The 143,948-nt window shown below is 43.5% G+C and overlaps 2 protein-coding genes across 2 annotated transcripts; both read left to right on the top strand.

Moving 5' to 3' along the window:
* The first annotated feature begins 50,086 nt into the window (after positions 1-50,086).
* Positions 50,087-91,617, top strand: LOC135558255 (uncharacterized). The gene is made up of 24 exons (XM_064991977.1): positions 50,087-50,336; positions 64,165-64,304; positions 65,860-65,958; positions 71,944-72,075; positions 72,373-72,492; positions 73,285-73,323; positions 74,355-74,420; positions 75,446-75,514; positions 78,047-78,094; positions 78,816-79,632; positions 80,045-80,172; positions 80,972-81,061; positions 85,106-85,254; positions 85,985-86,132; positions 86,481-86,634; positions 86,941-87,082; positions 87,187-87,319; positions 88,567-88,764; positions 89,024-89,264; positions 89,426-89,554; positions 89,691-89,854; positions 90,915-91,068; positions 91,203-91,271; positions 91,410-91,617. Exons 1-24 carry the CDS (start codon positions 50,246-50,248, stop codon positions 91,562-91,564), a joined length of 3,675 nt encoding a protein of 1,224 aa, XP_064848049.1. The 5' UTR covers positions 50,087-50,245; the 3' UTR covers positions 91,565-91,617.
* A 14,311-nt stretch (positions 91,618-105,928) lies between these two features.
* Positions 105,929-128,819, top strand: LOC135558881 (phospholipid phosphatase 3-like). Its single transcript, XM_064993080.1, has 6 exons — positions 105,929-106,445; positions 118,889-119,046; positions 122,104-122,384; positions 122,608-122,665; positions 122,773-122,949; positions 127,034-128,819. Exons 1-6 carry the CDS (start codon positions 106,304-106,306, stop codon positions 127,160-127,162), a joined length of 945 nt encoding a protein of 314 aa, XP_064849152.1. The 5' UTR covers positions 105,929-106,303; the 3' UTR covers positions 127,163-128,819.
* The last annotated feature ends 15,129 nt before the right edge of the window (positions 128,820-143,948 follow it).

The raw sequence follows: 143,948 nt of genomic DNA, 5'->3' as shown, positions 1-143,948 counted from the left end.
ATTCCCCCCACTGTCAATGGAGTCCCATCTACATGGAAATCAAAGCCGATGGATGTGCAGATGTGGGAAAAAAGATAAGAAGAAAGAGACTCCTTCATTTATCCTCTAAACGTTTTGCTCGTAATAAAGGCACAGGCACGACCCATTACTGAGAACAAACATAACACAGTATCCTGTGAAGGTAGACATAGCCTACATGGATGGGATCGCGTAAACATGTTAGGGTGGAACGATGACAATGTGGGCCACGTGTAAGTCATGTGGCCTCCCGCCTCTCTAAACATTTGACTTACCAGTGGTGGTTCCTTTGTCTGTGTGTTGGACACTAAGGATTAGTTGTCGCCTCACAGGACCCAGCTGCCTGATCCCAGTGATGACACTGACCTGTTTTGTTGTTAATGGCAGAATGGAACAGTAGTATCTCAGGGACATACAGTAGGATGGGCGATGCTGGAGTTTACAGCCGAGGGAGGAGCGAGGGAGGAGAGAGGGAGGAGAGAGGGGGGGGAGAGGGAGGAGAAAGGGGGAGAGAGGGAGGAGGGGAGAGAGGGAGGAGAAGGCGGGGTGAGTGGGGGGAGAGAAGGAAGAGAGAGGGAGGGGTTAGAGGGGATTAGGAAGCCACACAGCGGGTTCTGAATGATAAACAAAGTGGTGTGTGCAAGAGGGGGTTTGTGTGTGTGTGTGTGTGTGTGTGTGTGTGTGTGTGTGTGTGTGTGTGTGTGTGTGTGTGTGTGTGTGTGTGTGTGTGTGTGTGTGTGTGTGTGTGTGTGTGTGTGTGTGTGTGTGTGTGTGTGTGTGTGTGTGTGTGTGTGTGTATGTTTAGCTCTTGATAAACAACGTGCATGTGTGTATGAAACATGGAGATTGCTGCTGGCAACACTAGACAAAAAGGGAAAGACAGAGTCCATCTGTGAAAAGCCCTGGGATTACTGTGTGGGTAAGCAAAGAGCGACATGCCAATCAATATATGTGTGTGTTTGAGTGAGAGACACATCAGACAGGTCAACTGTGATACAAGCCAGTTTTCCACGTCCATCCATGTCGAAGGACGTCGGGAGATGAAGTGGAAACGGGAAACTTGGGGCAACAGTGAGCATTGCTTTTGCTAGGGCGTTGTGGACGGGGATGGCGGATGGGCGTAAGCGTCTGCCTCTCGTTTTTGTAAGCATCTTGCTCTGATTTCAAAAGTTGAGCTTTCGAATCCATCAATATAAAGTAATTTATATTTTTGTTTTAAGCCTATCCCAATGTAACGGTTCTCTTGAGTTGAAGGAGAGGCGGACCAAAATGCAGCGTGGTTTCTATTCATGGTTCTTTAATAAAGAAAAAACTATACATGAATAGACTAACAAAAACAATAAACGTGCGAAAACCTAAACAGCCCTATCTGGTGCAAACACAGAGACAGGAACAATCACCCACAAACACACAGTGAAACCCAGGCTACCTAAGTATGATTCTCAATCAGAGACAACTAATGACACCTGCCTCTGATTGAGAACCATACTAGGCCGAAACCTAGAAATACCCAAATCATAGAAAAACGAACATAGACTGCCCACCCCAACTCACGCCCTGACCATACTAAATAATGACAAAACAAAGGAAATAAAGGTCAGAACGTGACACCCAAACCTTAACCCTCACGTTAACCATTCAAAATGAATGCCTAACCTTAAAAATTCGGAGTTCATGCCTAAACTTAACGTTTGGAACAACTTTGAAATTTGACGTTTGAGAAACATGGATGAATACCCCCCCCCCCCACACACACATAGTAGAGATCTCAGAGGGGGGTTTAGGGGCAACTTGTAATGTGAAGGATGTAGTGCATTCAGTAACACATCATTTACAGTGCCTTTGGAAATTATTCAGACCCTTTGCTTTTACAGACTTATTCTATTACAGCCTTATTCTAAAATTATTCAATTGTTTTTTCCCCTCATCAATCTACACACAATGCCCCATAATAACAAAGATAAAACAGGTTTTAAGAATTTTTGCAAATTTATTTTAAAACCCCCTGAAATATCACATTTACATAAGTGTTCAGACCCCTTGATTTTTTCCGCATTATGTTACATTACAGTCTTATTCTAAAATTGATTACATTTATTTTTTCCTCATCTATCTACACACAATACCCTTAATGACAAAGCAAAAACAGGTTTTTACATTTTATTAAGAATGTATTAAAATTAACTACATATAAGTCCTGTGTGGCTCAGTCGGTAGAGCATGGCGCTTGCAACGCCAAGCGTCGTGGGTTCGATTCCCGCTGGGGCCACCCATATGTAAAAGTAGTGGCCCCAGCCGACTTGTAAGTCGCTTTGGACAAAAGCGTCTGCTAAATGGGATATATTTTATTTATATTAAAAAAATATATATATTTAGACCCTTTACTCAGTACTTTGTTGAAGCACCTTTGGCAGCGATTACAACCTCGAGTCTTCTTGGGTATGACACTACAAGCTTGGCACACCTCTATTTTGCTGAGTTTCTCCCATTCTTCTCTGCAGATCCTCTAATGCTCTGTTAGGTCAGATGGAGAGTGTCACTGCACAGCCATTTTCAGGTCTCTACAGAGATGTTCGATCGGGTTCAAGTCCGTGCTCTGGCTGGGCCACTCAAGGACATTCAGAGACTTGTCTCAAAGCCACCCCTGCGTTGTCTTGGATGTTTGCTTTGGGTCGTTGTCCTGTTGGAAGGTGAACCTTCGCCCCAGTTTGATGTCCTGAGCACTCTGGAGCAGGTTTTTATCAAGGATCTCCCTTTACTTTACCTTTGGTTTCATCAGACCAGAGAATCTTGTTTCTCATGGTCTGAGAGTATTTAGGTGCCTTTTGGCAAACTCCAAGCGGGCTATTGTGCCTTTTATTGAGGAGTGGCTTCCGTCTGGCCACTCTAATATAAAGGCCTGATTTGTGGAGTGCTGTATAGATGGTTGTCCTTCTGGAATGTTCTCCTATCACTGTCAGAGTGACCAACGGGTTCACGGTCATCTCCCTGACCGAGGCCCTTCTCCCCCGATCGCTCAGTTCGGCCAGCCCTAGGATGAGTCTTGGTGGTTCCAAACTTCTTCCATTTAAGAATGATGGAGGCCACTGTGTTCTTGGGTATCTTCAATATTGCAGACATTTTTTGGTACCCTTCCCCAGATCTGTGCCTCTACACAATCCTGTCTCTGAGCTCTATGGACATTTCCTTCCTTCGACCATGGCTTGGTTTTTGCTCTGACATGCATTGTCAACTGTTGGACCTTATATAGACAGGTGTGTGCCCTTTCAAATCATGTCTATTCAATTGAATTTACCACAGGTGGACTCCAATCAAGTTGTAGAAACACCTCAAGGATGATCAATTGATGCAGGATGCACCTGAGCTGAATTTCGAGTCTCAAAGCGAAGAGTCTGATTACTGTATGCTTTAATACTGTATGTTTTTTTATTTGACCTTTATTTAACTAGGCAAGTCAGTTAAGAACAATATTCTTATTTACAATTCTGGCCTATCCCGGCCAAACCCGGACGACGCTGAGTCAGTTGTGCGCCGCCATATGTAAATAAGGTAATCATTTATTTTGTTATACATTTACAAAAATCTCTAAAAACCTGTTTTTGCTTTGTCATTATGGGGTATTGTGTGTAGAATGCTGAGGATTTAAAAAAAATCAATTTTAGAATAAAGTCAAAAGGTCTGAATACTTTACGAAGGCATTGTATACACAAATTCAATTCTGCTGATGGTTTAAATTAATGTAATTTAGACATAGATTAGACATTGATATCTAATTAATATTGTACACACACACACACACACACACACACACACACACACACACACACACACACACACACACACACACACACACACACACACACACACACACACACACACACACACACACACACACACACACACACACACACACACACACACACACACACACACACAGCAGCTAACTTCCAGCAATAATTGTACACTTTGTGCCATTGGGCTGAGAGGACAATGTGCAGTTTAATAGCTCATCTCATGCTATTCTACACATTTTTCCATGAGGCTGAGAGAAAATGTTGCATTTTTTAAGATAATTAAAGTTAAATATATGTGTGTTGACGGTGATGAAGGCACTGGATTATGAGCTGTCTTGTTGGCTAAATGAACAAAAGAAGTGGGCAGTGGCATGGTGCATATACATTAGCAATAGAAGCACAGTGACATATACCTCAATACAGTCGTATTTGTGGCTTAATGGTGGTGTGGCTTTCAGTTAGTTCTTTCTGGCAACCCATCCCGTGAGACTGAATGTCATTCCAGTTCATCTCTTCTGTTATAGTTAATCAAATCTGACGAACCCAGTGCACTGCATGCTATGAATTATATATAATCGTGTTTGCATGTAAAAAGACAAAAAATGTCCTGTTTGGAACACTGACAGGTAAAGAACATTATCTGATTGGGTGGGCCTGGCTCCCGAGTGGGTCACCCAGAACAATCTGTGCCTACGCCCCTGACACACACAGACACACACAGAGATGGCAAGATGGTACCGACAGACATGGCAGCTCTGCTTCTAGCTCCTAAGCAACTTTGTAGGATTTAGTTTTTTGTGTGTACTATTTCTCACATTATTAGCCTAGAATGTTTTTTGTGTTATTACATACACCCGGAAAAAACTTGTGGATATCAGAGCGGCGGTAACTCACCGGCGGTAACAACTTTCTCAAATTGGATAATTCGTTCCTACCCCCCAGGGTAATTGAACTTATTCTAGATGCTGCCCCAAGATGCCGCCGGTGGAGACGAGGTATTTGGAGTGGACTTCTAGTCTGACTCAGGAGGCGTGTACACCATCCACCGCTTCCGAGTATATTACTCGCTAATGTTCAGTCTCTGGACAATAAAGTAGACAAGCTCAAGGTGAGGATCTCCTTCCATAGAAACATCAGGGACTATAACATACTCTGTTTCACGGAATCATGGCTCGCTCACGATAATCTGTCCCCGTTCATACAGTCAGCTGGGTTCTCAGTACATCGCGCAGACAGGAATAAAGAACTCTCCGGGAAGAAGAAGGGCGGTGGTGTATGTTTCATGATAACTATTCATGGTGTGATTGTGTTAACAAACAGAAACTGAAGTGCTTTTGTTCACCCAACCTAGAATACCTCACAATCAAATGCAGACTGTATTACCTCGCAAGAGAATTCTCCTCGGTTCTCCTCAGCCGTGTATATTCCCCCTCAAGCCGATACCACGACAGCCCTGAAAGAATTACACTGAATTACACTGGACTTTCTGCAAATTGGAAACCACATATTCTGAGTCCGCATCTATTGTAGCTGGGGATTTTAACAAAGCAAATTTGAGGAAAACACTACCGAATTTCTATGATCACATTGATGGTAGTACTTGCTCTGGTAAATCACTCGATCACTGCTAATCCCCCTTTCGAAATGCATACAAGGCCCTCCCCCGCCCTCCCTTCTGCAATTCAGATCACGATTCCATTTTGCTCCTCCCTTCCTATCACGCGGACTGGGATATGTTCCGGGTAACCTCTGAGAATGACATTAACGTATACACAGGCACTGAGTTCATCAGGAAGTGTATAGGGGATGTTGTTCCCACTGTGTCTAATAAAACCTACCCAAACCAGAAACTGTGGAACGATGCCCGCATACGTGCGGGAATATGTTAGAATACAAACAGTGTAGACAATCACGGACTACAAAGGGAAAACCAGCCACGTCGCAGCCACCGACATCTTGCTCCCAGACAAGCTAAACACCTACTTCGCCCGCTTTGAGGACACAGTGCCACCGACTCGGCCCACTCCCAAGAACTGTGGGCTCTCATTCTCCGTGGAGTGGGTACCTTTGCAAGGCTGCCGGCCCAGACGGCATCCCTGGCCGCGTACTCAGAGCATGCGCAGACCAGCTGGATGGTGTGTTTACGGACATATTCAATCTCTCCCTATCACAATCTACTGTCCCCACTTACTTCAAGATGTCCACCATTGTTCCTGTACCAAAGAAAGCAAAGGTAACTGAACTAAATGACTATCGCCCCGTAGCTCTCACTTTTGACATCATGAAGTGCTTTGAGAGGCTAGTTAAGAATCATATCCCCTATACCTTACCTTACCTGACACCCTAAACCCACTTCAATTTGCTTACCACCCCAATAGATCCACAGACGACGCAATCGCCATTGCACTGCACACTGCCCTATCCCATCTTGACAAGAGGAATACATGTACCTATGTAAAAATGCTGTTCATTGACTATAGCTCAGCCTTCAACACCACAATAGCCTCCTAGCTCATCATGAAGCTCGGGGCTCTGGGTCTGAACCCCGCCCTGAGCCACTGGGTCCTGGACTTCCTGACGGGCCGCCCCAGGTTGTGAAGGTAGGAAACAAAACCTCAACTTTGCTAATCCTTAACACAGGGGCCCCACAAGGGTGCGTGCTCAGCCCCATCCTCTACTACCTGTTCACCCATGACTGCATAGCAACGCATGCCTCCAACTCAATCATTAAGTTTGTAGACAACACCACAGTAGTAGGCCTGATTACCAACAATGACGAGACATTCTACAGGGAGGATGTGAGGGCCCAGGCGGAGTGGTGCCAGGAAAATAACCTCTCCCTCAACGTCAACAAAACAAAGGGAGCTGATCGTGGACTTCAGGAAACAGCAGACGGAGCACGGCCCTTTCCACATCGACGGTACCACAGTGGAGAAGGTGGAAAGCTTCAAGTTCCTCTGCGTACACATCACTGACAGTCTGAAATGGTCCACCGACACAAACAGTCTGGTGAAGAGGCTGAAGGAGGCTGAAGACATTTGGCTTGGCCCCTAAGATCCTCACAAACTTTTACAGATGCACATTTGATCGCATCCTGTTGGGCTGTATCACCGCCTGGTACTGCAACTGCACCGCAGGGCTCTCCAGAGGGTGGTACGGTCTGCCCAACGCATCACCGGGGGTACACTGCCTGCCCTCCAGGACAACTACAGCACCGGGATGTCATAGGAAGGCCAAAAAGATCATCAAGGACATCAACCACCCGAGCCACGGCCTGTTCACCCCACTATCATCCAGAAGGCGAGGTCAGTTCAGGTGCATCAAAGCCGGTGACCGAGGGACTGAAAAGCAGCTTCTATCTCAAGGCCATCAGACTGTTAAATAGCCATCACTAGCCGGCTTCCACACGGTTACTTATCCAGGCCGGCACCTTAGAGGCTGCTGCCCTTTATACATAGACATGGAATCACTGGACACTTTAATAATAGAACAACAGTCATAGTATGACAACAGTCATACTGCTTTACTCATCTCATATGTAAAGTATATACTGTATTCTATTTAGTCAATGCCACTCTGACATTGCTCGTCCTAATATTATATATTTCTTAATTCCTTTATTTTACTTTTAGATTTGGGTATATTGTTGTGAATTGTTAGATACTACTGCACTGTTGAAGCTAGGAACACAAGCATTTCGCTACACCCGCATTAACATCTGCTAAAAATGTGTATGTGACCAATAAAATGTTATTTGATTTTGATTCCCAACTGCTCATCTATAATGCAACTGACCTGTTCCCCTTTGGTGCTTGCCAACTCAAGTCAGTGATGAGGGAGTACGGTGTGTATGTGTGTATAAGTGTATGTGTGTGTGTGTGTGTTGACCTGTATAAGTGTGTGTGTGTGGGGCTTGGCCTGTCATGACCTGGACGCAGCCTTTCCTCTGATACCCCCCACCCCCCACTCCACACACCAACAGGCGGTAGCGGTGGGAGGTCATTGTAGCCCCACCTGCCGTGTAACAGTGATTGAAGCCGACTGGCTACCCTACACCTTTCACCCCACCACTGAAGGGAGAAATTGAAATCAATATGGCCTATGATGAGGAGACTCGATGGGGCTGGAGGAGTGATTGAGGAGGGGGGTGGTCTTCATGGATGTCTGGTTAAAGAGTCTGATCAATTCTGCTGATGGATTGGTCTTTGGGATTTCCAGAGATGAGCCAGATCTTTGACTCTCAAAAGAGCACAAGAGCATTTACTTCCTCCTCGTATTTAGAAGGTAAGGTGAGAAAGTTATCTCCCCTGGCTGGCTGCAGTCTACATAATAACATCAGGCTGGAATAGTTTACTTTAGATGTTCTAGCTGATCTGCCTGCTTGGTCCCCTATTGTGAGAAGTTGAAGTCCATGGGCAACTGGTTTCCCTCTACCTCCCCCTTGTTATTTTGGTGAAATGTTTAATCCTCTTCCCCTCCCCCCTCCACTCCACACATTCTACTCGAACGGATCCCCCTTTCTACATTATTCTCTTTGCATTTACATTTTTTTCTGTCACGGGGGCCCATTTTCCACGCCCACTCCCCTCAATTTCGCTTAAAACCAGAATAGTGTAGCCAAGAAATAGTTAATCCGGAGCTGCTTCTATATGATTGGCTGCTACACACAGCGTTTGAGCCACCTTGAATGAGAAACAGGGGTAACTAGGCAACTTCAACGGCAGTAAAAAAAAATATAAAGAAAAGAAGATATGGTCCATGAAGAGCCGGAATTGTAACATTGTCGAAAATTGAGAGGTGACCCAATGTGATTTTATACCGTGCTTGGCTGGCAAATGGAATTAACGAGTGGATTTTTTTCTTAGAAGGTAAAACAGAGCGCGAAAATGAACGGGAACCTGATTTGGATTAAAACGGTTGAATTGGGCATTCCAGAATAGCCGACATATGAAAGGGTAAGTGTCAGATCTGTAGTGAAGATGTTTTGAATTGTATTTTACAATCAAGTAAGGGATATGTTATTTGATGCAAAAAAGCTCACCAACACGTTTTTTTTATCCTTGATTTTTCATTGTGGTTTGTAGAACTGCCTATTTTGGTGATCGAATGACAGCCTAATTCAATTTCAGAGATTAAACTTTATCGTAATGTTTTTTGTGGAATCGAATGTTTTATTACTGTAGCATAGGCCTAGATTCTCTCTGAACTGGTGCCAGTTGGCAGGAGTAAAATTGCGCACAGACACATTTCCTAATTAGTCTATCATCATATTTCGTTTAAAAGTTGTCTGACTCATATTATGTTGCAGTGTGACGGGAGTCATTTTAAGGGTAGGCTTCAGTTTCAGGGGGACCACACACACCAGCCCCGTCCAAGGTCCCCTGTCGGAATTAAAAGCCCCCCTTCATGGACAGGTCATCAAGCTCTCCAAACGCCTCACCGGGAACGTTTTTCCCGTTGGATATGTGAATAGGGTATAGAAAATCGAAATGAAAAGGCATTTGACAGAAGGCTTGTGTTGAACGTAATGATAGATACGTTACCCTTGCTGCAGTTCAAGCTTTGGGTCTCGGACAATATGCACACCAGCCCATACCGGTCTTTGAATGCATCAGCTTGAATTGAGAGGCTGCGTGCGGTAGGCTACTTGTGGATGGTACCAAGGCGCTCAGTGGCGGTAGGCTATGTGAGATGTCGAAATCAGAGAACATAAACGTGGTTCAAATTCATGGTTTATGGGTCATTAGGGTGAGAAATATTGGTGGCTGGAGCTGGAGCAGCTTTGATGCGCGCGTGGGGGTGTCGACTGCGTCACTGTGTCAAATCGCACCCCTCGATTTCTGGTCTAGCACAGCTTATGTCTTGTCCTAGAGATGGGGTGGGGGTGGGCTGTGTGTAGTTGTATAGTCTACTGTGTGTACTGTGTGGAGTTGTATAGGCTACTGTGTGTACTGTGTGGAATTGTATAGGCTACTCTGTGTACTGTGTGGAGTTGTATAGGCAACTGTGTGTACTGTGTATACTGTGTGGAGTTGTATAGTCTACTGTGTGGAGTTGTATAGGCTACTGTGTGTACTGTGTGGAGTCGAGATGTTCTATTTAGATTCTGTTCAAATATAAATAACCAGAATTTCCTCATGCCTTTGACCAGACATTTTAATGATTTCATATTTATTAATATCCCATTTATATGCAATGGAGGAGACATTGAGAGGTACCAGACTCAACCAGACATTTTCTTGAGGAAAAAATAACAATGATGGAACAACAACCCACCCACCCATTCTTCTGGTTGGCACTGGGCAGTAAATGGACAGTGAGCTAGGTGCCTTTAGAAAGTATTCACACCCCTTGACTTTTTTCACATTTTGTTGTGTTACAGCCTGAATTTAAAATGGATTACATTTAGTTGTTTTTATCATTGGCATACACACAATACCCGATAATGTCAAAGTGTAATTATGTGTGTAGACATTTTTGCAAATTTAGAAAAAAAAATGAAGTCAATAACTTTTCAACCCCTTTGTTATGACACACCTAAATAAGTTCAGGAGTAAAAATGTGCTTAACAATTCGCATAATAAGTTGCATGAACTCACTCTGTGTGCAATAATAGTGTTTAACATGTTTTTTGATTGACTATCTCATCTCTGTACTCCACGCATACAATTATATGTAAGGTCCCTCAGTCGAGCAGTGAATTTCAAACACAGATTCAACCACAAAGACCAGGGAGGTTTCACAATGCATCGCAAAGAAAGGCACCTATTGGTAGATGGGTAACAACAACAAAAAGCAGACATTGAATATCCCTTTGAGCATGGTGAAGTTGTTGATTTACACTTTGGATGGTTTATGGTTCCCCAGTCACTACAAAGATACAGGCATGCTTCCTAACTCAGTTGCGGGAGAGGAAGGAAACCGCTCAGGGATTTCACAATGAGGCCAATGGTGACTTTAAAACAGTTACAGAGTTTAATGGCTGCGATAGGAGAAAACTGAGGATCGATCAACAACATTGTAGTTACTCCACAATACTAACCCAAATTACAGTGTGAAAAGAAGGAAGCCTGTACAGAATAAAAAATATTACCAAACATGCATCTTGTTTGCAACAAGGCACTAAAGTAATAATGCAAAAAATGTCGCAAAGCAAGTAACTTTTTGTTGTGTTTGGGGCAAATCACTGAGTGCCACTCTCCATATTTTCAAGCATAGTGGTGGCTGCCTCATGTTATGGGTATGCTTGTTATTGTTATGAACTGGGGAGTTTTTCAGGATATAAAATAAATGGAATGGAGCTAAGTACAGACAAAATCTTTCAAATTTCAACTTCAGCAGGACAATAACCTAAAATATACACTGGAGTTTCTTACCAAGAAGTCAGTGAATGTTCCTGAGAGGCCGAGTTACAGTTTTGACTTAAATCTACTTGATAATCTATGGCAAGACCTGAACATTTTGTCTAGCAATGATCAACAACCAATTTGACACAGCTTGAAGAATTTTGAAAAGAATAATGGGGCAAATGTTGCACAATCCAGGTATGGGAAAGCTCTTAGAGACCTATCCAGAAAGACTCACTGCTGCAATTGCTGCCAAAGGTGATTTGACAAACTATTGATTTAGGGGTGTGAATACTTATGTAAATCAGATATTTCTGTATTTCATTTTCAATAAATTAGAGCCTAAATTCAGGCTGTAACACAGCAAAATGTGGAATAAGTCAAGGGGTATCAATACTTTCTGAAGGCACTGTAATTGTCTATAATCAGTTCCTACATGGATGAGACCGTAGAATTGAACCATATGTACAGTATGATGCTCTGTGGTGTCTGGAGGAACCGGGTCAAATGAAGGAGTAGCTTAACCAACGGTTCAACCAGCAATGACTTCAAGATAAGAACAAGGGGTGACTTTTAATTTAAAAAAACAACAACATTGTTTAACCTTTATTTAACTTTTATTTACCAAGTCATAAGAACAAATTCTTATTTACAATGATGGCCTACACCGACCAACGACGCTGGGCCAATTGTGCGCCGCCCTATGGGACTCCCAATCACGGCAGGTTGTGATTCAGTCAGGATTCGAAGCAGGGTGTATGTAGTGACGCCTCTAGTACTGAGATGCAGTGCCTTAGACCGCTGCGCCACTCGGGAACAGAATGGGCGACTGGCTGGTATCAGACTGCTCCAGACTATTTGTAGTAGTGGCACAGACTGAACCCAGAAGATAATAGCAGCTAATGATGTGAACAACATAGTGATTGATTGGTTTTGAGGCCTAAAGGTCCTGTTTGTGGTGTGGCTCCACAAAGACCAGTGTCAGTGGTGTAACACTGCATGGGGCCGAGTGGCAGAGTTGAGGGGTGCCTTCCTTTTCCTCTCTAATCTGCCAAACTACGTAATCTCCTTAAAAAAGTATTGTGTGAACACACACACACACACACACACACATTCTGTTCTCTTCCGTTGAATGCAGTAGTCCCATGACAGTTTCTTGCAGTCTTCTGGTGGGTTGTGAGTCTTAGTTGGTATACGGCACAAAAACATTGAAGAGCATTAACTTCTGCAGAAAGCATCTCTTTATTCTTCTCCCAGTGGAATATAAACTCTTAATTCAACTCCTGACAGCCAGGCAGCAGAACCATGGCGGGAGTATTGGAGTCCTATTAACGGATTAAGATTATAATGCATTTTCCCCATTCTGCAAATACTGTAAAATGAAGGCTGAAATAGGATGTTCTCTTTTCACGTTTCATGTTGTTTCCCTGAAATGTGATGATACAAGAAAGAACGGCTATGCATTCTCCCAATGCTTGCTTGTTTTTTATAACACTCCACTTTCCCCAAGTGATGTTATTCTACCTTTGTCCCACTGAAAGCTTTCTTAAATCTGTTGTTTTCTCTACCAAGCATTACCTCAAATTGAACTCCCACAGGACTCCTCCCGTAAGGCCCTGCGGTGCTGCATCTTCAAGAGCAATGCAAACATAGATTCGAAAAATGTAGGGCTGTATAGAAGAACGTTGTCGCTGCAGCGGCCTAAATCTTTTATAAGCGAGCTAGCCCAATTACGACTGAACCTCTCATCGTGCTTGTATCCCTCTCCCGATTTTGCTTGTCACCATGAAAGAACATGTTGGTCAAGGGGACAGGTGCAGGTTATGGGGGAATTGGAGGCGGCCATCTTAGATTAGGGACAATGGCAGGAGTTTGTTCAGATGAAGTGTATTGTGGGAGTTTGTTGCAGGCAGGTGGTTGTTTGGCATTATATCATCACTGGTGCATCCGTCCTCTAATAAAAGTTTGATGGGACTCACTGGACAGAAGAAGTAACGTAGTGACATAATGGGATTTATAACAAATTGTGTGGTGAAAACGACTTGAGATTTGCGATTATTTTAAGGATATTTTTTCAAGTAATTATCCAAATGAGTAATATATTCGATGCTTTCTCTGGTGACAGTTTGAATAATGAGGTCAGCTGATCAAGTCTTTGACTTCTGGCAAAATAATCACTGTGTTTGAAACAGATGGTGTAGAAAAGTAATAGGCATCCATTATTTCATTGTGTAGACATAATAATAGACGTCATCACACGATCCTGGTGACTGACTTGGCCTGAAACCTATGGTGATTAATAAGCATCATCACACGATCCTGGAGACTGACTTAACCTGAACCCTCTGGTGATAAGCATCATCACAAGATCTTGGTGACTGACCCGACCTGAAACATCTGGTGATGAGTGAGTGAGAGAGTGGAGTTTTGTCGGTGGGTGTGTCAACCACAGCGTCTGGCCTGTACACTGAGCCAGAACAGCCATCGGTCGCCCTGCTCCACTTCCAAGGGACTGCATGGCATCTTCAGTGCATCACTGACACCCACCATCACTGGGGAGATGTAGCATGCCAAACCAATGAATCATTAAGACTCAATTGCCTGGGAGGTGTGGGGCGACCTGCCATATGCCTCCAGGTTCCAACACAATCTGTACCAGAGATTCTATACTGTACTGTACAATCAACTATAGATGGTGTGGTATCACTGTCCGTCTGTGCTATAGCCTACGTCTGTGAATTTAAGGCTGATACAAACCATAATCCACCTCCACTGGTGTGTTTTGATGTTTTTCAATCCATTTTCTGTATTACGTCGATTAAAAGAGGTCAATAGAAGTCAAAAATCTGCCCAGTCTCGGTACTATTGTAATGAGCCGCCCAGTCTGTACTGAAATGAGTCACTGTAACCTTCAGCTCAACTCATGTAGGGCCAGTTGGCACCATATGCAATAGTCATCCATCTATTGAAGTATCTGGCCGTGGAGCCGCATATAAATCTGAAGAGGAGGCCCTGCTGAAAAAAAACAGCATAGACCAGCATACATTTCAAGCTGGTCTATGCTAGTCAATGCTGGTCAGATTCTGATCAAACTGATCTGACCAACATGGTCTCGCTGGTTATGCTGGCAGACCAGGCTTCGTTGTGTTTTTGCTGGTGACCAGCCTTTGCTGTATTTTGGACACCGGCATAAACTAAAGCAAAAACCAGCATCAAGTCAAATCCGGATTAAAATGTAATGGCAGTGTACCGTAATTGCATTGCTGTCACTTTTAGAAAGCAGAGGGTAGGAACAGTGCCATTTGCTTTGTCTGTCAGCTGTTAAAGCGGTGCGCCGATTGCTTTGCATTTGATATCGGCGTTTGTACTTGGATTTGTAAGCCTTGATGTAATCTGATAGCCAGGTGTTAATTTAACTAGGAATATGATGGTGGGTAGCCCTCCTTTTCGGTGACCATTCGAAACCAAAAGCTGTTTTATTGACATTAAAATATAGGTTGTGATAACTAAGCCTAATTGTTATTTTCATTTATTCGCCGAGTAGGCTACTGGCAATTTAGGCCTATTGGAATGAAAATTAACTACAGAACAACATGCTATTTAGAGCATTTCCCTTAAATACCATGTCTTGTTTTTGGCTTCAAAGACAATAAGAATTGTAGGTTATATCAGATGTGCATTGTCATGAAGTGACAGAATGATATTTGAGATAATGCAAATGATTTATGATTACCTAGTTGGGCTAACGTTTTTAACTTCTCGCTGTAGACCTACTTCATCATCATCCTCTGCCTGCATCCCTATCTGTAGCCTACCTGACTCTGGTATAATGCATTTTTCCACCTCTCACTCTATCAATCTTGCTTGTCCATCTTTCTGAATATAATTTGATATTCCAACAGATCAATCTTATCGGCAAAACGTCATTAAATATTGCTATGTTATTTTCCTATAGTGTGAATGTAGGGCTGTTTTTTGGGGGGGATATAATGAGCACCCAGATGCTGCATAGGCAACACAATAATATCAGAGAGAAAAATGTTCTCTGGCCACCTCGGTGTTGGCTACAATGTTGCAATATGAATATTCTCGGAGCAGTCTTGTTGATACACAATGTTGAAATATGCTCAGAAACACCTTGTTGATGCAAACGCTTTAGTATTTGTTGAATGCTTCCCTTCCCTGGTGAATAATGCAGACAGGCCAGGTACAAAAATGAGCTGAGCACACAATGTAAGGAACATATCTGAATGCGGAGCAACAGTTTTGGTGGGAAGAGCACGAGACAAGGACACTGTCATAGTACGCCGTTCCACAAGGGTGACTTCAGATAGTCTATAGCGGGGGTCGGCAAACTTTTCATATGAGTGACAATTTACAATTGATCCTGCAATTTCTAAAGATCTTCGTGCCAGTTCTGATTTTCATATAAGCATTGTAAGCTGTTCAACTGTGCCCAGAAAATGTCTAACTGCCCATAAACTGAATAGCCAAATTCTAGCTGGCTACTAGACAGACACTGTCCATTCATCCACACCCCACAGATCTCCACTATGCCTACCTGTACCAAGGCGCTGTCCATTCAGTGGTGCTGAATCACGGTCGCAGCCGTAAGGAGTAGGAGTAGATGTCTTTATGTGTCCTTGTCGATTGTAGGCCTAAGTAATTCCTTTGATGTATGCTTTTTATTTCAATGCCTATTTAGGATGTATCTGGCATAGTTTACATTCACAATCAGCTGTTGTATGCCTTCACATTGATGTCGGGTATTTCAAGTCGGCCTTGATAGCGTGTATTATACATCTATTTCATGTTGCACTGTATTCACTGTTCCACAAGTAGGCTAAATTAGTCAATGTAACCTATGTATGATGAGGTTGAGTAGTGCATTGCATTCGGAAAGTATTCAGTCCCTAGACTGCAACATTTTATTTAGTTACAGCCAATTTCTAAAATGGATTCAATTGTGTTCCCCCCATCAATCTACACACAATACCCCATAATGACAAAGCAAAAACAGGGTTTGGGAAATTTTAGCAAATGTATTAACATTTAAAAAAATACCATATCACATTTACATAAGTATTCAGACTCTTTACTTAGTACTTTGTGGAAGCACCTTTGGAAACGTTTACAGCCTCGAGTCTTCTTGGGTACGACACTACAAGCTTGGCACACCTGTATTTGGGGAGTTTCTCCCATTCTTCTCTGCAGATCCTTTCAAGCTCTGTCAGGTTGGATGGGGAGTGACGCTGCACAGCTATTTTCAGGTCTCTCCAGAGATGCTTGATTGGGTTCAAGTCCGGGTTCTGGCTGGGCCACGCAAAGACATTCAGAGACTTGTCCCGAAGCCACTCCTGTGTTGTCTTGGCTGTGTGCTGAGGTCCTGAGCTCTCTGGAGCAGGTTTTCATCAAGGATCTCTCTGTACTTTCCTCCGTTCATCTTTCCCTCTAACCTGACTAGTCTCCCAGTCCCTGCCACCATCATGCTTCACCGTAGAGATGGTGCCAGGCTTCCTCCAGACGTGACGCTTGGCATTTAGGCCAAAGAGTTCAATCCTGGTTTCATCCGACCAGAGAATCCAAGCGGGCCAGCCAGCTCTAGGAAGAGTCTTGGTGGTTCCAAACTTTTCCCATTTAAGAATGATCAAGGCCTCTGTGTTCTTGGGGACCTTCAATTCTGCAGACATTTTTTGGTACCCTTTCCCAGATCTGTGCCTCGACACAATCCTGTCTCGGAGCGCTATGGACAATTCCTTTGACCTCATGTCTTGGTTTTTGCTCTGACATGCACTGTCAACTGTGGGACCTTATATAGACATGTGTGTGCCTTTCCAAATCATGTCTAATCAATTGAATTTACCACAGGTGGACTCCAATCAAGTTGTAGAAACTAGAGGTCAACCGATTAATCGGAATGGCCGATTAATTAGGGCCGTTTTCATAACAATCGGAAATCAGTATTTTTGGGCGCCGATTTAAAAAAAAGATATAATAATTTAATTTAAAAAAATATATATTTAATACCTTTATTTAACTAGGCAAGTCAGTTAAGAACACATTCTTATTTTCAATGATGGCCTAGGAACGGTGGGTTAACTGCCTTGTTCAGGGGCAGAACGACAGATTTTCACCTTGTTAGCTCGGGGGATCTTGCATCCTTAAAGTTAACTAGTCCAACGCAATAACGACCTGCCTCTCTCTCATTGCACTCCACAAGGAGACTGCCTGTTACGCGAATGCAATAAGCCAAGGTAAGTTGCTAGCTAGCATTATAAACTTATCTTATAAAAAACAATCCATAATCATAATCACTAGTTAACTACACATGGTTGATGATATTACTAGATATTATCTAGCGTGTCCTGCGTTGCATATAATCTGACTGTGCATACAAGTATATAAGTATCTGACTGAGCGGTGGTAGGCAGAAGCAGGCGCGTAAACATTCATTCAAACAGCACTTTCGTGCTTTTTGCCAGCAGCTCTTCGTTGTGCGTCAAGCATTGCGCTGTTTATGACTTCAAGCCTATGAACTCCCGAGATGAGGCTGGTGTAACCGAAGTGAAATGGCTAGCTAGTTAACGCGTGCTAATAGCGTTTCAAACGTCACTCGCTCTGAGCCTTCTAGTAGTTGTTCCCCTTGTTCTGCATGGGTAACGCTGCTTCGATGGTGGCTGTTGTCGTTGTGTTCCTGGTTCGAGCCCAGGTAGGGGCGAGGAGGGGACGGAAGCTATACTGTTACACTGGCAATACTAAAGTGCCTATAAGAACATCCAATAGTCAAAGGTTAATGAAATACAAATAGTATAGAGGGAAATAGTCCTATAATTTTTACTTTCTTCTCCAACACTTTGTTTTTGCATTATTTAAACCATATTGAACATGTTTCATTATTTACTTGAGGCTAAATTGAATTTATTGATGTATTATATTTAGTTAAAATAAGTGTTCATTCAGTATTGTTGTAATTGTCATTATTACAAATAGATTTTTAAAAATCGGCCGATTAATAGGTATCGGCTTTTTTGGTCCTCCAATAATCGGTATCGGTATCGGCGTTGAAAAATCATTATCGGTCGACCTCTAGGAGAAACATCTGAAGGATGATCAACCCTTTGCTCAATTTCGAGTCTAATAGCAAAGGGTCTGAAAAAGTTAAGGGGTCTGAATACTGTACATTGTACACGCCATTCCACAGATCTTTAAACCTAATATAAACCAAATATTGCGGCGATAATGTCTGGGGGAAATTTTGCTTTGTTTTTGCTGTTTCTCCAAATAGCATTTTAGACTTTGTGTAGAAGTACAGTAAATGAGCTTCAACTGGTGGGTGTATTTTTACACACCCCACTTTGCCATACCCTAGGTTTAGCTAGCTGTTCACGAAGGCTGGTCATCAGAAAAAACACAATGAAGGCTGGTCACCAGCCTATGCTGGTCTATGTTTTTTTTTCCACCAGGGCGGAGGGAGAGAGAGAGAGAGCATTTTTTCCCATCTGTATCCGCTTCAAAAGGGACTTCACTCCTCACTGCCAAGGAGAGGCACCATGTGGTTGCAGAGATCTATTCATCCACAAATCTAGTTTGCCTTATCAGTGCCAAGGTAACAGACTCACTCACCGAGAAAAATGAAGGAGACAGAGATACAGAAGCGCCATTGAAGCACAAATGAAATACTGTACTCTATACATCAAGTAAGAATAATACAACACAGTCCATGGGTTGCAATAGCTATATATCTGTGTGTGTGTGTCTGTGTATGTTTGCATGTGTGTGTGTAAAAGTATGTGTGTTTGTGTGTGTGTATGTGAGAGAGAACTGTGGTGAAACTTAGGGTTACTGTTCTCTGATAATATGAGTGTGACGTATCACATTGGGATTCGCTCTGGGAATCACTACTAGGAAGAACCAATCACACAGCGTCTGTCGGCGACAGACAGGCCGAGTGACGAATGAAGTGAGGTGCCACTTGCCTGCCCTCGGTCATTCTCAAGCATGCCTCTCTTCCTTGCGCTCTTGCGATCAGGGGCATGCTGTGATACATCTCACTCATATTATGAGAAGTTCTCTTTGAAATATTTGTTTCCATTCATCACATTGGGATATGGCCAACTCCCATATCGCAGACATGCTCCGAAGCCAGGGTAGTTCCAACAGCAGGATTTCGCCCCTCAGAGGCGCCGACACTGTGGACAGTATGCCCCAAAGATAAAACCTCATAAATGTATGAGGGGGAGGCACAACATGCCGCGTCGCAAATCTCTTGTAAAGAGATGCCTTTGAACATTGCCCATGAGGTAGCCATACCTCTGGTGGAATAATCCCTCAGGCCCCCTGGGGGCTGCAAGCCCTTGCTATTATAAGCCAATGTAATAGCCTCTACTATCCAATGGGATAGCTTTTGACGAGCGAAGGCCTACCCTTGCAGGGAGGCGCCCAAGATATGAAGAGTTGGTTGCTCTTCCGTAAAGCTCTCATTTAATCCAAGTAAATGCGCAAATGTTGTACTGGACATAAACGGTGGAGAAGCCGTGTCTCGCACTGCTTGCTATTTGTGTCGGGGAGCAAAGCAGGTAATCGTCTATGTAGGCGTGATTCTCAGGGGTGCTAGAGCCGCCTCCACACACTTGCTGAATGTCCGGGGAGTTAGTGCTAGCTCGGAGGGGACAGCGAGGTATACGGAGGCTTCACCCTAAAAAAGGCAAACCTGAGAAACATCCTGTGTATATGCAGGATAAGGATCCTGTAGGTCGACTGAAGTGAACAATTCCCCTCAACGAATAGAGCGAGACAGCACAATGAGCGTAACCGTACGGAATGTGAAACTTCTCAGATGGCTGTTGAGGACCCGTAGGCCCAGAATGGGGCACACCCCCCATTTGCTTAATGAAGGAGATTTCCTGCTCTAGAATGCAAGCTGAGTCGCCACTTGCTACTGGTGGCAGAATCCCATTGAAAACGGGTGGCTTCATAGGAAACTGCAGTCTGTACCGCTTTGTAATTGTCGACAAGACCCAGGGCTGGACTGCACAGGCGCGCCAGTTCCCTGCCCTTGCGGTGAGTCGCACACAAGATAGAAGACTTTCGTTCACCGGTGGCACCGAAGTGCCCTCTTGCAGTATTTATGGAGAGTAGCCCGTTTTATTACAAAGAGTAGTGCTGGGATTTGGAGACAGTGCTTGGTGGTGATCGTGGCAATTTGTAACTTGGGGGTCGAGTGAGCCCCCTCCGTCTTCCCTGTAAGCGGACGCATAGGAATAAGCCGCTGCATTGTGTGCAGGGTTTTAGGAGCACAGATGTGCCTCTGCCCCATTGTGATGGTGGCGGAAAGTCTGTGCTCCACCCTAGAGGGGACTGGCCATGTCACGGTGTGAATGGCTGCCCCTCTCTGCTGCTGGGGATGGACCGCCCCTTCTTCCCTCCAGGGGAATCACTGGGCGGGACCTCGATGCGACCACAGTGGAGGACCACTTCCCTGACTGTCTGCCTCTGTCCTGGGATTTGGACTGTGGGTTCGCAAGCCTGCTGCGTTGCAGGTCGCTCAGTTAGCACTGCCGCTAAAGAACTGCCCTCTCCTTGCTGCGGAGCCTTGGCTTGTAAAGGTGGGAGACCGGGTTGCCACGGTACCTGAGTTTGTGGGGCAGGTGGTGGCAAGGCTAGCCTTGATGCTGTAGCTAACCTGTTTTTTTTAGTCTCTTGGACAGGAGAACATAGTAGGTGGGGCCGGTTAAGTAAGTGAACTATGCAAGAGAGCTAAGCTAGAGGTGCTAGCTGAGGTAGGCCGCATGAGCGTTTCGCCTAGCCTAGGTTAGCAGTGGTACAGCCAGCCTTGCCGCATTAGCTAGCCTGTTTAAGGCTATCTAGTGGACTGGGTCACCAAATTATTATTTATTTGAACAGGAAAGACATATTGAGACCTTGGTCTCTTTTAAAAATGTCTACTATCCCCACCCTTTCACAAGAGCTGATTTCCATAATTTTAGAATATGTCCTGATAACAATGTTAAATCAAATGTGGGTTAAAGAGCAAACAATGCTGGGCACTGCACACTTAAGGAGACCGGGGTCCATTTGGTTGACCCCTGTTGACTTCTTGTTGTCTATTGCTAGCAAAGCATACAGGACTTATTTTTCAGAAAATGGCTTAAAAGAAAAGCTTTGACTATAATTTCTCTGATCATTCACCAAGTTTTCCCTATCAGCATCCAGCCCAATATCATTGTGAATAGACTTGGAAGTTATTTCAAAGAGATAGCCCGCTGAAATAAAATGGTGATGAAATGCATCAATGATGGCATTTCTTCCGTAATAAGGCCAGTGTCTGAATGAATTTGTTGTGGAAGAGAGAGTGGTTATATAATAATCAGATTTAGCCTCTGATGTGTCTTACACAATGATTCCTTAAAAGCTTGCCAATCTGGGGCCTGTGTTCCTGGCCTTGATCCAGGCATCATCTCTTTTATGAATGACTTACAATAATTCCAGAGTGTACCAGGCATTCGATCTATACTGAACAAAAATATAATCGCAACATGTAAAGTGTTGGTCCCATGTTTCATGAGCTGAAATAAAAGATCCCAGAAATGTTCCATATGCACAAAGAAAACATATTTCTCTTAACATCCCTGTTAATGAGCATTTATCCTTTGCCAAGATAATCCATCCACGTGACAGGTATGGCATATCAAGAAGCTTATTAAATGACATAATCATTACACAGGTGCACCTTGTGCTGGGGGCTATAAAAGTCCACTCTAAAATGTGCAGTTTTGTCACACAACAAAATGCCACAGATGTCTCAAGTTTTGACGGAGTGTGCAATTGGCATGCTGACTGCAAGAATGTCCACCAGAGCTGTTGCCAGAAAATTGAATGCTAATTGTTCTACTATAAGCTGCCTCCAATGTCGTTTTAGAGAATTTGGCAGTACGTCCAACCTGCTTCACAACCGCAGACCACGTGTAACCACGCCAGCCCAGGACGTCCCCATCCGGCTTCTTCACCTGCAGGATCGTCTGAGACCAGCCACCTGGACCGCTGATGAAACTGGGTTTGCACAATCAAATAATTTCTGTACAAACTGACAGAAACCGTCTCAGGGAAGCTTATCTGTTTGGTTGTCATCCTCACCAGGGTCTTGACCTGACTGCAGTTTGACGTCGTAACTGACTTCGGTGGGTAAATGCTCACCTTCGATGGCCACTGGCATGCTGGACAAGTGTTCATGGATGAATCCCGGGTTTCAACTGTACCAGGCAGAAGATGTGTATTGCAAAGTGTGGGCGAGCGATTTGCTGCTGCCAAAGTTGGTGGCGGTGGGGTTCCACATGGTGGCGGTGGGGTTTTGGTATGGGAAGGCATAAGCTACGGACAACGAACACAATTGCACTTATTTAAAAAAAAGGTTGTTACAGTGTAGTCCCATTGCTTCAACTCCCATACAGGCTTAGGAGAGGCGAAGGTCAAGAGCCATGCGTCCTCCAAAAGACAGCTCTGCCAAGTCGCGCTGCTGCTTGACACACTGTTTACTTAACCCGGAAGCCACCCACCCCAACGTGTTGGAGGAAACACCGTACAACCGATGTCAGCGTGCATGCACCTGGCCCGCCACAGGAGTTGCTAGAGCGTGATGGGACAAGGACATCCCAGCCAAACAAATCCTCCCCTAACCTGAACGACGCTGGGCCAATTGTGCACCAATTTGTGGGTCTCCAGGTGGCGGCTGGCTGCGACACAGCCTGGGATCAAACCCAGGTCTGTAGTAAAGGTCGACCGATTATGATTTTTCAACACCGATACCGATTATTGGAGGACAAAAAAGCAGATGCCGATTTTTAAAATGTATTTGTAATAATGACAACAATACTGAATGAACACTTATTTTAACATAATATAATACATCAATAAAATCAATTTAGCCTCAAATAAATAATGAAACATGTTCAATTTGGTTTAAATAATGCAAAAACAAAGTGTTGGAGAAGAAAGTAAAAGTGCAATATGTGCCATGTAAGAAAGCTAACGTTTAAGTTCCGTGCTCAGAACATGAGAACATATGAAAGCTGGTGGTTCCTTTTAACTTGAGTCTTCAATATTCCCAGGTAAGAAGTTTTAGGTTGTAGTTATTATAGGAATTATAGGACTATTTCTCTCTATACCATTTGACTATTGGATGTTCTTATAGGCACTTTAGTATTGCCAGTGTAACAGTATAGCTTCCATCCCTCTCCTCTCCGTTACCTGGGCTCGAACCAGGAACACATCGACAACAGCCACCCTCGAAGCAGCGTTACCCATGCAGAGCAAGGGGAACAACTACTCCAAGTCTCAGAGCGAGTGATGTTTGAAACGCTTTTAGAGCGCACCCCGCTAACTAGCTAGCCATTTCACATTGGTTACACCAGCCTAATCTCGGGAGTTGATAGGCTTGAATTCATAAACAGCGGAGCTACTGCCAAAACGCAAGAAAGTGCTGTTTGAATGAATGCTTACGAGCCTGCTGGTGCCCACTATCGCTCAGTCAGAATGCTCTATCAAATCTATCAAATAGACTTAATTCTAACATAAAAACACACAGAAATACGAGCCTTAGGTCATTAATAAGGTCGAATCCGGAAACTATCATCTCAAAAACAAAACATTTATTCTTTCAGTGAAATACGGAACCGTTCTGTATTTCATCTAACGGGTGGCATCCATCAGTCTAAATATTCCTGTTACATTGCACAACCTTCAATGTTATGTCATAATTACGTAGAATTCTGGCAAATTAGTTCTCAATGAGCAAGGCGGCCCAAACTGTTGCATATACCCTGACTCTGCGTGCATGAACACAAGAGAAGTGACACAATTTCACCTGGTAAATATTGCCTGCTAACCTGGATTTATTTTAGCTAAATATGCATGTTTAAAAATATATACTTCTGTGTATTGATTTTAAGAAAGGCATTGATGTTTATAGTTAGGTACACGTTGGAGCAACGACAGTCCTTTTTCGCGAATGCGCACTGCATCGATTATATGCAACGCAGGACACGCTAGATAAACTAGTAATATCATCAACCGTGTGTAGTTATAACTAGTGATTATGATTGATTGATTGATTGTTTTTTTATAAGATAAGTTTAATGCTAGCTAGCAACTTACCTTGGCTTCTTACTGCATTCGCGTAACAGGCGGGTTCCTCGTGAGGCAGGTGGTTAGAGCATTGGACTAGTTAACCTTAAAATTGCAGGATTGAATCCCTGAGCTGACAAGGTAAAAATCTGTCGTTCTGCCCCTGAACAAGGCAGTTAACCCACCGTTCATAGGCTGTCATTGAAAATAAGAATGTGTTCTTAACTGACTTGCCTAGTTAAATAAAGGTGTAAAAAAAAAGGTAAAATCGGTGTCCAAAATTACAGATTTCAGATTGTTATGAAAACTTGAAATCGTCCCTAATTAATCGGACATTCCGATTAATCAGTCGACTTCTAGTCTGTAGTGACACCTCTTGCACTGCAACGCAGTGCCTTAGACCGCTGTGCCACTCCGAAGGCTCACACAATTGCATTTTATCAATGGCAATTTGAATGCAGACATACTGTGACAAGATCCTGAGGCCCATTGTCATGCCATTCATCCGCCGCCATCACCTCATGTTTCAGCATGATAATGCACGGCCCCATGTCGCAAGGATCAGTACACAATTCCTGGAAGCTGAAAATGTCCCAGTTCTTCCATGTTCTGCATACTCACCAGACATGTCACCCATTGAGCCTGTTTGAGATGCATGTTCCAGTTCCTGCCAATATCCAGCAACTTCGCGCAGCCATTAAAGGGGAGTGGGACAACATGCAACAGTCCACAATCAACAGCCTGATCAACTCTATGCAAAGGAGATGTGTCGCACTGCATTAAGCAAATGATGGTCACACCAGATACTGACTAGTTTTTTGATCCACACCCCTACCTTTTTTTTTAAAGCTGTGACAAACAGATGCATATCTGTGTTCCTAGTCATGTGAAATCCATAGATTAGGTCTTGATGAATTTATTAAATTGTCTGATTTCCTTATATGAACAATAACTCATTCAAATCTTTGAAATTGTTGTGTGTTGCATTCATATTTTTGTTCAGTGTACCCCTTAATCCATTTTTTTTGGGAGGGAGCATGATTACACACAATAGTATTGAAGACATCTGCAAAAATCCTGAAAGCTAAATCAGGTTCAGGGATAGCTGAAATACAACCAAGATCACTAAAACAAAGATCATGGAAAAAAAAGCCTGTTCGCTGAAGTTTTTATAGTCCTCTTTTGTGATGACACGAGGCTTATATTTTTGTATTCTCAAATCTCTAACACAAACAATTGGGCAATGGTCACCAATTTCTTGGGTGAAGACACAAGTATTGTGTATTTGTTAAGATCAATCAGAGTTGCCTTTGAAGGATCTTTAGGTTTGGGCCATGTTGGCTTAATCACCAGCTGGGTTAGGTTTAGATCATGACACATCTTTTAGATTGTCTGAAGCCTGCATTTCCCAATCATAATTGAGGTCACCCAGGATAATAACTTCTGATTTAATTTTTAAAAAGACAACAAACTAGTGCACAAAGGTTAGCAGAGGGAGGACCATAGACCCCTATAACAGTTGTGAATAAAATTTTCCCCAGACAAAGGCTTAAAGATTGTAGCTCACATTATTTGGCAAGGGAAATGGATTTCAGTAAAGAGAGAGATAAATAATGTTTTATAAGAATGGCCACTCCACCCATCCTATTTGCATGGTAGGACTGGTTCAGTTAGTTGGCACAAAGCAACTTAATGCTAGGTGAACTAATTACTAAAGCTAAGCTATCAATCGCTAAATGGTGGTTCGCTAGCTAGCATTCGCAGTGAAGGCTAGTAGTATAGGGTGACCAGACGTCCCCGTTATCTGGGGACAGTCCCCGTTTCTGGTGGCCTGTCCCCGGCTGGAGCTGTTCCCGGAAATGTCCCCGTTTTTAACTGTGCTTTAAAAACAGACTTCAAAGTGAAATAATATTTTACATGGCAAGAAAGACCAGGCAGCAGAGCCTACCAGTTGACGTCTCAATCGCGTTGTGCGTGTTTTGTCCAGCAGAGGGGGCTGCTCGCTATATCAGCTTCATTCACTCTTCTTCTACTACTAACTACTTGCTTGCGCTAGTTTTAGAGAAAACTGCTGTGGAAAACTTGACCAGAAGCTAGCAAGTGTCAAGTGAATCCACAACATCACCACAAACGTCTTTTCAAGCCAGGTAAGTTACAATCATTTGAGATACTAGCTAATGATGTTATAAAGTCACAATTTATTGATAGATTATCTGCTTTATAAGGTTTCAAATAGGTTATGTTAACTTAGACAACATAGCTAATGTTAGCTATCTATCTAGGTTAGCTAGCTACTGTCATGGTAGCTAGGTAAAAAAGCATTCACATGTAAACGTACAGTGGACGGCTATTTTGAAAATATGGTTATATTAAATTATTGCACAATTAATTATGATAATATTTATTTGTAGATTACTATTTTAATGGTTTGGCATTATAATAAGTAGTGAAAATATATTTAGAAATGTTTCTGGATAACATTAGCATAATGTTTTCTGTTAGAGAGTGGAGAGGAAGGAGAGGAGGAAGACTGGATAGGAAGAAGAGTGAAAGAGATAGAGGAGAAAAGGTAAAGATTTGATTACAGAGCCTGCCAATGTATTATTCCAAACAATGTTTTTGAGATAAAATACAAAAATGAGGCAAGCAATGGGAATCTGTTAACCAAAGTATTTTATCTAATAGTGTACTATTTATTTTTAATGATTGGAGAAGAAGAAGGAAACATTAAGGGAGTAAAAAGAGTGAAGCAAGGAGAGAGTGGAAGTGTGAGGTGGAAAGGTAAAGAGAAGGAAAGGAAGAAAATGCAGGCAGACAAGTGAAGAAAAGAGGAGGAGAAAGATTGGAGGAGAAGAAAAAGTTAAGAGAGTAAGAGTGACACAACGAGAGTGAAGAAGAAGAGACAGAGGAGGTACAATGGCTCTATCCAAGAAACGGAAATGCCATTTTAATGACAACATGACGAGAGAATTTCCATTTATATGCTCAGGTCAAGACGATAGAATGGTTAACTGCACCCTTTGTAATTCCTCTTTTTCAATTGGCAGCAGGGGAAGAATGGCAGTGGTAGAACATCAACAGACGAAAAAGCATAAAGCCTGTCTGATTGGCTGTGTTGGTATGCCCTCTGTCACCACATTCTTCCCAAGAAGAATATCATTTAGCTGTGCAGGAGGGTGTCTTTGCATACCACACATATGCAACACAATCATAATTACAGATCTATATGGACTGCACAGCGCAATTGACATGGAAGCTTTATGAGCCGAAGTTTACATGTGCTAGGACAAAATGTGAAGCCATAGTGAGTAACGTGTTAGCACCATGAGCAACTTTGTAACACAGGACCTAGACCAGGTTGAATTTGTGTCCCTGTCCATTGATGCGTCCAATCATGGACATGTCAAGCTGCTGCCAATAGTAGTCAGATATTGTAAGATATATGATGGCAACACATCTGTGGAAACAAAACTGCTTGATTTTGTTGAATTGAAAGGAGAAACAGCAGAGGAAATTGCAGCTGAGGTCCTGGTGGTCATCCAAAAATGTAACCTGGAAAACAAAGTCGTGGCATTCTCTGCCAACAACACAAATACCAACTTTGGAGGACTGAATAGGCTGGGGAGGGTCAATGTCCATACCACAGTTAAAAATTCTCTGCAGCGGGAAGTGATTGGGTTAGGTTGTCCTGCCCACATCATTCATAACACGGACAGAACAGCTTTGGATATGATTCCCCTTGATGTTGAGTACCTGCTCACAAAAATATTTGGATATTTTCACCGTCAGAGTGAGAATGGGGGCGTGCTCTGTCCTCTTTTTCCTGTAGTCCACAATCATCTCCTTTGTCTTGATCACGTTGAGGGAGAGGTTGTTGTCCTGGCACCACACGGCCAGGTCTCTGACCTTCTCCCTTTAGGCTGTCTCGCTGTTGTCAGTGATCAGACCTACCACTGTTGTGTTATCGGCAAATTTAATGATGGTGTTAGAGTCGTGCCTGGCCGTGCAGTCATGAGTGAACAGGGAGTACGGGAGGGAGCTGAGCACGCAATCAACCAAACCAGTGTTCACATGTGTTAAAACAGCACGTTTCTATGATCTGTGGTTAAAAAGATAAGGTCCTAGGGCCTCCCGGGTGGCGCAGTGGTCTAGGGCACTGCATCACAGTGCTAGCTGTGTCACCAGAGACTCTGGGTTTGAGCCCAGGCTCTGTCGCAGCCGGCCACGACCGGGAGGTCCATGGGGCAATGCACAATTGGCCTAGCGTCGTCCGAGTTAGGGAGAGTTTGGCCGGTAGGGAAATCCTTGTCTCATCGCACACTAGCGACTCCTGTGGCGGGCCGGGCGCAGTGCACACTAACTAGGTTGCCAGGTGCACAGTGTTTCCTCCGGCACATTGGTGCGGCTGGCCCAAAATCGCTGGACCAGACAGGACTGGCAAAAAGTGCTCTTCCCTGACGAGTCACGGTTTTGTCTCACCAGGGGTTTATTGTCAAAATAATGAGCGTTACACCGAGGCCTGTACTCTGGAGCGGGATCGATTTGGAGGTGGAAGGTTTGGTCTGGGGGGGTGTGTCACAGCAGGCAATCTCAACACTGTGTGTTACAGCGAAGACATCCTCCTCCCTCATGTGGTACCCTTCCTGCAGGCTCATCCTGACATGACCCTCCAGCATGACAATGCCACCAGCCAGACGTTCTGTGTGTGATTTCCTGCAAGATAGGAATGTTCTGAGTGTTCTGCCATGGCCAGCGAAGAGCCCGGATCTCAATCCCATTGAGCACGTCTGGGACCTGTTGAATCGGAGGGTAGGGCTAGGGCCATTCCTCCCAGAAATGTCCGGGAACTTGCAGGTGCCTTGGTGGAAGAGTGGGGTAACATCTCACAGCAAGAACTGGCAAATCTGTTGATGTCCATGAGGAGGAGATGCACTGCAGTACTTAATGCAGCTGGTGGCCACACCGTTTGTTCAGGGACACACCGTTTGTTCAGGGACACATTATTCAATTTCTGTTAGTCACATGTCTGTGGAACTTGTTCAGTTTATGTTAAATTTGCTGAAAATAAACGCAGTTGACAGTGAGAGGACGTTTCTTTTTTTGCTGAGTTTATGTACAGTACCAGTCAAAGGTTTGGACACACCTACTCATTCCACGGTTTTTCTTTATTTTTTAAAACTATTTTCTACATTGTAATATAATATTGAAGACATCACAACTTTGAAGTAACCCATATAGAATCATGTAGTAACCAGAAAAGTGTTTAACATATCAAAATATATTTTACATTTGATAGGATAGCCCTATTTAGTAAAATACCAAGTCCATATTATGGAAAGAACAGCTCAAATAAGTAAAGAGAAATTACAGTCCATCCTTACTTAAGACGTGAAGGTTGGTCAATACGGAACATTTCAATAACTTTGAACGTTTATTTTTGTGCAGTCGCAAAAACCATCAAGTGCTATGATGAAACTGGCTCTCATGAGGATCTCCGTAGGAATGGGAGACCCAGAGTTACATCTGCTGCAGAGGATAAGTTCATTAGAGCTACCAGATTCAGAAATTGCATCCTAAATAAATGCTTCCGAGTTCAAGTAACCGACACATATCAACATCAATTGTTCAGAGGCGACTGCGTGAATCAGGCCTTCATGGTCGAATTGCTGCAAAGAAACCACTACTAAAGGACTCAAATAACAAGAAGAGACTTGCTTGGGCCAAGAAACACGGATGGACAATGGACATTAGACCGGTGGAAATCTGTCCTTTGGTCTGATGAGTCCAAATTTGAGATTTTTGGTTACATTCACCGTGTCTTTGTGAGATGTAGAGTAGGTGAACGGATGATCTCCACATGTGTGGTTCCCCACCTGGAAGCATGGAGAAAGAGGTGTGATGGTGTGGGGGTGCTTTGCTGGGGACACTGTCATTGATTTATTTGGAATTCAAGGCACACTTAACCAGCATGGCTACCACAGTATTCTGCAGCGATACGCCATCCCGTCTGGTTTGCACTTAGTCCCACTATCTTTGGTTTTTCAACAGGACAATGACCCAAAAAAAACTCCAGGCTGTGTAAGGTCTATTTGACCAAGAAGAAGTGTGATGGCGTGCTGCGTCAGATGACCTGGCTTGCACAATCAACTGACCTAAACCCAATTGAGATGGTTTTGGATGAGTTGGACCGCAGAGTGAAGGAAAAGCAGCCAACAAGTGCTCAGCATACAGTATGTGGGAACTCCTTCAAGACTGTTGGAAAAGCGTTCCCAGTGAAGCTGGTTAAGAGAATGCCAAGAGTATGCAAAGCTATCATCAAGACAACGTCTACTTTGAGGAATCTCAAATATATTTTGATTTGTTTAACATTTTTTTGGTTACCTCATGATTCCATATGTGTTATTTCATAGTTTGGATGTCTTCACCATTATTCTACAATGTAGAAATAGTAAAAATTTATAAAAACTCTTGAATGAGTAGGTATGTCCAAACTTTTGACCAGTACTGTATATGTATGTGTATATGTTTGTATGTATATTTATATATACAGTTGAAGTCGGAAGTTTACATACACCTAAGCCAAATAAATTTAAACTCAGTTTTTCACAATTCCTAATATTTCATCCTAGTAAAAATTCCCTGTTTTAGGTCAGTTAGGATCACCACTTATTTTAGGAATGTGAAATGTCAGAATAATAGTAGAGAGTGATTTATTTCAGCTTTTATTTATTTAATCAATTCACAGTGGGTCAGAAGTTAAAAACAGTACCATCCCACCTGCCCAACATCCGGTGAAATTGCAGAACGTGAAATTCAAACTGCAGTATTATAAATATTTAACTTTCATAAAATCACAAGTGTAATACATCTCAATAAAGCTTCACTTCTTGTTAATCCAGCCGCTGTGTCAGATTTCAAAAAGGCTTTACGGCGAAAGCAAACCATGCGAATTTCTGAGGACAGCGCCCCGTATACAAACACATGTAAAACATATTTCAACCAGACAGGTGCGACATGAAAGTCAGAAATAGCGATATAAAAAATGCCTTACCTTTGATAATCTTCTTCTGTTGGCACTCCAAAAGGTCCCAGTTACATCACAAATAGTAATTTTGTTCAATAATGTCCTTCTTTATATCCATAAAAACTCAGTTTAGCTGGCGTGCTTCAGTCAATAATCCACCCAGTTTCCTTCCATTAAAATGCATACAAAATGAATCCCAAACGTTACTAATAAACTTTTCCAAACAAGTCAAACAACGTTTATATTCAAACCTTAGCTACCCTAATACGTAAATAAACAATCAAACTTAAGATGGAGAATCGTTATTGTCTTTACCGAAGAAAAATACCAAGGAACGCGCTCTCTTCTACGCGCTTGGAAACACTACAGCCAAAATGGGAGCAACTCTTTCTAAAGACTGTTGACTTCTAGTGGAAGCCATAGGAACTGCAATCTGGGAGGACTTGGCCTTATAATAAAAGTGATAGCCATTGAAAATAGTGGTAGGGGGGATGGTCCTCAGGGTTTCTCCTGCCATATCAGTTCTGTTATACTCACAAATTATATGCATATCCTAGCTTCTGCGCCTGAGTAACAGACAGTTTACTTTGGGCACACTTTTTGGGTACACTTTTCGTCAAAATTCTGCCTCCTACCCAAGAGAGGTTAACATACTCTCAATTAGTATTTGGTAGCATTGCCTTTAAATTGTTAAACATGGGTCAAACGTTTCGGGTAGCCTTCCACAAGATTCCCACAATAAGTTAGGTGAATTTTGACCGATTCCTCCTGACAGAGCTGGTGTAACTGAGTCAGGTTTGTAGGCCTCCTTGCTCGCACAGGCTTTTCCGTTCTGCCCACAAATTTTCAATCGGATTGAGGTCAGAGCTTTGTGATGGCCACTCCAATGCCTTGACTTTGTTGTCCTTAAGCCATTTTGCCACAACTTTGGAAGTATACTTGGGGTCATTGTCCATTTGGAAGACCCATTTGCAACCAAGCTTTAACTTCCTGACTGATGTCTTGAGATGTTGCTTCAATATATCCACATAGTTTTCCTGCCCTCATGATGCCATCTATTTTGTGAAGTGCACCAGTCTCTCCTGTAGCAAAGCACCGCCACAGCATGATACTGCCACCCACTGTGCTTCACGGTTGGGATGGTATTCTTCAGCTCTCAAGCCTCCCTTTTTATCCTCTAAACATAATGATGGTCATTATGGCCAAACAGTTCTATTTTTGTTTCATCAGACAAGAGGACATTTCTCCAAAAAGTACGTTCTTTGTCCCCATGTGCAGTTGCAAACCGTAGTATGGCTTTTTTATGGCGGTTTTGAAGCCGTCGCTTCTTCCTTGCTTAGAGGACTTTCAGGTTATGTCGATATAAGACTCGTTTTACTGTGGATATAGCTACTTTTGTACCTGTTTCCTCCAGCATCTTCACATGGTCCTTCGCTGTTGTTCTGGGATTGATTTGCTTTTTTCGCACCAAAGTACGTTCATCTCTTGCAGACAGAACACGTCTCCTTCCTGAGCGGTATGACGGCTGCGGGGTCCCATGGTGTTTATACTTGCGTACTATTGTTTGTAAAAATGAACATGGTACCTTCAGGCGTTTCTGAAATTGCTCCCAAGGATGAACCAGCTTGTCTACAATTTTATTCTGAGGTCTTGGCTGATTTCTTTTGATTTTCCCATGATATCAAGCAAAGAGGCACTGAGTTTGAAGGTAGGCCTTGAAATACATCCACAGGTACACCTCCTATTGACTCAAATGATGTCAATTAGCAGAAGCTTCTACAGCCATGACATACTTTTCTGGAATTTTCCAAGCTGTTTATAGGCACAGTCAATTTAGTGTATGTAAACTTCTGACTCACTGGTATTGTGATACAGTGAATTATAAGTGAAATAATCTGTCTGTAAACAATTTTTGGAAATTACTTGTGTCATGCACAAAGTACATGTCCTAACTGACTTGCCAAAACTATAGTTTGTTGACAAGAAATTTGTGGAGTGGTTGAAAAACAAGTTTTAATTACTCCAACCTAAGTGTATGTAAACTTCTGACTTCAGCTGTATATATATTTAAATATACATATTTACCCCAAAATATATGGGGTAAATGGAAGCTACAATATTTCTGCAGTATTAAAGCTGATTTACCTCTTAATTATTATTTTTTAAATAAAGGAAGACAGGGTTTGTACCTTTCCAACTGCAACTCCTCAAGCGCTTTCACCACATTACACAGAAGCCCCATGTTCGTGTGACCCAATTTATCAAACACTCCTCCCCATTCATCTGCTCTCACAGATGCACTAGAGCTAGACGTCTAGAGGAGGCTCAGTCAGTGGCAGAGCATTCATCACATTTTAGTAGTAAGGTCTCTTTAGTTTCATCACTTCGCCCCTTGATACTAACCCCCCTCAGGCTAGAGTAGTACCACATGGTTGATGGTTTGAATCATGTGGCAGGAGTAGTAGCTAGATAATGTGATGTGTGTGTGTGTGTTTTGTGTTTTTAAAATGTATGCAGGAGTCAAATATAGGCAAAAAGCTATCAAATGTTGCCAAACAAACAGCTTAACTCATCCTTTACCAGCAACAACTATTGCTCCTGCATTCTATTGAATAATGCTTTAATCAGATTTTTTTGTTGTTGAACATGCACAAAAGTCAATTTTGTAGCTATATGATGTGGAGTGGATTGGAGGGGGGAAAAAGGCTGAACATGACATATTGACTTAGTGTAGGGTTGTAAATAAAGCTCAATGGAATGCCTCGTTCACACAACTCTGTTTTCTCAACTGTGTTGATTTCATTTGGTCAGATGTCATTGTTGGGTGCCGTTATCGTTGGAGCAGAAGTCACCCAGACAGCTGCTGAGGTCTGAGCCAGTCAAATCTCTGTCACACGTCTGACTCCAGCTGTTACAGAGCTCTTAAAACCGCTCCTTCGGAAGTCCTTGTCAAGTTTTTTGCTTTAGCCAATTGCTAGGCTATTCTATTTTAAAGAAGCACTCTCGCTACTTTCCTGGGTGTGCAGGCATTTGTTCCCAGCCCAGCACTAAAACAATATTCTCCAGGGCTCTTATTCATGAAGCGTCTCGGAGTAGGAGGGTTGATCTATGATCGAGACCCCCTGTCCATGTCGTCCATATAATCATATTCATTATGATTTTAAAGGTCAAAGTGATCCTAGATCAGCACTTCTTCCCTGAGTTGCTTTATTCTTAGAATAGGACTTGGAGACCCTTCTACTTAAAACCTTGAACTGCACATTGCATATTGTGTTGATAGCTAACAAAATGACATATTTAAAAAGGCAGTAGTCGACTAGGCGCTGTATGAGTTCATGACCTTGGCGGTTGCCATTGTAACGACGGCAAAAATATTTCACTTATCATTAGCCGCGTGATTAGCTGCCAATGGGCTGTGCTGTGGTTAAATCCCTAACTAATCTCCTGAGTGTGATAACATATGAGATGGCAACAGTTTCACACGCAGTTTCACACCTCCCTCCCAGGCTCCCACTGTGGCAGCTCCATACGTCGTGGCGTGGCGTGGCCTAATCACTCATGTGAGATTAATAAGCGACATCGAGTAGACGTTGAGGTGTGGTGGCAGCACGACTAATTACTATAGGAGAGAGTGAGTGAGTGAGTGAGTGCGTGAGTGAGTGAGTGAGTGAGTGAGTGAGTGAGTGAGTGAGTGAGTGAGTGAGTGAGTGAGTGCGTGAGTGAGTGAGTGAGTGAGTGAGTGAGTGCGTGAGTGAGTGAGTGAGTTACCGATACCGATTATTGGAAGACCAAAAAAAAGCAGATGCCGATTAATCGGATGATTTATATATATATATATTTGTAATAATGAAAATTACAACAATACTGAACGAACACATTTATTTTAACTTAATATAATACATAAATAAAATTTTCAATTTGGTTTAAATAATGCAAAAACACAGTGTTGGAGAAGAAAGTAAAAGTGCATTATGTGACTTAAAAAATCTAATGTTTAAGTTCCTTGCTCAGAACATGAGAACATATGGTGGTTCCTTTTAACATGAGTCTTCAATATTTCAGTTAAGATGTTTTAGGAAGTAGTTATTATAGGAATTTATAGGACTATATCTCTCTATATCATTTGTATTTCATATACCTTTGACTATTGGATGTTCTTATAGGCACTATTGTAAGGGGGTGCATGCTGGTGGCTGTAACGGCCGTTGTTGGTGTGAAGAAGGTGAGGACCAAGGTATAGCGTAGTATGTGTCCATATTTATTAGAATGAACACAAAAATAACAGCCACGGGTCCCGAATGGACGGGAGACTCGGCAGCACCGGACGGACGGGAGACTCGGCAGCACCGGACGGACGGGAGACTCCGGCAGCACCGGACGGACGGGAGACTCTGGCAGCACCGGACGGACGGGAGACTCCGGCAGCACCGGACGGACGGGAGACTCCGGCAGCACCGGACAGGCGGGAGACTCCGGCAGCTCCGGAGTGAAGGGCGATTCAGGCAGCTCCTGGCTGACGGACGGCTCTGGCAGCTCCTGGCTGACGGACGGCTCTGGCAGCTCCTGGCTGACAGATGGCTCTGGCAGCTCCTGGTTGACGGACGGCTCTGGCAGCTCCTGGCTGACGGACGGCTCTGGCAGCTCCTGGCTGACGAACCGGGGACACCATGCGTAGGGATGGTGCCATGTACCCCGGCCCGAGGAGACGCACTGGAGACCAGATGTGCTGAGCCGGCTTCATGGCACCTGGCTCGATGCACAATCTAGCCCGGACGATACGAGGTGCTGCTATGTACCGCACCGGGCTATGCATGAGCACCGCATCAATATCTGGCAAGTGATCATGTGAAAGAGATACCAGCCTACCCTATGGGCAGTTACGTCAGCTTATCGTCCAAACTGGATTAATATTTGATTGAGTTTGTGAGTGTAAATTCAATGTGGAGCCAACCAAACCTTGAAAAGTTTTTGAATTGGAACCTGGGTTCATTTAAGACAAGAACAATTGTATGTTTCTTGACTGCATGATTTTCTGTGTTTGCTGGAGCTGCTTTCTTAGAGAAAAGAAGACAAGAAAAGAAGCGATGGAAAAAGGTAACATGTTTTTGGCTAATTCAAACAAACAATCACCCACCCAACACAATAGAAAACAGGCTCCCTAAATATGGTTCTCAATCAGGGACAACGATTGACAGATGCCTCTGATTGAGAACCATACCAGGGCAAACACAGAAATACTAAATCATAGAAAAACTAACATAGACAACCCACCCAACTCACGCCCTGACCATACTAAAACAAAGACATAATAACAAAAGAACTAAGGTCAGAACGTGACAGTGGCAGGAAAGTCAGGCGCAGGAGATCGAACTTGGTATAAACGGAGCAGTATAATAAGTGCTCAAAACCCCGAAAACCAAAATATACTAAATAATACAAGTGGGTACAAAACCCGTCGCACACCGGAACTTAACTTGCACATAGCTTACAAACAAACACTCACCGACAAGACATGATGGGGAACAGAGGGTTAAATACACAGCATGTAATTGATGGGATTGGAACCAGGTGTGATACAAGACAAGACAAAACCAAAGGAAAATGAAAAGAGGATCAGCGATGGCAAGAAAGTTGGTGACTTCGACCGCCAAATGCCGCCCGAACAAGGAGAGGGACCAACTTCGGTGGAAGTCGTGACAACTATAAGTATTGCCAATCTCGGGAGTTGATAGGCTTGAAGTCATAAACAAACGCTGTGCTTCAAGCTTTGGGAAGAGCTGCTGGCAAATGCAGGAAAGTGATGTTTGAATGAATGCTTACGAGCCTGCTGCTGCCTACCACCGCTCAGTCAGACTGCTCTATAAAATCTCAAATCATAGACTTAATTATAATATAATAAACACACAGAAATATGAGCCTTATGGCATTAATATGGTCAAATCCGGAAACTATAATTTCGAAACAAAACTTTTATTCTTTCAGTGAAATACAGAAGTAGGCTTGACGTATAAATTTTTATTGATCGTGACTAAAGCCTCAGGCTCATTAGGCAACCCTGAAAGTCTAAATATTGCGTTTGTTATATTGCACAACCTTCAATGTTATGTCATAATTATGTACAATTCAGGCAAATATTATTTATGTTTTTTTTTGTGCAGTGTTTCCTGAAATGCGATTTTGTTAAATAATCACCCATTTGGCGAAGTAGGCTGTGATTCGATGATAAATTAACAGGCACCGGGCGGACACGTTGATTATGTGCAACGATCTGCCTACAGGACAAGCTAGTTAAACTAGAAATATCATCAACCATGTGTAGTTAACTAGTGATTATGTTAAGATTGATTGTTTTTTATAAGATACGTTTAATGCTAGCTAGCAACTTACCTTGGTTAACAGGCACCGCGTTGATTATTCTTGCTGCCCATTGCGTAACAGGCAACTTACCTTGGCTTCTTGCTGCCCATTGCGTAACAGGTAGTTAGCGTGCCACGCAGACTCCTCGTGGTGTGCAATGTAATCGGCCATGATCGGAGTCCAAAAATGCTGATTACCCATTGTTATGAAAACTTGAAATCGGCCCTAATTAATCGGTCGACCTCTAGTCAACAAAGCAGGCTACCTGGCAAGTCCAATGGTTTTCTCCAGCCACTTTGTGCATCAAGAATAGTTGTTGTTTTTCATCTCACAGAATAGGTTTGTTAGGGTGTTTGACGGTCAAACCCCACGACTACATTACATTACAAATAAGACATTTGTGTATTAAAGCCTATTAAAGCTATAATAAACAACGCTGTAATGAACAAATATTCAGGTCACAGTTGAGATGAGATAGTGTTGGCTCAGCTCACACATTTTTAATTGTATCCATGACCCTTTTGCAATTATGGGAGTCACCTCTCAGCTATTTATTTAGTTCAAAGTGAAACACAGAGACAGAAAAATAACCCTTAATGGTCTCATTAATTACTGGCTGCATGAAATAATGACCACACCGGGCTACTCTGTAGTCTTTTGTAATGTTCAAAGGAAAGTCTTCACAAAAAAACTTGCCTCAACTCTCTTTTCACAACTAGGAAGATGGAGGGAGGCAGTATGAAGGAGGAGAGAGAGAGAGATTTGTGGATTTAGATGAAGAGAGCTTGGGACAAAGATACAGAGGAACAAGAAAGAGACTGAGAAAGAGAGAGTGTGAGACAAAGATAGAGAGAGAGGAAATGAGCCAGAGAGATGTGTTGCCTTGGCTGCATACGAAGTCGTCGAGTGTTCCTCCAGGCCTCCTCTCCTGGAGCCGTCCCAGTTCTCTCCCACTGAATGTGCTAAATAGGCTGTTTGAACACAATGTTTAGACACTGAGACAGAGCACAACAACAGAGCAAATCAACAGTAAATTAAAGACTCCTCAGGGGAGTCATAGAGAGACATCGGAGGCGGTTGGAGATTCCTACTGCCCAATTACTCATCCCCTAACCGTGTCCAGCCTCTCCTCACACAGCCTCACGCACAGCCGCATGCATGCTGCCTGTATTTATAGATATTAGAATCCACGCTGGGAGACCAGACCTATAGAATGAGACAAGACGTATAGAACATAACATGTGGATTTACAGGATTTGCTTGATTTATTACTGTCACATTGCAAGGTAGTTGCTACACTCAATCCTAAGCATAAATATGTAATTGATGCAACGCCATTGTATCATCAATCCCAGCAATATACAACTGCTGTAATATAGTTCATGGGAACGTTAGTAAGAGTGCGTGGATGCTGCATGTGTATTCTTATTTATGTCACGTCCCAGACTTGAAGTTCCCGTTCCTCCTCTCCCAATTAAATTGTAATCCTTTGTGCTGGAAGCTAATGTAGGAGCGTTTTAGAGGACAGACCCTCTCTAACCCTGTGCCCACCCATGCCTGGCCCTGTTGGAGCTGTGGCTAAATGAGTGCACTGCTCCAAGGTTTATTTTGACATCAACTCCATGCGGCAAAGAGGCCAATTGCGCTGCAAATACTAATTTTGTTTACCAGCTATATCCAGTGAACCTGAAGCCTCCAGTATCTATCGGGAGGCGAATGAGTATGCTGCTGCTGCTGCTGCTCAAAAATCAACGCATGAACAGAACAGTGTTATTATGCTCTTTCTTTCCCTACTCCCCTCGCTTTGACCGTTGTGTCATTTCAGTGGCCAGGCTGAGAGCTCTTCCATCTTGCTAGAAATGAGGTTAACTAATGGAGCGTGAAGGACCAGTCTGATATCAGAGGCCGTCAGTCCTTTTGGAAGGCCAGACAGACGCTCGCTGTGGATCTCAGAGAATAAGAGATTAAAAGTGTGTGTGTGGGGGGGGGGGGGACTCTTTCCTTTTGGGTTCCATCCAGCAATGCGACTCTTTCCAATCAGTGGCACTGTTAAGTAGAACAGGGGGAAATCAATATTTTTTTGACTGTCTTTCTTTGGCTCTGTCCAGCACTGTTAATGTGGCTGTCTCTTAGCAGTTTCACTGTTAACGCCAGGGTAACGCCGGGGTTTAAATAGTAATTGCTTTCCTTATATTAGGAAGTGGGGTGCGCTTGATATAGCTTATCGGTCGAATGTGTGAAGTGGATTTGCAATTTTGGGACTATTCCAATGGTTTTATAATGCCAGGCAAGCCAATTAAAGCAGTGAGCACACCTAGTTTTTGAGAGAAAACAAAAGTAACAATTTAACTTATGGGCCCATAATGATCTGGTAATTCATATGGAAACGACATGGTAACATAATAAGTAATTATCAGCCAATTTTATTACCAATTTTATTCATTAATTATTTCAAGTAAGCCTAATTAGGCCACCACAAAATACCAAATAGTATTTCCACCCAGACCTGGCACGGTAAAACCTTGTTGTTTGGGCACACAGATGATATAACGCAATTAATTGGTAGCCTGGAAACAGTAATAAATTGCAGTATAGAGCTGTTAACCAATTACAAGTAGCTAATTAGATATCCACTAGCAGCAAATTATATGTCATCTCATATTGGAGGGCTATCAGGTGCTTGTTAGGCCACCAGAGATGAGAGATGATCATTTCTTGTGAGGGCTTGATAACAATTGCTGAATCCATGGAGACAGCTCCCTAAATGAGTAAAATTATCTTTCATGCCCAAAGAACAAACCCTTTAAAATCACTGATGTTATTTAGTACATAAAAAAACTATGTTAGGCCTTGAAGTACTGTAGAGAGGACATGTTGCCTGGGACTATCCTAGGTGACACAAGGTAAAAACAGCAGGGTGAGTCTCGCAGGCATCGGGCTGGAACTGCAGCTAGCTCAGGCAGGTTGTGACAGTCCTGTCCCCATCCATAAGCTGGCGGGCATTTTGTAACAAAGATGACCAGCACTAGGTGCCAAAGCCAGTCTGTCAAACAAATGGCCCCACCACCCCCAGGCCACGCCAGCATTGGCACCACAGCAACCCACACAGATAATCTAGGGACAGGCCTGGCCTGCTAGTCGACAGACATGTCAGCCACACACGCACACACGCTCACACGGACACACACACATGCTGGAGTGTCTGCTGAGGCTGGTATGAATACAGACGTAATAGGCCGTAGCTGCTTATGGATGACCTTTCAACCTTTGTTACCCATCTGTAAGGTAGCTAGGGACTAATCTTACCATCTGAGCCTAATGGTACATTAAGATTGTGTTTTAAATGCTGCCTCTATTAGGAGATACAAATACAGATAAACAGGAAATAGAATGATGTGATGTTTAATTTGGAAAATATTTATTTCTAATTTAGTTTTTTTGATGGGATTTGAATGCTTCCTTTGGTGAAATTCAGAACATCAGTTGTGTTTGACATGTCTCAGTATTCAGTATCAGGGGATACAGTCAGTTACAAATTAACAGCAACGTCTGAAGTGGAATCAATCCTCAGTATGTCCAGGGAGCTGGTTGAAGATACATTCATATTTCACCATATTGACAACATATTGGCAACATCATCTAAAAACACAATCGAAAGAACGTTAAATCAGCTCCAATGTTAACTGGAAAAATGTTAATACTGTGTGTCATACTGAATGTCTGCGAAACAAAAGAGCAAATTGATTTCCTCTCCTTGACAAAAAATATTCTGAGCACATTTCTGCTGCGTGACAGGTTATATATACCTGATACCCAAAGGGTCTGGCTTTGCCATGCGAAGGTGTGTGCTCTGACTCCCTCCCCAAAAATCAATGGCTTACTCGGTGATTGATGTTCTCAGTGTTAAGAGGAGAGAGTTGTCATATTTCATCAGGCTTCCTTCCCCACACGGCAAGAGGCTGTATCTGTTAGCTAATCCCGTTTTTGACGGCAGAGGCAGATTTTTTGGACGGGAGCAACGGAGGGGTCGGTGGGGGCTGAAAATATATTTTGCTTAAATTAGCCCCCCCCCTCTCTCACTCTCTCTCTCACACTCTCCCTCTCTCACACTCTCCCTCTCTCTCTCTCTCTCTCTCTCTCTCTCTCTCTCTCTCTCTCTCTCTCTCTCAATTGCTCGGTGTCTCTCTTTCTTTCTCTCTTCCCCTTGTCTCCTAAACTGAGTGAAGACAGGAGCAGGAGGTGTGGAATAGACATGGAAATTAAATAGACTTACTTCCATAAGGAAGTGTTCCCTCAGCCCCTCCCTCACATGAGAAACACAAGAAATATAAATGAGACAGATAACTAAAATAAAGTTAGGACTTTTGTCTCCAGGCTTTGACAGACTGACTCTTAACAGCTCAGTGTGAGAGGAGAAGCTGTGATGAACACACACCAACGCATGACGCTCCATCGCTCGTTAACTCTGACCCAAATCACAAGACTGGAAGCTGTTAAAACACAGAGCAGATTGTGTGTGTGTGTGTGTGTGTGTGTGTGGGAGGTGGAAGGGGGGGTGCGCTTGTGTATGTGCGCGTACATGTGAGTGTGGGTGGGTGCGTGCGTGTGTGCCTTTGTGTGTGTGTGTGTGTGTGTGTGTGTGTGACCTACATACCACTGGTTTCATCACATTAAATTGCTCTTCCATCCTCTAACTAACTAATACATTGAAAATGACATCACAATAAGGGTCTTTGTGACGGGGAAAGGGGATTGCCTTCCCTTGTCTTCTCTGACACTCGGAGGGTTTGGTCAGAGAAGTACCTATATGTATATTGGCCTCCCACTCGGATCAGACAACGTGACATTATCTGCCGTGACATTATAAAGCGCACTTGAATCATTCCCCTGGTGAAATGCTTGCAGGCAGGGCGACACGCAGGGCCAGACATTTAGGTACTCACACGCAGAGAAACAGTAATGACTAGACGGGTTGCAATACCCTGTTGTTCTGGGAAATGTAATGTGATGTGTCTCCTGTGTTTGAGTAATAGCAGGGCTGAAGACTCACCTGTAGAGATGGAGAGGAGCTAATCGAATCAAATGTAATTTGTCACCTGCTTTGTAAGCAACAGGTGTAGACTAACAGTGGAATGCATACTTACGGGTCCTTTTCCGACAATGCAGAGCTAAACAGTGATTAAAAAAATACAAATAAAACGAGAGATAGAAATACTGACACAAGGAATAAATACACAGTGAATTACGAATAACAAAACGAGTAAAAAATAACCCGTACCGAGTCGATGTGCAGGGGTATAATTGAGGTAGCTATGTAATGTACATATAGTAGGGGTAAAGTGACTAGGGAACAGGATAGATACAGTTGAAGTCGGAAGTTTACATTAAAACTCGTTTTTTAACCAAACAAATTTCTTGTTAACAAACTATAGTTTTGGCAAATCGGTTAGTAATTTTTCCCAAAATTGTTTACAGACAGATTATTTCACTTATAATTCACTGTATCACAATTCCAGTGGGTCAGAAGTTTACATACACTAAGTTAACTGTGCCTTTAAACAGCTTGGAAATGTCCAGAAAATGACTTTTTTTCATGGCTTTAGATGCTTCTGATAGGCTAATTGACATCATTTGAGTGAATTGGAGGTGTACCTGTGGATGTATTTCAAGGTCTACCTTCAAACGCATACCGCCCAGGAAGGAGACACGTTCTGTTTGTTTGAGCTGAACGTACTTTGGTGCGAAAAGTGCAAATCAATCCCAGAAAAACAGCAAAGGACCCTGTGAAGATGCTGGAGGAAACAGGTACAAAAGTATATATATCCACAGTAAAACAATTCCTAAATCGACATAACCTGAAAGGCCGCTCAGCAAGGAAGAAGCCATTGCTCCAAAACCGCAATAAAAAGGCCAGACTACGGTTTGCAACTGCACATGGGGACAAAGATTGTACTTTTTGGAGAAATGTCCTCTGGTCTGATGAAAAAAAATAGAACTGCTTGGCGATAATGACCATCGTTATGTTTGGAGGAAAAAATGGGGAGGCTTGCAAGCCGAAGAGCACCATCCCAACCGTGAATCACGGGGGTGGCAACATCATGCTGTGGGGGTGCTTTGCTGCAGGAGGGACTGGTGCACTTCACAAAATAGATGGTGTCATGAGGCAGGAAAATTGTGGATATATTGAAGAACATCTCAAGACATCAGTCAGGAAGTTAAAGCTTGGTTGCAAATGGGTCTTCCAAATGGACAATGACCCCAAGCATACTTCCAAAGTTGTGGCAAAATGGCTTAAGGACAACAAAGTCAAGGTATTGGAGTCATCACAAAGCCCTGACCTCAATCCTATAGAACATTTGTGGGCGGAATGGAAAAAGCATGTGCGTGCAAGGAGGCCTACAAACCTGACTCAGTTACACCAGCTCTGTCAGGAGGAATGGGCCAAAATTCACCCAACTTATTGTGGGAAGCTTCTGGAAGGCTCCCTTAAATGTTTGACCCAAGTTAAGAAATTTAAAGGCAATGTTACCAAATACTAATTGAGTGTATGTAAACTTCTGACCCACTGGGAATGTGATGAAAGTAATAAAAGCTGAAATAAATCATTCTCTCTACTATTATTCTGACATTTCACATTCTTAAAATAAAGTGGTGATCCTAACTGACCTAAAACAGGGCATTTTTACTAGGATTAAATGTCAGGAATTGTGAAAAACTGAGTTTAAATTATTTGGCTAAGGTGTATGTAAACTTCTGACTTCAACTGTAATAGACAGTAGCAGCAGTGCGTGTGTGTGTGTGTGTGTGTGTGTGTGTGTGTGTGTGTGTGTGTGTGTGTGTGTGTGTGTGTGTGTGTGTGTGTGTGTGTGTGTGTGTGTGTGTGTGTGTGTGTGTGTGTGTGTGTGTGTGTGTGTGTGTGTTGGGTTGTCAGTGTAAGTGTGTGGGTAGAGTCCAGATTGTGTGCGTAGAGTTCAAAAAAGGAGCTATTGCTCTATCCTGGATAGGAAGTTTCTGTCTGTCTGTCTCTCTCCCTCTCTCTCTCTCTCTCTCTGTGTGTCTCTCTCGGTATATCTCTCTCTGTCTCTCTTGGTTTATCTCTCTCTCGGTCTATCTCTCTCTGTCCCTCTCTCTGTCTCTCCTGGTTTATCTCTCTCTGTCTCTCTCGATTTATCTCTCTCTGTCTCTCTCTCTCTGTCTCGGTTTATCTCTCTCTGTCTCTCTCGCTCAATTCAATTTCACTTCAATTCAAGGTGCTTTATTGGCATGGGAAACACATGATAATATACAAAAGTGAAATTAACAATTAACAATTGAAGTTTCCCAAGAATAAAGACATTACAAATGTCATATTATGTATATATACAGTGTTGTAACGATGTGCAAATGGTTAAAGTACAAAAGGGAAAATAAATAAACATAAATATAGGTTGTATTTACACTGGTGTTTGTTCTTCACTGGTTGCCATTTTCTTGTGGAAACAGGTCACACCCAGTAGATATGGGAGTTTATCAAAATCGGGTTTGTTTTTTCAAATTCTTTGTGGATTTATATAATCTGAGGGAAATGTGTGTAACTAATATAGTCATACATTTGGCAGGTTAGGAAGTGCAGCTCAGTTTCCACCTTATTTTGTGGGCAGTGTGCAGTAAGCCTGTCTTCTCTTGAGAGCCAGGTCTACCTACGGCGACCTTTCTCAATAGCAAGGCTATGCTCACTGAGTCTGTACATAGTCAAAGCTTTCCTTAAGTTTGGGTCAGTCACAGTGGTCAGGTATTCAACCACTGTATACTCTCTGTTTTAGGGCCAAATAGCATTCTAGTTTGCTCTGTTTTTTTGTTAATTCTTTCCCATGTGTAATTATCTTTTTGTTTTCTCATGATTTGGTTGGGTCTAATTGTGTTGCTGTCCTGGGGCTCTGTGGGGTCTGTTTGTATTTGTGTACAGAGCCCTGGGACCAGCTTGCTTAGGGGACTCTTTCCCAGGTTCATCTCTCTGTAGGTGATGGCTTTGTTATGGAAGGTTTGGGAATCGCTTCATTTTAGGTGGTTGTAGAATTTAACGTCTCTTTTCTGGTTTTTGGTAATTAGCGGGTGTCTGCCTAATTCTGCTCTGCCTGCATTATTTGGTGTTTTACGTTGTACACTGAGGATATCTTTTCAGAATTCTGCATGCAGTCTCAATTTGGTGTTTGTCCCATTTTGTGAATTATTGGTTGGTGAGCGGACCCCAGACCTCACAATGGGTTCTATAACTGCAAAAACACACACACATTCTATGCCATCAAAAGGAACAGAAAATTCGACATACCAATACTAATTGGTATGTCGAATTTTCTGTTCCTTTTGATGGCATAGAATGCCCTTCTTGTCTTGTCTCTCAGATCGTTCACAGCTTTGTGGATGTTACCTGTGGCACTGATGTTTAGGCCAAGGCTTCTTTTGTGTGTTCTAGGCCAAGATGGAATTTGTATTTGTGGTTCTGGCAACTGGACCTTTTTTGGAACACCATTATTTTGGTCTTATTGGGATTCACTGTCAGGGCCCAGGTCTGTCAGAATCTGTGCAGAAGATCTAGGTGCTGCTGTAGGCCCTCCTTGTTTGGTGACAGAAGCACCAGATCATCAGCAAACAGAAGACATTTAACTTCAGATTATAGTAGGGTGAGGCCAGCTGCAGACTGTTCTTGTGCCCTCGCCAATTCGTTGATATATATGGTGAAGAGGGTGGGGTTTAAGCTGCATCCCTGTCTCACCACACGGCCCTGTGGGAAGAAATGTGTGTTTTTTGCCTATTTCAAATCAAAGTTTATTTGTCACGTGCGCCGAATACAACACGTGTTACAGTGAAATGCTTACTTACAGGCTCTAACCAATCATTCAAAAAAGGTATTAGGTGAACAATAGGTAAGTAAAGAAATAAAACAACAGTAAAAAGACAGGCTATGTACAGAAGTGAGGCTACATACAGACACGAGTTAGTCAGACTGATTGAGGTAGTATGTACATGTACCGTAGATATGGTTAAAGTGACTATGCATATATGATGAACAGAGAGTAGCAGTAGCGCAAAAGAGGGGTTGGTGGTTGGCGGGACACAATTTACCTTTATTTAACTAGGCAAGTCAGTTAAGAACAAATTCTTATTTTAAATGACGGCCTAGGAACAGTGGGTTAACTGCCTGTTCAGGGGCAGAACGACAGATTTGTACCTTGTCAGCTACCCTCGTGGTTAGACTATGCATACATGATAAACAGAGAGTAGCAGCAGCGTAAAAGAGGGGTTGGGGGGGCACACAATGCAAATAGTCCAGGTAGCCATTTGTTTACCTGTTCAGGAGTCTTATGGCTTGGGGGTAAAAACTGTTGAGAATCCATTTTATCCTAGACGTGGCACTCCGGTACCTCTTGCCATGCGGTTGTAGAGAGAAAGGTCTACGACTGGGGGTGGCTGGGATCTTTGACAATTTTTAGGACCTGGATGGCAGGCAGCTTAGCCCCAGTGATGTACTGGGCTGTACGCACTACCCTCAGTAGTGCCTTGCGGTCAGAGGCCGAGCAATTGCCGTACCAGGCAGTGATGCAACCAGTGATGCTCTCGATGTTGCAGCTGTAGAACCTTTTGAGGATCTCAGTACCCATGCCAAATCTTTTTAGTTTCCTGAGGGGGAATAGGCTTTGTCGTGCCCTCTTCACGACTGTCTTGGTGTGTTAGGACCATTCCAGTTTGTTGTTGATGTGGACACCAAGGAACTTGAAGCCCTCAACCTGCTCCACTACAGCCCCGTCGATGAGAATGGGGGCGTGCTCGGTCCTCCATTTCCTGTAGTCCACAATAATTCCCTTAGTCTTGGTTACGTTGAGGGATAGGTTGTTGTTCTGGCACCACCCGGCCAGGTCTCTGACCTCCTCCCTATAGGCTGTCTCGTTGTTGTCGGTGATCAGGCCTACCACTGTTGTATCGTCTGCAAACTTTATGATAGTGTTGGACTCGTGCCTATTTTAACCGCACACTTGTTTGTGTACATGGATTTTATAATGATGTATGTTTTTGCCCCAACACCACTTTCCATCAATTTGTATAGCAGACCCTCATGCCAAATTGTTTTCACTGAGGAAATGTATGAGTCTGCTGTTAATGATAATGCATAGGATTGTCCCAAGGTTGCTGTCTCTCTCTCTCTCTCTCTGTCTCTCTCGGTTGGTCTCTCTCTCAGTTTATTTCTCTCTCTCTCTCTGTCTCTCTCTCGGTTTGTCTCTCACTGTCTCTCTTTGTCTGTCTCGGGTTTGTCTCTCTCTCTTTCTCTGTCCCTCTCTCTGTCTCTCTCTCTCTCTCTCTGTCTCTCTCTCCTGTCTCGATTTATCTCTCCCTGTCTATCGCTCTCTCTCTCAGTTTATCTCTCGCTGTCTCTCTCTCTGTCTCTCTTGGTTTGTCTCTCTCTGTCTCTCTCCCTCTCAGATTATTTCTCGCTGTCTCTCTTGGTTTGTCTCTCTCTGTCTCTCTCAATTTATCTCGGTTTATCTGTCTGTCTCTCTTTCGCTCTATATCTATATCACACCCACTCTCTCGTTCGCACACACACACACATACAAAAGTACAATGTCACACAATGTCACAGCACACACATGTGCACAATGCCATATGAACAACTGAGCAGAGCTGCTCTTTTTGAGGACAGACACAGTGGAGTAGAGGTCTACTCTTCCAACAATGAACCATCACCATGCCAACCACATTGCTGTTCTCTGTGCCAGCTTTTGCCTTGGCACGGCCCCTATGTTAGAAGTGGATAATTCAAGGGCATTAAAAGCGCTGGGGCTTCCAATTCAAAGTGTGTGTGTGTATGTGTTTGTGCGTGTGTTTTGTGTGTGTTTTTGTGTTCCAATTCAGCGCTCCTAATGCCAAGATCCTCTCTCTCCACAGTTCTGCCCTAGAAATGAATCTGCTCTGTTTGCAGCCTCCTGCCCTTTCCTCTATAGTAAATAGCACATTATAAAAAGCACTGACCAGTTGAGGCTGGTGGGAGGAAGACGGACTCATTGTAATGGCTGGAATGGAATGAATGGAAGGGAGTCAAACATGTGTTTTCCGGTATCTTTGATGTGTATGATACCATTCCGTTTAGTCCATTCCAGCCACTACAATGAGTTCGTCTTCCTGTACCTCCTCCCACCAGCCTCCACTGGCACTGACCCTATGTGGGGTGTAAACGTTTGTAATGCAGTATTGTTTGCTTTCAGCTTCAATCTGGGATTCGTTTTTCAGGAAAATCACAGAATGTCCCTTGAGGAATGGAAATAACCTTGGCGATCTAAACATAACCCAAACTGTGATAGCAAGACAAGATAATGACTACCTAGTTTAGTGATGAATTGGTATCAGCCATGTTCACGTTTTAACTCATTATAATGAAGACTAATGCGGGAATGTGTTTTGTCGTGTTACTTACCAGTGGCTAATACACACACGTTAGCTAATGCTAAATGTCTTCCCTGTCTCTTAGACTTCCAGTGCTACTCGAAGGAGGGACAGTGATGTACAACATGAGGACAATCTCTGAAGTATCCTACCCAAGAGGCATAGCCCTACTCAACCTGACCTAAAGAATATAACAGTACCACCACAACCCATGCGTTCCCTTTGGGAGGAAGTATTCACCAATCACTAGGTGGGAACTGCACTAAAGAGCAATAGAGGGACCATGTAATACTTGACCTTCTTTGAGGGACATTTTAGCCGCCATGTTAGAACTAGTCTAAAGCATTCCGGAGGGCCACTCCAAGATCTGCCCCTTCATCAGCTCTGAGAGATCACTCAGACACTCCCAGGATGTGCCTACACTGAGAGAGATCGGAACTCCATGACTTTCTTCACTAAATACCATCACACTTCCCACAAAGGACATGGAGGAGAGCTCCATCTTAGACTTGGAGTATAGGGAATAGTGGGCTCCATCTTAGACCTGGAGCATAGGGAATAGTGGGCTCCATCTTAGACCTGGAGTATAGGGAATAGTGGGCTTCATCTTAGGCCTGGTGTATAGGGAATAGTGGGCTCCATCTTAGACCTGGAGTATAGGGAATAGTGGGCTCCATCTTAGACCTGGAGTATAGGGAATAGTGGGCTCCATCTTAGACTTGGAGTATAGGGAATAGTGGGCTCCATCTTAGACCTGGAGTATAGGGAATAGTGGGCTCCGTCTTAGACTTGGAGTATAGGGAATAGTGGGCTCCATCTTAGATCTGGAGTGTAGGGAATAGTGGGCTCCATCTTAGACCTGGAGTATAGGGAATAGTGGGCTCCATCTTAGACCTGGAGTATAGGGAATAGTGGGTTCCGTCTTAGACTTGGAGTAGGGGACAGTGGGTAGGGTGCAGTGAGGTAGTGGGCCAGTCCATAGGAGGTTGGGGGTGTATGATAACCATCCTGGATTAGGGGACAGGGGAGTAGTCCATAGGCGGTATAGGGATAGTGTGCTCCATCCTAGACCTGGAGTAGGGGGATAGGAGACCATAGGAGGTAGGAGAGGAGTGATAACCCCATGGTGGATCTGCTGTGAGGAGGACTGAGGACAGGAAGGACCCGGGAGGATGTCATCAGCCGGAGGAGAGTCAGCCAGCTCGGAGCTCCAAGCAGGTGTCAAAACCAGCACTCTGAGACGGGAGTCCAGGAGGACTAAAGGTAAACATTCTAGATACAAACACAGAACTACATGGATGTAATATATGCTATGCAAACACCCCCCACTCATGTGAACACACAAATACAGTTATTCTGTTTGATACAATTCTAACCCATCATCACAACAAACTGGAACATACACAGGGTACTGTACGTGCGTTACAAATTTCACCAACCCACACAAAGTACACCATATTCTCACAGAATACACACCACATCCCAATCACCCACACACACATTTCTAGACGAAATGAAAAGATAGACGCTTGTATGTTTGCCAGCAACCAGAAACAAGCTTCTGTCTGTATTGCATTTTTTTCTCCATTGCTTGAGCACATTTGTCCAAACGGAATTCACCTTTTCAAAACAATGTACACCTTGCCCCAAACTGAAACACGTCGGTCAAAATGCATTAAGACTCTGAAAACATTAAATACATGACACACATCAACTACCTCCATCAAAACATACAACTTGTTATCTAATGAAGTGATTTAAATGAATTGTTACACAATGGCCCAATAAATACTAACTACAGCTATTAATATACCCTAACATGGTTAACCCTCTTTTATATGTTTGGGCCATTTGTTGATAATATAATTATAGCACCATAAAAGGCAAGTAGACATATTATCACAGCATGGGCTGTTTTTTTTTTCCTAAAATTGTTTTGTTTTTTACCAAAGATGGCCAATGCAGAAAGGATGTCACTCAAGAGCATGAATATCCAGAGAAACCTTCAGTCAGCCTTCAGTCACAGAGAAGACGAGAGACAAAGAGAGACAGAGGGAGAGAGACAGCCAGAGAGAGATTGGGAGACAGCGAGAAGAGAGAGAGAGAGACAGAAATAGACAGAGAGAGAATGTGAGAGAGAGAAAGAGAGACATAGAGATACATAGAGGAAGGAAGAGAGATCGAGACAGAGTGACAGACAGAGAGAGGGAGAGAGAGAAAGAGATTCATAGAAGAAGGGAGAGAGACAGAAAAAGAGAGATAGAGACAGAGCGACAGACACAGGGAAAGGAGGAGAGAGAGAGAGAAATAAACAGAGAATGTGACAGAGAAACAGAGAGATACATAGAGGAAGGGAGAGAGACAGAGAAAGAGAGACAGAGACAAAGCGACAGACACAGAGAAAAAGAGAGACAGCCAGAGAGAGCGAGAGAGAGACAGAAGAGAGAGAGAGAGAAATAGACAGAGGGAGAATGTGAGAGAGAAAGTGAGACAGTGAAACATAAAGGAAGGGAGAGAGACAGAGAAAGAGAGATAGAGACAGACACAGAGAGGGGGAGAGAGAGACAGCCAGAGAGAGCGAGACAGTGACAGACAGAGAGAGAGAGAGAGAGAGAGACAGACAGACAGACAGAGGGACAGAGAGACAGACAGAGACAGACAGACAGACAGACAGACAGACAGACAGACAGACAGACAGACAGACAGAGAGAGAGAGAGAGAGAGAGAGAGAGGGAGAGAGAGAGAGAGAGAGAAAGAAATCGGTAATACAGACATTGTCATCCTGCAAAAGACCTGGTATAGAGGAGATGGACCCACTTGTTGCCCTCTAGGTTACAGAGAGCTGGTAGTCCCATCCACCAAACTACCAGGTGTGAAACAGGAAAGGGACACAGGGGGTATGCTAATTTGGTATACAGCAGACCTAACTCACGCCATTAAATTAATCAAAACAGGAACATTTTACATTTGGCTAGAAATTCAAAAGGAAATTATCTTAACAGAGAAAAATGTCCTCCTTGTGTGCTACCTATATCCCCCCACTAGAATCCCCATACTGAAATGAAGACACCTTCTCCATCCTGGAGGGGGAAATAAATTATTTCCAGGCCCAGGGACATGTACTAGTCTGTGGCGACCTAAATGCCAGAACCGGACAGGAACCTGACACCCTCAGCACACAGGGGGACAAACACCTGCCTGCAGGTGACAGCATTCCCTCCCACATATGCCCCCCTAGGCATAACTATGACAACATAACCAACAAAAACGGGTTACAACTCCTGCAGCTCTGTCGCACGCTGGGTATGTACATAGTCAATGGTAGGCTTCGAGGGGACTCCTACGGTAGGTACACCTATAGCTCATTTCTTGGCAGTAGTACTGTAGACTACTTTATCACTGACCTCAACCCAGAGTCTCTCAGAGCGTTCACAGTCAGCCCACTGACACCCCTATCAGACCACAGCAAAATCACAGTCTACTTGAACAGAGCAATACTCAATTATGAGGCATCAAAGCCAAAGGAACTGAGTAACATTAAGACATGCTATAGATGGAAGGAATGCCGTTTGGAAACCTACCAAAAAACAATTAGGTAACAACAAATTCAATCCCTTCTAGACAATTTCCTGGACAAAAGGTTTCATTGTAATAGTGAAGGTGTAAACTTGGCAGTAGAAAATCTTAACAGTATATTTGACCTCTCAGCTTCCCTATCAAATCTAAAAATCTTAAATAGAAAACCGAAGAAAATGAACAACAATGACAAATGGTTTGATGAAGAATGCAAAAATCTAAGAAAGAAATTGAGAATCCTGTCCAACCAAAAACATAGAGACTCGGAAAACCTGAGTCTACGCCTTCACTATGGTGAATCACTAAAACAATACAGAAATACACTATGGAAAAAGAAGGAACAGCACGTCAGAAATCAGCTCAATGTAATTGAATAATCCATAGACTCCAACCACTTCTGGGAAAATTGGAAAACACTAAACAAACAACAACACGAAGAATTATCTATCCAAAATGGAGATGTATGGGTAAACCACTCCTCCAATCTTTTTGGCTCTATAACAAAGAATAAAGAGCAAAAACATATACATGATCAAATACAAATCTTAGAATCAACTATTAAAGACTACCAGAACCCACTGGATTCTCCAATTACCTTGTATGAGTTACAGGACAAAATAAAAACTCTCCAACCCAAAAAGGCCTGTGGTGTTGATGGTATCCTTAATGAAATTATCAAATATACAGACAACAAATTCCAATTGGCTGTCCTAAAACTCTTTAACATCATCCTTAGCTCCGGCATCTTCCCAATATTTGGAACCAAGGACTGATCACCCCAATCCACAAAAGTGGAGACAAATTTGACCTAAATAACTACCGTGGAATATGCATCAACAGTAACCTTGGGGAAATCCTCTGCATTATCATTAACAGCAGACTCGTACATTTCCTCAATGATAACAATGTACTGAGCAAATGTCAAATTGCTTTTTACCAAATTACCGTAGAACAGACCATGTATTCACCCTGCACACCCTAATTGACCACCAAACAAACCAAAACAAAGGCAAAGTCTTCTCATGCTTTGTTGATTTCAAAAAAGCCTTCGACTCAATTTGGCATGTGGGTCTACTATACAAATTGATGGAAAGTGATGTTGTGGGTAAAACATACGACATTATAAAATCCATGTACACAAACAACAAGTGTGCTGTTAAAAATAGGCAAAAAACACACATTTCTTCACACAGGGTCGTGGGGTGAAACAGGGTTGCAGCTTAAGCCCCACCCTGTTCAACATATATATCAACAAATTGGCGCAAAAAAGGTCCAGTCGCCAGGACCACAAATACAAATTCCATCTAGACACTGTTGCCCTAGAGCACACAAAAAACTATACATACCTTGGCCTAAACATCAGCGCCACAGGTAACTTCCACAAAGCTGTGAACGATCTGAGAGACAAGGCAAGAAGGGCATTCTATGCCATCAAAAGGAACATAAATCTCAACATACCAATTAGGATCTGGCTAAAAATACTTGAATCAGTCATAGAGCCCATTGCCCTTTATGCTTGTGATGTCTGGGGTCCGCTCACCAACCAATACTTCACACAATGGGACAAACACCAAATTGAGACTCTGCATGCAGAATTCTGCAAAAATATCCTCTGTGTACAACGTAGAACACCAAATAATGCATGCAGAGCAGAATTAGGCCGATACGCACTAATTATCAAAATCCAGAAAAGAGCCGTTAAATTCTACAACCACCTAAAAGGAAGCGATTCCCAAACCTTCCATAACAAAGCCATCACCTACAGAGAGATTAACCTGGAGAAGAGTCCCCTAAGCAAGCTGGTCATGGGGCTCTGTACACAAACACACCCCACAGAGCCCCAGGACAGCAGCACAATTAGAACAAAATCAACCAAATCAACCAAATCATGAGAAAACAAAAAGATAACTACTTGACACATTGGAAAGAATTAACAAAAAAATATTTGGCCCTAAACAGAATACCTGACCACCGTGACTGACCCAAACTTAAGGAAAGCTTTGACTATGTACAGACTTAGTGAGCATAGCCTTGCTATTGAGAAAGGCCACCGTAGACAGACATGGCTCTCAAGTGCTCACTGCCCACAAAATGAGGTGGAAACTGAGCTGCACTTCCTAACCTCCTGCCCAATGTATGACCATATTAGAGAGAAATATTTCCCTCAGATTACACAGATCCACAAAGAATTCAAAAACAAATCCAATTTTGATAAACTCTCATATCTGTATGTGTAATGTTTACTGTTAATTTTTATTGTTTATTTCACTTATGTATATTATCTACCTCACTTGCTTTGGCAATGTTAACACGTTTCCCATGCCAATAACGCCCGAGAGACAGACAGACAGACAGACAGACAGACAGACGGACGGACGGACGGACGGACGGACAGACGGACGGACGGAGAGGGGGAGAGAAAGAGAAACAGACGGAGAGGGGGAGAGAAAGAGAAACAGACGGAGAGGGGAAGAGGGGGAGAGAAAGAGAAACAGACGGAGAGGGGAAGAGGGGGAGAGAAAGAGAAACAGCCAGAGGGGGAGAGAAAGAGAAACAGCCAGACACAGCGAGACAGAGCCAGACACAGCGAGAGGGCCAGAAAGAGAGAGAGAGAGAGACAGAGAGAGAGACAGACAGACAGACGGACGGACGGACGGACGGGAGAGGGGGAGAGGGGGAGAGAAAGAGAAACAGACGGAGAGGGACAGACAGAGAGAGAAACAGCCAGAGGGAGCAAGAAGCGACAGGGAGAGAAAGGGAGAAACAGCCAGAGAGACAGAGGAGAGACAGACAGCGGACAGACACGGACGGACGGAGAGGGGGAGAGGGGGAGAGAAAGAGCCGGAGAGGGGAAGAGGGGGAGAGAAAGGGCCAGAGGGAGCGAGACAGCGACAGACACAGAGAGAGCCAGAAAGAGAGAGAGGGCCAGACGGACAGACGGACGGAGAGGGGGAGAGGGGGAGAGAAAGAGAAACAGCCAGAGGGAGCGAGACAGCGACAGACACAGCGAGAGAGCCAGAAAGAGAGAGAGGGCCAGAAAGAGAGAGAGAGAGAGACAGAGAGAGAGAGACAGACAGACAGACGGACGGACGGACGGACGGACGGAGAGGGGGAGAGAAAGAGAGAGGGAGCGAGACAGCGCCAGACACAGCGAGAGAGCCAGAAAGAGAGAGAGGGCCAGAAAGAGAGAGAGAGAGAGACAGAGAGAGACAGAGAGAGAGAGACAGACAGACGGACAGACGGACGGAGAGGGGGAGAGAAAGAGAGACAGCCAGAGGGAGCGAGACAGCGACAGACACAGCGAGAGAGCCAGAAAGAGAGAGAGGGCCAGAAAGAGAGAGAGAGAGAGAGAGAGAGAGACAGACAGACGGACGGACGGACGGAGAGGGGGAGAGAAAGAGAGACAGCCAGAGGGAGCGAGGCAGCGACAGACACAGCGAGAGAGCCAGAAAGAGAGAGAGAGCACGACTCCAGAGCTGTGCTGCTCCACCCAGGGATTCATCCAGATGCAGCAGATCTAGAGCAGCTATTGGCTGGAGCCTGGGGGCTGGTAGTGTCATGAATTAGGTGTCATGGACGGGGGAACGCACACCCTGTCGCTTTGATCAACAGCATAAGTGATGTAATAGGACAAGGCAGCCTCGGAAAAATCACAGTGAGATTGAAATGGGATTGAATTGGCTGAGAGGGAGAGTAAAGAGAGAGTAGAGGGAGAGAAGGAGTGAGAGAGAGCAAATGAGGCACAGAAGGAGAGAAGGAAAGTAAGAGAAATGGCTCATGCTTGTCTCTCTCTGTCCCTACCCTTACTCTCTTTTCATCCCTCCCTCCCATCTCTGCGGCCATAAATAAAGCCACTCTGGCGTTACAGTAAATCTGGCTTCTCCTAGAACAGAGGCGTCAGCAGCAGGGTTCTGGGGCCAGGTCCTCTGTGGCCGTCTCACTGGCTCCGTCCGTCGGATCACACCAGATAAATGGCCGGGCTGGAGGATTTGAGTTAAGTGGATGAGGGGAGCGAGAAGGTCTATTACGCACGTGGCCATGCGATGCACAGGGCCATTGGCGGAGAGAGACTGGAGAGGCTATCAGCGTAGGCTTTAGCATGTTAATCAGCTGTGCTGCTGCAGGGCAGTTGTAGCTATCCCTGGATAGGCCATTTAGATTCATAGAAATGCAAATAGGGTTAGCATGGAGATTGATACACACTGTCAGACAGCGCTGGGCTCAGAGAGGTGACTCACTGGGGTTGGGTGAGGGACCCTCTCAAAGTGTATTTGCAGGGCCTAGATGGATGGATGGATGGCAGAGTTTAAGACAAAGCCTGCATTCGATTGTCTAGGTGGTTATAGAGTAGGTTAATGTAAGTGTTTTCAGTGGCATTTTGGTTACTTCTTAGCTGCAATTTAGTTATTGCCTTCCTGTAATTTCTCCCAATGATTTTCGTTGTTAAAAAAATAAATAAGTCATAATATTTAAGAATGAAAATATGTACAAACTACGCACAATAGAGGGCAAATCCTTTTAGCCTTTTAGATGTGAGCCTTTTTGTTTGAGGAATTTCGATCCCTGGTGTTCTCTATAGCCAGACCAGACATTAAACAAATCTAACCCTTACTGCAGTGTGCGTATGTGTTTGCCTGAGATGGTAAAAGCAAGCCTCCCCTCTGCCCATCCATGGCATCACTTCACTCAATCTCCATAGCAACAGTTTCTCACCAACTGTAATCTGTGCAACAACAACAACAAAAATGACTCACTTAAAAAAGAAAAAGCATAAATCTACAGTCAGCAACCTCTCTCATGCGTATTGACCTGGCAGGGTTGAGATGTCCTAGAAATTCAATACCATTATGGTCGTGTGCATTTCAGCTCTGGTGTATCTTCTATTTCCAATCACATTTGGGCAATGGTGCCACCTCAAACTCCCTCTAATTAACCAATGTATCATCAGAAGTCTGACTATGCTATTGTCAGCTGCTCAGAGGTGTCATGCACTGACATTTTGTCAAATTCAATATTCACCACATGTCCAAAAGTATGTGGACACCTGCTTGTCAAACACCTCATTCCAAAATCATGGGCATTAATATGGAGTTGGGCCCCCGTTAGCTGCTTAAACAGCCTCCATTCTTCTGGGAAGATGTTGGAACATTGCTGCAAGGACTTGCTTCCATTCAGCCACTAGAGCATTAGTGAGGTCGGGCACTGATGTTGGGTGATTAGGCCTGGCTCGCAGTCGGTGTTCCAATTCATCCCAAAGGTGTTCGATGGGGTTGAGGTCAGGGCTCTGTGCAGGCCAGTCAAGTTCTTCCACACTGATCTCGACAAACCATTTCTGTATGGACCTCTCTTTGTGCACGGGTGCATTGTAATGCTGAAACAGGAAAGGGCCTTCCCCAAACTGTTGCCGCAAAGTTGGAAGCACAGAATCTTCTAGAATGCCACTGTATGCTGTAGCGTTAAGATTTCCCTTCACTGGAACTTAGGGGCCTAGTCCAAACCATGAAAAACAGCCCCAGGCCATTATTCCTCCACCAAACGTTACAGTTGGCACTATCATTGGGGCATGTAAGCCTTCTCCTGGTATCCGCCAAACCCAGATTCGTCCTGTCAAGAATATCATCTATATTCTACATATTTATCTTGAAAGAGTATCAAATTTGGGGGCACATGATCATACTGTTGTAATCGTCACCGTAATGATTCTGTCATTTGCCCCCTGCTGAAGAGTCATTTGACGATGACTACCCAGCTAATGCACATCGATACGTTTGTGTAACTAATGTGATCAGTGTACTATCCACTGCATTGATGATGTGCAAAATGCCCCTTCGCTAACTCACTAATTGGTTTAGCGATTCATTCGAGAGGCACCCCGCCGTCTTGTCTGCAGTGTGTTCACTGCTACACGGTGTAGACCCAGGCCACGTCTCCATTCTCCACCCTTCTCCAGAGGTGTGCACCTGCGCACTCCACCCTCATGGATTTAAAAGCATCCGTGGAAGCATTGGCTGGGGGGAGTTTCCACCGTTGTTAAATCTATGCGAGAAAGTGTGCAAGTGGGAGAAGTGTGGAGAATCGGGACTCTGCCCTAATGTTGTATTCTAATTCCAAGTCTGTGTGCATTGGGTCAGGGAATGTGTGTATATAGTTTAGTAAATGTGTGTGTGTGTGTGTGTGTGTGTGTGTGTGTGTGTGTGTGTGTGTGTGTGTGTGTGTGTGTGTGTGTGTGTGTGTGTGTGTGTGTGTGTGTGTGTGTGTGTGTGTGTGTGTGTGTGTGTGTGTGACGTGTGTGTGATGAGGCTTGTGAATGTTACTTCATCCACACACGCAGGGGATGGAAAGGAAGGGAAGGTAAAGGCGAAGGGGTGGCAGATGGTGCAGCCAGACTTGCCCTAGTCTACTCTAGACAGGCCTTCACACCCAGCCTCAGAAGACTAGAAGCAGAGACATGACAGGAGAACATTCTGTAAGACTGTCTAAAGCTGAGTGAACAGACAGACGAAAAGACAGATGGATGAATGGCTGCATGTATGGATGCATACATATATAAAAACATATTGTAGAAATGCACACATTCATATTGCACACGTATGCATTCATATTATAAATAGACACTGATGCATAGATACTGTAGATGGGTAACAGCCTCTGTAAAGTTCAAAGGTTAAGCTTCCTTAGGTGCTGGGCTCCCGAACCAAAGTTCCTGTTGCCAACGTCTCGTATCTGGAGGGCCACTTATGACTCTCCATCTGGTGCCATCATGCCATCTGTCCTTTCCTCGTCCCCATTTTACTGGGGCGGGGGGGGGGCAGCCGCTATCTTCTCACGGCTAGCGAGTCCACTGCCTCTACTTCCAAACTGGTATGGAGCAGGGCTAGCGGTAATCGTCCTCTCAGTAGGTTGAGGTATTTTCGTCTCAGGTGGGTAACTTGAGTGCTTTAGTCTGAATTGCTCCAGAAACCTATGTTTACAGTTGAACTATTACAAAAACAGGGTTCTGGCAGTGCCTGCTATACTTTCATGTGGCTAGCCTAGTAAGCTACTCTGCAAATTTTGACTCTGAGACTTAAAAAAAAACACAGAATAGGGTGTAGGGACTTGCTCAACCTTTTTGTAAACTCTTCCAGGAGCCATGAGGGTGTGAGTCACATCGTGCTTCTTCCCAAAGCTGGGAACATCATGCAATCAACATCCTCATTCCCTGCAGCGGTTGGTTCTCAAGTCTATTGTAGTGCGCTCACCGCGATGTGAACCCTGAGCATATACTGCAGGGGTTACCATGCCATACCTAGAGACTCTGGCAATGCTAGCGTTTCCTATGCAGGGAGGGCTGCTTGGGGTTTTTGTGGATCTTTACATAAATCTACTAAATTTCTCGTCAAGTGTGATTACACAGTTGGCATAGAGTACAGTGTAAAGCAGCAATCTGCTTAGGGGACACAGATGGGGGGGGCTCAAATGATACAGTACTGTAGTAGTACAATATATTTTGGTAAGACTTGATGATGGATGACATATGATATGATGCACTTTACGATGCTGTTTTACGATGCAGCATTCAGTATGTTAAAAGTGTATGATGGAATACATCAAGATATAATACCAATTCAACATGACCCGTAGTGTGAGTAATGTGAATAGATTTGAGGTGACGATATGGTACAATCAAAACACATTTTGTGAAGAACGAATATAGGGAAGGGAGGAGCTTTCAAGTGAACCGCACACACACAAAAAAAAAACCTGTGTTGTGTGGTTTCTCTCTTGTAGTTATAGATCGTGCATGCCAGCTGATAACGCACTAGACCGGTCTCCAACGCTCAGTGACTATATGAGCCTCATTTTCTAGGCCTATCCTCTAGCAGAGGAAACAAGAATTAGATGTGACGTTCACCTACTTGGAGACTTTAATGACATAAGCATCTTCAAGCCCGCTCCCCCCTTTAGAGAGTTGAGCCCTCATGAATTAGTGAGCGACTGTGCATCACGGGAGGCTGCTGAGGGGGCGGCTCAGATTAATGGCTGGAATGGAGTGGATGGGATTCTATCAATCACATGGGAACCCTGTGTTTGATGTGGTCGATACCATTCCATGAATCCGTTCCAGGTGTTACTATGAGCCGGGCCGTCTCCAAGATGACGAAAGGCTCTCCACCTTCATTCGCAGAGGCCATTTCATTTGACCTTTTTTCTCATCCTATTTTTATTTCTACTTCCCCAGGCAATATAAACACTGACATACTATTTCACTGAAATATTCAGCGAGAGGAGGAGAAACTCAAATGACATTTCTGTAAGAAATGGCATGTGGACGGCATCTGTTTTCAGCGGTGGAATGAGCTCATTTTTGTGTAATATGGTCTTAGTGTGCAGCTAGGCGTTTTTTGTTTGTTCGGGATAGTAAAGGCTGTCCTGCTTCTGTTGCACAGGCCGTAGCCACGCAACCCATTTAAATGCCCTGCTGACTGATGTGATGTACTGTATAGTCCCGTGACCTATAATAGTGAGGCAAAGCGGGGCCTGAAATAGTCTAAACTCCCCAAGGTGCCGCCGACCTTGATTTGAAATATCACTATCCCTGTGTGTCAGCGGTGTGTGTGTGTGTGTGTGTGTGTGTGTGTGTGTGTGTGTGTGTGTGTGTGTGTGTGTGTGTGTGTGTGTGTGTGTGTGTGTGTGTGTGTGTGTGTGTGTGTGTGTGTGTGTGTGTGTGTGTGTGTGTGTCAGCAGCGACAGATGGTTAACATTGACAAAACCACCTACAGGTTATGTAGAGACAGGTCACTCACAGACACAGACAAGTGGATGGTTTGGTTCCGACATAATCAAAACACGGAGGGGAAGACAAAATGAGAAACATTTCGGTGTCGAGGCGATGGTTAGGTGGGGGAGGATGATGACAGGAGAGACCGACAGAGAGACCGGACGTACACTACATGACCAAAAGTAAGTGGACACCTGCTCGTCGAACATCTCATTCCAGGCCTCCCGGGTGGCGCAGTGGTTAAGGGCGCTGTACTGCAGCGCTAGCTGTGCCACCAGAGGCTCTGTCGTAACCGGCCGCGACCGGCAGGTCCGTGGGGCGATGCACAATTGGCCTAGTGTCGTCCGGGTTAGGGAGGGTTTGGCCGGTATGGATATCCTTGTCTCATCGGGCACCAGCGACCCCTGTGGCGGACCGGGCGCAGTGCGCGCTAACCAAGGTTGCCAGGTGTACGGTGTTTCCTCCGACACATTGGTGCGTCTGGCTTCCGGGTTGGATGCGCGCTGTGTTAAGAAGCAGTGCGGCTTTGTTGGGTTGTGTATCGGAGGACGCATGACTTTCAACCCTCTTCTCTCCCGAACCCGTACGGGAGTTGTAGCGATGAGACAATATAGTAGCTACTAACAATTGGATACCACGAAATTCGGGAGAAAAGGGGTAAAAATAAAAAATAAAAAAAATGATAAAAAAAGAACATCTCATTCCAAAGTCATGGGCATTAATATGGTGTTGGTCCCCCCTTTGCTGCTACAACAGCATCCACTCTTCTGCGAAGGCTTTACACCAGATGTTGGAACATTGCTGAGGGGACTTGCTTCCATTCAGCCACAGGAGCATTAGTGAGGTTGGGCACTGATGTTGGGTGATTAGGCCTGGCTCGCAGTCTGCGTTCCAATTCATCCCAAAGGTGTTCTATGGGGTTGAGGTCAGGCCTCTGTGCATGCCAGTCAAGTTCTTCCACACCGATCTCAACAAACCATTTCTGTATGGACCTTGCTATGTGCATGGGGAAATTGTCATGCTGGAAAGGGCCTTCCTCAAACTGTTGACACAAAGTTGGAAGCACAGAATTGTCTAGATTTGCCTTCACTGGAACTAAGAGGCCTAGCCCGAATCATGGAAAACAGCCCCAGACCATTATTCCTCCTCCACCAAACTTTGCAGCTGTGCATTGGGCCAGGTAGCGGTCTCCTGGCATCCGCCAAACTCAGATTCGTCCGTCGGACTGCCAGATGGTGAAACGTGTTTCATCACTCCGGAGAATGCATTTCCACTGCTCCAGAGTCCAATGGCGGCGAGCTTTACATCACTCCAGCCAACACTTGGCATTGCGCATGGTGATCTTAGGCTTGTGTGTGGCTGCTCAGCCATGAAAACCCATTACATGAAGCTCCCAACGAACAGTTATTGTGCTGACTTTTCTTACAGAAACAGTTTGGAACTCGGTAGTGAGTGTTGCAACCAAGGACAGATGATTTTTATGCACTACACGGTTCAGCACTACGCGGTCCCATTCTGTGAGCTTGTGTGGCCTACCACTTTATGGATGAGCCGTTGTTGCTCCAAGAGGTTTCCACTTCACAATAACAGCACTTAAAGTTGACTGGGACAGCTCTAGCGGGGCCGAAATTTGAGGAAATTACTTGTTGGAAAGGTGGCATCCTATGACGGTTCCGCATTGAAAGTCACTGAGCTCTTCAGTAAGGCCATTCTACTGCCAATGTTTGTCTATGGAGATCGCATGGCTGTGTGCTCGATTGTATACACCTGTCAGCAACGGGTGTGGCTGAAATATCCGAATCTACTCATTTCAAGGGGTGTCCACATATACATTTGTGTGTGTACCAAAAGAGCCTGTCGCAAGTCAGACAAAGATATTTCCTCCATCTCCCACACCTCACTCTCTCTCTCCCCCTCTGCCTCTCCCTTCCCTCTCTCCCTCCTCTTTTCCCATCCATCCATCACCCATAGGGGGCTTATGGGATTGTGGGCGTGCGCTGGACCGAGATGATTCCTCTCAATAGCAACCTTTCATGCTGTTTATCACCAGCCAAAAGCTCCCATGGGAACAGAGGGGGGGGGGTGCAGTGACAACCCTCTGACCCCCTGCCCCCCGGTATGTCCTGCCGGGATAGGTGGTGCTGGATTGTTCAGTTGTTATTTGATGTGGTTTAGCCCTACAGTACAGTGGGCTATTTAGAATTTGGCATATTAGTCCTTAGATTTTATTTTTTCTATTTCAAATGTATTTTTTTTCACTCAGTCAGAAAACAAGGAGGATCAAGACCCTCTTCATGATATAAAAAGTCCTTTGTTGCTGTGGCATGTTGTTAAGGAGACCAGATTCTATGAAGCCCCTGATGTGTTTCGGCGTCATAGCCTTCGTTAGGGAGACAGCATGATGAAGAATGGTGCTCTAGTTTTCTCCTGAGACATTTGATATTAATATTCCATAAATATGTATTTTCCCCACCTACAGTACCCCTCTACCTTGGCATGCCCAGACATAGACACAGACACACACACCTCTGAGCTACTAAAATCAGTTGAACTGACATGTCCCTGCTATAGTACCTGTAATTTATCATTTCTCTCTCTTCTCCTCTCTCACTCGCTCTCCCTCTCTCTGTACCCCCCCTCCCTATCTCTGCACCCCCTCCCTCTCTCCCTGTCCTTCTCTCTCTCTCCCTCTCTCTCTGTACCGCCCCTCCCCCCTCTCTCTCGCCCTGTCCGTATCTCTCTCTCCCTCTGCAGGTCAGGACCGCAGTGAGGCGGGGCTGATTAAGCGTTTCCGTGGTGATGGCGTGCGCTACAAGGCCAAGCTGATTGGGATTGATGAGGTGACAGCGGCGCGTGGGGACAAGCTGTGCCAGGACTCCATGATGAAGCTCAAGGTGTGCATGCGCACGCGTGAGCGTCTGATAACGAGGGCAGTGCCTTGAACTTAGGAGAGGGTGGAGGTATTCACGTCACAATACGTTGACAAAATACATTGAAACAGCGTTGATTCAACCAGTTTGTGCCCAGTTATATTACATCTCTTCTGGACGATTTAAACCATGCTGGAGACATAGTGGCATTCCCGCACAGCCAACAGGCAAATCCATCTCCTGCTCTGATCCTCTCAAATCAGATGTAGTGTGAGTTGCTCCACATGTCCAATAACACAACAAGCAGGAGTCTTGTAGATCCACACTGTGACATTTGAACAGTGACCTGCCTATGACTCCCATATCCAGCAGTCACTGCTAGTTACAGTCAATGCTCTTATGTCAATACAGGCATGCTGTTATCTAGACAGGCAGAGGAGGGGATGGAATAGAGGAGGGGAAGGGGTCTCTATCGAACTGCCTCTCTAAGCTTGAGGACTTAATCCACCAAATGGAGAAGCCGATTGTCGATTGACGACAGCCATAGACTCCCCTCTCTCCACTATTCATTGGATCGCTCTTTGTTTCCCACTCTGGAGAATGGGGAGGGAGAGAGTTTGATGGTTGAAGTTTTCAAAGCTTCTCTGTATTAAGGGCTGAGGCGCCGAGCTTATGCTGAGGTTGAAGAGGGGAGGGGGGGGGGGATATAGTGTACTGGGTCGCTCGCTCAACCCTCCTCAACGTGACTGGGGTTCCAGGGTTGTCAGACGTGTTCAGCGTTCACAATGAGGTTCTGTCTTCTTTCTCTTCTCACACAGCTTCGTTACATGAAAGACATGTCAGGCGTGCGTTAGCCAGGGAGGGTCGTGCCTCGGTATAAGTCTGAGGAACATGCAGGAAATGTTAATTGTTTCTGTAAGGGGGAAAAGCAGCTAAGATGCATGGGAACATCTACTTCAAAGGCTATGTGGTTGTTCAGTCAGCAAGACGTGACGGAAGTGCCTCAGTGAGGTGTCAGCAGAATATGTTCAGTCAGCACAACTCAAACTCGCTACATTGTTTTTTGTTTTTTATTTTACTAGGCAAGTCAGTTAAGAACAAATTCTTATTTTCAATGACAGCCTAGGAACAGTGGGTTAACTGCCTGTTCAGGGGCAGAACGACAGATTTGTACCTTGTCAGCTCGGGGATTCGAACTTGCAAACTTTCGGTTACTAGTCCAACACTCTAACCACTAGGCTACCCTGCCGCCCCAAAGTAGTTTGGCGGCTTGTGTCACGAGGTGCAGGTAGCAGCAGCCTACTTAAGAAACCAGCCTCTCAAATACTAAACAATAAAAGACTGTGGTGAAAAAGAAAAACACTGAAGTGTTGAGAGAAGGAAGGTTCAAAAGGAGCAACATGAAAGAACGTTCTGTCCTATTGCACCTTATGTAACAGCTGCCACCCTCTTCCCTTCCCTCTTCCCCCTCTCCCCCCCCCCTGTCATATTTACCTGAGTTGTGAGTCGGTAGTACGCTGCTGCCTTTCGTGCTGAGCGTATTTCCCTTCATCGCCCTGTGTATCTTCCTCTCCTCCAGGGAATGGCTACGTCGGCGCGTTCCAAAGGAGAGCACAAGCAGAGAGTCTTCCTGACCATCTCCTTCGGGGGGATCAAGATTTACCACGAGAGATCAGGGGTGAGTGAGTGATGGGGCTCCACTGCGTAGCCGCGCCGCCAGGCCTGCCCATCGGCTGAGCTGAGTTACGCAGCCAGGCCTCAGCCCCAGCGGCACTGAACCTTTATAGGACATTCAAGTTCAATCGCAGTCATGTAGAAAAAGGGCAGCCATCTTGTGCGCCTACCTGGCATATGGTGCAGTTGACATGCCAAACGAATACAACAAAAGATAGATATAAACATTGTGTAGGGTGTCCAATCAAAAACGCATCTTTTGACCAATGGGTAAAAGAGATACCCATTCTCCTCTAAGAAAACCAATCATCCAAATGGAGGCCAGAGGAAAGAAGTAGTAAAAAATCTGGAAAATAGGCTACCGTCGTGGAACCCGTGGAATATTACATAAAACAATATGGAGGTAAGATTAATATCGATTTTGCGACATGACATGTAATGTTTTCATACTTTAGTATGCGCTTTTCCTATAAATGCGAAATCCATGTTATTTAAAAAATAAATAAAAAATCTCACAAAAACAAGTGTAGCCTATGTCTGTGAAATGTCAACGGAGAGCTGAGCGTAGAACAAACTTTTTTATTTTGGAACCCTCTTACATTTAATTCGGCTCGTATCATGCTAGTTTAGATTTTTGCGACCCACGGAAACGACTTTGCATTGACCACCAAAACATGTACAATCCTCAAGTTGCTACGAGAAAGCGGCACTGCTCTGTCAACAGAGCCCAGTACTTATTATCGGATGTATTTTGTTACGAAACCTGACTTCTTGGATATAATGTTAATGACATGTTAAAGAAAGACATCACTGAATGATTCAGAACATGAAGAATCATTATTTGTCTTGGTAAAATCTATTTTTTATAACATAAGGATGTGACATTTCATCACCAAGGCACTTTTTCACCCACTGGAAGGATGCTCTACATTATGGTAAAAATGTCATCAAGCCTTCTAATTGGCTAGGTGGAAATGTCGCAACATTGCTTCCAACCATGTAATTCTTAGATCTATTATCCTGTGTAGTGTCGTATCTTTTGGACTATCATTAATGTGAAGACTGCTATATTATCAAATCAATTCTCTGTAATTATTACGTGATTCAACTATTCACGTAAATATTAATTAACTAGGAAGTCGGGCACCACAGGAAAATGTTGTTTAAAGAGTTACTATTTCCTGAATTTAACTCTCTTAAGATATTTTCATATCTTATTGATTAGAGTCACTTATTAATGTATTATTACCTCATCAGTCATATTCTGATTGTCGCACACTCTTGGATATCTGCACGAACCCTAACATAAATGATGAATCAGCGATATACCAATTGGCTAAAATATGTATTTACTAACTAATTAAATAATCACACAGAAGTACATAAACACACACAGGATATGTTATACATTGGTGACTAACATGATACAATAAAAAGTCCCTAGTGGACTAAACCGACATGATGGCTTGTTACACCAAATTAAAAGGAAGGGGCAAGTAAGAAAGAGCAGGAGAAAAGACAAAGAACTCCAATATTGTACACACAATAATTATGCTCATGGAAATGCTAATAATACTTTGCACATGAACAGCCGCTCATTTGAAAGGAATTGCAATTTACATATTTATGAGTGTAGGCCTTTGTTGTCTCTCTCTGTGATCGCCGGTCCGTCTGCTGGAAAGTCAGTCGACAGAAAGTCTCACATTCAGTCTCTCTGGTTTGTCCACCAGAGATCAAAGTCTTTCGTAGTCGTAGCTTGTTAAAATGGATACATCAGGTGTACCAATGGTCGTTCAATAGGGAAATGTTCTCCCGAATGGATCTTTCAGAGTACCATTCGGTCGTTTGATCAGTCGCGTTTACCGGACTAAAGTACTTAAACAGCTGCAGACTGAATGTGTAGTCTTTAGTTTTGTAGATTGCTTAACCATTCGTGACGTCCAGTTCACGCCTTAGTCTGCTTGGTCTATAGAGTGGTAGATTTCTTAACCATTTGTAATGTATTCAGCTGGCGCTGCACGTAACTGTTCTAATGTACATTTTGTCGGAAGTGGGTTTTATACAATTCTGGCAAAAGGGGGCGTTCCATGACGCCGATGTAATGTCTGTGCTCATGTGGGCGTGGCCACTGACTTGGTTTAGACTTCATATGAAAAACAATTCTCTCATTTAGAAGGCTAGCATCACATTACATCTTCTCACAAATAGTTTCATATACATTGGGGAGAACAAGTATTTGATACACTGCCGATTTTGCAGGTTTTCCTAGCATGTAGAGGTCTGTAATCATAGGTACACTTCAATCATTATCATAGGTACACTTCAACTGTGAGAGACGGAATCTAAAACAAAAATCCAGAAAATCACATTGTATGATTTTTAAGTAATTAATTAGCATTTTATTGCATGACATAAGTATTTGATACATCAGAAAAGCATAACTTATTATTTGGTACAGAAACCTTTGTTTGCAATTACAGAGATCATATGTTTCCTGTAGTTCTTGACCAGGTTTGCACACACTGCAGCAGGGATTTTGTCCCACTCCTCCATACAGACCTTCTCCAGATCCTTCAGGTTTTGGGGCTGTCGCTGGGCAACACGGACTTTCAGCTCCCTCCAAAGATGTTCTATTGGGTTCAGGTCTGGAGACTGGCTAGACCACTCCAGGACCTTGAGATGCTTCTTACGGAGCCACTCCTCAGTTGCCCTGGCTGTGTGTTTTGGGTCGTTGTCATGCCGAAAGACCCAGCCATGACCCATCTTCAATGCTCTTACTGAGGGAAGGAGGTTGTTGGCCAAGATCTTGCGATACATGGCCCCATCCATCCTCCCCTCAATACGGTGCAGTCGTCCTGTCCCCTTTGCAGATAAGCATCCATGCTTCATGGTTGGGATGGTGTTCTTGGGGTTGTACTCATCCTTCTTCGTCCTTCAAACACGGCGAGTGGAGTTTAGACCAAAAAGCTATATTTTTGTCTCATCAGACCACATGACCTTCTCCCATTCCTCCTCTGGATCATCCAGATGGTCATTGCCAAACTTCAGACGGGCCTGGACATGCGCTGGCTTGAGCAGGGGGACCTTGCGTGCACTGCAGGATTTTAATCCATGATGGCGTAGTGTGTTTTGGTTGGTTTTCTTTGAGACTGTGGTCCCAGCTCTCTTCAGGTCATTGACCAGGTCCTGCCGTGTAGTTCTGGGCTGATCCCTCACCTTCCTCGTGATCATTGATGCCCCACGAGGTGAGATCTTGCATGGAGTCCCAGACCGAGGGTGATTGACCATCATCTTGAACTTCTTCCATTTTCTAATAATTGCACCAACAGTTGTTGCGTTCTCACCAAGCTGCTTGCCTATTGTCCTGTTGCCCATCCCAGCCTTGTGCAGGTCTACAATTTATCCCAGATGTCCTTACACAGCTCTCTGGTCTTGGCCATTGTGGAAAGGTATTTTATACAGGTAACGAGTTCAAACAGGTGCAGTTAATACAGGTAATGAGTGGAGAACAGGAGGGCTTCTTAAAAAAACAGGTCTGTGAGAGCCGGAATTCTTACTGGTTGGTAGGTGATCAAATACTTATGTCATGCAATAACATGCAAATTAATGACTTAAAAATCATTAAGTCTCTCACAGTTGAAGTGTACCTATGATAAAAATTACAGACCTCTACAGACCTCTACACCTCTACATGCTTTGTAAGTAAGGAAAACCTGCAAAATTGGCAATGTGTCAAATACTTGTTCTCCCCACTGTATACTCATATACGTCCCCCAACATTTGGATGTGACCCTGGCGACTGGGAAATATATACATTCAGAGATACAGTTATGTTAACCTACCGTCTTTAGTTACATCACAAATTATTAACAAATTACACAGAATTGTTCTTTAAATACCCATGGACCATTCCAAATGTCTACAATACAGAAATACTGTTTAATTATTCAACCTTTTGATGTTACCGTACTGCCTTTCTCTGTGGTAACAAAGGGATTTAAAGTTAATTTCTGAGAGTGAGAGAGAGAGTTTTCCTGCAGGTATTTATGACCATCATTAAACTGTGGAGAGAGAGTGAGAGAGGGGCAGGGGGCTATGATCCCCCCCCTACCCCCCAAGGGCACGTCATGACAGTAGATATAGTAACATCAGTGTCTAGGGTGTAGGGGCTAAGGGTCGATGTGGAATGTAGAATGAGTAAACTGCTTTGACTTAACCTGGGCCTGGCCTGCTGTATGATGGCTACTGTCGGATGATAAAGACCTGTCTGTTATAATGACAGTGTGTATATGAGTGATATGATGTTATCCCCTTCCCCCTCATCACCTCCCCTGGGGGCCCGGAGACCTGCTGTCCCCCACACAACCCCCTCCCCCCGTTCATCACCACTATCCACTAGGCTAATTAGCCCACAGTTCCACCCCTAATCATCATCATTGCTAACTGCTAGCCTAATTGTCCCATAGCTCCACTTCAACTGTCATTAAAGGGGGAAAAATGCATTACGCAATACTGTATATAGACCCGTTCCACAAGACAACTCATGGTTTGATATTTGATGACTTCCATTTTTATTTTCGTTGGATAGTGGTGCCACCCGTTATTCGCCACAAGCCCTGTCATTTATCAACAACAACTAGATAATACCCCTCATCGAGCCCCGTAGTGTGTGTGTGTGCGTGTGTGTGTGTGCGTGTGCGTGTGTGTGTAAGCCCTACCCTCTGACGCTCATCACCACATGCGGCTTCTGTAATTTTGTTTGAGAATCGTCGTCCCCCTAATGCCCTAATGCCCACTTCCCAACTGATTCCACCAGCAGCACTTAATTTACCCAACAATCCTAATGGTAAAATACAGGGCTCTTTCAGCAGGACGAGGCGTTGCAGAACATTCGGAAAGAAATGTGTCATGCAGACAAGACACTGTTTACTCTCACCTAGACTATAGAATATTGTCAGCTCTAGTATGTTCCATTTCTCTCTTCCACATTCTTATCAGTGCACCCCACTGAATAAGCCCGGGTTTAATTTCTTAGTAGCTCATCCCCGTTGCTCAAAGCTTATCAACGCTGTTAGTGGAGCAGCAGGTGGGAGTAGATGAGTGACAGCCCAACTACTTTGAGCACGTGTGTGTGTGTGTGTGTGTGTGTGTGTGTGTGTGTGTGTGTGTGTGTGTGTGTGTGTGTGTGTGTGTGTGTGTGTGTGTGTGTGTGTGTGTGTGTGTGTGTGTGTCAGTTGTACTTTTGAACCAGGTGTTCAGGGCTGCCCACGCTCTGTTGACGATGCATATTTTTGCATATTGCACAATACACAACAATCTCATTACCCCCAGGTTAGAGAAATCTTCCAAATAAGTGAAAAAGGGTTGTCTGATCTGTGCACATACACACGCACAAGCACGCATATACACACACGGACACCCACACCCTAATCGGCCGTTGTTCAAGCAGTAAATGCGTTGCGCCTCCTATCCCACTGAGACATGTGGGAGCTGGAAATGAGGAGAAAAAGGGAAGAATAAGTGGTAGTTATTCTTGTCAAGACTATTCCCTGTCAACAGTTAGACAAAGAAAGACAAATGCATTTACATTTGCTTTCCCTCATTCACTGCTGCGGTGAATCTGGAGCACAATATTGCCGTAGTATTAGAATTAGTAAGAAGCTGTAGCCTACTTACCGTGAACTCCCAGTTCACTCCCTAATTTTGAAACAAAACATTCTTTCAAGAATTCATGAAATTCATTAGAAATGTATAGTGTAGAGCCAGGAGTTTTCCTAGACAGGTCACATGTCTGAAAAAACTCCCGGATCTAACTAAACTATAAAATCAGGACCTTAACCCTACAGTATCCAACATGGGTCTCTAAGCCCCCTCCATTTTGTATGGTCCATTTCCTCGTCCTGACCTGTCACTTCCTCTTCCCTGTTTCGCAAATCTACTAGATCACTTCCTAACTCCAACTTATGTCACTTCCTCCCTGTGTGTTCAGGTTCTGCTGCATCACCACTCGGTGCATGAGATCTCCTATATCGCCAAGGATACCCGGGACCACCGGGCCTTCGGCTACGTCTGCGGGAAGGAGGGACACCACCGGTTCGTGGCCATCAAGTCCGGCCAGTCGGTGAGTCCAGGACCTGAGATCCTAATGAGGTGTAGTAGTCAGAAAGAGCGTTACAGCCAACGGTACAATCAATCAACACGTTTCAAATGCAACACATAGTGTTGCAACAAGGGAGCAACCGTTTGTAACACAGTTGAAAGATTGTCCAATAGGAAGGACTCTGCTTTTATCCTTTTAGATATTTGCAGCACTGTGTAGTTGGGATTGCGACGTAAGTGTGTGTGTGAACTGCGTGTGTGTCGTCTGGAAGATGAAGGGGTGTGCGCCTCTTCCTTCACATCCCTCCCTCCCTGACAGGCAGAGCCCCTGATCGTTGACCTGCGTGACCTCTTCACACTCATCTACGACATCAAGCAGCGCGAGGAGATGGAGAAGAAGGCCCAGAAGGACAAGCAGTGTGAGCAGGCCGTCTACCAGGTAAACAACAACAAACAACAACAGAACTGTTACCATGGCCGTTATGCACAATGGCCATATTGAGTGTACTCATGAGTATAGTGAGAGATATTAGAGGAAGGGAGATGACGCGTATCCATTGAAGAAATGGGTTAATATCTGTCAAAGTGAGTGTTCCCCCCTCTTGCGTAAGCATGTTTTCTTGCTTAGCCTAGCGACCAGCAGGCAGAGATGACTGCTTCACGCGCTTTGAGTACGAGTCCAAATCTCGGCTTGGGCTGTGACTGCAATGCAAATTATTTAAGGTGTTTTGCGGGATGTTATAATGCCACTATTTTTTGTTATCCTGTTACATGACTTTCATGCATCGAAAGACTCATGTCAATGTAAAAGGCTTAATGTAATGTATAACTGTGTCCACAATGGTATATATTATTATGTTGGAAAATGTATACAGTAACTCAGACATCAGGTTAAGACCAGGCACAATAGGTTAAGACTAGGCACAATAGGTTAAGACTAGGCACAATATGTTAAGACTAGGCACAATATGTTAAGACTAGGCACAATATGTTAAGACTAGGCACAATATGTTAAGACTAGGCACTCTCCACTGAGTTCCTAATAGAAAACGCCTGTTTTCCCCTAAGCCAATGGCTGATTGCTCACACCTGATGCCCTTGCATGCTCTTTTGTTCTCGCTCTTTTCTTCTCTGTACTTCTATTCGTCTATCCATGGTCTTGCTCTATTCTCCTCTGTATCCGTCTTCTTCTCGTTATGTAAAACGTTCCTTCTCTTCAACCATCTCGCAGACCATTCTGGAGGACGAGGTGGACGATCCAGTTTACCAGGTACGTCGCCACACGACACGCAGCCCATCAGAACTAGCGATGAAACCGCATGGGACCTTTTTTGCTCTAGCTTCTACTGACGACAGTGTTTTCACGTGATTCATTCTATGGAATACGAAACAATTAATCCTTAATGTAAATATCTGCCGCTGATCTGCTTGAATTAATGATTCATGATATCCAAACCATCTCAGTAATACGCAGTAGACCAGCCATCACAGTAGACAGTTTTGTTCAACCATTCGACTCTCCCATTGCAGTGTTGTTGAACCATATCTTTTCAGTTGACCTGTGTATATGTTCTGATTTATTTCTAAAGACCTATCTGACCCTGACTGGTTGTTCTCCCCTTTTGCTTTTGGCTGAACCTGATACTCTACTCTGTTGCTCACACTGAATACAGACAACACTAACCCTTACTCTGAATGCTAATGTTCAGTGGATATGCCCCAACTCAATCCAAATTTCTGTTGTTTGCCCCTTTAGTTTTTTCTACTGTATGCCCCCCCCCCCCCAAAAAAAGTTTTAATTTGCAATTCTATAGTAGTTGTGACTGTTTTCGTTTGTTTTGTTTCGAATACAAGAGTCCAATGACTGTGGGCAGAATCCAAACTTGGGATCCGTGCGTGTAACTAACTCAGACTTTCGTGTAAATCATCTAGGTTACAAACGCGGATCTCGAGTCAGGATTGGCCCCTCTGTGTCTAGGTGGTAGTGGAGAGGTGGAGCAGTATTCTGATGAAGTTGGTGGAGGGACCTCTTCAGTACCTGGAACTACTGCCTGACCAATTACTGTGCTCTCTCCTCTTCCTTCTTCACTCTATCGTCTCTCTCCCTCTCTTTCCTTCCTTGTTTGTCTCTCTCACACTCTTTTTTTCTATCTCTTACTCTTTCTCCGTATTTTGTCTCTTATTTCTCTCTCTCTTTCTCACTCTCTCTCTCAATCTCTTTCTTTCGATCGCTCTCTCTCTCTTTCCGTTAATCTCGACATGCTCCATCCCTCTTGGCCCCGCCCGCTACTTCTGTTGTAGTACATTGTGTTTGAGGCTGGACATGAGCCCCTCCGTGGCCACCAATCAGAGGAGAGCGTTTACCAGGTACAATACCAAGCCCCGCCCCTTCCATACCTTTTGTAGAGTAGTCAACCCAGAGCGTTGTGTTACATTAGAATATTTCTGTTTGTTAGAGAGCAGGGCAATACACTCTGGGTAAAAAAAAGTATACTCACAATGTTCCAAATGTAAATTAGAATAACATCTCAAGTGCAGTCATGGCCAGTTATTTTGGCAGACCAATTCATCCAGGCTTCTCTAGAGTCTATGTGGGCTCCCTGTAGACATCCAGAGGTTTGACCTTCCAGCTCAGTTCAAGGGACCAACAGGAGCCTCTAGGGACCTCGAGTGTGATTTAATCTGGTGCCCCTCCTCCCTCCCCCACCTCTCTACTCCCTCACCCCTCCTCCCTTACCCCTCTTCCCTTCTCTGTCCACCTCCCCCTCCCTCCCTCCACCCTCGCCCCCCTCCTCCTCGTCCCTCCTCCTCCTCTTCCTTTCTGAAGATGAAAGATGAGTCGAAATGAATCATTTGCCATGCCATTTGAACTCCTAATGAAACAAGATCAATAGGCGAGAAGAGAATTCCGCCCAACTCCAAGTCAGCCAGCCGAAAGCGAGAGAGAGAGAGGCCATATTGTTCACTACTGTTAATAGATTAATGTGAGGAAAATATACAAAAGAGAGGAGAGGGCAAGCGCTCCAGCGTTGTCAGTTTCCATAGATTTAAACCTCTAGTTGAATGTGATCCAAATGGAGAAAAACAATTGTGCCTCCTTAATGTCAATACAAAGAAGTAGCACACACAATCGTACAGCATTGCTTACAATCAATATGGATCTAAATAAGAGTTGATTCAAGAGCTGTGCAACGGTAGAATTTGCATAACCTTTACCTTTAAACCATTTGCAGACCAGAGACACCTTCTGAAATGATGAGTGTTTCAGCTGTAGCAGACGAAAGGATTCATTGAATAATCAATACGTTTTTCTCTTTCTTACTCAACCTTGGTAAAATGGTGTTGCTCAAAGCTCACTTTATTCTTTCATTTTGACTCGACCTCCAACACAGGTCCCTACCGCTACCAGTCAGCAGAAGGGAGAAGGGATCTATGACGTCCCAAAACGCCATTTCATGACTGTAGGTGCTTTTGTTTTTGTTTTTTTGGTTCGTCCACTCCCTCCACTGGCAAACCTCTCATTCCCTCACTAAGGAAAACTCCCCTCTTCTTTCGTGTCCATTTATGAACCCCTGTCTGTGTGACCTTGTGGAATTATTGGACCCCTAACCACCTCGCCGACACACGTAGACGTGGTCGTATACACCCACAGACTGGTTATCAGCAGTGTGTCTCGTGGTTGCCTGCCTGTGCAGTCTGATATCAGTTGTCTTGGGCAAGAAATGATCAAGCGTCAGGCCTAAGTATATTCTTACAGTATCTAAGGTTATAAAGATGCAATGATATTGTATATTGCAATATGTATCGTCATGTATACGGGGTGTATATTGTATTGTTATGCACAGTCTGCCCCAACAGATACATGATTCCATCTAGCTAAGATGTGACGTCAGTTGTTCAGATAAATCCAGTGGAGATGGCGATGTGTCTTTGCTTCAGATCCTCCACAGGATTTTAAACATAGAGGACTGTTAGACATCGAAGAAGCGTCTTTTCTTCGATAAAGACAAAACGCTTTTGTCATTTCCAGTCTCACCAATATATTTGCGACAGCAAGGTTCATTTTGGACCAGAACAAATAGACATATCATGGATTCACTTTTTGGTTGCGCAAAACTGGAAATATATCTCTTTCTATCCTTTCACCATGTCAGATGCAATAGTCAATACATTTACGCGGAGAGAGAAGAAAACGTCCAGCTGACTTCTGAAACAAACCCTAAGAAGAAAGTGGGCTTTCTTTCTCGCTTCGCTTCCTCTCTGTGCTGATAGTTCAGCAGCATATCAACTCGGCATGATAGCTATCCTGTCCCCCTTGCTATCTCTCCCCCAAAAACACATCATGCTAGCTGGTGTTGTATCAATAGCTGCCGACGCTGCTTCCATATCTCTAAGAGTTACTGCTTGTCTGTGCATTCAGTTGGAGCTCTACTGAGAGATCCCCCATAGCTTGATGTGTGTGTCACTCTGCCTGTCTGCCTGAGGTAAAGACCCAGTATAACTATAACCTATGTCTGCCCACCTTTTACAAACTACTGTACCTCCCTCTTGCTCCTACTGGATACATAGAACTGTAAGAGCAAGCCATAATGTACAACAACAATATGTACCGTATATGATCAGACCCCCCCCCCCCCCCACACACACACACACACTTCAAACAGGACATAGACAATGTTATGTTGCGCCCCTTCACCAACACTGATTGCTGTTTTCCTCTCATTTTCGCTCTTCTTTTCGTGTCTGTGTGTGTGTGTCTTTATTTATAGCATGTAAATCCCCTGTGTGTTCCCGTGGTGATACATCGTCTGCTTCTGCATGGCCCCTGCAGTCTTGGACATACATTTCATGCGACTTATCCATTTCATAGTCTAGTTGTAGAACCTATGTCCTTCCTTCCTACTTCCTCTGAAATGTAATTGTACTGTTAGAGCGCTGAAGTTATGTGTGTGTGTGTGGGGGGGGGGGATATGAGAGTAGCTGTAGGAACGGTCACGTCTGCTATATGGGTCAGGTAGTTCTATTGTATCGGTGGGTAAATATATAGAAGTATATATATTCATTGGGTTCAGGAAACACAGTGGTGAATGTACTGGTAACTGCCAAAATAAAGGAAACACTTGAGTAAATTAGGGATACAAAGTATATTGAAAGCAGATGAGATAATTAAGCAATTCACATCCCATCGTGCAAGGGCTCATGATTAAAATGTCCCAGTTGCCCATTCTTTTGTCTACCATGGCTAGAAGAAGAGATCTCAGTGACTTTGAAAGAGGGGTCTCAAAGGAGCAAAGAGGGTGTAAAGTGTGTGTGTGTGTGCGTGTCTGTGTCAGTCCCCAGATCTCAACCCAATTGAATACTTATCTGAGATTCTGGAGTGGTGCCTGAGACAGCATTTTTCACCACCATCAACACCAAATGATGGAATTTAATGTGGAGAATTGTGTTGCATCCCTCCAATAGAGTTCCAGACACTTGTAGAATCTATGCCAAGGCGTTTTGCAGCTGTTCTGGCAGCTTGTGGTATTGCCAAATGCCCTAAAACATTCTATGTTGGTGTTTCCTTTATTTTGGCAGTTATATTGTATACCGTCCAAATCCTACCTAATCATATAATATTATCTTGTGTTTGAGAGGAATCACAATGGTAATGCATTGTGGGACTATTGGGGCTGATTTGATAGGTAGAGACGGACATAATAATATCTAATCAGTGTTCTTTTGATTGGACTGAATAGCCAATTATAGAGCACCGTGAGAGATTCATTTTAGATCCATTTTCTGATAATGAAATGAAAGGAGAGCTAGTTGTTTCTTGGCATCTTCAGTACAATTCTCTTCACACGCAAACACGCATGCACACACACACACACACACACGCACACACCCTATTAGAGTAATAGAATGTGTTATGACTTAGAAAGTCTGCCTTTGTTTTGTTGTGAAATGTCACTGTTCTCCCTCTCTGTCCCTGTTCCTCTGCCCCACCACAGAACATCAACCACTTTGATCTGTTCGGAGATATGTCAACTCCACCCTCGGTGAGTAACTGTCCATTCCCTATTGCTTAGACAGACTCTGTCCGTTTAACCATGTCTGCAATGATGGTGCTGAAATATTATGCTTCAACTTCGCTGCAACTCCCCAACGGGCTCGGGGGAGGCGAAGGTTGAGTCATGCGTCCTCCGAAACATGACCCTCCTAACCACGCTCCTTAACACGGAAGCCAGCCGCACCAATGTGTCGGAGGAAACACTGTTAAACTGGCTCAAGAGTGCAGGCACCCGGCCCGCCACAAAGAGGTCCCAAGAGTGCGGTGAGCCACGTAAAGCCCCACAGTAAAAACCCTCCCCTAAGCAGGGTGACACTGGGCCAAATGTGCTTTGTCCAATGGGACTCCCGGCCACGGCCGGTTGTTGCCCAGCCCGGGAATGAACCCGGGTCTGTAGTAACGTCTCTAGCACTAATGCAGTGCCTTAGACCGCTGCGCCACTCGGGAGGTCCATGTGTCAACATTTGAATGTGTGTCAACATTTGAATGCGTTGTTATGCAGTCAAACTACTGTGTGGATAATAGAGAAACTCACAGTCATGACAACCGCTAAAGACCAGTAAGACATTGGAAGACATTTTGATTTCTTTGTGAACAGATGGTTACATTGACCCCCAAATAGAAAAAGCCAATAAATGAATAATCACAATGACCGCAGTGAAAGGATTAGGTGCCTGGTTCAGACGTGTATGTGGATGATGTCCCCCCAGATTCCCCCGTCCCCGGCCAACACTCTGGACCCCAGCAGGAGCCACCGCCAGCCCCAGCACCCCCCAGAGATGTTCACCGGCCCCTTCAGCCCCACCTCTGTCCCATCAGGGTACATGACCATGGGGCCAGTCCAGGCAGCCCAGTGGGCCCAGCAGGGTCCCTTCGCTGGCCAGGCCCAGACCCTGGCCTTTGGAGTGCAAGGGCCCCTCCAGGTGACCCAGGTCCTCCCTGGGGGCCAGCCCGTCATCTGGAGCCAGGCCAACATCTTCCCTGCCAACCAACAGCAGTGGGCTGCCATGGCTGCCTACATGCCTGCCCAGGCTGTGGGTGTGGGGGGTCACCACCTTCCCATGATGGTGCCCATCACCACCGTGTGCCCTGGCCCCCAGGGGCCCCACGGTGACCTCTCCTCCACCCCTTCCTCGGCCATCGCCAGCCCACTGCATCAGACGATGGACCCCGTTCTGCTCCAGCAGCAGCATAGCATCGGTGGGGACTCTGACGCAGGCGAAGGCCCCTCTTCGCTGGGCCTTGTCATGGTGGGCAGCAGGTGTGGCACACCCAGGCCGATGAGCCCTACTTCAATGGGTCTTGGTGCCATGAGCAGGTGTGAGACGCCCGTTGGCCTTGTCATGATGACGAGGTGTGAGACGCCCGGTCTAGTGAACGTGCCCCCTGACACCCTGGTCTGTAGCCAGCTGGGCCTGGAGTCATCATCTGCCGCAACCCAGGAAGAGGAAGGCAGCTGTAGTGACCTTGACCTCTCTCGGATGACCTTGAGTCCAGGCACGTCCACCTCGCCCTCCACTGACTCAGGTAAATTCTACCTATAGCCAGTTTTTCCTACATTTACACTAGATAGTTGCACATACTCATACAGAACAAGTACGTTACCCAACCCAAACCTAAAAGGGAAAATCCACCGGCCACATCATCATGATGATACAAAATGCATCATTTTGCATGTCATGATAATATGATCAGTGGCTCTTTGCTTCTTGAAAGTCCAATATGTTGAAAACTTGGCCGCTGACATGCAAAACATTTTGGGACTATATCAAAAGTGGACTAATGAAAAAAATACCAAAATATTGTGGTTTTTTTTGTCAAGTTTCCCTTTAACCAAACCCTAACTATACCCACCTGGATGATGTACAATGCTTTAAGACACGGTTAAAGTGGGGAAAAAGGAGTACAGTACACCCAACAACCAACTCTGTCTCTGCAGCGTCCACCCCAGCCCCCCAACCTGGCTCGTCCTCAGACTCCGCCCTGTCCCAAGCTAGTGATCCCCCCACAGACCACTCCCACATCGAAACAGAGGCCACACACCCCAGCACCAGGGAGGATGACTCGGTGAGTCTCAGCTAATCTGCTTCATAATGATATAATGAGCTATCAAACGGTTGGTAGATAGTCGTTTTATCACTTCACCTGCCATTTTGACTCCATCAGTCGAACAAAAACATTTGATATATGCTAAGAGGGGAACAAGTCCTTTGGTTGTATTTATAAAGGTCTTGGGTAAAGTTGTAATTCGAAAAAAATATGTATTTCAGAGAACACAATAGCATTTTCAGGACTTTATGTTACTGCAGGCTATCTGCTTACAGCGGGCTCACATGTGGAGCGCATGGAACAGCGGTTATTCTTGGAAAAAGTGATATTTTGAAATAGAGCTAATCTCTTCAATTTTGAGAGTCATTTGTCAAAGGGAAGTGTTTTTGGAAACCTCAGATACAATATAAGAATCAAAATATCTTACCTGCATGTGACTCTGTCGGAGGATGTGTTTGAAGAAGTCACCTTTCTGGTGCTCCAGAGGAGAAAACGATGTCCTCTTTTAACACATATATTCTGTTAGTGATATCGACATTCTCACAACGTACACGTGTTAAATAAACGCACTTAGGAGAAGTCAAGGACGGAAGGGGGCATGGCAGAGATATATAAACGTTACATTCATATGCAGTCAAAATTACTGCCTCGGCACTTATGTTAATGGGTGAATACTGGAATTAACCATTCTCCCACACTCTCTCTCTCTCTCTCTCTCTCTCTCTCTCTCTCTCTCTCTCTCTCTCTCTCTCTCTCTCTCTCTCTCTCTCTCTCTCTCTCTCTCTCTCTCTCTCTTTCTCTCCCTCTTTCCATCTAGGGCTCATGCAACCGGGCTCGGTCACCCTGTCCTTCCAGTAATGCTCCATCTGACTGTCCACAGGCCCAGACCTGTCCGCAGGAAGACAGCTAGAGAACACTGGGTCTCTGGGTGGGTTTCTTCTCTACTCTCCTACCACTCTCCTCTATCACCCCATTCTCTCCTCCCTTTCCCTTTCATCTCCTCATCCCACCCCTCTCCCTCTCTCCGATCCTCTCCTGTTCTATTCTGTAACCTTTTGTATCCCCTTAAGGCTGCTTAAAACATCTCTGTTTTATTGATTGGTCTAACAACACTCTACCGCTCAGCTCTTATTGCCTGTCTGTCTGGTGTCTTTTCAGAGGCACAGATCTCTTGTTTGTCTTTTAGTCTCTCTCTCTCTCTCTCTCTCTCTGTGTCCTTGCAGCTAAATGGTCCTCAGCCAATTATGGAAGAGCTGTGATTTTCATGTAAAGGTTTATTTTATTATGGCTCTGTAGTACGTTGTAAAATGGAACATTGCTGCATTGATTAAGTATGATCAAAGTAAGGAACAATACTGCCACCTGCTGTCCATAGGCTCATAATTGCACATATTTCACACAAGTGTATGTGTTCTAATGCGGCTCCCTCCCTCTCCAGGAGAAGAACCCTCTCTATGCCCAGAGATATGACCAACAAGAGGAAATGAGAAGAGAGGAGAGGAGGAGGAGGAGGAGGACAGCAGACTGAGAGGGAGAGGAGAAACTCTAGACTCCTGTGTCTCTCCACATAGCTGGATTACACTGATCACTGTTTTGTTCTGGGGACTATTAATATTGGCAGTCTAAAGTAGCAGTACCATAGGACTGGCTTCTCTCTTGAGACGGACAACACAACACACTCCTCACAATGGACAAACCTTGTCTTTTTTCTCCCTTTGCCAATTGGAAGGTTTTTCTCCCAGGAAGTGACCTTTGAAACTGTAGCAGCAGGCCGTTGCCATGACAACATTCTGCCACAGGTCAGTGGGAGGAGACGTCCAATCTATCATGTGATCTGGAAGAACCAATCACACTGCAAGTTCAGAAAGAGGATTGTAAATGGGTTCTATGGATTCTGATGATTTTGTAGGTATTTTGATGAGGAATGGTGACCTTTGGGGTTATACCCTGCAAGGACTCATTGTGCAGAACAGATGGATTTCCCAAATGTTTTCAAAGAACTGACTTGTCCCATTTGCATGAACAGACTTTGTATTGTGGATCCAGCCAAACGCAATAGCGACTGCGAGACAACTGTTCTCCGTAGCTCCCTTTTCAAAGCTAAAAGATAAAAAAATATATAATTTGCCATTTGTAAGCTGCGACTACCGAGTTGATGCGTATGAGAGTTTTCAGGGTAACAAAAAAAAAATGTTTGAGGCATCGGCCGAAATAAAAATCCTGTTTGCTAAACTTCTATTTTGTAAATAAGATTTCATCAAGGCCCCGACTGTACACCTGCATCTCTGTGCCATAAGATAGGTCCGTCATCTGCCTCTCTGACACTGCCTACCTGTGGCTCTCAACTCTAAAGCAATGCCCTACCAGCACCTCTGTCTGTATCATCTGGACGTTTGCTTTGCTTTTGTTGGCAATTTCTTTCTTGTTCTTTTTTGTTCTTTCTGTTTCTCTGTTGGGTTTGGTCGGTCTGTGACATATGAACTGATGCATCTGTGTTACTTAGCCATTGAATCAAAGCGATGATGCCTGTTACCTACGTGTGACGTAACTCACTCTTTTGAAAATGAAGTCACACAACAAATCAAATCAAATCAAATGTATTTATATAGCCCTTCGTACATCAGCTGATATCTCAAAGTGCTGTACAGAAACCCAGCCTAAAACCCCAAACAGCAAGCAATGCAGGTGTAGAAGCACGGTGGTTAGGAAAAACTCCCTAGAAAGGCCAAAACCTAGGAAGAAACCTAGAGAGGACCCAGGCTATGTGGGGTGGCCAGTCCTCTTCTGGCTGTGCCGGGTAGAGATTATAACAGAACATGGCCAAGATGTTCAAATGTTCATAAATTACCAGCATGATTGAATAATAATAAGGCAGAACAGTTGAAACTGGAGCAGCAGCATGGCCAGGTGGACTGGGGACAGCAAGGAGTCATCATGTCAGGTAGTCCTTGGGCATGGTCCTAGGGCTCAGGTCCTCCGAGAGAGAGAAAGAGAGAGAGAAGGAGAAAATTAGAGAACGCACACTTAGATTCACACAGGACACCGAATTGGACAGGAGAAGTACTCCAGATATAACAAACTGACCCCAGCCCCGACACATAAACTACTGCAGCATAAATACTGGAGGCTGAGACAGGAGGGGTCAGGAGACACTGTGGCCCCATCCGAGGACACCCCCGGACAGGGCCAAACAGGAAGGATATAACAACAAAATATCCACAAGCTAATTTCTTAATAAAGTCACTTTCACTTTTACCTGGGGGAGAGGAAGGGAGGGGGGCATAACCTTGTTTCTTAGCTGTTTTAGACTTCCAGACAGGTGTACTACTCATACTTCAATGTTTTGCTTTCAAACTCAATGTTGATCTACTCTACTGCTTCCAGACCTGGGTTCAAATACTATTTAAATACTTTTGAGCATTTGCTTTAGCCTGCCTCTAGTGCCAGGTGGGCGGGGTTTGCATTTTGGGAATTTCCTATTGGCCCCATTGCAACAGGCAAGCTCAATCATGCACAACTGAACAATTTGAGATGATCTCAAATGGTATTTGAACCCAGGTCTGCTAGACATATCTCGGTGGTTTCTAGGAACCAAAACCAATAAGCTAGTTGAGATGGCCCATCCAGCTGCAGACTCCAGAGTGCATTACTATGCCTTATTACTATCAGTTGGACAGGATTGGTTGCCCTGTCACTGTTACATCGTCCTGTCATTGTATTTCAGTAACACAATTCATTGATGCAACTGAGGGTTTGGGGCATATTGTAGGTCTGTCCGCTTCACAGAGTTACAAATGGCCAAAACGTGGAGACTTTATACGGCTATGAAATAATATAAATATGATTACTATTTACTTCTAGACTATGATGATAATAACTGTAACCCTGCTCGTCTAAGAAAAAGCTAAGCGAAATGGTCCCATTTTATTTATGAATCCCAAAACGGTCTTGAAAAGCGAAAGAGGACTTTTTGTACGTATATTTCGTCCCATCTACTGTACTACTCATGCCCACTGTTCAGTCACAAATAAAAGATCATGTGATTCACCGTTTTCTCCTGAACTTTGTATGTTGCGTCAGCCATTGACAATGGGTACCGCAACAAAAATTGGTCATTCATAGGATATTGCTGTCGAATTACCATTTCACGGTGTGCTTTCTAAGAAAACATCTGGTCATTTCAGCGACCCTGAAATAAGTCCTGCATGTATTTTGTTCAACTCAATGGATCCAACAGAGGGGGCTGTGTTCTTGCTATTACCTGGGCCCTGTCCAGTCAGCACATCCAGAAGAAAGCTTTTTGAAATGGAGAATGGAAACGAGGTCATTCTTAATGCTGTTGAGATAGTACCTCCTCCATTTTAAAAGGTTTTCTACCATGTTTCTGCCAACCGTACATGACTCTGTAATTGTGTGTTGTTAATGGCATATATCCACCAACACAAACCTACATGAAGCATTTTAACTGAAGTTGACCTCAATCTATTTCAAATAGCTTTTTGTTTTTACATTTATAAGCAATCACTCCATATTGTGTGGAGTGGAGCTGATGTTTCTGTCAAGGGTAATTTGATTAAGGTCAAAGAAGGTAAACAAACAGTTTGGGAGATCTGCAGACCAACATAATGTACTGTACACCAAACATGATCTGTGTGCTTTGAGTTTCCTAATACCTGACTTATGAAAGTGGAGATTCCCGTAACAGACTCACGGTCTGAACCTAACATTGAGTCCATGCCCCCGCTTGTATTGATCAGTGTGTGTTTACACACAGGCAGAGATACCTGAACACACACACACGCACGGACAAACACACATGTACACACACACACATGCATAAGTACACGCACACACACACACACACACACACACACACACACACACACACACACACACACACACACACACACACACACACACACACACACACACACACACACACAGCTGAACACACTGTTGTCTCGTCAGGTCTGTGCGTCCGTCTTATAGGAGATTTTTCAGATCCACCACAACTACCATGCTCTCTGTGTCCTTGTTGAAGCCTACCGTTGGCCTAGGCTACGGCCTTCTCTGTGCTGCATTGTGCTTGCTCCTACTCCGGTAAGACCTTAATTCAGTCTGTGTGTGGAAGATAGAGATTCAAGGGCAATGGCTGTCCTCGACAAGCGTCAATACCAGACATTGTATGACTTAATGTGAGGTTCATTGCAGTACACTTATGGGTGTACTGCAATGACTGGGTAAGGTTTTATGGGTAAGGTTTTAGATGGATGCCTTGTACAACGGGAGGGGACATTATTCTGGATTTAAATTGTTGGTTGTTTAAATCAATGCACAAGTCAATTGAGAATAGAAAATGGTGTGTGTGCGCGTGCAGAAGTTCCCACAAGAATAGTAAACTAACAAACAAACAAACTGGGGACATTTTGTTAGTCCCCACAATGTCAAATGCTGTTTCTAGGGGGTTTAGGGTTAAAGTTAGAATCAGGGTTAGGAGCTAGGTTTAGTTTTAGGGTTGTGGTTAGGAGCTAGGGTATTGTTTAAGGTTAGGTTTTAGGGTTAAGGTTAAGGTTCGGTTTAGGGAATATATGATTTTGAATGTGGCTGAATTGTGTGTCCCCACAAGGTGTGTGTGTGTGCGTGTGCGTGTGTGCATATTTCTTCAAAGAAGTCCACCTTTTTGAAACCGTAATGATTTTCTATCACATCAACACACAGATGAGTCCTCCCGCCATACCCTGCTTGACTAATATAATACGGCCTTGCTTGACTAATATAACACGGCTGATGCAGTGCGGTGAGCTGTGAGTTATGGTGACCTATGTTTCAGTGATGTTGCCATAGCCGGCAGTGGCGAGGAGCCCAGTGGCGTCCGTGAGGCTCGGTCTCTGGGGACTCAGGTCGCCGTGCAGCCGGTGGACTGTGTACAATCAGAGTGGTCCTCCTGGACGCGCTGCGATGTCTGCAGGAAGAAGAGGGTAAATATTAGCAGGAGGAGGAAGAAATGGATGATGATGATGATGATGATGATGATGAGGAGGAGGGTGGTAGATAAAACCTGTTAGTGGAGAGTATAGCATAAGTGGCACAGGTTGCTGTCTGTAATCCACTTGACACGGATAAAGAGAGAGTGAAAAGATAGTTCTGATATCATAACGGACATGGGATGTATTTCACATGCTGTGCACAGACTGGGTAATGCAGCCTTTCTGTGACTAATAGCTGTACAGTAAGTGGGCACTTAGGTGTTGTACTGTAGAATTTGAATTGTTTTCAATTGTCTTTGATTCTCTCTCACCTTCCCCTCTCCATCGCCCTTCCCCCAGTATCGTTATGCTAAGCTTGTCCAGCCATCTCAGTTTGGCGGGGAGCCCTGTCATGTCCAGGGCAAAGAGGTGGAGCCCTGTAGCAGTCCATCTCGCTACGACTGTACACATGATGAACCACCTCTGTGTGAAGGCTTCCTCTGCACTTACACAGGTATTCTTTCCACACAATCCATCAAGTTAACCCTAACGTTAAGCCTGATTTGAATAATCCTAACCACTGGTATTCTCTCCTCTGATCTCAAAACTATATGCCTGCTATTTTTACATGGCTTAGTCCCATGCATGTCTTCTAGATGTCTGTGTGGATGTAGAAAAATCTAATTTAATAAAGTGCTGTATATCAAATGAAAAGTGTTACTCCACAAAGTGCACTGCCAGTATAGGGCTCTGAAACAAAACTAGAGGACCACATAGGGAATGTGGTGTGATTTGAGATGTGACCTGTGTGTCTTCCCAGGGCGCTGTGTGCCTATAGACCTGCGCTGTAATGGGGATGATGACTGTGGGGACTGGTCAGATGAGAAGGGCTGTCAGAAGGTGAACAAGGCTTGCAAGCAAGAGGCACAGGAGTACCATGGCATCGAGAACCTGTCCAAAGGGTGAGGCATGTTCACTCTGGGCCGAGTAAAAACTTGAGCTCGGCGTACACATTGACATCAGCGCTGGAATTACGTGAAAGTGAATCCCTTTCTCTCTCCTGTAGAATCAACATACTGAACAGTAATTTAGAGGGAGTGGTCATTGACAACAGATACTACGCAGGCAGTTGCTTGCCTCACTACATCCAGGATGTCAGGTTCAGGAAGCCTTATAACCTGCAGCAGTACACACTGGAGGTAGGAAGCCTTATAACCTGCAGCAGTACACACTGGAGGTAGGAAGCCTTATAACCTGCAGCAGAACACACTGGAGGTAGGGTGCCTTATAACCTGCAGCAGTACACACTGGAGGTAGGATGCCTTATAACCTGCAGCAGTACACACTGGAGGTAGGATGCCTTATAACCTGCAGCAGTACACACTGGAGGTAGGGTGCCTTATAACCTGCAGCAGTACACACTGGAGGTAGGATGCCTTATAACGTGCAGCAGTACACACTGGAGGTAGGATGCCTTACACTGGCAGTACACACTGGAGGTAGGAAGCCTTATAACCTGCAGGTGCCTTATAACCTGCAGCAGTACACTGGAGGTAGGATGCCTTATGGCAGCAGTACACACTGGAGGTAGGGTGCCTTATAACCTGCAGCAGTACACACTGGAGGTAGGATGCCTTATAACCTGCAGCAGTACACACTGGAGGTAGGATGCCTTATAACCTGCAGCAGTACACACTGGAGGTAGGATGCCTTATAACCTGCAGCAGTACACACTGGAGGTAGGATGCCTTATAACCTACAGCAGTACACACTGGAGGTAGGATGCCTTATAACCTGCAGCAGTACACACTGGAGGTAGGGTGCCTTATAACCTGCAGCAGTACACACTGGAGGTAGGATGCCTTATAACCTACAGCAGTACACACTGGAGGTAGGAAGCCTTATAACCTGCAGCAGTACACACTGGAGGTAGGATGCCTTATAACCTGCAGCACACTGGAGGTAGGATGCCTTATAACCTACAGCAGCTGGAGGTAGGAGCCTTATAACCTACACACTGGAGGTGGCAGCAGTACACACTGGAGGTAGGATGCCTTATAACCTGCAGCAGTACACACAGCTTAGTACACACTGGAGGTAGGATGCCTTATAACCTGCAGCAGTACACACTGGAGGTAGGAAGCCTTATAACCTGCAGCAGTACACACTGGAGGTAGGAAGCCTTATAACCTATAGCAATAGCAAGGGCCCTAATCGAATACTCTTAAAATGCATCCTTCCTTCTTCTACACTACCACATTTCTAATGATTAATATAACTGGACAATACAGACATGTTGTCTCAGCAATATGCTTCATGATTTCAGGTGTTTTAAGAGCAGTACAGAGGATACATTTATTCATAACGGGGTTGCTGCTACAGTACGTGTGTGACTGTGACCTGTAGTGAATGTAAACATTACTTTTCTCTTGTTTGTCTGCCACAGACCAAAGGCACATACGACTTCAAGCTGCAGTCTTTCGAGTCATACTCTGAGTTTGTCGATTACACCATGACGGAGCGCTCTTCCAAGACCACGGTGTCCATTGGCTTTGCCGTGCCGGGCGTGGCCGAGTTCGGCTTCAACTACGCTGACTCCAAATACTCCAAGTCAGAGAAGAAAATACGCCGCGCCTCTAGGAAGGTGAGAGTTGTCCATTAGGGGTCTGTTCAGAAGAGAGCATCATTACAGAATGTTCCCGATAGAAATGTATTGTGTAGAACAGATATGATTGTCTGTCTTGTATAATAGGGAACTGAGCCGGCTCTATTTATTACATTTCTATCTGCAATGTTCTGAACAACACAAAGGCACAATTCACCCCAAAATCAATGTTTTGGGTCATTCACAGTCAGTAACCAAGCCCTCCTGACACGCCCCTTTACCCGCCACCCCTCCACAGGAAAACAGCTTTGTCCAGGCCAAGGCAGAGCTGCAACTGGCCCGATACATCCTGAAGTCAGAGGATCTGATGCTGCACCCGGAGTTCTTCCTGCGTCTTCGTGCCTTGCCCCAGTCCTACAACTACGGAGAGTACAGACAGATCTACAGAGACTATGGCACCCATTACATCACAGAGGCTACCCTGGGAGGAGACTACGAGTACACGGTCATCCTGGACAAGGAGAAGCTGGAGAAGACAGGTGACCGACGATGCTTTGCTATTCCATGCAAATAGGCTAGTGCACTGCGGGGCCTTCGGGTGACATTTCACTTCACAGCTGCTACCCATGGACAAATGAAATAAAGTACCATATCACAATGGTAGTAGTAATACTCTACTATATCTCCACTCCCATTTTAGATTATTCTCTGGAAGCCTACAAGAACTGTGTGCAGATAGGTCTGAAGGTGGGGGCAAACATCAAGGGAGTGTATGTGACTGTGGGAGTCGAGGGAGGTGGTTGTGATGGTCTGCTCAATGAAATGGGAGGTGAGGAGTGGATCTAGATCACCGGCAACACGGGTCTCTCTTTCTGTCTCGTACTGTAGAACAAATAGCCATTTCCTCCTCCTCTTTAACTGTCTCTATCTTCCTCTCTCTCCGCGCCGTCTCCCTCCTCCTCTAGAGGACACAGTGAAAGGCAGCATGGTGGAGGACTTTGTCGCGGTGGTTCGGGGGGGTGACAGTGAGTCCATCACCTGGCTGGCTGCCAAGAAGCTGCCCACGCCACAACTGATGAGACTGTGGGGAGAAGCGGTGCATTACAACCCTGACTTCATCCGCAGCGTGGTGGGAATACTGTCTCTCTCTCCATTTATCTCAGTCTCTTTTGTATACACTCCCTCTCATTCTACCTCCACATGAAAAAATACTATAGTATACTATGGTTAAATACTATAGTATTCACTGTAGTGTTTTTGAAGACTTTGCTGTAGTGTTCACTGTAGTGTTTTTGGCAGACTTTAGTCTAAAGTTAATGCTGTAGTATTTACTGCAGTGTTGCAGACTTGACTGTAGTATACTGTGGTTTTTACAATTTACTGTATACTGTAAATACTATAGAAAAAAACTTTAGTATGTGCTATAGTATTTACTGTAGTGTTTATACTAAACAGTAGTATTTATTGTGGTGTTTATACTGTACAGTAGTATTTATTGTAGGGTATTTGCAGACAATACTATAGTATTTACTAGAGTTTTTTCTTTGTATTATCTTTGGCAAAACTGTGGGGGTTTTGTCCTTAAAGAAAACTACTGGACAAAATACTGAAAGAGCAAATTTTCTGAGAACTGAGGTCTAAATGGATAGTTCAGAGCTAATCTTTTTTATAACCTGTAGGGAACACAGTATATTGTCTATACTTAGGTTTTTCACTTACGGGTGGCACAATTTGGGTTATGGGGGAGGGGAATGGACAGGCTATATGCAAATGTAATACTGTCATGTAGTATATACTACAGTAATTACTGTAGTGTGTAGTAAAGTTTTCTACAAAATACTACAGTTTACTACAGAATTCTATAGAAAGTACTGTAGTATTCTATAGTACACTTTAGTATTTTTTCTATTCTCTTTCACTTCTCTTTAGCAACCTGGGACTTGTCCTTTCTATTTATCTCACTCACTATTTTACTCTTTATTTTATCACTCTCTTCATGCACCTCTCTCTCTCTCTCTCTCTCTCTCTCTCTCTCTCTCTCTCTCTCTCTCTCTCTCTCTCTCTCTCTCTCTCTCTCATTCAGATTTCCCAAAGGTTCCTCTATAGGTGTCCTCTACCAGTCTGTCAGACTCCAGCCCTGAGCTGGTTGTGATGATGTTAAAGTATTGTTGTTGTTGTCTGTGTGACAGACGCGGCCGCTATATGAGCTGGTGACCGCCAGAGACTTCTCCAGCGCTAACTCGCTGAAGAAGAACCTGAGGAGAGCCCTGGCTGAATACCTGGAGGAGAGCAGCTCTTGCCGCTGTGCCCCCTGCCACAACAACGGACTGGCTGTTCTCAAAGGTGAACACCCTCCCTCCAGCCCCCTGCTTAAAGGACTTCCTCCCCGATCCAGCTATACTTTGTAGATTTATGAAACTACGAAAGATGATGATGATAGTGATGATGAGGATGATGTCTTCCTCTCCCCCCCCCAGGCACCAGGTGTGAGTGTTTGTGTCCATCTGGCTACAGTGGACTGGGTTGTGAGATCACCCAAAGACCAGGTCATTCTCTTAATTAAAACACAAACCTACACGATAAAAGCTTTCACCTGTAGCTTTGACATCTCTATTTCATTTCCACAATATTGCCATTTCCATGCTGTTGGAGAGGTTTAACCTTTTGAGCTTTGTCCCAAATAGATATAGGCATAGACGGCAGCTGGAGCTGCTGGGGTTCGTGGTCACCCTGCGCGGAGCGGTCTAAGACTCGGAGCCGCCAGTGTAACAACCCTGCACCTAGCAGCGGAGGCATAGCCTGCAGAGGACTCCAGATGGAAACTACTGATTGTTTCTGATATTGTCCCGGACTCTTGATTGAAATAAAGATAATTCATGTCACCCTTGGAAATGTGCCTGTGATATGTTTGCATTCTTGACTCTCTTATGACAAAATGATCTACAGTGGGGCAAAAAAAGTATTTAGTCAGCCACCAATTGTGCAAGTTCTCCCACTTAAAAAGATGAGAGAGGCCTGTAATTTTCATCATAGGTACACTTCAAATATGACAGACAAAATGATTTTAAAAATCCAGAAAATCACATTGCAGGATTTTTCATGAATTTATTTGCAAATTGTATTACACAAATGTGTGTAAGCCAATTGAGAAAAACTGAGGTGATCAAGCATAACAGAGAATGACTTTGTTTTTATTTCTAAACACAAAAATTTTGGCCATCTTTCACATCAGATCAGAAGATTTGGTAACATCCTTTACCCCTTAAACATACATAGTTGGTATTGACTCCCACTTCCTGCTGTAGTGTTGAAATTGGTTGTGTCCTGTCTTTCTTATGACATCAGCAGCGTTGTTTCTGAGAGTAGGAGTCAAGGTAGATGGCGCCCCTGTCTGGCCGGGGGTTATCACATCACCGTCTGCATGTCTTACTTGCTGACTGACAGGAAGACCACGCGCTCCAGCAACTCCAGGTCTGTCCGTCGTGGAAACTATCAGACAACAGTATGACAGGCTCTGTCTCAGCCACCCTGCTATTGCTCTTCACTCACCGAAGTCTCAACACATACGCTATACACATAAAACTATGTGAACACCACTACAAATTAGTGGATTCGGCTATTTCAGCCTCACGCGTTGCTGACAGGTGTATAAAGTCGAGCACGTAGCCATGCAATCTCCATAGACAAACATTGGCGGTAGGATGGCCTACTAAAGAGTTCAGTGACATTCAATGTGGCACTGTCATAGGATGCCACTGTTCCAACTAATCAAATCAAATCACATGTATTTATATAGCCCTTCTTACATCAGCTGATATCTCAAAGTGCTGTACAGAAACCCAGCATAAAACCCCAAACAGCAAGCAATGCAGGTGTAGAAGCACGGTGGCTAGGAAAAACTCCCTAGAAAGGCCAGAACCTAGGAAGAAACCTAGAGAGGAACCAGGCTATGAGGGGTGGCCAGTCCTCTTCTGGCTGTGCCGGGTGGAGAGTCAGTTCTTCAGATTTCTGCCCTGTTCGAGCTGCCCCGGTCAACTGTAAGTACTGTTATTGTGATGTGGAAACATCTAGTAGCAACAACAGCTCAGCAGTGAAGTGGTAGGAATTTTCCTAGACAGGTCACATGTCTGAAAAAACTCCCGGATCTAACTAAACTATAAAATCAGTCCACTTCCTCTTCCCTGTTTCGCAGATCTACTACATCACTTCCTAACTCTAACTTATGTCACTTCCTCCCTGTGTGTTCAGGTTCTGCTGCATCACCACTCGGTGGATGAGATCTCCTATATCGCCAAGGATACCCAGGCCTTCAACTACCACCGGGCCTTCGACTACGCCTCTGGGAAGGAGGGACACCACAGTTAGGATTGCGACACAAGTGTTTGTGAACTGCGTGTGTGTCGTCTGGAAGATGGTGTGTGCTCCTCTTCCTTCACATCCCTCCCTCTCCATAGCAGGCAGAGCCCCTGATCGTTGACTTGCATGACCTCTTCACACTCATCTACGACATCAAGCAGTATGAGGAGCTGGAGAAGGCCAAGAAGGACAAGCAAGTGTCACACACAGACACACACACACAAACCCACATGAAAACCACATTAAACATTTGGAGACATACGACTCAACAGATTGTATGCTTGTCTTGAGGTTGGTGATGTATATAGAAACTACAAGTTATCATTACTCATTGTGTATTTATTATTACTTTTATGACACGTTTTACTTTTCTATTTCTTTATCTCTGTATCGTTGGGAAGGACCCGTAAGTTAGTATTTCACTGTTAGTCTACACCTGTTGTTTAACAGTGAAATCAACAGTTTTTTTTTACATTTATCTCATGAAATTCCTTCACCAATCAGTTCAGAAAGAGCAAGCAAGCTAGTTGTTTACATGCGTGATGGACAGATAGCCTATGGCGCAAGATGCAAAATTTTGCGAATGCTCACCCTAGGTAGGGAGATAGCAGGAGAGGATTGAGGAGGAGGCTTGACGTTCGGGGCATCTTGTTATGACATGCATTATCTGAATTAGGTCCACAGAATTAGACCTAGGAGAAGCGGCTTAAATTGAAGAACTTTGAATGTCCTTTTAGCTAACAAGCTTGTGTGTGCAAAGCGGCAAAAAAATAAAAAACACGTCTTACCTTTTTGTCGTTAATAAATCCAACGTCAAACGTGATAACTAGGCCTATAGGATTCTTAACTAGCATTAAAAAAGTTAATCCATTCTTCTCTCGCTAATTCAAAATCTCTCTCCCCATCTTCTGAATCACACTTGTAATGTCAGTACAGTAGCCTATGATTCGGAGGGGAGGGGCAGGTACAGACAAAGATTTCCAGCTACCTGGCAGACATTGGAATACGTTTCTGAGTGACAGTGAGGTCTTTGCATAGGCTTTTGGTAGTGCGTTTTTTTGCCTGGTATGTAAAATAACATTATTAACAGGTTCCCAATGCCTTTGAAATAATGGTTCTGTTCAGGAACAGTATGAAACACCCTGCATACCACTGCTGGCTTGCTTCTGAAGCAAAGCAGGGTTGGTCCTGGTCAGCTCCTGGATAGGAGACCAGGTGCTGCTGGAAGTGGTGTTGAAGGGCCAGTAGGAGGCACACTTTCCTCTGGTCTAAAAAAATAATAATATCCCAATGCCCCAGGGCAGTGATTGGGGACACTGCCCTGTGTAGGGTGCCGTCTTTCGGATGGGACGTTAAACGGGTGTCCTGACTCTCTGAGGTCATTAAAGATCCCATGGCACTTATCGTAAGAGTAGGGGTGTAAACCCTGGTGTCCTGGCTAAATTCCCAATCTCACCATCACGGTCACCTAATAATCCCCAGTTTACAATTGGCTCATTCCTCCTATTCCCTAGGTCGTTGTTGCAGATGAGAACGTGTTCTCAGTCAACTTACCTGGTAAAATAACAGATGAATGAATGGATCACTTTCGTTCCTGTTATTTAATGTTTTCGGTTCTGTTCCCTGCTCCTCAACAAGTCACTTCAAATCAAATCAAATTTTATTTGTCACATACACATGGTTAGCAGATGTTAATGCGAGTGTAGCGAAATGTTTGTGCTTCTAGTTCCGACAATGCAGTAATAACCAACAAGTAATCTAACTAACAATTCCTAAACTACTGACTTATACACAGTGTAAGGGGATGAAGAATATGTAAATAAGGATATATGAATGAGTGATGGTACAGACCAGCATAGGCAAGATACAGTAGATGGAATCGAGTACAGTATATACATATGAGATGAGTATGTAAACAAAGTGGCATAGTTAAAGTGGCTAGTGATACATGTATTACATAAGGATGCAGTCGATGATATAGAGTACAGTATATACGTATGCATATGAGAAGAATAATGTAGGGTAAGTAACATTATATGAGGTAGCATTGTTTAAAGTGGCTAGTGATATATTTACATCATTTCCCATCAATTCCCATTATTAAAGTGGCTGGAGTTGAGTCAGTGTCAGTGTGTTGGCAGCAGCCACTCAATGTTAGTGGTGGCTGTTTAACAGTCTGATGGCCTTGAGATAGAAGCTGTTTTTCAGTCTCTCAGTCCCAGCTTTGATGCACCTGTACTGACCTCGCCTTCTGGATGATAGCGGGGTGAACAGGCAGTGGCACGGGTGGTTGATGTCCTTGATGATCTTTATGGCCTTCCTGTAACATCGGGTGGTGTAGGTGTCCTGGAGGGCAGGTAGTTTGCCCCCGGTGATGCGGGGGCAGCTGCACGCACAACATTACTTTTTATGTTTCTTGCGGTTGTGGCCACAGTGGTGCCTGCAGATTTCCACTCCCCACTAGTGGTAGTGCAAAAACAGATTTTTTCCACACCCACAACTAGTCGCAGCCAAGCAGAGCCACTTCCCCTGCAACACTGGTAGAATGCCCAAAAGCCTCCTGCTGCTCATGCTTGTAATGACATTGCTCCTTGCGCCCTTGCTCATTAATAGTGCGCAGGTGGAGTAGTCGAAGTAAAAACGTAACTAGCAAGATGGAGGCAAACACGAAACGGCGTATGCAAACCACAGTTATAATAAGAACTGGTGACTGCGTCCAAGATGTCCGACCGTTGTTTTAAAGTTGTTGTGTTTTTAAAGCACATTTTAGTTTTCATGAATTTTTACGAAATAGATAAGTTTGAATCTTTAGCTGTGGTAACTAGTGAGAACACATTTAATGTAGTCAACTGGCGGGACTTCCAACTTCATTGGCTGATCCCTCCTGATGACCCGGTTGGAGTCATGTCCAATCGGGTCATCAGGGGAGGATCAGCCAACTGTGAAGAAGCACCATCGAGATAACGTCAATGGTGCTGCCCATGCCGTCACAGACGCTATAATGGCGCAGATGCAAAGATGAGCCCCCTTCGGTTTCCATCCAATTGGCAGCAGATTTTCAAGCAAATATTCTAGAATGAAGAAAATATGTGCATTTTCCCATCAGTGGTATGTTTCCACCGAATGGACTTGTTGCAGATTTAAAAAATCATTGTGTGATGAGGTACTGCACACAAAATGTACTTTTTCACTTAAGTTTTGATATACCGAATACAAATCTAAAGTTCAATGTGTTTCCAATGCATTTTCAACTCTACTGATAGTTTTGTTACAAAAACTGTTGCGATAAATAGCAAATGTGCATACTCTAGTCTTGAGACCTGCCCTCCCTTTTGCGCAGATACAGTGCGGGTATGCTGTGCGGGTTGTTTATTCTACATGATGAGATTATGATGTATCTGCGGCAGTCAAACGGCAGTCAAGCATAGATCGTCATGTCACCAGAATCAGACCCTCGATATTTATCAGTGGTGAAAAAAGTACACTTTTTTCATACTTGAGTAAAAGTAAAGATACCTTGATAGAAACTCAAGTAAAAGTGAAAGTCACCCAAGAAAATCCTGCTTGAGTAAAAGTCTAAAAGTTTTTGGTTTTAAATATACTTAGGTATCAAAGTAAATATAATTGCTCAAATATACTTAAGGGCTTGTAAGTAAGCATTTCAAGGTAAGGTCGACACCTGTTGTATTTGGCGCATGTGACCATTTAAAAAAAAAAATTGATATTAAGCAAACCAGTCAGCACCATTTATTTGTATTTTTTTACAGATAGCCAGGGGCACGCTCCAAAACTCAGGCATAGTTTACAAACAAAGCTTGTGTTTAGTGATTCCGTCAGATCAGATGCAGTAGGGATGACCAGGGATGTTTTCTTGATAAGTGTGTGAATTAGATAATTGTCCTGTGCTGCTAAGCAATTCAAAATGCAACAAGTACTTTAATTTTGGGTGTCTGGGAAAATGTATGGAGTAAAAAGTACATCATTTTCTTCAGGAATGTAGTGAGGTAAAGATAAAAGTTGTCAAAAATAGTAAAGTAAGTACAGGTATCCCCCCAAAAAACTACTTAAGTAGTACTTTCAAGTATTTTTACTTAACTACTTTACACTGATGGTATGTATTGGAATGTGGCAAACGTGACAAAAATGCAGTAATCCTCAAAATCTCGCAGACCAAGCAAATAGCTAGTTCTTACCAGCTGTCCAGAAGAGTACTTTATCTTAATGCTAGCTGGTGAAGGTATCCACAATGTCCATGGAAAAATAACCAGCAAAAACACAAAACCATCCCCCCAAACAAAATCACTTTTGCAACTTTTTGCTAATTTCTTGGAACAGCATGTCTGACTCTGAAACTGAATCTTTGAACAATGCTAACAATGATCCTGAATTTCGGGTCAATGTGAATGAAGCTGGACCTTTGGACAATGCTAATGACTCTGTAACCCCACAAGACTTCTCAGGGCTCCTGAAAATTGACCTACCACAAGCTAACCAGGGAGATGGCACTGAGTCATTTGCTAGCTGGTCTCGTCGCCTTGAAGTAGGTGTACAAGCTATGTACAATCTGCCGGATGTGGAGTTGGACTCTGTGCTAGCATCAGTATTACCCACACGATTAGCTGATGCAGCATTCCTTTACTGGGACAGCCTTTCACCAATCATTCAGAAGACCTTCTCTGTTGTCAAGACCAAACAGAAGGAAGTATTTGGCCCCAGGCAGTCTCTTCCATTCTTTCAGACATTTGTGAATGCTCGCATTAGGAAGCCTGGTGAGAGCTTGGATGTGTACAGTGCTGACATCACTTGTCTGGTTCTGGAGTCCTTCCCAGACTATGACCACAAAGCACAAGAAGGGGAGTTTTGCTGCTTTGTGGCCGGATTGGACCTTACCTTGCAGGTGAAAATTCATGAAAATGGATCAGAGGCGCTGCTCGTCGCAAGTCGCTGTGGAAGAGCACGTGCAGCTCTCCAACTACATGCTGAGAACCCACCAGTGGCACCGGCCCCAGACCAGGTTGCTATGGTTCGTTCTAATGACACGGATGAGAAGTTCCTTTATGCTGTGGAGCTGCTGACGCTCAATGTGAATGGCCTGACAAGTGAGGTACGCCAGCTACGGGGGGAAAAAACAGAACCTCACAGAGTGTTTGGGCTTCTAGGCCAACAGGACCTCCATCCCATCCAATAATTCTGCAAGAGGAGCATGTGGCTTCTCACCAGCCGTCAAGCTCAACATCCATCACAAGCCTACTACTCACCTGAACGACCGCCAGTACCGTCCTGCCTCTCCAGAGTACCGCCAAGTACCAGATACACCTCAGGTGGAAGCTTCCTCTATCTTTGTCCACAAAGCTCCAATACGGGACCGGCCCTATGGGAAGAGCAGCAGCAGGACACCATCCTGGCTGAAGTTATCAGTTGGAGAACAAAAGGTCAGAAACCGCCTCATTGGCAGATTAATCATCGCAGGCCAACATACTGAAACAAATTCCACAGGCTGATATTCAACGTTGGTCAGCTCTGCTGAAAAATCTACCATCCTGCCTCAAAGTCAGTCATCTATCAGGTAATTGTGCCTCAGTCCATACTGGAAGATGTACTCCAACTCCTTCACTGTAACCCTTTGGCAGGCCATCTGTCAGCTGACAAGGTCTTGCAACATGCTCACCAACTCTGCTACTGGCCTTTCATGTTGAATGACATATGGGAATGGTGTAAACAGTGCATCCCATGTGACACCAGGAGGGCTCCTACACCACACCTGAAAGCACCTATGAAGACCATGGTAGCAACCAAGCCATTTCAGAAAGTCACGGCCGTCATTCTGGAACTGCCGTTCACCAGCCGAGGCAACAGATATGTGCTTGTGGTACAGGATTACTTTTCTAAGTACATCAACCTCTACGCCATGAAAGACCAGTGCACTACAACTGTGGCCAAGTGTCTTTTCGAGAACTTTGTCAGGAAACACAGCACACCAGAGACATTGCACACCGACCAAGAACATCAGTTCAAGGCTGACATTGTCCGAGTCTTTGCCAGTTGCTGGGAGTTAAAAAGACCTGGGGCTTCATTTATAAAAATGTTCTTAGATTTATACTTGAACTTAGTTGTCTGTTCACTTCTGACAGTGTGCTTACGTTCGATTCATACAACATACTGAGCATAAAAAACCTTGCTTACGTAGTTTCTAAGAAGCCTGTTTGTAACTTACACACCTGTGATCTATAAATCTCAAATTACCTTAAAATTGACTGCACATGCCCTTCAGCAGTCCGATGGTGCACTCCACAACCGACCTTGTTCTGCCATGCGCCAAATTGCAACTTAGGGGCTAAATCCGCACATAAATCTAACAGAACATTTATTGGGAGATGATTGCGATTTATAGGCCATGGATCATCATGCGCAAAAAGCATGGTTTTCAAAGTCTTCCAACACAAGAACAGCCATGGTTACTTTTTTCTAATTTGACACACTATTTATAGAACATCGCATCCTGTTTTTAATTCAAAACACCTTGCGTCTGGCAATTAATTCCTCACACCTTTAATTGATAATTCCTAACAAATTATTCATAAAGCTAATGCAAAGTTCACCACAGGCATGGATGCATATGTCCCAAACTGCAATACCGCTATGTAACCAGCAGGTAAATCACTTACGTCAAGTCTAGACTTTGCATAGTGAGAAGATCATTTCCACGTCAAAGTAAGGTTTAATAAATAACTACTTTTCTGCATAAGTCATACTTAAGATCAAAATTGATCATAAGCCCGTTTTATAAATGAGGTCCCAGGACCAGCCCCTATCATCCACAATGTGGGACGGTGGAAAGATTTAATAGGACACTTATCAATCAGCTGGCCAAGACACTGCCCCAACAGCCTGGCGATTGGGATGAGTGCCTCAACCAAGTTGCCCTGGCCTACAACAGCAGCATTCACTCTACAACTGGTTTCAGCCCCTTCTTTCTGACACATGGTCGAGAAAGGAGAATGACAGCAGGGAGAATGACAGCCTCCACACGTCCACAACGCCAGCAGATTATGTAGGTCAATTTACCCACAAGCTCCAGTCTGCCCTTGGATCTGCTGCACAGAACAGAGAACATGCTCAGTTACAACAAAAACACAACTACGACAAAAATGTCAGGCACATCCCCTACAAACCAGGAAACCTTGTGTGGCTTAACAACCCTATGACAGCATGTCACAAGCTTTCACCACACTGAGTGCCTTGGATCTACAGAAGAGGATCCTGGTGGAACCTACAGGATCAGGTAACTGCTGGACTAGACTACCGAGACCCAAGCAATCCACTACAACTGCTTAAGGTCATACACCTCACCTGTACCCCAATGTGCAAGAAATGAGCCTGTGGAACACTTAGCTACACCTCCTCGAACTCCAACCCTAATGGCCTTATCAGGTGCCTTACTCTTCAAGCCCTCAAGGCTCTGTGAGACACTGGAATGCAACTTACCTGAGCCACCCCTGGATCCCCATCTGCCTCAGCAAATCCAGTGTCAGGCCACTAGTCAGAATCTCTCTGCCCAGCCCAGGCCGTTGGACACTAATCCAAGATTTTCTGGACTGATGAAACCAAGATTGAACTCTTTGGCCTGAATGCCAAGTGTCACGTCTGGAAGAAGCCTGGCACCATCCCTACAGTGAAGCATGGAGGTGGAAGCATCATGTTTGGGGATGTTTTTCAGCAGCAGAGACTGGGAGACAAGACGAGATGGTGGAAAAGATGAACGGAGTAAAGTAGGGAGAGATCCTTGATGATAACCTGCACTCAAGACCTCAGACTGGGGTGAAGGTTCACCTTCCAACAGGACAACGACCCTAAGCACACAGCCAAGACAATGCAGGAATGGCTTCGGGACAAGTCTCCGAATGTCCTTGAGTGACTCAGCCAGAGCTCGGACTTGAACCCGATCAAACATCTCTGGACAAACCTGAGAATAGCTGTGCAGCAACGGTCCCCATCCAATCTGACCCAGCTTGAGAGGATTTGTAGAGAAGAATGGGAGAAACCCCCCCCCCAACCCCTTGGATGCGTTCTCCAGTGCAGATACTGGATTTTTTTTGTATGAACATCTGAAAGTAATCTACTTTTTGAAGTGAAAATAAAAAACTGTCTCTGTCTGACCTCTGCCAGGGGCCTCCAAATCACTGTCCGCCCCTGTATTCTAGGCTATTAGAGAAATTGTTTTTGTTTTTCTTGTTGCCTTTATTACTATGAAAAATAGAAATGATGCACTGTTTCCTTTCATTGATCATCGTTGCACTGTACTGAATGGAAATGGTTAAGTAGGTAGGCTTACTCAAGTCTGCACTTTTCATTGTTTTGTGTATGATGCCTTGGCCAAGTACGAGTAATCATTTTTTGGCTCGTCACACTGGTTTTGTCTTTGTTGTTGAAAATATCTGTTATTTCCTGTTTTTGATGTTCAATACATATATGTTTCTGTATAGCATAAAATGACGAGTCATACAGTAGTTCTTGTCTATTACAGTGAATTGGGGTACTTTATTCAGTAGGGGGCACCATTGTTCACGTGCAAACACTATTATTCTATTGCAAAACTTGCCAAATGAAATCTGAAACCTAAAGACCGACTTCTCCAATGTATCCATGGGAATAATATTGCATCTGTCAATGCAGTTAAGAGGATGCAACTGTCACAGTAACAATGGCTGTACTGAATGTAAAGTTGATAGATTAGGGCAGCTGCTGTCAGCCAGCTGAAGAAAACAAACTTTATTGGATAGCTACAGTGGCTAGAGAGTTGTTTCTGAGTTGGCAAGAGTAATGGGCTATAGCAGGTAGTAGTCAAGGGCCTTAGGGGAAGAAATACCCTTTACGAAGCAGTTACAAGCATGACATTTGGTACAAACATTCCTCAGGTGATATGAAAACATCCCAGAAGGGTTTCCCATTTCAAAATTGAACAGGAAGTGAGTTACTGCTACATTTTAAATGGCTGCCATAATAGCCAGAATTTGACCATGGAAACTGTATTGCAACAGATAAAAAAGCATGCAATTTGGTACAAACATTCCTCAGATGATATGAAAACATCCTAGAAAGGGTGCTCATTTCAAAAAACAACCAGAAAGCAGAATTCAAAATCGTCGCCAATTGAGATGTAATGAATCCATAGTCAAATAAATATACATTTTCTACATTAATAAAAAAACATGAAATCAAGTAAAAATGCATCAAATGTATTCCTTACGTTGTGATTCGTGAAGAAAATGAAAGACTTAGGACCCTTGTTCACATGTGCCAGGACAATGTCATAATGCAATGCATGACAATCCAGCATCCTTGCATCAACACTTCCGACAACAAAGTGGCTACTTTTGCAGCCACACATCACTTTGTCAGCCTCTGGTAAGAGTGTCCACAAATGTGTCCAGGAATCAACTGTTTTAGCCCATCCAAATCTTTCTGGTGAAGGTGACCAAATGCTTGTTTGGTACACTGTTCGGTTTGAATGTTGCAGAGAATGACCTCTTGGAGAAGAGCTCCTTCTTCAGACCATTAACACAATCTAGGCTGGTTGTCTTGTCATAGAGAACATACAGTTGAAGTCGGAAGTTTACATACAACTTAGCCAACTACTTTTAAACTCAGTTTTTCACGATTCCTAACATTCAATCAGAGTAAAAATTCCCTGTCTTAGGTCAGCTAGGATCATCACTTTATTTTAAGAATGTGAAATCAGAAGTCAGAATAATAGTAGAGAGAATTAATTATTTCAGCTTTTATTTCTTTCATCACATTCCCAGTGGGTCAGAAGTATACATATGCTCAATTAATATTTGGTAGCATTGCCTTTAAATTGTTTAACTTGGATCAAATGTTTTGGGTAGCCTTCCACAAGCTTCCCATAATAAGTTGGGTGAATTCTGGCACACACTTTTTCAGTTCTGCCCACACATTTGCTATGGGATTGAAGTCAGGGCTTTGTGATGGCAACTCGAATACCTTGACTTTGTTGTCCTTAACCTTTTGCGACTAGCAATCCCGGATCCGGGAGCGTAATCATAGCCTCAAACAAATTAGCACAATGCAGCGGACATAAATACCCCAAGAAACTTTTCCTATTCATGAAAATCGCAAATGAAATATATTCAAACACAAGCTTAGCCTTTTGTTAATCACACTGTCATCTCAGATTTTCAAAATATGCATTACAGCCAACGCTAGACAAGCATTTGTGTAAGTTTATCATGGCATAATGCTATGCTAGGCTCTGCTGGCAGCAGGCAACATTTTCACGAAAATAAGAAAAGCAACCAAATTAAATCATTTACCTTTGAAGAACTTCGGATGTTTTCACTCAGGAGACTCCCAGTTAGATAGCAAATGTTCCTTTTTTCCAAAAATATTATTTTTGTAGGCGAAATAGCTCCCGTTTGTTCATCATGCTTGGCTGAGAAATCGACCGGAAAATGCTACCACTACAACGCCAAACTTTTTTCCAAATTATCTCCATAATATCAACAGAAACATAAGCCATTTTGCCACAACTTTGGAAGCATGCTTGGGGTCATTGTCCATTTGCAACCAAGCTTTAACTTCCTGACTGATGTCTTCAGATGTTGCTTCAATATATTGACATAATTGTCCTGCCTCATGATGCCATATATTTTGTGAAGTGCACCAGTCCCTCCTGCAGCAAATCACCCCACAACATGATGCTGTCACCCCTGTGCTTCACGGTTGGGATGGTGTTCTTTGGCTTGCAAGCCTCCCCCTTTTTCCTCAAAACATAAGGATGGTCATTATGGCCAAACAATTCTATTTTTGTTTCATCAGACCAGAGGACATTTTGCCAAAGTACGATCTTTGTCCCCATGTGCAGTTGAAAACTGTAGTCTGGCTTTTTTTTACGGGTGTTTTGGAGCAGTGGCTTCCTCCTTGCTGAGCGGCTTTTCAGGTTATGTTGATATAGGACTCATTTTACTGTGGATATAGATACTTTTGTACCTGTTTCCTCCAGCATCTTCACAAGGTCCTTTGCTGTCTTTTTGGAATTGATTTGCACTTTTCGCACCAAAGTACGTTGTTTTGGAATTGATTTGCACTTTTCGTTCTAGGAGACAGAACGCATCTCCTTCCTGAGCGGTATGATGGCTGTGTGGTCCCATGGTGTTTGTACATACTATTGTTAGTACAGATGAATGTGGTACCTTCAGGCGTTTGGGAATTGCTCCCAAGGATGAACCAGACTTGTGCTGACAAGACAACACAGGAGTGGCTTCGGAACAAGTCTCTGAACGTCCTTGAGTAACCCAGCCAGAGCCTGGACTTGAACCCGATCGAACATCTCTAGAGAGACCTGAAAAATCTGTACTACTATGCTCCCCATCCAACCTGACAATTGAATCAATGTTAGAATAATGCTGAATAATGTAACAAAATGTGGAAAACCCCCAATTTAAACATATTAAAGTATGATATGGGAGAACGGCTGAGAATGGTTGAGTTGATGAGCAAGGAGAAGTGAACGATGCATAATTGTGTAATCATTGAATGGTCAATGAAGAACAGGGCGGGCCGTTTTATTGTATTGATCTATTTGAATTATAATCTCAATATTGTATATCGGTCCACTGAATCCAAGCAGTCTTATCAGTCGACTCTGGCCTACTTGGAGTGCACATTGAGTGTGCGTAATTTACAATGACAAGAAGACAAGGACAAATGGATGCACATGCTGTATTAGCGTTGCTACAAAATCTGAATGAAAATGATTCCGATGGTGGGGTACACATTAATCTTGACATCTCTGATAACTATTATTCTGATTCTGAGCCTGAGCCTGAGCCTACACTTCAAAGGCCTAAGAGCAAAAATGGCGGTGCTCACTGAGAAGGGGCGCAGTGAGACAGGAGAGTGGAAGGGATGGCACTGTTTGAATAATCAAGCCGGTGACAATGCTATGGGCAGATTATCATCACAGAATGTATCCCTGAGAGAGCAGGCCCTACATATCAAGCAAAAAAACAAGATCAGCAATGCACTCACCAACTTTCGTTGTTAATGTGACATCCGACACGCGTCTTGCTGACGGTGTGTCTGCGTGGTTGGGGTATTTTATTTTGTCGCTGTATAAGAAGCTGTTATCACGTTCCAACACATATGTGTTCTGTTTCATAGTTATACCAAAGGCACTCCACGAATAAAATTGATTGAATTTGTTTTATTTTATGTTTACTTTTTACTTAGCCTGTAGTAACATAAACTAATGAAAATGCTATTGTGTTATTTGAAATATATTTTTTATTCGTATTCTAATGTTACATAAGACCTTAAGTAACACAAACAAAATATTATTTTTTGCGATAGCATATATGAAATGTATTTATTACACTGTTAGAACATTATTTTAACCTTTTAAATACATTTGTTAGGGTGATTCATGTAGTAGTACCACACAACTTGAGTGGTTAGCCTACAGGTTGATTTCTGATGTTTCCAGGACATTTCTGCCACTTTAGGATGGTCGCTTATGAAATATCAAGGATTATCGTAGAAGGCTGGTCCACTACTCACAAATACACAATAGTTTTTACTATATATGGAAACAAAAAATTCAACAGTAATATCACCTTTCAAAAACCTGATTCTGTTTTGGTGGCCATATTGGATTATGTAGAAAAATAAAATAATAGGAGTGCCATGCCCCAATGTTTTGGCCACCCCTTCTAATATCAATTTAAACATCCCAAAGAGCATCTCTACCAAATGCTATGCTTGTATCCGCCTCCATATAGTTTCATTTAAAAAAATCAGCTAAGGCCCCGGACTAAAGGGGGAGGTGATTCTTTAGGAGGCGGACACCGGAGTTGGGAGCGCAACTAAACTTCGGTGCTCCTCAATGATTATTAGAAGTAACTTAGAAATTGCTCAACAGTCAACAACGAAAGTCATAGGGTGAGTGAGCAGAATACACGGGAACGAAATAAAAGCCAAACCCTTGCAGTTAACTTAAAGGCAATCGTCACATCTCAATTGAATTTATCTGCACAATATATGGGTAAATATTCAGAATCATCTCTCAGCTGATGGTTAACTGACTATTGAACTCACTCCGCTTCGCTTTCTAGTTCAATTTACGAGAATTTAACGCGACTGCAGCTGCAACTTCGCCACTCTTTACTTGTTTATTTGGAAAATCATTTAAGTAAGTAGCCTATAAATGCAACGCTGTTTAATTTATGAGAAGACAATGGCACCAGAAACAAGGAACGGAGGAAGTTCTTCCCTGAATAACAACAACAGTAAAGACAACAGCAGGAAAACCTTCCTGGTCGGTGTGGATCTCTTCTGCTTGTTTTTAGGTGAGTGTTTCTGGACTTTTCATTCTGTAGATAGGACAAGAAATTAGGCTATATTATTAGGTCACATTGTCTGACACTGCAGTACATATTTCTTATATAAATATGCCACAGTTTTACATTTGCATAAAATGTATTATTTTATTAATGTTGATTAACCCAGCATCATAATGTTATATGACTTGTTGGTTTATTTATTATCTTGGATGAGCTAGAGTGTTATGCTATCATTAGGTCAAGGGCAGAAACTACTCATGCAAATGTCCGTCTAACAATAATAATAATTCATACATACAATCCAATATCAAAGCAATGTCAGTCAACATAAAGATGATTCAAAGGTTTGTTTAATTTCCTTTTACATTTCTTTGTTTTCTTCTTTTTATTGTCATTTTCTGTTGCCTCCTTGTTCCATTTCCCCGTAGTCCATTTTTAATACAAGACAGCAAAAATAGTTGAAAAGATGTTCCTCCTCAGAAAGACAAGGATTTATCACGACAATATTTTTGCCAGAGTTCCCAGTGAAACCCCCACGCCCACAGTACAGCAATATATTCTGCTGGCAAAGGGGAAAAGCCAATTGATCAATTGCTCCAAGAGGGCTATATTTCTTTGGTGTCTGCCCATTCCTGTTGCCCTCATTTGGCCTATTTTAATATTTTCCATAATGTCTCACATCCCACACTGGCAATCAAGCCAGGAATTCTCTTGAAGTGACATCTGGCATAATATATTTGGTGTGTGTGCGTGTGCGTGCGTGCGCGCGCGTGCGTGCGTGCGTGCGTGTGTGTGTGTGTGTGTGTGTGTGTGTGTGTGTGTGTGTGTGTGTGTGTGTCTGTGTCTGTGTGTGTGTGTGTGTGTGTAATTAAAAGAAAGTGGTGAGAAGGTCAGCCATATGTTCAGCTAATGTACTGAGTACCATCTCTCTCTCTGTCTCTCTCTCCCTCTGTCTCTCGCTCTGTCTCTCTCTGTCTCTCTCTTTCTGTCTCTCTCTTTCTGACTCTCTCTTTCTGTCTCTCTCTCTCTCCCTATTTCTCTATTTCTGTTCCTCTTACTCTTTGACTGAGCTTAGAGTGATTCCTCACCAGACTCAGAAACACTAGGGCGGTGAACTGTCAAATAGTTTCGAAGGTGACTGAATCAATTCCAAGAAAGACATCAAAGTCAAAGACCCTAATAAGTATTCTGGTTCAAGGTCTAATAGTCTTTGGTCTGCTGGTGACTTAACACAAGTACATTATATAGTGTGATGATATACAGCAGTGGTTCCCAAACTTTTTATAGTCACGTATCCCTTCAAACATTCAACCTCCAGCTGCGTACCCCCTCTAGCACCAGGGTCAGCGCACTCTGATATGTTGTTTTTTGCCATCATTGTGAGCCTGCCACACACACGCCAAACGATACATTTATTAAACACAAGAATGAGTGTGAGTTTTTGTCACAGTTTTTGTCACGGCTCATGGTAAGTGGTAAGAGCTCTTATAGGACCAGGCACAAATAATAATTTAATAATAATCAATAATCTTGCACTTTATTTATCGGTAAGTGGACTGGAGGCAGGGCATGAACGGGATAATCAATCCAGTTGTTTATGTCGTCTGTTTCGGGAAGGTATCTGCGTAATTGCGCACCCAGCTCACTTAGGTGCTTCACTATATCACATTTGACATTGTCCTTAAGCTTGAATTCATTTGTACACAAACAATCATACAATAATGGAAAGACCTGTGTGTTGTCCTGGTTAATGCAGACAGAGAAGAACTTCTTAATCATAGCCTCAATTTTGTCCCGCACATTGAATATAGTTGCGGAGAGTCCCTGTAATCCTAGATTCAGATCATTCAGGCCAGTCATGTGAGAAACTCGTCATCATGCAAGCGGTCAGACAAGTGAAAATTATGGGCGGCGAAGAAAACTTTAAGCTCGTCTCTCAATTACAAAAATGTGTCAATACTTTGCCCCTTGATAACCAGTGCACGTCTTCTGTATGTTGTAAAAGCATTACAATTGTATAATGCAGAAAATACACGAGAGTTCAGGGGCCTTGCTTTAACAAAGTTAACAATTTTCACTGTAGTGTTCAAAACGTCTTTCAAGTTGTTAGGCATTCCCTTGGCAGCAAGAGCCTCTTGGTGAATGCTGCAGTGTACCCAAATGGCGTCGGGAGAAACTGCTTGCACGCGCGTTACCACTCCACTATGTCTCCCTGTCATGGCTTTTGCGCCGTCAGTACAGATACCAACACATCTTGACCACCAAAGTCCATTTGATGTCACAAAGCTGTCCAGTACTTTACAAATATCCCCACCTGTCATCCTGGTTTCCATTGGTTTGCAGAAGAGGATTGTCTTCCTTAATTGACCTCCATAAACATAACGGACATAAGGTAGGAGCTGTGCCAGGCCCGCCACATCTGTTGACTCAAACAGCTGTAACGCAATGAATTCACTGGCTTGTATGCGAAGCAGTACTTGTTTCAAAACGTCTCCTGCCATTTCACTGATGCGTCGTGAAACAGTGTTGTTTGATGAAGGCATTGTCTGTATAGTTTTTTGGGCCTTTTCCCCCAGCATTGTCCCAGCATTATCCCAGCTATATCCGTGGCAGCAGGAAGAATTAAGTCCTCCACAATAGTATGGGGCTTGCCTGTCCTAGCCACTCGGAAGCTCACCATATAAGACGCTTCTAGCCCCTTCTTATTAATGGTATCTGTTGGTTTTATACATGTCTTACTACTCGAAAGTCGTCTTAATTCTCGCTCAAAAAAGTCCTGTGGCTTATTTTTCAAATTGGCATGTTTTGTTTCAGAATGTCTGCGCAAGAGTGAGAGAGTGAGTGTTTCATTGAGTTGTGAGATAGTACTTTTGCACATATAACACACTGTGTCTGTAAGGGATTTCTTCCATTGACGGAGAGGTGGACCAAAGCACAGCGTGGTTATTTTGATTCATGTTTTAATAAATCACTTCACATGAACAAACAAAAACAAGAACTGTGAAAACCCTAGCAGTCCTATCTGGTGCAAACACAGAGACAGGAACAATCACCCACAAACACACAGTGAAACCCAGGCTACCTAAGTATGATTCTCAATCAGAGGCAACTAATGACACCTGCCTCTGATTGAGAACCATACTAGGCCAAACATAGAAATACCCAAAATATATAACAAACAAACATAGACTGCCCACCCAACTCACGCCCTGACCATACTAAATAAAGACAAAACGAAGGAAATAAAGGTCAGAACGTGACAGTGGCTGAGGAAAGTCAGTACTCCCATATATAAGTGAAACCCAAATCAATGTAGCTCAAATAAAATAACATTTTATTCGCTTAACCGCATCACATGTGCCGAATAATGTAGGTAGAGTTATTGAGAGTACCAGCGGTATAAAGACTGGGGGGCAAATCAAATAGTCTCGGTAGCCATTTGATTAGATGTTCAGGAATCTAATGGCTTGGGGGTAGAAGCTGTTTAGTAGCTTCCATTGACGGGACCTAGACTTGGCACTTACAAAAACCGGTAACCGCTGGTGCAAACACAGAAACAGGGTAGCAGAGAGAACAGTCTATGACTAGGGTGGCTGGAGTCTTTGACAATTTTTAGGGCCTTCCTCTGACCAGCGGTGTAAAGAGGGGGCCCCGCCTGGTATAGGGTGGCTGGAGTCTTTGACAATTTTTAGGGCCTTCCTCTGACCCCGCCTGGAGGTCCTGGATGGCATGATTGCAGTCTCGGAGGCTTATCGAGAGCAATGAAATGCCATACCAGGCAGTGATGCAACCAGAAGCTTTGACCGACACCCGGAACTTGAAGCCCCAGTGATTTACTGGGCCGTTCGCACTACCCTCTGTAATGCATTGCAGTCGGAGGCCGAGCAATTGCCATACCAGGCAGTGATGCAACCAGTCAGGATGCTCTCGATGGTGCAGCTGTAGAACCTTTTGAGGATCTGAGGACCCATGCCAAATATTTTCAGTCTCCCGAAGGGGAATACGTTTTGTCGTGCTCTTCACGACTGTCTTGGTGTGCTTTGACCATGTTAGTTTGTTGGTGATGTGGACACCAAGGAACTTGAAGCTCTCAACCTGCTCCACTGCAGCCCCGTTGATGAGAATGGGGGCGTGTGTAACGGTTTTCTTGAGGTGAAGGAGAGGCGGACCAAAACGCAGGTGGTGCTTATTCATATTTAATATATAAAGACACTATACATGAATAAACTAACAAAACAAGAAACGTGAAAACTCAAAACAGCCCTATCTGGTGCAAACACAGAGACAGGAACAATCACCCACAAACACACAGTGAAACCCAGGCTACCAAAGTATGATTCTCAATCAGAGACAACTAATGACACCTGCCTCTGATTGAAAACCATACTAGGCGGAAACATAGAAAAACCCAAATCATAGAAAAACAAACATAGACTGCCCACCCCAACTCACACCCTGACCATACTAAATAATGACAAAACAAAGGAAATAAAGGTCAGAACGTGACAGTGTGCTCTGTCCTCTTTTTCCTGTTGTCCATAATCATCTCCTTTGTCTTGATCACGTTGAGGGAGAGGTTGTTGTCTTGGCACTACATGGCCAGGTCTCTGACCTCCTCCATATAGGCTGTCTCGACGTTGTCGTTGATCAGGCCTACCACTGTTGTGTCATCTGCAAATTGAATGATGGTATTTGGAGTCGTGCCTGGCCGTGCAGTCATGAGTGAACAGGAGTACAGGAGGGGACTGAGCACGCAGCCCTGAGGGGCCCCTGTGTTGAGGATCAGTGTGACGCTAAGAGGACACGGCGGGTTGTTGATCCTGGGCTCCGGAGACTCGGAAACCCGAAGTAGGAACCCGGTAAATGGATCGAGGTGGAGTTGGTGAACCTGTCTTGTGAGGATCCACGCCCACCTCTCAAGCGTAAGGTCTCAACGGCTGACTAGGAGTCTTAACAGTCAGGCGGCAGACAAGAGGAATCGGAGAAATGTTGTTACCTACCCTTACCACCTGGGGCAGCCCGTCACGAAGTTCAGGATCCAGTTGCAGAGGGAGCTATTTAGTCCCAGGGTCCTTAGCTTATTGATGAGCTTTGTGGGCCCTATGGTGTTGAACACTGAGCTGAAGTCAATGAAGAGCATTCTCACATAGGTGTTCCTTTTGTCCAGGTGGGAAATGGCAGTGTTGAGTGCAATAGAGATTGCGTCATCTGTGGTTCTGTTGGGGCGGTATGCAAATTGGAGTGTGTCTAGGGTTTCTGGGATAATGGTGTTGATGTGAGCCATGACCAGCCTTTCAAAGCACTTCATGGCTACAGACGTGAGTGCTACGGGTCAGTAGTCATTTTGGCAGGTTACCTTAGTGTTCTTGTGCACAGGCACTATGGTGGTCTGCTTGAAACATGTTGGTATTACAAACTCGGGCACGGAGAGGTTGAAAATGACACTTGCCAGTTGATCAGCGCATGCTCTCAGCTCAAGTCCTGGTAATCCGTCTGGCCCGCCAGCCTTCCGAATGTTGACCTGTTTAAAGGTCTTACTCACATTGGCTGTGGAGAGCGTGATCACACAATTTTCCGGAACAGCTACTGCTCTCATGCATGTTTCAGTGTTATTTGCCTCGAAGCGAGCATAGAACTAGTTTAGCTCGTCTGGTAGGCTCGTGTCACTGATGAGCTCTCGGCTGTGCTTCCCTTTGTAGTCTGTAATGGTTTGCAAGCCCTGCCACATCCGACGAGTGTCAGAGCCTGTGTAGTACGATTCGATCTTAGTTCTTATCATATTTGCCTCCAACGTCCCTGTCTGTTGTTCGGTGCTTTCCCGGGTAAGGGGGCAGTAGTTCTTCGGCTGTATCATATTCACAACTGTCAGTGACCATGCTAGCTGGGCTAACAACAAATGTACAAATGACTGATGCTAGCATTGGATGTGCTCGTGGAAGCAGAACAACTTGTGACGTCAACAGGTGAAGGTGTAGTACTGCTGATAGTAGTAGTGTCTCTTTTAACCATTCATCAATTTTCGAGCAAATGGAATGAGAAGCAGCTACGTTTGGCTACATATGGACTGTTAGTGGAATTATCGCGAGAGAATAACTGTTAATATGATTGGATGTTATTTATTTGACTTGGCTATCTGTATTTGGCATTGTGTTGTTATTTTGCTGAACACTGGATGTTTAAATTTTGGTTTTGGCAGTGAAACGAGGCTACTCAGGCGAGAAATAAACTCACCCAAATGTATTGCCCCGGAGAACAAAATTCTTATTATAATGACAGCCTACTTGTAAAGCCCCCCTCAGCCAAACCCTCCCCTTAACCCGGACGACGCTGGGCCAATTGTGCGCCGCCCTATGGGACTCCCGATCACGGCTGGTTGTGATACAGCCCGGGATCGAACCCGGTCTGTAGTGACACCTCTAGCACTGCAATGTTGTGCCTTCGACTGCTGCGTCACTCAGCAGGCCCCCCACACATACACCGCCTTAGTGTATGTGATAAATAAATAAGAACGTGATATGATTTTTATGTATTTCAGAGATCAGTCATTTTTTTTTAGCCCTTGACAGTTTGAAAGTATTCATCCTTTGACCTGTTGAAATGTATAATACATGAAGGTGGAAAAGAGGTGGAATTTACTAGTCTGAGGGTGAAGACGTATGTATTCAAGTTCCACAGGGTCACTGACTTGAGTTGACTGTGTCCAATGGGACATCTATGGCCACTTCTTACCCCACAACTGTTTGTTTAAATAGTCTCTGATAAGTTTATCGCGGGTCAGTAGAGGTTCTGTCAACAAACTTCTCCGTCTCTCTATTGCCCTGCAAATGCATAAATATATCATTTTTTTTTTACGAGGCGGAGGGTAAGTTTTTCCCACTCTGTGTTTGTACCTGCCCACAGAAAACGCCTGTCAACAAACCAACAGTGTATAGCTGTCTAAAGATGTGGTTTGAGGGGAGTGACCGCAAGGAGGAAATGGTGGAAGCGCACTTGCAATTACTGGCCAAGCCAGCTTCCATTCTCCCTGTGACTCTGACTGGAGTTCCAGCATCTCCAGACCAGAAGGACTTTCCTCTCAGCTTACAATCAGGGCCCGTATTCATGAAGTGTCTGAGAGTACAAGTGCTGATATAAGATCAGTTTTGCCTTTTAGATGATAATGAATAAGATTATACGGGCAGGAGGTACCTGATCCTAGATCAGCACTCCTACTCTGAGACAGTTTACAATTACAGACCCAGATCTCAGTAGCCTATCCAGAGTTTTATATTTAGATCTCAATATCTCAATAAGGTGCTGGCCTGGTCCCATACTGTATGTGCTGTAACCAACACTTTTTTGTTGTCGTATTATTGTAATACCAATAAAAGAGTTGGCTACAGTACATACATACACTATTAGGACCAGGCCGGAGTCCAGACCTGCTCTCAGTGTTTGCATACCCCAAGACTATCTTAGCCAAAATAGCATTAGTTTAAACAGGCAGGACTTTAGGTAACAATTCATAATTCTATTCATTAACAAGTATAATTTATAAAGCATTTGTAAAGTATTTATAATGGCTTATTCATCCAAAATGATTGTAAAGTTAGCCAAGTGCCTCAACTCCACAATGAGAGTTTTTTTGGTCGTTTGAGTCGCTATTTTTTTTTATCCAGGCGAGTCAATTAAGAACAAATTCTTATTTACAATGATGGCCTGTCATCCCATACAAAAAAAGGTATTCAAATACAACCACTGACTGTTTCTATGTTGAGATTCAATTGGCACGTCGTAGAGCATCTTCGAGCAACAGCAATGAGGAAACAGTCTGTAGTTGTATTTAATTAACGTTTAATCAAAAAGTATGGATTTCAATAAACAAAGAAAGGCACGCAACAACAAAGGACAAACATAGGTACACGGTAAGGATTTAAGAATGGCAATTTTTTAAGTATCGACTGCATAGCGACTCGAATGAGTCAGAGGTGAATTTTAAAAAAAAGAGTCTAGTCTGCGCTCAAATACATGGATGAAATCATTGTAGAGTTGAGGTACTAGGCTATTATAAAATATAACCAAACTTTAGCTTTATTCCCTGTAGATTGAACTGAATCAACCGTGTTTTGGCCAACACTGGCCCAGTGCAAGGATGAACCCTGGGTTAAGTGTGTAGCTAAATGGGGTTAGTTGAGCAGTAAGTCGTTGCAGGTGGGGTTTTACGTTTTCTAATCACCTTATATTGTCCCCATTTGCTACTGCCTGGCTGTAGATCATCAGAAAGCTCAAGGGGGCTTAATCAGCTATAGCATGACTGTTAAACATCACTAACTATTCAATGAGACAAATGGGGTAGAAAAACACTTTTAAAGGGATTTCTATTTTGGCTTTTTATTGTTTTATTTAATCGGTAACATGTTGAGACTACATGGAGCTCAGATTCTTTAAGCATTTCACCAATATTTTTGGCAAACCACAATTCAACGCAAATGTGATCTTTTCCCTTCTTCTCCTCTCTCAGTAGCCAGTGGAACTAGGAGAGCATAGGAATAGGGTTTGGCAACCGCACCACGACCAGACAGACAGGGAGTAGTTTGTGTGGGGGCTCTTGACTGCCATGCACACAAGGGTACAAGTAAAAACACTCCCTCACACATGCAGTCTACATTTCTAGGCCAGTGGGAGAGCAATGGTGGAAAATGTGTATCTGTTTATTTTAGCTACAGCAACTGGTGTTATGTGAAAGGCCCCCAAATTATGCTGGAATTTAATCCATTCAATGCAAGCTGCCATTTGCCTGTCCCAGACATTGATTGTGGTTTCCATAGTGGAATTGAAGCCCCAAACTGAAACTCTAATTAATCCTATGGGCATGCTTAAGAATTGTTATAATCCAATAAGCTCAACGTAAATGTTACTCGCTTCCAATTTTTCCATGAGAGGAAGCAAAGCAGACAGGTGTTTGAGTACTAACTCATCACTTCGAGGAAGTTGTTTGGTTATACGTTACTGGGGCTTTATAGGGATCGCTACGATGATATAGAAGCCAAATGGGAAATTTTGATATTTGTAAAAAGAAAATCCTACATGCTCATTCATACCATTTTCAATTAGGGAGTGCTTTATGTTTTCTTTGCGTCAGTGTAGCTAATACATTAGACGTATGCCTCTTGGCTGATGTTGTTGTTGGCAACTAGTGGGGCACTGGTTTTCCCCTCGCTTGTGCGAAGCGGGAAGGGAAGGGAGGAAGACGGGAAATCCCACGATGCCTTGAAGAATGCTGATGCTGCACTGTCTGGTGGCATGGGGTGTGTGGAGGGCCTCAGAGGCAAGACAACACAGCTGAATCATGGGAAGAACAGACTTGGTAACATCTTAAATTACTCACTCCATTTTTGTTTCTGTCACCTGTTAGGGGTCAAGACCCGACTGTGGCGTTTCTGTTCCTTAATGAGCTCAGAGAGAGAGAGAGAGAGTCAGCCATCTTTTACTTGTATTTAACTTCCTCTCTTTTGTACTCTCCGGGCCGCCTGAGTCTTGAATCTGTTCATGTGCATAAAGGCAGTCAAGGGAGGTCAGAACACCGGGATGAATGCTTTTCACATTCATAGCAGTGTTGAGCCCAGCGGCCAGGGCCCTCTTTTCTTTCCATTGCCCTACATCAGCAAGCAGCAACCCTAAGCTGCCAAGCACTGTGCTGTGAGAGGAATGCCTGCTGATTCCCTCCCATCATAAGGGCAATGAAAATGGCTGACAGATCACAGTTAAGATCGGGCGGTACTTAAAGTGTGTTTTCTCTCTCCTAGAGCGCTAACACCTCTGAAAACCCCAAGTTTCAAATGGCTTGAATATAAATAGTAAAAACAGTAATGGTAATAATGTGAATACTGTTGAATCTTGGATTTGAGGGAGGGAGGCCAGTGGAGGAGTGGTTAGGGTCTGGTCTGGGGTTCCCATCAGGCAGAGAGACTGGCCTGTAACATGAGCCTCTCCCAGCTGGGCTTTCAAAGCCCAGGCAGCTTGGAGCAGGGGAGCAGGGCGAGGGGAGCCAAACACACTAAGGAGTGTGTTGACATTTGGGTTTGAAGACATCAAACCCCCTGCCTTAGCTCTGCAGTACCCAGTACCCAGGCCAGTACCCCCAGTTTGACCTCTTCCTCCCAACCCTCACCCCATCCTCAGCCTTTACCCAGAGAGAAAAGGGGGTAGGGATGGATGGGAGAGAGAGAGAGAGCAAATGTTTGACTTTCTTTGTATTCATACATTTCAAAATCATTCAAGGGGTTCACTTCAAAGCTTCAAACATCAGTTTGGTCCACTTGGATGAGATCGAGAGAGTAAGCTTTCCAATTCTGTCAGGGGGTTGGAGAGCCCTGGGTACTATTTTTCCCCTTTATCTGTAAAAGTTCCTCTCCAGTTCGGGGGAAATGACTGGTCCTCTTGGTCTGCGTTATATTTTCTCATGCAATATGTTTGTTGTTATTTTTTAGACAAGTGGTTTTACCTCTAAAAGTGGTGAAATACACTCATTCAATTGACCAAAAACAGTCACATTTGTCTCAGCCTTCCACATCAGTTATCTGCAATGGATACCATTTAGCCCTTTTAGTACTAGCTGCCCCCGTTTGATGTTGGTTTTTCATAGTATGATGGACGATACAGATTCTAACAATGACAGATTTTTCCCTTTCTTGGCTGCCAAGTCAGTGCACTTCATTTTGTTTATTCGATTTTTCTGGAGTTGCTGTCATAAAAAGGAAAATCCACCCCAAAAAAACAATATTTTGTTTTTTTTCCATTTTGGACTGTTGATACAGTCCCAAAATGTAAGGATGTCAGCAGTCGGGTCATTTGTCATCGTCTTGATGATATGGCCAGTGACACTGCTTCTTGAAAGTCCGATATCTAGACAACTTGACTGCTTACATGCAAAACATTTTGGGACTATATCAACAGTGGACTAATGAAAAAAAAGACAAATATAGTTTTTTGAGCAGATATTTTCCCTGTAAAGGTGCTACGCATATGATTTAAATTTTCTTTTTGCATTGTGATTTCAGAAAAATGTCCATAATATATCTGCAGTAATAGTGGAATGGTAGTGTTTCACAGTACTACTCACCTATTGATTTCTCCTGCCGGGGTGTCATCTGTTGTCAAAATGGGAAAGCTGTTTTGACTTTGTGGCTGTTTCATCTAGTGGAAAGGGCTCTGTCATATCCTGGTTGTTAAAATTCTGCTTCCCTACAGTACACTATTCAGTGCATAAACAAAAAGGTTAACATTTTAACCATCAGGAAATGACAGAGCTATGTCCACTAGATAACACAGCCACAAAGTCGGAAACACCATTTTGACAGCAGATGCCGCTCCGGCGGGAGAAATCAATAGGCGAATATTACAGCCAACACTGGTGGGTAAGTAATACTGTGAAACACCATCATTCCACAATTACTGCAGATATATTATGGACATCAGTGTTATCTGATGGCAAAAAAAATTGTCTGTATCACTTCAATGGATATTCGGTAGATTATTTGCTGTAGCCTACATATTTTCCTCAAACTGAACATGCTACAGGTACATGACCATTTTTGAGCACCGTATCATGATATTACATGAACATGACATGTTATCAGCTGAGATTTGTGTGACGAGAGCCTTTGTCAATGTTGTTATGGACGAGAACTGCATAACAGTCACCTTCCAGGTAAGTGCCCCAGGTAAGTGTGTGGGTGTGTCTTTCTGTGTTTGTTTCTTTGTTCTTGCTAGAGCTGTGTGTGGGTGTTGTGGGTTAACTGCAGCAATACAGGTTGTGTTTGGGATGTGTGTATGTTTGTATGCCAGTCAGATGATTTGGGCAGATTACAGATTACATGCAGTGATGCTCCTTGCTGTCTTTCTGCATAAGTTTCCCATCACACCCCACCGGAGGGGCTTGTTCTGTCAAAGACAGCAGCATCAGCCTGTCTTATAAGAACAACCCCTCTGCCCACCTCTGTCCTGGTAGTTGTGGGGTTCCCTGTGCCCATCAACTCCGTAAATCTTTAGCATGGTTCAGCAGCAGGAGGGACAGGAAACGCATCCAGGGGACTCTGATTCACTCCATCCAGGGATTCACTGAATATGGCTTTTATGCCGAGGCCACCTCACAAATGTTGCAGTTGGTGATCTACATTTAATTGATTGCGTTCATGAACCTAAGAGTAGTATGGGGTTAAAACCACTATTATGAGACCTAAACCACTATTTCCTAGTAATTGGTTTTAGGATGGAACTATCTGAGTGAAGACAACAAGTCTGGAAAGATGCGAGTGAAAAGTGAGACCCCCATTTTCCCTGTCCAGCCATCGCTATGCCGTCTACCTGTGGACACTCATTTAGGAGCACCTTATTGACCCCTCTCTCTCTCTCTCTCTCTCTCTCTCTCTCTCTCCTCTCTCTGCCTCACCACTGCTGTGTGTACATAGCCGGCCTGCCTTTCCTGATCATAGAAACTAGTGCTGTACAGCCCTACCGCCGAGGCTTTTACTGCAACGATGAGTCCATCAAGTACCCGGCCAAACACGGAGACACCATAAGCGACGCTGTGCTTTCTGCTGCTGGCATTCTCATCACCATCCTTTCTGTAAGTCACTATAACTCACTGATTAGTCCCAGATCAGTTTATGCTGTCTTGCCAACTCATATGTATATGAGTTGCCATAGGAGTTGGCAAGCCAGCACAAACAGATCTGTGACTCAGGCTATGTTCATCTCACTTTCCACCTCAGCAATGTGCAGCACCATCAACACTTACTGTACTGTGTGTCGACTAAATTATACAGCACGCTGCCCTCTGTCCTGGTAGTTGTGGGGTTTCCACTGGGCTTAATTTCAACGTGGACATTTGGGTAATATTTGGATGATCAGTTGATCAGTGAGATTTTATTCACCCACTCAAAAAGACAGCCAGAAGTTTGTTGAATTCCCAATGTGTTATCACTATGCTATTAACCATACATACTATACTATACATACATACTATACACATTTTACAGGCACAATCTATTTTGCAATAGTTATATTTTGTTTGTTTTTAGTCCTTCCTCTGTTTCTGATGTCCCATCCAGTTTGATTTCTATTTGTAACTGTGTTATTTCACAACATTTCTGAACCTATATACATTTTACAGACCCCATATGTTTTACATTTGTTATCTTGTTTGTTATTAGTCCCACCCTTCAGCTCCATTCAACCCCTACCTTCTATATCTTAACACCATCCATTTTGGATTTATATTTGCCATATATTTTTCAAAATCTAAGTTAAGTAAACTAAATAAAGTGATTTGATTTAGTCCTATTCTTTGACTAAGATTTTTGGTTGAGATGGAGACGGAAAAGCCAACATATCAATTGTACATTTCTTGAGAACCTGGAACTAAAGCCAGACTAAGTCAGTGCAACCAAATATATTTTGTGCCATTGCACACCAAACACAATTCAATATCGCTTTTGCAATACAGTAAATAGCTTATTAACTTGTAGATAAGTTAACAAATGACATGTTTGATTGTTAGCTCCAACTAAACCAAAAATAATAGTTAAAGAATAGGATTAAAGTGCCTGAGATGAAACTATCCAATCAATAGATACATCTCCTTTAAATGTTGAGATTGGGTTGCATTGTCAACCAAACACAATTCAATAGGACTTTTGTCAACATAATGCCAACACATCAAGGAAGCCAATATATGAATTATTGACTTGAAGATTACAAACACTGTAATTCACAGGGCTAGAAATGTGGTGGATGGCACAGGAGAAGAGCTATAGGCCCATTTTTCTTCTTCTGAAATGTGACGCTAAATTCCATGTTCCCCCATAGACCAAGGGTCTTAAAATAAATCTCTGAAACAAGAAAAAAAAATACTCTGGGAGTGTTGGGGTTAACATTTTATAATTGTATAATTTGTGTGATGACTAGACATTTATGAGACAAGGCACGAGACAACCTCTTCCCCAACTTTGAATATCTCTGAGGTTACACCTTTAACAGTTACACAAAGTTAATACAAAGCCGTTTCATTCATTCACATAGTTGATATAGTCTCAGTTCTTACACAATGAGAAACAGATGTGTTCTTTCTCTCCCATGAAGCAGCTGGGTTGGATCAACCAGGCTCTAAAGGGCTCCATGGTGGCGAGAGAGAAATGAGAAAAAAAAAACACACGTTATCAGCTTGTACAATCTCCATATAGGACTTTCCCCCCAAATGTGTTTTTATCGAAATTAGATGTTTTTCTGACAAGAATTTCTCAATGAAACGGAGATGCTAACAAGAAAACACCCAGACATCCCCTTGTGAAATCAGAGCCCTGTGAAAAAAACGAGTCAGCCGGCGCGGTGGAAACAAACGTGCCCCCAATGTGTGTCTGCTCTGGCAGAGTCTGGCCACCAAAACATCTGACATGTCGCCTAGCTCAGCGTTTCTCCTGGTTGAAACCAGAAGTGCTGCCCCCCCCTCGCTATCCCTCCCTTTCTCTCTCCCTTTTCATTCCCTCTTGTTTCTCCTTTTCTCTTTTCCTCCCTCTCACTCTGCCCTTCTCTCTTTGTCTTTCCCCATTGACTACCTCCCTCCCTCCGTCCCTCCCTCCTTCTCTCCCTCCACTCCCTCACTATTTTTCTCCCTCCCTCTCTTCACTCTCCCTCCCTCCCTCTTCTTCTCACTCCCTCCCTCTATAAAACCTCAAGCTCTTTCTCCTTCTCTCCCCACTCACTCCCTCTCTCCCATTTATCTGTGGCCAGGAGGTGGACTACAGGGGGGTGGGGAAGGGAAAGGCATTCGAGCTTGAACAGCTGTAGTGAGTTATTGGAGTCCGGTCCACGTCCCCCGGCCCTAAGTATGTCCGGCACGTCAATCATCGGTTTTATACGTTTGTTTATTTACCCACTTACTGAAAACCTCTGCATGTGCCTTCCACAACTCACATACTCAGTCACCCCCACCCTCCCATAGCTACACTGAACGTTATGAAATTTGTTTTTGATGTTAGTGGTGCTAACCAAGGGTTAGGTCTGGAGTGTTTTTGATTGACCTTTTTCCTCCAAAATAGAGTCAAATATTTGAAAGTCCTTGATGTAAGGATTTTTTTTCCCTCAGCTCATAGTATTGTTGTAATATTACACTCTGATTACTCCTAGTATTGTCGCTCTATAGTCTCTGATCAGTCTCCGCTGTTTTGCTGATGTGTTTAACTGAATTCCAAATATATATTGGAAAATCAGATGTCTGACCCTCTATGATACTCTCTCATTACAGAAATGAATAAGCAGTTCAGTTTTGTTGAAACGAGACATAATAACAACAATGAAACAATGAAGTACTGATATTTACTCTGACAGTAATTAGGAAGTACATAATAGTAACAATATGATTTCAGTGGCCATCCTTGTAGATGACATGACTGCTTAGCCGTATATACAGTACATATAGAGGTGTGTATTTCTGCTTCTGTATGACTGTATCCTCTCCTTTATCCCTCTTGCCAGATCATCATTTCTAAGAGATATAGTCATGTCATCTATAAAGATGGCCACTGTAGACTCCGGTTGAACCAAATCACAATTTGATTGCCACAGTGGCCATCTTTGTGCTGTAGATGACATGACTGTGTCCTCTCCTTGTTCCTTCCCCCATCAGATCATCATTGGTGAGAGCTACATGATCTACTACCTGAACGAGGGCTCTAAGTCCTTCGTAGGGAACCCCTACATCTCCGCCCTCTACAAGCAGGTGGGCGTGTTCATCTTTGGCTGCGCCGTCAGTCAATCGTTCACGGACATCGCCAAGGTATCGGTGGGCCGCATGCGACCCCACTTCCTGGACGTGTGTAGGCCCGACTGGTCCGCCATCAACTGTTCTTTGGGCTACATCACAGACTACCAGTGTAATGGACCCGAGAGCAAAGTCCAGGAGGCCAGGTACATTACTCTGAGATTACTCCATTGTGATTGTGAAGCATCTATGTGGTGTTTATGAAGACTTTATGAATGCTCTATAAAGAAACGTAGCCTATACGTTATGTTTTGTGTAAAGTGGTACCGGATATTTGATTTCATACAAAGTGAATGCTTTGTTCAATATCCAGCCTGTGCAGTAATCTTCTAATTGCTATAGTAACAACATTGTATTTGTCCTTTTCAGGAAGTCGTTCTTCTCTGGCCATGCATCCTTTTCCATGTACACCATGCTGTATTTGGTGGTGAGTTACTGTTATGTGTCTTAACCTCACACACACAAACACACATGTACACACACTCGAGCTGTCGCCCTGTGTTGATTCATTACCCATCTCTCCCAATCTCCCAGTTCTACCTGCAGTCCAGGTTCACCTGGCGTGGAGCCCGTCTTCTGCGCCCCCTGACACAGTTCACCCTCATCATGATGTCCTTCTACACCGGCTTGTCCCGCATCTCCGACCACAAGCACCACCCCACCGACGTCCTGGCTGGCTTCGCACAGGGAGCCCTGGTGGCCTACAGCATAGTGAGTATTTGGACTTAGTGTTTACTATGTCCCCATAACTACATAGTACTTTACTGCATATAATGCATAGTATGTACTATAGCTATAATTTACTAGATATGATGATATAGTACTGCATATACAGTGCATTTGGAAAGTATTCAGACCCCTTTTTCCACATTTTGTTACGTTACAGCCTTCTTTTAAAATGTATTGAATAGTTTTTTCCCCTCATCAATCTACATCCCATAATGACAAAGTAAAAACAGGTTTTTAGAAATGTTTGGCAGCGATTACAGCCTTGAGTCTTCTTGGGTATGACGCTACAAGCTTGGCACAGCTATATTTGGCTAGTTTCTCCCATTCTTCTCTGCAGATCTTCACAAGCCCTGTCAGGCTGGATGGGGAGCGTCACTACACAGCTATTTTCAGGTCTCTCCAGAGATGTTTGATCGGGCTTAAGTTTGGGCTCTCGCTGGGCCACTCAAGGACATTCAGTGACTACAACCGAAGACTACTGTCTTGGCTGTGTGCTTAGGGTCATTGTCCTGTTGTAAGGTGAACCTTCGACCCCAATCTGAGGTCCTGAGCTCTCTGGAGCAGATTTTCATCAAGGATCTCTCTGTGCTTTGGTCCGTTCATCTTTCCCACAATCCTGACTAGTCTCCCAGTCCCTGCTGCTGAAAAACATCCCCACAGTATGATGCTGTCACCACCATACTTCACCTTAGGGATATTGCCAGGTTTCCTCCAGACGTGACACTTGACATTCAGGCCAAAAAGTTTAATCTTGGTTTCATCAGACCAGAGAATCTTGTTTCTCATGGTCTGAGAGTCCTTTAGGTGCCTTTTTGCAAACTTCAAGCGGGCTGTCAAGTGTCTTTTACTTAGGTGTGGCTTCCGTCTGGCCACTCTACCATAAAGACCTGATTGTTAGAGTGCTGCGGAGATGGTAGTCCTTCTGGAAGGTTCTCCTATCTCCACAGAGGAACTCCGGAGCTCTGTCAGAGTGACCATTGGGTTCTTGGTCACCTCTCTGACCACGGCCCTTCTCCACCGATTGCTCAGTTTGGCCAGGCGGGCAGTCTTGGTGGTTTGGCCTGACGGTCTTGGTGGTTCCAAACTTCTTCCATTTAAGAATGATGGAGGCCACTGTGTTCTTTCGGACTTTCAATGCTGCAGAAATGGTTTGGTACCCTTCCCCAGATCTATGCCTCGACACAATCCTGTCTCGGAGCTCTACGGACAATTCCTTCAACCACATGGCTTCATTTTTGCTCTGACATGCACTGTCAACTGTGGGACTTTACAGTTGAAGTCGGAAGTTTACATACACTTAGGTTGGAGTCATTAAAACTCATTTTTCAATCACTCCACAAATTTCTTGTTAACAAGCTATAGTTTTGGCAAGTCGGTTAGGACATCTACTTTGTGCATGACACAAGTGATTTTTCCAACAATTGTTGATAGACAGATTATTTCACTAATAATTCACCATATCACAATTCCAGTGGCTCAGAGGTTTACATACACTAAGTTGACTGTGCCTTTAAACAGCTTGGAAAATTCCAGAAAATTATGTCATGGCTTTAGAAGCTTCTGATAGGCTAAATGACATCAGTTTAGTCAATTGGAGGTGTACCTGTGGATGTATTTCAAGGCCTACCTTCAAACTCAGTGCCTCTTTGCTTGACATCATGGGAAAATCAAAAGAAATCAGCCAAAACCTCAGAAATAAATTGTAGACCGCCACAAGTCTGGTTCAACCTCAGAAAAAAGGTTCATTCTTGGGAGCAATTTCCAAACGACTGAAGGTACCACGTTCATCTGTACAAACAATAGTACGCAAGTATAAACACCATGGGACCACGCAGCCGTCATACCACTTAGGAAGGGGATGCGTTCTGTCTCCTAAAGATGAACGTACTTTTGGTCAAAAAGTGCAAATCAATCCCAGAACAACAGCAAAGGACCTTGTGAAGATGCTGGAGGAAACAGGTACAAAAGTACTATATCCACAGTAAAACAAGTCCTATATTGACTTAACCTGAAAGGCTGCTCAGCAAGGAAGAAGCCACTGCTCCTAAACCGCCATAAAAAAGCCAGACTACGGTTTGCAACTGCACATGGGGGCAAAGATCGTATTTTTTGGAGAAATGTCCTCATTTTTGATGAAACGAAAATAGAATTGTTTGGCCATAATAACCATTGTTATGTTTGGAGGAACAAGGGGGCTGCTTGCAAGCCCAAGAACACCATCCCAACAGAGAAGCACTGGGGTGGCAGCATCATGTTGTGGGGGTGCTTTGCTGCAGGAGGGACTGGTGCACTTTACAAAATAGATGTCATCATGAGGATGGACAATTATGTGGATATATTGAAGCAACATCTCAAGACATCAGTCACGAAGTTAAAGCTTGGTCACAAATGGGTCTTCCAAATGGACAGTGACCCCAAGCATACTTCCAAAGTTGTGGCAAAATGGCTTAAGGTATTGGAGTGGCCGTCACAAAGCCCTGACCTCAATCACATAGGAAATGTGTGGGCAGAACTGAAAAAGTGTGTGTGAGCAAGGAGGCCTAGAAACCTGACTCAGTTACAACAGCTCTGTCAAGAGATATGGGCCAAAGTTCACCCAACTTTTTATGGGAAGCTTGTGGAAGGCTACCCGAAACGTTTGACCCAAGTTAAACAATTCAAAGGCAATACTACCAAATACTAATTGAGTGTAAGTAAACTTCTGACCCACTGGGAATGTGATGAAAGAAATAAAAGCTGAAAAATTGAGTTTAAATATATTTGGCTAAGGTGTATGTAAACTTCCGACTTCAACTGTATATAGACAGGTGTGTGCCTTTCCAAACGGTGTCCAATCAAGTGATTGTACCACTATAACGACACAGGATGAGACCCAGAAGCAGACACAGGAGGCAGATGGTTTAAGTCTCAGAGATGTATTATATACAAGGGGTAGGCAAATGGCAGGTCCTGGAAAGGCAGAGATCAGTAATCCTAATAAGAGTCAGGCAGGCGTATGACGGCAGACAGGCTCAGGGTCAGGGCAGGCAAAAACAGGTCGGAACTGGGAAGACTAGATCACAAACTAGAGAGAAGGAAAAACAAGGAAGAACACGCTGGGATGACTTGTCGAAACACGACGAACTGCCAACAGACAGACAGAAAACGCAGGTATAAATACATAGGGGATAATGGAAAATAGGAGACACCTGGTGGGGGGTGGAGACAAGCACAAGACAGGTGAAATAGATCAGGGCGTGACAACCACAGGGGGACTCCAATCAAGTTGTAGAAACATCTCAAGGATGACCAATGGAAATAGGATGCACCTTAGCTCAATTTTGAGTCTCATAGCAAAGGGTCTGAATACTTATGTAAATAAGTTATTTCTGTTTTTAAGTTTTAATACATTTGCAAAGTTGTCTAAAAATCTGTTTTCCTTTTGTTATTATGGGGTATTGTGTGTAGATTGATGAGTATTTTTTATTTATTTAATCAATTTTAGAATAACAAAATATTGTAAAAATCAAGGGGTCTGAATACTTTCCGAATGCACTGTAAAACATGGTATAGTACTGCAGGCGTAATGCAGTTATGCAGTCTGTATCATTAACATGTCTGACCTGTTTTTACTATATCTGTCACATTCTGACCTTAGTTCCTTTGTTTTGTCTTTGTTTTAGTATGGTCAGGGCATGAGTTGGGCTGGGCAGTCTATGTTCTTTTTTCTATAATTTGGGATTTCTGTGTTTGGCCTGGTATGGTTCTCAATCAGAGGCAGCTGTCAATCGTTGTCCCTGATTGAGAACCATACTTATGTAGCCTGGTTTCACCTTTGAGTTGTGGGTGATTGTTTTCTGATGAGTGTTGGTATCTGCATCAGACAGAACTGTTTCAGTTTCGTTCGTTCACTTTATTGTTTTTGTTCAGTGTTCATTTACTTTATTAAAAAGATGGACGCTTACCACCTGCGCATTGGTCCTCCGATCATTGGTCCTCATCATCAGAGGAGGAAGACAACCGTTACAATATAATTTATTATTGACAATATTGACCTTTTTTTTCCTTCTTCTTTCCTATCCCTCAGGTGTTTTTCGTATCTGACCTGTTCAAGCCCAAAGGCAGAAGTTCAGCTCTACCAGTGACCCCATTAAAGAACCCCAACAACCCCATGGCAGACATCAGAGAGAGGAGCAACCACATCACCATGGCATAGTAGAGACCAGTAGAGTACAGCTACCTGTACAGCTACCTTCCGCTGTAGGTTTTAAACATCCTTTATTTCACCTACTGGTCTGTACTGGATGTGTTAAACAACCAGCGAAAGCAGCAAGACTGCCGACCGACATGTCTGCAAGGCACAGAGAAATAATGAGCTATGGAGAACTTACTTTGGAAAGAAGAGGAGAAACACACACACACACACACACACACACACACACACAAACAACACACACAAACAACACACACAAGCTGTTTGAACAGCCAGCAACATCCATGTTTCTCACCATCTCATCTGACATGTGAATGTTGAAGAGTTTGGGGAGAGAATTCATATTTTGCTTTAATTACCCAAGGCCTCTATATCAAACCTGGTGCTTTGCAGATTAACTGTATCTTTATCTGCAGACAAGGAAGTTTCACAGACAGAATCATGAAGGAAGGAGAGAAGGAAACGAACAGCTGTGGAACGTGATAATGTCCGCTTGGCTTTAGGCACCATGGAGACTGGCTAATAATACCATCACACACATACTTTGTGCATATGAGATACTCATATACATAACTCATGAACAGGAACAAATTCCTTGATTACAGGAAGGATGTTTTTTCTTTTATAAATAACCTTCGTTATAAGTTCGAGGTATAGCACTATATCCAAACTCAATATTTTACTTAATTGTCACCACTTGAATGAACTGCAGTGAAGCTTTTCTGTAAATGTTTGTTTTAAAACCAGCTTTTAGGTCTCCTGAAATGTAGTTTGTATAGAAATATATACACTGTAGATGGAGACTGCAGAGAGAGGGATGTGTGCCTCTTTTTGCTGGTTGGGACGAGCCTCCACTGAGCCCTGTAAATGAAGTGACTATGTGTGCCAGATGACTGCTCACAAGTATTAGGTCAGAGTATTAGGCATGTGTGTGTATGTATGTCAGTGTGCAAGTATCCAAGTGTCATGTCTATACTGTGTGTGTGTGTGTGTGTGTGTGTGTGTGTGTGTGTGTGTGTGTGTGTGTGTGTGTGTGTGTGTGTGTGTGTGTGTGTGTGTGTGTGTGTGTGTGTGTGTGTGTTTTACATAAGTGCTTCAGGTTAAAGACCGGGAACGTAAGGCTGCTTCAACAGACGTTTATATTAAAAACAGGAAATCTGTGGAATTATACTTTCATAGACTAGCGTTGTGATCCATTTTCTAGTGATTCACACAAACTGTGCCAACTTCAGAAAAAATAACCCCTTCCCTGTGTCACTATAGTATGCTCTGTCCTACCATGTCATTGCAACCAAACAGCATTATCTGTTTTATTTTTGTAATGTAAAGAACATTTTTGTATCAGAGAATTATGTACAATATCATTTACCTACGTTTTCATGCAATATCCACTAATAATGTTGACGCGTCGATACATGTGTTATTGTGTAAGTGCTGCTTAAATAAGCAGGGATTGACAAAAGTCATTCAGTGAAATGACAATTTGTGTTGTGAGTATTCAAACTTCTGTGAAATAGCTTTCAAGAAGACAGCTTTATATTAAAATACCTTTTAATATTTTTGTATTGTCCTTTTTTGTATATTGTACAGTGAAAATATAAACCATATGGTGTAAATGTATTATAGATGATGTGCTTTGTAATAATAAAAACTAATTATTTTAAAAGTTTTTGTGCTTTTTTTTTGTGTCCTCCCTCACTTTGACTGGGACAAAAGCCATAAAATATATTTATTTTTTTACAGGCATTTGATAATGAAGCTGAGCAGCTCTCTCTCTGACTTTGCGTGCGAAGGTGAGATCTGGGCGTAAGTTCTAGACTCTATGGTGGAGTTCCGTTCCGTGCTTTACTTCCTGAAGGGGAAATAGTGTGCATTCCAGGTTTTTACCCATATCCCGAGTGGTATACTGGAATAATATAGAACATACCTGGTGAGTATGCCCCAGTGGCAAATTAGTACATTCCCATATGAGAATGTGACTCTTGGAAGACGAGCCCTTTGCTGGGCTGATAGAGCTCCATGTTACAATTACAATTCATATTAAGTGAAAATATGCCTCTTTCAAGAATCCATATTCAAATGAGCAACAGTTTCAGGTGTTTCTGATCATAGGTTCGGAGTGGCTGAAAAATCACAACTTTCGCCGGGTTTTGGGCTTAATGTCTTGGTACTGGGTAGAGTTCATGATGCTTGACCTTAACAAGAGCCCAGGACCAGAGGAAGAATACTATCCTCATAATATCAAAGAACCACCACCATATTTTACAGTAGACATGGGGTTCTTTTGTGATTATGCATTCTAATTTCGATGCCAAACCCATCACTGCTGTGTGTGGCCAAAGAGCTCTATTTTCATGTCATCTGACCAATGCACAGGTTCCAATCCAAGTGCCAATGCCGTTTAGCAAACTCCAGGCGTTAACATTTGTTGATGACATTAAAATAGAGCAGTCATTTTTGCTCATCTTCATTCAGGTTGACAATTTCGGACTCCACATTTAACATGGTAAATGGATGAATAATGTACAGTGCATTCCAAAAGTATTGCGATAGTGAGTGCAATTATACAATTACTATGAGGTTAAAGTGCAGACGGTCAGATTTTATTTGAGGGTATTCCCATCCATATCGGGTGAACCGTTTAGAAATTACAGCACTTTGTGTACATAGTCAATTTTAGGGGACCAAATGTATTGGGACAAATTCACTTATATTTGTATTAAAGTAGTAAAAAGTTAAGAATTGGTCACATATTCATAGCATTCAATGACTACATCAAGCATGTGACTCTATATATTTGTTGGATGCATTTCCTGTTTGTTTTGGTTTTGTTTCAGATTATTTGGTGCCCAATAGAAGTTAATGCTAAATAATGTATTGTGTCATTTTGGAGTCACTTATAATGTAAATAGGAATATAATATGTTTATAAGCACTTCTACATTAATGTGGATGCTAACATGAAAATCCTGATTGAATCATGAATAGTGAAAAGTAATTTCTTTAGGGAGCCTTTCTTCTGTATACCACCCCTACCTTGTCACAACAAATCTGTCGTACAAATCTGTCATTCTGCCCCTGAACAGGTAGTTAACCCACTGTTCCTAGGCTGTCATTGAAAATAAGAATTTGTTCTTAACTGACTTGCCTAGTTAAATAAAGGTAAAATAAAATCAATAAAACATGATTCCATATGTGTTATTTCACCATTGTGATGTCTTCACTATTAATCTACAATGTAGAAAATAGTCCAAATAAAGAAAAACCCTTGAATGAGTAGGTGTCCAAACTTTTGACAGGTACTGTATACACACTACTGTGCAAAAGTTTTAGACAGGTGTGAAAAAATGCTGTAAAGTAAGAATGCTTTCAAAAATAGACATGTTAATAGTTTATATTTATCTATTTACAAAATGCAAAGTGAGTGAACAGAAGAAAAATCTACATCAAATCAATATTTGGTGTGACCACTCTTGCCTTCAAAACAGCATCAATTCTTTTAGGTACACTTGCACACATTCTTTGAAGGAATTTGGCAGATAGGTTGGCCCAAACATCTTGGAGAACTAACCACAGTTCCTCTGTGGATTTAGGCAGCCTCAGGTGCTTCTCTTCTCTTCATGTAATCCCAGACAGACTCGATGATGTTGTGATCAGGGCTCTGTGGGGGCCGAACAATCCCTTCCAGGACTCCTTGTTCTTCTTTACGCTGAAGATAGTTCTTAATGTCTTTCGCTGTATGTTTAAGGTCGTTGTCATTCTGCAGAATACATTTGGGGCCAATCAGATGCCTCCCTGATGGTAATGCATGATGGATTAGTATCTGCCTGTATGTCTCAGCATTGAGGAGACCATTAATTCTGACCAAATCCCCAACTCCATTTGCAGAAATGTAGCCCCAAACTTGCAAGGAACCTCCACTATGCTTCACTGTTGCCTGCACACACTCATTCGTGTACCACTCTCCAGCGAACAAACTGCCTTCTGCTACAGCCAAATATTGGACTCATCAGTCCAGAGCATGTGCTGCCATTTTTCTGCACCCCAGTTCCTGTGTTTTCGTGCATAGTTGAGTCGCTTGGCCTTGTTTCCACATCGGAGGTATGGCTTTTTGGCCGCAAGTCTTCCATGAAGGCCACTTCTGACCAGACTTCTCCGGACAGTAGATGGTTGTACCAGGGTCCCACTGTTTTCTGCCAATTCTGAGCTGATGGCACTGCTGGACATCTTCTGATTGCAAAGGGAAGTGAGCTTGATGTGTTTTTCATCTGCTGCAGTAAGATTCCTTGGCAGACCACTGCCTCTACGGTCCTCAACCCTGCCTGTATCTTTATGCTTCTTCAAAAGAGCTTGGACAGCACATCTGGAAACCCCTGTCTGCCTTGACATTTCTGCCTGGGAGAGACCTTGCTGATGCAGTATAAGTCTTGCCATGGTGTAGGACTTTTGACAGTAAACTGTCTTCAGCAACCTCACCTTGTTAGCTGAGTTTGGCTGTTCCTCAACCAGTTTCTATTCCTCCTACACAGCTGTTTCTGTTTCAGTTAATGATTGTGTTTCAACCTACATGGATTGGATTGATGATCATTAGCACCTGTTTGGTATAATTGTTTAATCATTCACCTGACTATATGCCTACAAAATCCCTGACTTTGTGCAAGTGTGCCTACAAGGATTGCTGTGTGTGGTCACACCAAATATGGATTTGATTTAAATTTGTCTTTCTATTTTTGAAAGCGTTCTTACTTCACAGCATTTTTTCACACCTGGCTAAAACTTTTGCACAGTACTGTATATGTCTGAGAGAAAAAACTAACTGTAGATTTGGCAGTGTGTCAGCAAGGAGCTTATACGCTGAAAAACGTGCTTACTCTAGTCATGACTCAACCACAACTATTTCCTGACTTTTTCCTTGTCTAGCAAGCCCGTATCAAAGAGAGAACTCCCTAAAGAAGTCTGGTGTGTACATGGTTTGGAATTTCTATCCTCTTTACCAGTTACGGTATTTACCCTTCCATCGTCCTCCTGAGTAGATACTTGGCACACCAGAGGACGGAGAGGCCTGAGCACTAACAGCGTCTGAAAACCTCAAAGCCAGTTTTGTCCTCCGATAAACAACGCTGGTGAAAGGTTTCACAAACCAAACATGGATTTTTTTTACTTCTGAGAGTTGAAACACTATTGACGCACAACATGGCCACATGTTAATCTTTTATTTTTAGTTAGAGGAAGATTCTGAGGACATTTACAGTAAGTCTGGACTCTATTTCTCCATGAAGAAATGTCCTTGTCTGATGAAGACAGTGGCCAAGTCTAATAGATATTCAGAAATGAGATGTGAAACATTCTTGCACCCCTTGGTTGTGGTCAGATGATAAAGGGTTTTATTACGAGCCCCTACATTGAGCAACTTGTAAGGTTCAAACTACAACTTTATAAGGCCCGTAGAGATGTTTCAGAAATCATTCTGTGTGCCAGTTTGATAAACATGTATGTGTTGAAATGATTTGGAGTGAAATGTTTGGCTTGAGGCTGTATGGTAAAGGTTTTCCTTTTTTTTGACCAATTGTTTTTATTGTTTCAGTTAAGGTAAATGAAATACTTTTTTTGGTGAATGTTTTCTTGTAAAATGTATGTGTTGCAATGATTGGGAATGAAATGTTTGGTTTGAGGTTGTATACACAGTGCTCTTTAGACCGATATATTGCAACGACAGACATGCCATTACTGGGAATTCTCATTTGGAGCCATGTTTTGTTTTCATTGAGAGAAAGAACTATTTCTTCATCACCGGTACTGCATACTAATACTGACATGTGGTCTTGAAACATGAATCCGTTGTTTTTATTTTCCCACAGCAATTGAACCCTTATCATGTGCAGGGTTGCATTTATGTGTTGTGTGTTGCCCTTACTGCATTCTCCACATGCAGTTAGCTCTGCGGAACTGTTGTGGTTGTCCTATTTGAACATATTATTTTTCTCGTTTGTTTATTCAAAAGGGCCCTCTCTGCTCTAGAAACGTCAACATTGAGCCAAATGAGAAATGTTATCAATTAAAATGACTGAAGTAGCTTGTTTTTATCACAAACAAATTAGGACATTAGCTGAGGGGGCTCTGCTACAATTTTTCTGATCTGGTTTTTACAACACTTGAGCTGTTGTTTTGGCTGTGTTTTGGATGTGAGGTCTTATAAATGTGGAATGTGGAAAAACATATGGCAACCATTAGAAGAAGTAACATGTCCACTGATGGTGAGCATAACAAACTTTTGGCTTCGCAGAGGAAATCACTCAGCTCTACCTGAAGGACAAGTCTCATCCCAATAAACGTCAACCTGCGAAGTCATCCCTCCATCCCTCCTTTCCCTGACAGATTGGGGGTTGATAGGAGACGAGGCACACCCACACTCCCTCACTCAGGCATGGTGCCCGACTGCACACAGACACGCGCACACACACAGCTGATAAGGGGCCTCATTACAACATGGGTCTTTACTGAACACGTCCTTCACTTGGCACGAATCACAAAACTTTACACATGAGACACCAACCATCACCAGACTATGAGAGGATAGTCAATATGTGTTATCTCACACATACACACACACACACACTTTACACTTCTTTCCATCTTCATAACCTTCTTGTTTTAACAAGAGCATTTGTTCCTCGTTAATGTTTTATTTGAAAGGTCTGGAACACACACTGGGCATGTGGGTGAGGAGAATCAAGGATCAAGTAGTTATGTAAGAGTCTTTACTGTCCCTCACAGATCCACACACGCACATGCACACACACGTACAGTACACACACACACACACACACTGCCTCTCCATCTATGCACTCACTCCCATGCACAGCATGATTATTCATTTGTGCAGTCCTAAAGCTCTAAATCAAGGAGGACTTGCGGATTGAGGACCACAGCTGTAAGTCCAACCAGCTCTCACAGTCACATCACAATTAGACATTCATCCATTTTTCTCATACATCACATTTTTGAAGTTCTTCCAAATGTCAAAATTCTAAGTGTTTAAGCTCAAGTTGTTGGCATTAACTCCAAAAGTGTACAGTTAGGGTTAAGTTAGGCATTAAATCAAAAACGTAGGAAGGCAACATGACAGACAATCATTTCTGTTCTACACCATACATTTCAATCTGAACTCTCCAGGCCCATTGTTAACCCAGGCCAGTACTCAAAAGCCAAACTGCCAAAAGAGCAATGAGAGCGAAGAATAACCATGATCAAGATGGTTTGATTGTAATGGTAAACATTCTTTACCGTACTTGGAGCATGTTGGGAGGGGAGCCATCCATAGGTCTAATTTAATGTACACTGTACCTCTCAACCATCTGCCCCATATGGTTTTTCTGTCACTAATCACCACTGTGACTAAAACCAACTAAGCACATGTCACAGCTTAGCTACAGATGTATCCTGGTGGGTTGTCACCATCCTGACCACCATTGGTTTCTATACGGTCACCATGACTGTATAAATGTCAGTAGATACATTACTATACGTGCTGGTCAGTGTTGTACTTTTCCCTTCATTGGATGATGCAGTCTACTCATTTCGTAACAGCTATATCGGCTTTCACTATGTATGCTGTAACATTTCACTCTTAGCCTTTTGAAACTATTTCACACAGTACCCCCCTCACCCTTCCAGAGACACAAACCTCCCCCTCGCCCCTCTAGGAGACTTCTAAACCCAAGTCCCAAATTACCTCCATAAGTGTGTGAAGAAGCCCCAAGAGAAGAAGCCAAGAAGAATATATTGCTGACTGAACACAAACATTGACTTCATCAAAAAGCGAACTCTGGTGTTCTCCATATGGTCACCTGACACCGACCTGCCATTCGCAGACACTGACGGAAGGGACCTCACGTACGTTGGTCACTTCACTGGGGGGGTTTATCTATCTTACCATCCCAGTGATTCATCCCATATACAGTTGAAGTCACAAGTTTACATACACCTTGGCCAAATACATTTAAACTCAGATTTTCACGATTCCTGGGTCACGCCCTGACCTGAGTATTCTTTATTTTCTTTATATATTTTGGTTAGGTCAGCGTGTGACATGGGTGATGTATGCGTTTTTGTACTGTCTAGGGGTTTTGTAGGTTTATGGGGTTGTTTACCATCTAGGTGTTTATGTATGTCTAGAGTTGCCTAGATTGGTTCTCAATTAGAGGCAGCTGTTTATCGTTGTCTCTGATTGGGAACCATATTTAGGCAGCCATCTTCTTTGGGTATTTCGTGGGTTATTGTCTATGTGATGTTGCATGTTTGCACTCAGTGTTTATAGCGGTCACGTTCGTTTTGATATTCTGTTTTGTTTGTTTAGTGTACTTTGTGTTATTTTCGTCTTATATTAAAAGAATGGATTCACATCACGCTGCGCTTTGGTCTCCTTACTACGACGTTCGTGACATCCTGACATTCATCAGAGTAAAAATTCCCTGTTTTAGGTCAGTTAGGATCATCACTTTATTTTAAGAATGTTAAATGTCAAAATAATAGTAGAGTGATTTATTTCAGCTTTTATTTCTTTCGTCACATTCTCAGTGGGTCAGAAGTTCAAACACTCAATTAATATTTGGTAGCATTGCCTTTAAATCATTTAAACTTGGGTCAAACGTTTTCGGGTAGCCTTCCACAAGTTTCCCACAATAAGTTGGGTGAATTTTGGCCCATTTCTCCTGGCAAAGCTGGTGTAACTGAGTCACGTTTGTAGGCCTCCTTGCTCGCACACGCTTTTCCAGATCTGCCCACAAATGTTCTATGGGATTGAAGTCAGGGCAATGTGATGGCCACTCCAATACCTTGACTTTTTTGTCCTTAAGCCATTTTGCCGCAACATTGGAAGTATGCTTGGGGTCATTGTCCATTTGGAAGACCCATTTGCGACCAAGCTAAAAATTCCTGACTGATGTCTTGAGATGTTGCTTCAATATATCCACATCCTTTTCCTACCTCATGATGCCATCTATTTTGTGAAGTGCACCAGTCCCTCCTACAGCAAAGCACCCTCACAACATGATGCTGCCACCCCCAGTGCTTCCCGGTTGAGATGGTGTTCTTGGGCTTGCAAGCATCCCCTTTTTTCCTCCAAACATAACAATGGTCATTATGGCCAAGCAGTTCTATTTTTGTTCAGACCAAAGGACATTTCTCCAAAAAGTACAATCTGTCCCCATGTGCAGTTGCAAACCGTAGTCTGGCTATTTTTATGGCGGTTTTGGAGCAGTGGCTTCTTTCTTGCTGAGCGGCCATTCGGGTTATGTCGATATAGGACTCGTTTTCCTGTTTTATAGATACTTTTGTACCCGTTTCCTCCAGCATCTTCACAAGGTCCTTTGCTGCTGTTCTGGGATTGATTTTCACTTTTCGCACCATCTTTAGGAAACAGAACGTGTCTCCTTCCTGAGCGGTATGACGGCTGCGTGGTCCCATGCTGTTTATACCTGCGTACTATTGTTTGTACAGATGAACGTGGTACCTTCAGGCATTTGGAAATTGCTCCCAAGGATGAACCAGACTTGTGGTCTTTGTTTCTGAGGTCTTGGCTGATTTTTTTTGTTTGTTGATTTTCCCATGATGTCAAGCAAAGAGGCACTGAGTTTGAAGGTAGGCCTTGAAATACATCCACAGGTACACCTCCAATTGACTCAAATTATGTCAATTAGCCTATCAGAAGATTCTAAAGCCATGATATTTCTTTCTGGAATTTTCCAAGCTGTTTAGAGGCACAGTCAACTTAGTGTATGTAAACTTCTGACCCACTGGAATAGTGATACAGTGAATTATAAGTGAAATAATCTGTCTGTAAACAATTGTTGTAAAATTACTTGTGTCAAGCACAAACTTGATGTCCTAACCGACTTGCCAAAACTATAGTTTGTTAACAAGACATTTGTGGAGTGGTTGAAAAATGAGTTTTAATGACTCCAACCTAAGTGTATGTAAACTTCCGACTTCAACTGTACATAGCCTACTAGCCTGGTCTCATAGACTAGACTTAACATAGTAAACATAAACCCAAAAAATAAATTAGTATTATATGTCATGTTTGGTATGGTTGCATAAGACAAATAGCTAGCAACTTAAGGCAAAAATTAAAGTAGGTTGGTTGGTCTGGATAGACGGGTGGGCGTAAAATGCAAATGTCAAGCAACCCAAATGTTGTGAGTTCAAATCTCATCACCGACAACTTTATAATTTTAGCTAATTAGCAACTTAAGCTATTTCCTACTTTTTAGCTACTTTGCATCTACATGTTAGCTGCCCCTGCCCCTAACCCTAACCTTAACCCTTTAACCTAACTCCTAAACTTAAGCATAACATTAAGCCTAACCCCTAACCCTAACCTCTAGCCTAGCTAACTTTATCCAGCTAGCCACCAAGCTAGAATTCGTAACATATCATACGTTTTGCAAATGTGTATTATATTGTATGTTTTGCAAATTCGTAACATATAATACGAATTGTAATTCTTAACATTTCATACCAAATAGAGTGTTTCGGATTTACATATAAAATAATACAAAATGCTCTGAGACCAGGTTGAGGGAGGCTGATGTGTGTTGTCAGTGACTCCAGTTGCACATCGATCGGTATGTCAGTGTGGGTTTCTTTAGAACGTTGTGGGAGAACAATGTCTTTAACAAAGCAGAAAACAAAGCGAGAGTAAAACACCAACAGATGTAGAATTCAGTATACAACCAGGTTTGAAGGTTACAAAAGTCTGCGCCATATGTTGAGAAACATTGAAATAACGTCCTCGACTATGTAATGAAGACTGGTAGACCCTAAACATTTGGAGACCATGACCCCTGGTTGGGCCCGTCATGTTCTGAACCCGAAACCAGAGCACAGAGTGGGGTGAAACAAGAGACCCGAGGCAGACAAATTCGAAAGGAAAAGGTAAAGACAGGGAAAATATCCCCAGTGCGTAGATTACTTTTAGTTTCAAGTACCACTCTCATTATCTACTGAAACATTGTTTTTTTTCTTGGCTAACGCCCACAGGTATGTGACCTCATTCACTTTTCTCTGCAGCATCATTCAGCAAGCTGTAACACTGATCCCTAGGCAATGAGCCCCGGGAGTATCATCAAATATTGAAAAGCTCAAACATACACACGCAAACTTTATAGGGCCGAGGGGAAAGACCAATCATCTATGGCCATATTTAATCTATTCATCATGGAGCTCTTCTGTGAAACATGAGCGGTCCCATGGCACTGACTTGCACCACCAGGAATGTGTGAGTCATAGGGTGATGGGGGGGGGGGGTGGACTTGGCTGCTGAAAGAAAAGAGATGTCCTCCTATCTAGAGAGGACTAAGCTGGAGGACCAAGCTGTACTATCAGAATCCCTATCTGATCCAGCGGAATTCTGTCACTGCTGTCCTCTGCACCCTCTGCACCTCAAACTGAACATGGCTGAGTTGCGAAATGGCAACATTTCTCCATCAGAAAATGAAAAAAAAAACAGAACATCTCAAATTGCAAGGGTTTGCTAATGCTATTGTCTAACGGCTCTCCTGTTCAGGAGAGTCTAATGTTACAGAACATTCAGATAGAAATGCATTGGGTAGAACATATAAGCTGGCCTGAAGATGAATATGTGGCATTGTGAGTTGATTATATTTGTTACATTTATATCTGAAATGTCTGTCTCCAATCTGAATTCACCCCTGGCCCTAAGCGCCTAACCTTGGGCTTTGGACTGGACTGGAGATATCTCATACGGAATTACATTCCCTGGGGTTATTTCATCAGGAACATTAATGTGCTTAGAATCTGCATTCATGGCCCTTATTGTGGCCTGACATGGAGGAGGGCTCCTTAAGGCTTTCCTATTAGGCAGCCGATACGAAGTACCGCCTCTCTGGTTGGGGTCCTTCTATTTAACCAACATCATTGATGCAAAATGATTCTGTTATGGTGCAGTCTATCTGAATGACGGTGTTTGACAGGGGCATGGTCATTATAGTTTTATGCCTTTGTCCATAACAACATCAGATCTCATCAAAGGCTCTAGAATAGATGGTGGGCTAACATTGATGTTGTTGCAAACTGATGATGACCCAAAAAATGGTCACGCTGTCTTTGGGTTATTGTTTTGCTCTTGCACTCATGTCTTGTTAGATATTCAGGAGGACTTGGGTATATCTTGGGTACGCTCCACTGTAAATATTTACAAGTGCATGTCTTCTTTTTCATATCTCACCTCGCCTCTCAATTATTTTGTTTGGGGAGTGTCTATCAGCTGGCTCCACTGCTCTTTATGGTATGATACAGCGAAAGACTCAAAACGCAACACAATTACAAATGTGAGGTTCTCTCTACACATGTGATCCATTAAGGTTTTACTATCACTTAAATCTCTCTGTAGGCTCCTGACTGAAACCAGCTGTATGGTCCTGGCCTGAGTCATCCAAATAAGTATGATTGAGGCAGAGCTACAGTATGTATAAACAATGCTTTTCCTTGCTGATTTCCTCCTCTGAATTTTTCCCTCTTTCCCCATTATGCCTCAGTTAAAGTTGTGTACCAAACTTCCCCTGAGGAGAATTGAGGAATTCTCAAATTCCTTGTGGATACTGTAGTTTCTGACATGGATATGTTGAGACCTCAACACTTGAATTTGTATTTTTTCTTCAAGAAACTTAAACTGCCTGTAGAGTTAAAAAAAAAAAAAATTCTTGACTAATTCTGTGCTATAAAAGTCCATAAAGCTCTCTCACCCACCCCCAACTGGCTTTTGTTTGCAAGTCCATACCTCAGTGGTCGAGGCCCTTCCACAAATCCTGTGACCCAGGAGGATTTCCTTCCTTTCCCAGTGGCCTCGTTTGTAACAGTGTTTTTCTGACCCTCGACTCACCGCTCGCAAACACATAAAACTTAAAACGCCACGCTTTGACATCATCTTGGACTCAACAGGACACGGATCGAAATATTTTTCCTCTATCTATTCAAACAAACGTATGTGTGTGCGCGCGTGTGTGTGTGAGAGCGAGAGTCCAGGCCAAACAGATCTGATCTTAATCTTCCTACTGGTATGAGTCTCTCTGGTTGTGGTTTTATTGTATATCCATTTCTCAGAGCAGTTCACTGCTTTATGCCTCAACTGGGTTGGCAGAAAACCAGGGTTACTCCCCAAATAGCCCACACACCCATTTTATGATTCATAAATAATAAATCAGAGTCAATTGCACTGACAGCTGTAGTAAAACCTTATCTGCTTATAATGGTGGCCTTTCAATGACATCCACATCTAGACCGCATTTCTGCTGTTTTTTTAACTTAACGATTTCCCTTAAAGTTGAAGTCAGCTGCCGGAGTCATAAAAAATCAACATAACCTTTTCTGTGTGCAATATTTTATTGGACACCATCTACCTCATGTAATGCTGAGAGGCTAATATTTTACTACCCCCTGTAGCGTTAGTAACCTTATTTGTATGTCCACTAACTCCACTCCTGACTAACCTCCTTTTTCTCTCAATCTTTGAAGAATGTTGTGCCAACACGTTGCTGTGCGACCGCAAGTAGTCATCTAACTATGTTTTCCTTATTCTCAACCTGAGGAGTGTGGAGCTGCGCTGGCCAAAACCTCACCTGGAGGCTGCTAATAGGACATCATATGTGTGGGAATATTGATGTGTTTCAGACTCTCCTTGTAAGATCAAATACGATTGGGATTAAAAATGTGTCAGCATGGGTCGAATGGTTACAGATGGTGCCGAGTGGGGTAAAATTCATGATGAACTTACCACAGGTCAACAAATAGGAATCAAAAGTAACTGTATTTTTTATGAGGGAGAGAGAGAACCATATTTCTGTTACATACAGTAACATTGCCTATAACTCCAATATCAAATGAATGTTCAAAAATCTATCAGTGGAGGCCCCTCAGAGGAGAAAGGGGAGGACCATCCCCCTCAGTGAATTTCAGAAAAATGTAAATAGCGAGACATTAAAAAAGTTATCCTTTTAAGATAAAACTAAACTAAATACTGTGCATTTGGGAAAGTATTCAGACCCCTTGACTTTTTCCACATTTGGTTACGTTACAGCCTTATTCTAAAATGTATTTTTGTAAATTAACCTCAATCTACACAAAATAATACCCTATAAGAAAAAATGGTATTTAGTTTTTTTGGGCAAATTTATAACAAAAAGTTGTAAAAAATGTTACATAAGTATTCAGACCCTTTCCTCAGTACTTTATTGAAGCACCTTTGGCAGAAATTACAGCCTTGAGCCTTCTTGGGTATGACGCTACAAGCTTGGCACACCTGTATTTGGGGAGTTTCTTCCATTCTTCTCAGCAGATCCTCTCAAGCTCTGTCAGGTTGGATGGGGAACGTTTCTGCACAGCTATTTTCAGGTCTCTCCAGAGATGTTCCATCGGCTTCAATTCCGGGTTTTGGGTGTGCCACTCCAGGACATTCAGAGCCCTGTCCTGAAGCCACTCCTGCATTGTCTTGGCTGTGTGCTTAGGGTCATTATCCTGATGTAAGGTAAACCTTCATCCCAGTCTAAGGTCCTGTGTGCACTGGAGCACGTTTTCATCAAGGATCCCTGTACTTTGCTCCATTCATCTTTCCCACAATCCTGACTAGTCTCCCAGTCCCTGGAGTTGAAAAACATCCCCACAGCATGATGCTGCCACCACCATGCTTCACCGTAGAGATGGTGCCAGGTTTCCTCCAGACTTGGCGCTTGGCCAAAGAGTTCAATTTTGGTTTCATCAGACCAGAAAAGCTTGTTTCTCATGGTCTGAGAGTCCTTTAGGTGCCTTTTGGCAAATTCCAAGCGGGCTGTCGTGTCTTTTACTAAGGATTGGCTTCTGCCTGGACACTACCATAAAGGCCTGATTGGTGGAGTGCTACAGAGATTATTGTCCTTCTGGAAGGTTCTCCCATCTCCACAGAGAGATACTTTGGAGCTCTGTCAGAGTTCACCTCCCTGACCAAGGCTCTTCTCCCCTGATTGCTCAGTTTGGCCGGGTGTGATATACCCGCTGGAGCGCGTGCTACGGGTGGGTGTTGTTATCGTGACCAGTGAGCATTACCTAGCATAGACTTATAGATGACCTGGAGCCAGTGGGTCTGACCACGAATATGTAGCGAGGGCCAGCCGACTAGAGCATACAGGTCGCAGTGGTGGGTGGTATAGTGTGCTTTGGTAACAAAACGGATGGGACTATGATAGAGTATTGCTGAGTAGAGTATTGGAAGCTATTTTGTAGATGACATCGCTGAAGTCGAGGATCGGTAGGACAGTCAGTTTTGCCAGGGTAAGTTCAGCGGCGTGAGTGAAGGAGGCTTTGTTGCGAAATAGAACGCCGATTCTAGATTTGATTTTGGATGCTAGTCGGGTGGGTGCGGGCAGCAAACGGTTGAAAAGCATGCATTTGGTTTTACTAACTTTTAAGAGCAGTTGGAGGCCACGGAAGGAGTGTTGTTGGGCATTGAAGCTCGTTTGGAAGTTAGTTAACACAGTGTCCAAAAAAGGGCCAGATTTATACAGAATGGTGTTGTCTGCGTAGAGGTGTATCAGGGAATCACCCGAGGCAAGAGCGACATCGTTGATATATACAGAGAAAATAGTCGGCCCGAGAATTGAACCCTGTGGTATCCCCATGGAGACTGCCAGAGGTCTGGACAACAAGCCCTCCGATTTGACACATTGAACTCTGTCTGCAAAGTAGTTGGTGAACCAGGCAAGGCGGTCATTTGAGAAACCATGAGGTGGATTGAGATGCAGCCCATGAAAACAATATCTAATTTAAACAGTTGGATTTTGTTGGGGAATTTTTTTATAATGCTGATTAGAAATATAGCTAGTTCTCTCACTCTCTCGCATCTCATTAATTTTTAAAGAAATGCATTTGTTCCAAACTGTTCAACCTATTGTCTTTCTCTCTCTTTGAGTCAACTACTCATCACATTTTATGGACTGCAGTGCTCGCTAGCTGTAGCTTATGCTTTCAGTACTAGATTCCTTCTCTGATCCTTTGATTTGGTGGACAACATGTCAGTTCATGCTGCAAGAGCTCTGATAGGTTGGAGGACATCCTCCAGAAGTTGTCATATTTACTGTGGAAGGGGATGATAACAATGAGCCGCATAGGTTTGAAGTCAATGTATCCAGAGAAGGATGGAAACTAGCTGTCCTCCGCGTAACCCTGCAGAGTGCTGTTGAGGCTGCTGTTGACCTTCATTGCAACACAGTGTGTTTTATTAAATTATTTGGTGATTTGAGGATATTTAGTATAGTTTAATTTAAAAAGGATCACTTTTTTAATGTCTCACTATTTACATTTTTCAGAAATTCACTGAGGAGGAAGGTCCTCCCCTTCGTCCTCCGAGGAGCCTCCACTGATTTGAAATCAATTTCATGGTAATTCAATTTAGTTTTATATAGCTATTTGTACGTTAGCCTTCTGTCTATAATTTTTGCATTCATATATTTCATGATGTGTAATGTGCCAAATCTTATGGGGTAAGCATTAGAATAAGCTGCCTATTTGTAGCCATAGGTGGTGATATCGGTCTAGGTGCTGATCTGTGGTCAGTATTGTGGAATAATTCTAATGTTAAGGTAAGATGTAGATCCTATCAATTTCAACACAGGCTTCAACGAACGTGTGTGATGTTTCGGGAAAGGCATGTCACAACTTTGGCCGTTGTAGGAAAGCGGCATCGTTAAAACACTTGTAAGCCTAAGTTTCATCGCTATCGGGAAATCGGGCCCAGGTCAACC

This window comes from Oncorhynchus masou, chromosome 17, assembly GCF_036934945.1.
Source record: "Oncorhynchus masou masou isolate Uvic2021 chromosome 17, UVic_Omas_1.1, whole genome shotgun sequence".
NCBI classification, from domain to species: Eukaryota; Metazoa; Chordata; class Actinopteri; order Salmoniformes; family Salmonidae; genus Oncorhynchus; species Oncorhynchus masou.
This window is presented reverse-complemented; position numbering and strand designations above follow the sequence as displayed.

Bases quoted from the DNA above. Each gene is read 5' to 3' on its own strand.
- LOC135558255 (XM_064991977.1), top strand. From the start codon at position 50,246: ATGTCATCAGCCGGAGGAGAGTCAGCCAGCTCGGAGCTCCAAGCAGGT. The intron at 81,062-85,105 runs TAGAGAACACTG...CACAGCTGAACA, and splicing joins CCTGTCCGCAGGAAGACAGC to CACTGTTGTCTCGTCAGGTC. The intron at 86,635-86,940 runs GTATTCTTTCCA...GTGTCTTCCCAG, and splicing joins CTTCCTCTGCACTTACACAG to GGCGCTGTGTGCCTATAGAC.
- LOC135558881 (XM_064993080.1), top strand. From the start codon at position 106,304: ATGCAACGCTGTTTAATTTATGAGAAGACAATGGCACCAGAAACAAGG. The intron at 122,385-122,607 runs GTACATTACTCT...TGTCCTTTTCAG, and splicing joins AGCAAAGTCCAGGAGGCCAG to GAAGTCGTTCTTCTCTGGCC. The intron at 122,950-127,033 runs GTGAGTATTTGG...CCTATCCCTCAG, and splicing joins CCCTGGTGGCCTACAGCATA to GTGTTTTTCGTATCTGACCT.